Raw genomic sequence first — 144,179 nt, 5'->3', positions numbered from 1 at the left:
ATAGTTTAGGCTTTGAAGAAGGTAAAGGTTTACGCATGTGGATTCTAAATTTTACGATTTGTTTTAATCTTGCAAGTCTTGGACTTTATCGCATTGAATGAAATCCCGTTTAGAATAATTTCCTATACACTTTAATTCCGCGTGCAATGACGAAGGCATACGTACCAACCTCATCGGACCATCTTTAACTACTGGGAACTTTCTCCGCTACAAAGCTAAATATTTGCTTTCTATTTCATGGCGATGAGAGCTTTCATACTGCTCGCAGTACAAGTAAATAATAGATAGCACTGCCTTAGATAAAGAGCGGCGATGTTCCGCTTTGGTTACTTTTTTTCTTGCTATACATCCACCTGCTTTGGTCGTTTTGCTATTGGAAGCAATTTCAAGCGGTGTCCTTGGCCTAAAAAAATATGTTTACTGCATGGTGGAGCAAATGTTGCGCTCGGCCGGTGCGCAAGCAGCCTGCTTAAATAGCGCTGCCTTAAAAATACGCGCAGTGCACGCCAAAAATAACAGCAAATAGAACGCCCACTGATTCCTCCTCTGTTTCTTTTAATTGCGGAATGGATGGCAGCAGTTCATATTTTTATAAAGTTCTACGATGTGAGCTTTGCCGCGTTATAAATATACATGAGGTAGACGGCTTAGCAAATTAAAGCTTCGAATTTGCCATAAAATTGCGAATTTACTCAATTCACTTGGGCTGCAATACACCTATGAGATCCGGTTGCGATATGAAATTGAATGAGATATAAAGCAGTCATAGTGAATGACAAGGCACCTTCAAGTGCGAGACTGCGAAAAAGCTGTGAGGGGCAGGAAGGTCGCATTTGTTCATACGTACACAAGTTTTACTCTATATCACCTGTTAGCTGCGGAAGTTATCCATGCGCTTGATGTTTGTGTTCAGATATGGTTGAGTTTTTCAAACTACGTGACGTTTTCGGATTTAAAAATGCAGAAACTTATTTAGACTGAAGGCAACAAATCAGGAGGTGAATTTTAGGCGGGTGAAGTGCTGTGCAGCCAGGAGCACTGAGAAGTCGGCCTAAGGTTATCTTCTGGCATTTGTTTGTCTAGTTCAAAGCTGTAGCACTATTTTTTCTTCATCAGGAACCAACATATTCACACAGTGGTCTTATGGAAGCGTTTCTCAAATAACAAAAACGGAGCACCATAACTAAGTGTTCTAGAATAGACGATATATCTTAATTGTAATGCCCTTCATTATTTATTTTTTCCGAGATTTCAGCATGTACCGGTAAGTATATTCACTGTGAGTCAAAATATTGAATTGGGATGACAGGCTGACTATATACGTATTTAAATGTATTGAGCATAAGTAGTGACGGAAATACCAATTAGTTTATTACGAAGGAGTAATTGCAGCTTGAATGTACTGGTTGAATTTCGAGACTATGCAAGGTGTCCCACTAACTTAAGCCAACCGTTAAAAATATGCAAATTCCACCTAGCCGGACAGGATCAAAGTAATCTTTGCGTCACTTGGAAATATACTATCTTTTTCATTCCGCTCCGTTATATAATCTGTTCTGAATAACAATGAACTTCTCAAATAGTATAATTAGATGGAAAGTGTCAATGAGAACATTGAACAGCAAAACGAACAGCTCCAATACGGCTTTCTGTTGCTCATACGGGCTATGTAGAGATGTTTTTCAGATCGTGATCGCAAAACCACGCAAAGTGTCTCAAGTAGCCAGTCGCGGCGCAATTTTGTGTTTATTTGCGGACTTCTTTCACGCTCCGAAAAACTACTATTATGAAGCACGTATTGAGCAACAGAAAGCTCTTTCGAGACCTTTTCATGTTCTTCTACAATTTGCTATGTGACACTGTTCAATCTAGTTTGAATATTTGAAAAAGTTGATTAAATAATTAAAACTCAGTATGCAATTAGTGGGAAATAAACAAAGTCGCAGTTAGGCCCGGAAGGCGTAGCATCGACAGTGATAGAAAGTCAATAGACAGTTATATGAAATGAGGATAGTAATTTTATCAGCCGTATGAACTTGGAAACTTTGTCTTACTAACTGAATTAACAAGTATGGTGTCAGCGCGCATAGGTAAACACCAACACACTAAGCACGATGGCCATCGACACTCGCTGTCATAATGCTGCCGTGAGCAAATGCGGCAGCAGCAGTGAGCGAAGTGACCTTCGTGCTGTCTATCGCATCAACGCAAACAGCGGCGAGAAAACAGCGCGCACGAAGGAATGAGCTGTCTGCATATCACTTTCAAGATCGGGCGCGCGCGACTACGCGCCGCCGCTAAAAAGACTCAGTTGCTGGTGGAGCAGAAGCATCCGCCCCTCCCTCCCGCGCTGATTTCCCACCTATTTCCATTTCCCATGCGAGAGTGACCCTCGATCGTCAATTCCCCTTGCATCCGGTTGCAAAATACGCAGTCCCGGAGCCTAACGTCGCCCCCTCTCTCCCATCTACCCACGGCCTTTCGCGCGACGTAAGACAGCACGTTTGCACTCCGCTTTCCGCCCACGCGTGCGCCAGATTTAGCCGGGGTCGTCGGGCTTTCCCTCCCAAATACAGCATACGGCGTGCAGCCACGGCGTTGTCGCCCTTGGACTTCATATGGAACATCACGGCGACGTCGAAAGCGACGGGAAATATATAATTGCTATCGCCATAAGATAATCTGAGCATCCCCAAGCGATGACAACCAACATTACGTTTGGTCTGTATAGCTACGTGGCATTTGCGTGTTTTCAAGGTTTAGCTAAAGTTACATGGGGCACCCTGTATAAATGTCCCTATAGCCACTTGCAATGTAACCGCGAAAGCAATGCGATTTTATACCGTAGAATCTGGCATTAAAAATTCTTTTTGATTATAAGTGCGCAAACAATCAATAAGTTACAGTTTGATGCATTTGGCAGAACATAAGTTTCCTGCAATGTTCTAAATTATTTTTGTTTTTGTGTCGTGTTGAATTGTGCTTCAGAATGAGTTGTTCTTGAAGATAGGTTTTTCGAGTTTCTCTTTTATAAGTAGGAAACTGTGCCACAATTTTCTCTCCATAATACAGTTCTTTTAAAAACACTTTTCTAGACTTCCTGCATGGCCGAACATACACTTTCCAATACTATGATCGAACGGAAAAGTGTGCCGTCATTACCTTCTCGGACAAACGATGTAAGAATCGCACCTATGATATGTCTTCATACTTAGTAATGCTTGCAGTGTTGTAACATTACTTATTCGCCTCAGAAAAGTGTTATATTCTCACAGAAAGCTTTATAAGGAAATACTATGTTTACACACATATAGAAATTGCAGTACCAAGATACATTTAAGGCCGGCACCACAGCGCTAATTGTTATTCATGGCGCCTAGATATAGTAACAATTTTTGACCATGAATACAGATTTCAAGAGTTATAAATTACTCACTGTTTGCCACTGCTTTCTAGAAAAGACCATTGTTTGCGAAATAAGCAATTACCGCTCTATTATTTGCATAAAAAGTAATATTACATCTTAATTCTTATTTTTACTCAGCTCTATTGTGATATCAGCAATATGAGAAACATTTGGCCATACATAACCACCAGATGCATTTTGTGGAAGATGCAAATAGAATTGATGGTTTCGTTTCTAAAACGAGTATACCGGAAATCACGCGCAGGGTTGATTTTGCAATCACCATGCCCAACATGTTTTGAATAGCATGTCTCGCCTTGCCGTTGCACTACAGACCGATGTTTTGTTTTGTGCGCTGGGGGGGTTGGATGGCTTCTGAGAGGTTGATGGTCATAACTAATTCGATACATCTTATAAGACATTGCTTGACTGATCGAGCATCTTCAATCCATTGGTATGCCTTTGGCAACGACAAATTCTTACAAAAGTAACTGAGAAGCGATTACGCAAGAACACACTGGGTGTTTCGGCGAACATTTTCAAAACTTTTTAAAGGTTATCTGCGGCAGATAGCACAATTATAGTTCATGAGCTCGTCTACTCGGAGACAGACATTACTTGAACAAAAAATTGAAAGGAGTATTATACGAATTACGAAAAATTGACTGTTTACGGTATTACCTAATTACCTTATGGCATATATTGCGATTTACAAATTATAACCGGGCAGTTCGTAAGGTGGATTCACTTGGAACAAATTTTCAGGATGACGCCAGTTTCGAGATATTGATTCTCGAACTTTGCGGAGTAATGCATTGGCGTTACAGTTACTTTTGTGCTTCACTGCATAAACCGCTGTTTCGCTGAGAAAGTAACTGGAACGCCAACGCAAAGTTCTGCCAAGGTAAGGAAATAATATTCTGAAAATAGTGTCATGCTGAAAATTCGTTCCAAGTGAACCCACCTTGCGAATTCCACGGCTAGAATTTGTAAATTGCAATAATGCAATATGCGAAGCCGGTCTTGTAGCGAGCGGATGACCGTTCGAAATGCATACCTCTGGTCACAGAGACGACGTGCTCGAAGTTTGAAAATAATTGACAGTAGCATGTCGTCACTTTGACGTACACAGAAAGTTGGTCAAAGATGGAAAGCTGTTCTTAAGGTAGACACCTCTGTAGAGGGCAAATACTTTTCGCCCCTACAATATGGAAAAGGTACACTTGAAGGTAGTGCTAGTCAGGATGTTTATTACGTGCCCACCCTGTGACATGAACTCGTCAATATGGTCCTACTGACTGGCTTGGATTAAAAAAACATTGGAGGACGCTTAAGCTTCGACTTCAAGAGTGGAACGCGATAGCGTTATCGCAGCCCGTTCGCACCGCCCACCCATTCGCTTGGCATGCTCTTGAGCCACACAAAGACACGCGGTGAGTGCTGAGCAACGCACCGTTCGGCGCGGCAACGAAACGTGCGCCTGAGCAAGCGGAACGAACCAAAGAACTCAAACACAATTCTGATAAGCAGGAGGACGCCTGGAATCGACATCGGAACGAGATGAAGCAGACACGAATCGCCCAGGAAAGAGACGAACTGCGCGCCGAATGACTGGCTCTACGCCGCAGCATAGCTAGAAAACCAGGCTTACCTGGGCTTGCAATCGAGATTAACCAAGGCTAACCATGCTATGCCTTAGCTTTTGCTACGTATATTCTGGCATAGCCGAGCTAAGCCACTGCCAATTTTTTGCTTTTTATTTTATAAAATGAACTTATACTCTGATGACATGGCACCACATCCTCTGCATCGGCAGCCCCATCACGGGCCCAATGTCGCAGGCACTAGGTCACACTTTTCGATGTGACATGTGCAGTGTTGCAGGCACTAGTCACACTAGTGAACCAGAACCGTGGAGCCGCCTTGGCTTCGGCATAGCGCGCCCGTCTCGTAGCACAAAGGCCCGGGTTCGATTCCCACCCAGACCGACATACACAAAGTATTCTTTTCAAAGCCATTCACATACCTTGTTCACAGACACCTCCCTCAATAACATGCATGTTTTGACGTGTCGGCCATTTTCGGTAGCATCGCTCAGTCAGCTGCCAACGATGACACCTGCATTTCGCGTAATGGGTGCTGTAATACTTTCTGTATAGTAAGTTTGTCTTGAGTTGCACATTCTGTCATTTGCTTTATTTGCTTGTTAATGAAACATGTTTCTACTTCATATATATTTCAGGTAACATAAAATGTGAGCTCCACGTTTGGTACCAGTACTTTCGCAAAGGCAAATTCAACTGCGTAAGAGAATACAGCTACTTGTGTGGGAAACGCCATATATACGACTTATATGACCAAACTATGTGCGGCTGGCCAGTGCCCAAACAATGACCTATATAACTATTTGTTGTGTTGCTGGATATAAAACATATTCCTACTACCTATACTAGCATTTGTGTCAGTCAGTTAATCAATAAATGAATTTCTTGCCACGCATTTAAAAAGAATCAGACAGAGCATTGGCGGGTAAAAGTTCTAATCTGGAAGCCCGATGAGCCTGCAACTAGCAATAGCCACTTCCGGTAGTCATTTTCTGCTCATGCGATTTTTTTTTGTGTGTAAGCCGTCTGAAGAAGTATTGACCGCAAGAAATATCTTGCGTTATCAATTGACAGACTATTTTCCAAAATTTAAGCTGCTTATAAAAAACAGCATTCACTTACTAACAGAATTACCAAGCATGGTGTCAGGCATGCACAGGCAAACTTGGACTTTTCTCGCTCGATGACAGCCGGACACTCGCTGTCAAGACACTGGCGTGAGGAAGATCGGCAGTAGCAGCGAGCGAACCGTCCTTCGTGCTGTATCTCGTATCAGCGCGAACTAAGGGTTGGGAACAGAGTGCTCACGTATCCATCATCTCACGGTGCACCTAGGCTCTGTGCGAACCGCAGATCGTTTCACAAGATAGAGCCGACGCGACAACGCTCTGCCAAGCCTTACGCCATCGCCTCTTGTGTAGAACGACCACCTGCTGGTTTGCGCCTGATCGAAGATAGCGCGCGTCCTCCCTACCTTCCGGCTTGCGCTCGAAAAATTGAGGCACCATCCTTCTCGGCTCACCCTCGCACGCTTTCGCCCGCACCCTGCGCATACGTCGCGCGGACGTGATGTTCTCGAACTTCCACTTTATACAGAGTATCATCGCGATGGCGACCACGGCGGAAATTCGCTTGGACTATGCATATAATTCATATCGCAATAAAGATTTATCCAGAAACTCCTCTTGGTGTTGTTGAAGTACGCGTAAGGATTGTGCCACATGTCTCCACGAAGCCTGGTGTCCTTATCAATGTTAAAAAAATTAATCCCACCAGTATAAATCCTTCTGAAACCTTATCGGTCGTTATCAACCTTATAGGATTAGATCTCTCCCCAATCAACCCTTATCGTTTGTCGTCAACAATATCTGATTCAGTCCGAGTCTTGTAACTCCTAATTGGTTGGTATAAACCTTATCGCAATTCACCATATATTTATCAACCCTTATCAGCCCTTATGAAATCGATCGGACGTTTTCCGACATTTATCAACTCTTATTGGTCTTAATCAACGCTTATCGGTGCTTATTACCACAATCAGAATTGATCCGACCATTATAAGCCCTGATCGCTGTTGAGAAAATTATTAATCCGCGTCGTACAGTTATCAACCGTGATGAGACCCGTATAACCCCTCATCACTCGTTATTATCCGTATCAACTCAATGACTTTTGATCTTTCTGTGTTGCGCAATGTGAAGCGCATAAGCCTTCAGAGATCGGTGGCAACTCCCTGGGGGAAGGAACGTCCCAGTATAAGAACATCCCGCGAACACAGCAACGCATCAAGGATGTGGCGTGTGTTTGGCATTAAATTTTCGCAAATCCTGATGTGTACAATGCTCCAAGTCGGCTGTACATGTGTTCCTAGAAATTGCTTTTATTATTCCTTAACTAAATCTTTGAAGAACGCTTTCATAGAAACTGTTCGCATTTTGCTTTTGTTTTGCACCGCCGGTACAACAGTCATATATTCCAGATATATTCACCAGCTGCCAGTGTGGCTGTTTATTTTTGGGTCAATTGAATGCAGAAAATAAAGGAATAAAAATTATGTTTAGCCCAGAGGGCAAGACACTCGGCTTCTGAGCGTGGGGTGGCGACCACCGCCAACGTTTTTTTTTTCTTTTGAATTTATTTTCTTTTATACAATAACTTTTTAGACCGAATCTTCTCATGTGAGAGGCAGACGCACAGAGGGGCGGAGGGGTTTCGTCGTTGGGTAGGCATATAAATGCTTACGCATTTCAAAAGCAGTAGACGCCAGCTAGATCCGCTACGCAAACGTTGAGCGGCTGTTTCATGGCACCTGCTTGCGCTATGACGCTCTCCAGGATTAGTATGATTTACGGCTGTGACATCGCCACAGTGATTGAAAGTTGCTAACCTGGTCTGCCAATCTGTTGGTCTTAAATTTTAATCCTTAGTGCACTAAAAATAATAGTTTCGCCATGAGGACGAAGCAATGAATGTGATAACAGCATGTTAGAATATTCCACGAACTGTAAGACTTGTAGCTGTCGTGGCAGTATGAATTGAAGTAATCGTAAGCTAAGTAAAAACGAGCTTTTGTACTATTGGTTTTCCGTTTGAATCCTGTCATCGGACATTTTCGTCTCTGTTTGTTATTTAAATCCAACGTCTTTCTTAGTGACTTTAGCGCCACTTTTCCCGATTGGGTGTGCTTCAAACCTCTTTCCTGGGTCGATCCCGGAGGTAGTGCATAGCAGCGCAAATAATGTTGCACCATTTCCGGGTCTGAGCTTTCTTTCGCAGCTTTAATTATAAGGTCTGATAATATTTAAGAGAATGGCATTCGCTGTCGGTGTTTTCTTTCATGAAATTTGCTTGTGCGCGGCCATTACGAAAATGCCAAGGAATAATTCTGCCACTAATGCATCATATGGTGTGAGAAACATTGGTGATAGAACGGTGTGGCAATATAACCCGAATTTACCGCCTATAATATAGCATGGCATAAGATATAGCGTACATTTACCTAACTCTATGCTAAAGCTTGCGGTGATGGCGGCGACGACGGCCCCCATTCGCATGGAGTGTCCATATAAGTGTTATCGAAAAGTTCAGCACATTTCCCCACTGTAAGATAACCAAATAAAACTGGGCTAAGGAATATACACAAGGATAAGGTAGCAGTAAGAAAAAATATATTTATTTATCTATTCACAGCATGAAACAACGAGTAGTTCAAAACATAAACATAATACTAGAGTACAAAGTCAAGAGTACTAATGATGCACATGAATAACAAATAACATAACCAACGTTGTAATGTGACTTTTTCACTGTGCATAGGATCCTGAAAGATACTTCTGGGAAGTTTGGAGAACGACAAACGCACGAATATCAAACTATATTAATTGCCTCACATAAAGTTTTTTTTTCAAATCCGCAACACGTGCCTTTTACTTGAAACATTTGTTTTTAACAATTTGTTTTGGTACACTCTTTACAAAATTATGTATATTCTTTCCCGCACCTTCAGATATAAACAACGCACTGTAGCGCCCGCCTATCAACTAAGCATGAGAAAAAGAATCTCGAATAATACGTTGCGTCCTTTCTGAATACCACGAAGCGTTTTTTCAATAACTACGAAGCGCAAACTAATCAGGTTGATGAAACGTCAAGGAGAAGAATTCGAAGGAACCAAACTCGCGATGACTACCGACGGTAAAGCGTGTAGCATCGAATCAATATGGGTCACAACGTATTGTCACCGTCAAAAGGAGTTTCATGAGGCGTGTACTGTAAAGGGACTTCTCTTTCGCGCTTCCCTGAGAACATTCGGGGCTATCTAAGCTGCGCGGAGAACCCTACGCGAGCTTCCGAAATGTATGGCGCGCCGCTGTGTGCGAACGCTGCGAAACGCGTCATACGGCAAACGGGCTCCTTTCTCGCGCTCCTTTTTGGTCATGCCGTGCCATCTAGTGTCACTGCCGACAAGTCTGCGCGTGGCCTCCCAGACAAGAAGCGTGGTGCGTCGGTGCCTGCGAACGCTCAGAATTGCGGCCTCACCTGCCGTGCACTCAGTGGAACATACTTAGCGACCAAAGTTGGCGACAGGTTTATGGAAGTGCGGAACATACCAGGTGTATTCATAGCGCAGCTAGATAAAGTGTCGGCATGAAAGATGTTTTTTGAAAATCGGCACGAACCGAGTGGATTTGCGGTGCAGCCTGCCAAAGCGTCCGGTTGCTCTCCTTGAGGAACACTTGTGGCGTGGGTTTGATTTCGCAGACTATTGAATAAATTTAAAGAAACTTTTACTGCGTAAGCTGTTATGGGCTCATTCCTATAGCCGTGTCGGTTGGCGATGTTGTCTTCTTCCGTCACCATCGTCCATCGAAGCTATCGCCAGAAATAAGAAAAAAGAAACAGTTGCACCAGAAAGGTGAAGCATCGATTGGTATGGCAAATTAGCAGACAGCCATTCGAATTAAGCATAGTACGTTTATCGACCGTGCCAATTTGTAAACATTCGATTGCCATCTAAATTAACAAATATGGTGTTAGCGCGCACAGCAAACATAAACACATCACACTCGACGACTGCGGAGACTCGCTGTCAGGACGCTGGCGGGAGGATACGAGGCAGCAGCAGCGAGCGAAGTTGTATTCCTGCTGTCTGTCGCTTAAACGCAAAACGAGCACAGAGGACGGGAACGACGCACAAATCTGCGAGCCGCCGACACACTTAGACTCTGCCCCCAACGGAGATCGCTCTCAAGAAACGGCCGCGCAACAGCGCGCAGCCGCCCCATGCGCATTTGCAGCCGGAAAAAAACGCCGCTCCCCTCCCCTCCCCACAGCGCCTCGCAACGTTGGATCCTTCGCACGCAAAACAAGACGACGCGCTTCCTATTCCAATTCTTCCCTTCCGCGCGGCGAGATTCAGCCGCGATCGTAGGCTCCCCTCGCACGCTTTCACTGGCACATACAGCGTAGGGTGCGCGGCAGCGGAGTTATCGCCCTTCGACTACATACGGAACCTCACAGCAACGCCGACGGCAGAAATGCGCATGGATTGCCCATGTAATTGCTACCGCAATTGAAGAAATACCCACTTCTTGCCAGGATTGAACCTTGAGCCCCAGCGCGGTAGTCAGCTGCTCTGCCACTGCGCCACGCCAGCGCTTGCTAGCTGCTGCGAAAACATGCCCTATACACATGTCGTAGCGCCTGAGTAACGCGATGTGACATGCTCCCCGCATAGCATCGATACGTGCACACATTGCCTTGCAGTTACATAGTATTGAACCAGGTGACACGCCATGTAGCAATGGCATAGGCTGTGGTAAAACGTACATAGAGATGTTTTTATGAATTAAAAGAAAATTAAAGGAGATGTATACAACAACGCTAGAATGAAAAACATGTTTAACATACCTGAATAAATTAAACATGCTAGGTGACTCTTTATTACCATTCAATTTCAAAGGTGATTCCAATGAATCATGATCACTATCATCATGATCATAATCAGCAGCAGTAGCATCGTATCGTGCCACTTGCCAGCCTATGGGAGATGCACGATACGTATCGCCGATATGCGTAAATTTTGCATTTCCGTTGCGTTGTATTACGTCATATGTAAGGAAATTTAGGAGTTCCATCGTATTGTTTCGCATGTCAAGGGATGTGACATGTGCATCGCATGGTCTGGATAGCTTTTGTTTAATCTTCGCTGCACGTTATGGCGCTTCCTCGTAAGGGACGAACCACTGCTGAAGAATCAAATCGTAGAGATACGCGTTGGCGTGCAACCAGGCAGTGTCGGGAACAGCAGACCGCTACGCAGAGAGAAGCACAAGCCGCAGCTCGCCTTCGACGCTTGGTGGACAGTTCAGTTCGTTCTCGCGAAAACGACGCTGACACTTCCACACGAAGACCTTTTTGTGTGTGCTGACGAAAATGAAACTCCTGTACAACCACTCCTTCAGCTTACGCTGTGAGTCTGCTGCGTGTGTTGCGCAGGCCTGTGATAGTGCCTAATACAGTGCATACACAGTGCTTAAAGTCTCAGTTAAAGAGTTTTGTGGAACAGCGGTACCTACCCAGTTCAGCATCTACGGTAACCCATGTGAGTGAGTGAGTGAGTGAGTGAGTGAGTGAGTGAGTGAGTGAGTGAGTGAGTGATTGAGTGAGTGAGTGAGTGAGTGAGTGAGCGAGTGAGGGAGGGAGGGAGCTTTAATGTGGACGTGAAGAAGATTCGTTGAAGAGCGATGCATGCGTAAAGGTGTCCACAGTTAGTGCCGCAAGTTGGTCCTACGGTTGGTTTTATCGCAGCGCTGATGTGCCGACGCAGCGCCTACGACGATGAAGTCCACGAAGGCGCGAGCGTAGCGAGCGCGTGAGCTTGGAAAAATAATGCACTTCGTGCATTCGTTCGTGCATTGCAACGCGCCAGCATCTATTACCTGTTCCGCCACAGTGGTGGCTCTGGACCATGGAACGCAATGTTCCAGAAGTTTCCACCGGGCCGCTATGATGCACCGACTCATGTTAGGTGCCCGCCATGTCTATCATTATGGCGCTCTGACCGGAAGAATCCTCCGTGCACTGCATGCTGGAACCACCGTAGTTCCCCGAGTTCTGACCTGGAAGCTCTAAAATCAGGCTTTTGAATCTGGAGGCGTGTTGCTACAGCCATAGCAGAACGTAGCTACAGGACAAGTACCTAAACGTCGCAGCTTATCCAGAAAGGCAAAGCACCGATTGCCATAGCAAATTAGCTGACAGCAATATTTAATTCGTACTTGTAAGCATTCGCTTGCTAATTAAAATAGCAAGGTTGGTGTGAGCGCGTACACGAAACTTGAGTACATCACACTCGATCACTGGGACCGTCGCTGTCGAAACGCTGCCAGGAGCAAGCGCGGCAGCAGCAGCAAGCGAATGTACCTTCGTGCTGGCTATCACTTCAACGCAAATTCAGCGTCGAGAGCACAGAACACGCACAAATCTACGAGCCGTCGACGGAGTTAGAAGCTGCCGCCAACGCCGATTGTTCTCAAGGCAGAGCCGCGCGACCGCGTGCCGCCCCCACATATACAATTGCAGCCGGAGCAGAATTCCCTAAGGTGCACATAGACTAAGGGGCACATACCCAGTGCTGATCGAGTTCCGGCCACATTTCTCACCTAAAGCAGACAAAACCTCCGAAGACACAACTCCAGTAGACATTTACCTAATGCACAGCCAAAACTGTTTGGTCTTAAATGTTTCTGTGAATCCTATGTCTCTTTTGCAGCGAACAGTTACTGCTTTTTTGATGAGTTGGGAACCGACGTGGAATGCCGAGCATGCAGCTTGTTTTTGCACATGCCCAATGGCCGCTGAGTCACGGGCTCAGTGGCCCAAGGGACACATATTGAGTGCTATGGGGGTCGGCCCGCATTATTAAACTGCAGCATCTCCGAGATCTACCAATATTTTGAGACTGCACTATCTTCTTGCTGGGCCACTATCATTAGACTGCGCTATCTTCGGGCTTCATAATACGGAGAGCGATGCAGGGTATGCTGTGCTGATGGCAGCTCATCCCTCGAAGGAACACGCTTAGCAGCAACAAGGCGTAGAGTCCTGCACTGCTACCGTGCCAGACATCAAATGCCAGATCATTGTTCGCTTTGAACAGAGCGAGTTGCGTGTGTGCATCCTCTCTGCTGCTATTTTCTAACGACCACTAGAACTCAACACTTGGCTGACGGAGCTGCAAGGTGAGTAGGCCTCCGCATGCTGAGGCGTAACTTGCTTAGGGCCGATCCGCAGCCTCGTTGTGTCACACGAGAATTTGGCGTCAGAGAGGGTCCCTTGAAGAACCGCACAAACCTACAGACACATATTCACGGGAACGGCCGGCACTGACAACTCTCGGCACGTACCCATTGGCTCATCAACGTGGGTACGACTCGTATGGACCAGTCAACTAAGTTGTCGTCAACGAGGCTGATTAAACAGCGGTACATATCCAGTGGCACATAGCTACAGCAGCACATACGCAGATCCCTTCGGGATCAGTCCACATTTTTAGACTGAAGAAGTGCAGGATCAGTCAACAAAAACGGCCAGAACACCGCTAGATGATCACCATATTGTCCTTACAGAAAGCTTGGTTGGACTACCAAGAGTTCAGTGGTCCCCAATTCGAGTAGTATCGAGAAGGCCGGACCTGCTAATCAGATATCTTCAAATTTCCTGCGTCTAACCTTTGTGACATGCCGCTAGTCACTGGCGTGAAGAAATTCCTGACCAGTGGCTCGGCAAAATCAATCGTTGCTTCCCCAAATGTTCCACTTGAAAGCAGAAATGGGAAGATTTTCCATCAACACCCCACTTTCTTCGTTGTAACGTATAGTGACCCCACCTTATTTGGCGCAGTTGTGCTTTTCGGTGAGTTACAATCTATGTCTATATACAAGCGCCTATATTTAGTTGAAATGGGCCGCTCACTCACATCTTATGTCACTTTACCATTGCGGAAATCGACGCTGTCCTGCTAACATGAGAGCTGGTATTTGCATGCCTATGCTAGCTGCCGGAGAGAAGGCTGACGACAGGATACAACACCCTTGGCTTGCCCCGCGTCCATAGGTGGGTGTGTGGTCGAGTATTTTGGCATTGCCGCTAACAAGTACTGTCGTCGTTTTTGACTTGGTAAGTGGTTCACTTGTTTCCACTTGTCACAGTGACCTATGAAGCGCATCTTGAGTTCGAAGCCTCAAGCTGTATTTTTCTGATTTTCTATTTGCCATGCAAAGAACAATCAAACCAACCATGCATCTTATTTCGTGGGATGTTAACCTCGACCGTCGGACGTAAAGAACGATTCATGTGCATTTCGCAGAGGCGGAAGCATCAGTCATAAGATATGACACAGGGGATCAGAACTTTTAATTGCAAGTTCCACGGCGGTCATTGCCATACACGCATGAATAACGATTCTGAGATTCACTGTGCTTTCGGCGCCTATCAGGGATAACTTATTGTTAATCGCACAACGTTTTGGAAAGAAAGCTTTCTTTGCAATAAGGATGCCACCATTTATGTGCCGCTGATGCGTGGAGGAAGAAAAATGAGCCATGCATTGCTACTTGTTACAATTTAGTAGAAATTATCTCTGTCGTCAAGTGCTGATAAGCGTTTCATCGAAAACCCTGTATCGAAACTTGAGATATAAAACTTTTTGATACAGCTTTTTTGAAATTTCTGCTACGGCCTATACCTTCGCAACTGCTGAAGGCACATGTATGTTTGGGTAAATGCATGGGCAAGTGCTTTCAAAAGTACATGCAGGGTAAAAAGGTTTAGCCGATGTGATGTGTGTGAAAAATGCGAATATTGGCCCAGATTTAGCATGCAGTTCATAAAATAGCATAGGAATAATATGATCACATACACTAACGTCTGTCTAGGTCAAAAAATATTCAGCTTCTTTTTTTTCGGATACCAAATCTCCTAAACTTTTGACCCTGCTTGAACCTGTCATAGATGTGACATTTATTTAAGATCTAGCGCGAAAAAGACGACGTAGTACATGAATTCCCTGAATCCAACTTCTAGTTACATGCTGATAGACCATAGTTGTTATCAGGTTTATACTGACCAGTTTAAAACCTAATCACGTCACTGGAGCGTCACCTGTTCAAATTGGCGTTTGTATGCGTAGAAAACAGAACAATATAAGCTAGCATTGGAGTAGCTGTGCCTAAGTAAGAGGCTCTTTTCGAGAGTTTCCACATAAAATGGTCTACTGTATCTTCCTCGTTTTCTTATTATGATATGCTACGGGAACCTTTGACTACAGCATTGGGTGATGTTACGACTGTGGAAATCTATTTGGCACATTGCTTGTCACAATATTACTTGGTATAAAACATTCTTATGAATTTATTTATGAGACAACGCATTTTGCATATCTGATGAATAGGATTATTGGTTAGTCTGGACCACTCAATATTTCCGTAGATAAGTGCAGAAGTTTGTGAATTGGCGTCTAAATAATGCAATACCTGTACCAGTGAAGAAGCAAGATATCCGAGAGTGGTACCATACACGCCTCAGACTGCTCCAAAGGCTGTCGACCCTCTGTGAAGTTGTAGAGCTGATGTATTTCCTCGACGCAGTGCTAATTATGCCGATTCTCTTTTGCGCTCCTACAAGATGGACGACAGAAAGAAATCCTGTGGCTTTGTTAATTAAGCAGCAGACATTTATGTTAGCTGTGCTTCCTGCAGCAAGCACGTGCATAGTGCAACTACTTCTATGTCACTCACCTCAGAGGAAACACCGCGATCAATCTGCTGGCTTCACCTTTCATCAAAGATTGATGCCGGCGAAGGCGATCGATTAAACACGCAGCTGAATGGCTACGACGTTTAGCTGCTGGGCTGTACATCGCGCATTTGGTTCCCAGTCAGAACAGCCCCATTCTGACGTTGGCCAAATGTACAGAGCCTGATTTGGCGGCATCATTTTGCAGCATATTCGAGAATCTGATGTCGAAAGCGCTTTACTGCAGCGTCTTCATTTTATTATAAGACCGTAAACATTAAAAATAAATGATAATGATGATATTTTAAAGTAGCAAACTGTTTACTAAGAAGAAAACTACACCTACTGAAATTCAAATTTTATGAATGCAGATTATGAAATCTTCAAACCTCACGACAAAACAATACAGCTTACGCTGAACCTAATTACAATTATCCACATTGTACAAGTTGCAGTTTTAGAAAGCCTGACCACATTTCAATTTTGATGAAAAAGCTGGAGGCACTTCTAGGAACGCTGAAACGTCGCAATGTACTCATTTGGCTAAGGATAGTTTTCTTGGATCGCAGCATAATGAAATTGTAAGTCCCATACAATGCGCTTCCTTTTCTTTTTTTTCAAAGGCCCACTAAATTTGGTAGCGTTGTTACCACAGTTAAATTATTTGCCCAAGTGGACATCATTTGGACGTAATCAAAAGCATTTAGTCACTAATTCAACCATTTGCAAAACACAATTTCCTGGGTACAAAATTTGCGGCATTTGTTTATGTTTCAAATGTGAATGGCATTTTCGTACATTTCTAGTAACGTGTTCTCACACTTGAAAATGTCCTCCCCTCCTCCCACTCCTCGTCATGTAGTCCTAAAAACTCGATCTCAAATTATTCATTCAACTTACTTGATATCACACGCGACACCATGTGGCGTGCATCTGTGTGACCTAGAAGATTGATCCAGAGAAGAAACGGGGAATGCGGGAGATGGAAATTCAAGACGATGAGCAAAACGTGAACAAGGTGAATACAGGAGCCAACGTTCCGGCCAGTGGACTTGTCTGACAAGTGGACTTGTCGTCTTGAAGAAGACAAGTCCACTTGTCGAAACGTTGGCTCCTTCATTCACCTTGTTCACGTTTTGCTCATCGTCTAGAAGATTGGTGTAAACTTAAGCTGCCATTACTCCTCCCTCTTTGGATGGAACTATTCCTATTGGCACTTTGCTTAGCTGTCGATTGGAAAAATAATGTTTATTTTTGCATTGAATAAGCGATGAGTAAATTGTCTTGATATTTAGAGCGGGCTACACTCAGGGGGTCACGATGAAAGCGTCATCAAGTGAGCATCGCGTTTGATGAGGATGAAAAAGCGCAGGTGGGTTGATGGAATTATCATTTTCAGCTCGAAAGAGTGCTAGCTTTGATAGTATTTGATTAACGAGGTCTGAAAAGATTTTTGCATGATAAGAGTTGATTGTACCATCTGTGCAGTGCACAGCAGCAAGGCGTAAATACCAAGCAGATACGCGCATCGCGACTACTAAAAGAAACGGTTCCAGTCGATGCCATGGCCCGTGGACGCTGCGTGTTCAGCCAGCGCGTTTTTTGCCACGTGCTTGCTGTTGACATTATAGTTGTGCTGTTATAATCTTTTTCCGAATTCGCCCATTTTACCGATGTACGCGCGTTCGCAAACAGCGCAAGGAATCCTGCACACGGCACCCGAGAACTTCTCTTTTGCAAGCTTGTTTTTCACCGTCGCCACTGCGTATCTGAGCTTGCGATTACGGACATGTGCGACGTCAACGTTATACGACCGAAAGATTCGGGGCAGCCTTTCTCATACACCGGGGACGTGTCCTATCGGAATTATTTTCTTCTTGTATTGTCATTGGGGCTGTTGTGATAGAGGGTGAGGTAAGCGATTAACGACATCACTGATAAACGAAATTGGGTAGCCCGAAGACGACAGGTCACGGCGTGTGGTAGCTAGATCAGCCACTCGAACCTCCAGGACAGAGCAGAGTCTTTATACACGGCGCACAAGTGAGGCGACCGCCGACACTTGTGGCAGGTCGGGTGTACTGAGCTTATGGTGAGGTACACGCCGCTGTGTGTGTCCTTTCTGAATACGCTGAACGACATTTTATTGCCGTCGTCTTTCACTAGGGTGTCTAGACAAGGCAGAGGACTGTCCGTTTCTTCCTTTGTCGTGATCTGTACGGTCGTTTCTATGAGTCACACCATAAAGCTTATATAACCAGCCTTCACTTCATTCCCTCCATTGTGAACAAGGCTCCCGTAGTGGGGCTGAAGCGTCTTTTTTTTTCTTTTTGGTTTTTAACGATTAGTGGGCGCTCGATACTTCCCGCCATGAATTTTCCCGACCAGACGGGTCTCCGTCGAACCCGGGGTTTAGTTTTAAACAATATAACGTCATGGATATCAAATTAAATGTCGTAAAACGAGGCATCATTGTTTGACATCCCTGACCCCTTACCTATACTCGTCAGTATTAAACACACGTGAAGAAAGCCTAATGATTTAAAGAAGTGTTTGTAGTTGATTAACAGTGAAAACCTCCTTAACTTTAGAAGCACGTTAGAATATGTCGGTTGGACTAGTACTCTTCACAATACCTATACCAAGAAAGCGTATGAAAATTTTTTACGCATCGTTAAAATATCTGTCAAGAAAGTTTTTCTACAACAAATAAAAGCGCCATCACCGTGCCCGTAAACCGTGGATCACACCTCACCTGATGAATAAAATCAATAAGAAGCATAAACTATGTCAGAAATTTATCAAAACAATATAAATCACTGTAGTGAAGGCTTTCAAAGTCTACCGCGACCAACAGAACAAAGAACTTGAGTGAGAAAAAGAAAGGCGTACTACGCTTACAAGTTTGGTTCTACTGGAGGTAGGATGAAGATCATGTTGAAAGAATTAAGCAGTCGCTCTTCTCTCACCAATACTCATAATGAAATTAGTGTTTTCAGGCAAAGTGGGGTTGAGATACCAGAACAACTAGTAAAGAAGTTCCTTTCAAGCCAGCCATGTTTTCGTAACGACCTTAGTAATATCCGTTTGAGCAACAAAATTATATTTCTCGACGCAGTTGACGAAGGTGAATTACTGCATATTTTCCAGGGGCTTAACAACATTACAAGTGTAAACATTGACGAAATGCATTTCAAACCTGTTAACTTAGTGCTTGATATCCTGCTCCCACGTCTCACGCATAATTTAATTTGTTTATTGCTGGTGCCATCTTTCCATATAAAGTACAGATTCAACGGGTCTATGACCTATAGAAAAAGGCGATAAAAATGGTCTATGCAATTATGGACCAATTTCTGTGCTCCCAGTATTTTTGAAAGCACTTAAACTATTTCACAGACGCCTTGCAAATTTTAAGAAGGAACGACGTATAACTGATTCACAGCATGGATTTCGTAAATATCGTGCAACAGAGCAGGCGTTATTAGATAACAGAGAGTACATATTAAAACACTTTGATAAAAATTAATGGTTATCGGCATCTTCGAAGATTTTACAAACTAGTTTCATTTATTGAATCATGTATTACTAATCCTAAACCTTCATTGATATGATTTATATGGTCGCCCATGATCTCTTGTACAGTTCTACCTAAGTAATCGTAGACAAGCTGGCAGTAATAGAGGGCATATATCGGAAATAAAACCGCTAAACCACGGTGTTCTTCATGGGAGCATACCGGCTCCTTTTCTCTTTAATAATTTTAGAATAAGATTCGGCACATATTTATCCCGGCAAAGAATATCATATATGCTGACCATACCAGTGTATTTTTTCAGGAATTGAAGCAAATGTTTGAGTGGATATTGTGAATTCTGCCTTGTCAAATTTATTCGAATGGACACCAAAAATAGCTTATGGGCTAATGTCTCGAAAACAAAAGAATTTATTTTGAGAGCAAAAAATAAGCAAGTTACACTGACAAAAGATATTTGCTTCAATAGTGTTCATTGAAATGTAGCACCTGCATTAAAAATAAAATTGTGGGGTTTCACGTGCCGAACCCACGAACTCATTATAACAAACGGGGTAGTGGGGGACTCCGGAAATTTGGACCACCTGGGGTCCTTTACCGTGCACCTAAGACTAAGTACACGGGTGTTTTCACATTTTGCCCCCATCTGAACGCGGCCGCCTTGACCAGTACTCGACCCCGCCACATAGTGCTTAGTAGTCTAACACCATGCCACTAAGAAACCACGGGGTGTACCTCCATTTAAAAAATTGGGTGTTGCATAGAGTGAAAAAAAATGAGCATGTATGACCAACCTACTTCATTTCCAGCAGACTGTTGTAAATTATTGGTTTACTTTATCGATATCGTCAACTACTGCCGCCAAGAGCAATGCTGCCAATATATCATTGAATCGTTAATTCTCATCTGAAAACAGTAATTTGGTGGGGGGGAAAACTTAAGAGGAAAACATCAAAAAGTTACTCATATTGTAAAAAAGCTGTCTGAGAATAATGGAAATAGTTCCTAGAAAGTTCCACAAACAAGAGAGAAAACAAACATTTAATAATGCGAATCAGTGAGAAAGAGTTCTTTCTTTAACCAAGGCGGGTGGCCTCCTCACTCAGGTAGCCATCGGCTCTTGCTGCTTCCCTGGCCTGGTTCACCACCTTTTGCTGGTCCTCCGATTCCCGCGTCGCGAGCATGGCCTCCCACGATTCTTGGTGGTCTTGTATGCTTTTGTTCTCGGTTCTTGACTGAGATACTTGATTGTCGAGTTCAGCAAGATTAGGACGCCCCATCACCGTCTGTTAAAGGGTGTACGGCGCCCTGCAGGATAGGCAAAGGTATGAGAATTGGGTGGGGTGCATTGTTTGCATTACAGATGAACTTTTTGCTAAATATATAGAATACTTCTGATAACTAAGCTCTACAACTTTCACTGATGCCACACTTTGAAGCGCGAAATTACTAATTATACGTCATATTTTCATGAACTACCTAACACCAAACAAGGATGCAAAGTACACACCACTAGAAATGTCGATCGGTGGCATTATAGAACATGCAGAACAATACATGGCAGCCAAACACTTGAAAAAAATACTACAACGTCTTCTCAATGAGCTTTATTACAATATTGCCCTAGAAACCACCTGATGCAAGAAGCTGGTAAAATATTTTTATGGGCTAACATTCCATCGTATTTATAAAGCAAATTACTGCATTGCTCTCTTCGTTGCTTGATGAATGTCATTTATTTTTTTAATACGCGAAGTAGCTGCTACGATCATATGCACAGTTGTATCACACATATGTGTTGTAAATTTTGAGTGTTGCCCACTGTTCTTGCCGCCAAAGTTCGGAGCCGGATGTGCATGGCCAAGTCAAACTGTCCAAGAGGCAGCTTTTGCCACCATGTATATTGTAGTAGTGAAATAAACTTATTATTAATATTAGAGCGGAGCTGTTCTATGCTAGGTTCTGGCGGTTTGTATACGTAGGCAATAAGATGGCGAACGCCCCGGAGCTAAAGAAGCTAAAGCATCAATCAAAAGCGTATGACCGGGTGTCCTCAGCTGCGTTTAATCACGAGAAGTGTCAAAACGTATTGGGATAAAAAATATCGTAATAAAGAAAGTGAAGCCGGAATAGAAACTGTTTAGTAAGGACTGAGGTTTGACGCCATGGTCTCTGTATGCAAACCACGTAACCTTATCTGAGTTGCCTTCCACCCGTGCCATGGGTAGGCCACGTGCGGTGAAGACTGGGGAAGAACAGCGCGCCTACGCAGAACGCCGTCGTGAAGAGAAGAGGCAATTCGCGCGGCAACGGCGGGCGCTACGTAATATGGACGAAGGTCACGCCGCAAGCGCCAAGCGTATGCATCTTTGGTTGGATCACCACTACCGACCGCACTCCCATCGTACTTGGGGGTGACCTCAACATAGACATGTCTCGGCCACACGGCCACACGGTGGGAGACCATCAAACTTATGGCAATAGAGGAAGATCCACATTGCGTGGTCTGTGCGAAAGTGTGTAACAGAAAGTGTAGGTCAGGTCGCAATAGTTAAGGTTCATTTGGGAAAAGCGTTTGATTAAGCTAAGCACTACTTCTGGTTTCGTGTGCCCGAACACACAAATATTGGGTCTCTTGTTTTTATAGGCATCACCATTTGTTATGCTAATGGCACAACAAGGCTAATAGTTGATGGTTGCTTATCGGAATCTACTTCAGAGCATCGATAAAACAAAGTTGTCCTGTGTCTCCTCTATTATTAGCTTTGTAGTTGGAACCGCTTTGCGTCCGAATTCTGCAAGATCACACCTTTCACGGGTTCAAATGGTTTCCCAATGAGGTCCGGGTACTTGCCTATGCAGATGAGATAGCGTTCTTCTGTGCTGACAAGAAAAGTGTAAAGACTGCCCTTGACATAGCGCAACAGTTTTGCTCAGCTTCTGGTGCAGCAGCAGCAGTAAACTTTGAGAAGAGCTTAGGGTTTTGGGTCGGTCTATGGTGTACGATGCCAACTCACTCCGCAGGTATTTAGTGCAGGCAAGACCAAGTAATTATTTACACCCCTCTCTCAATATCATCATCCTCATCCTCATAATCATTATCAGCCTGGTTACGCCCACTGCAGGGCAAAGGTCTCTCCCATACTTCTCCAACTAGCCCGGTCATGTACTACTTGTGGCCATGTTGTCGCTGCAAACTTTTTAATCTCATCCGCCCACCTAACTTTCTGCCGCCCCCTGCTACGCTTCCCTTCCCTTGGAATCCAGTCCGTAAACCTTAATGACCATCGGTTATCTTCCCTCCTCATTGCAAGTCCTGCCCATGCCCCTCATTTCTTTTTCTTGATTTCAACTAAAATATCATTGACTCGCGTTTGTTCCCTCAACCAATCTGCTCTTTTCTTATCCCTTAACGAACGAGACATCCATCATTCTTCTTTCCATAGCTCGTTGCGTCACCCTCAATTTGAGTAGAACCCTTTTCGTAAGCCTCCAGTGTCTGCCCTGTACGTGAGTACTGGTAAGACGCAGCTGTTATGTACTTTCATCTTGAGGGATAATGGCAATCTGCTTTTCATGATCTGAGAATGCCTGCCAAACGCATCCCAGCCCATTGTTATTCTTCTGGTTATTTACGTCTCATGATCTGGATCCGCAGTCATTACCTGTCCTAAGTAGATGTATTCCCTTACCACTTCCAGTGCCTCGCTACCTAGTGTAAACTGCTGTTCTCTTCGAAACTGTTAAACGTTACTTTAGTTTTCTGCAGATTAATTTAGAGACCCAGTCTTTGGCATTGCCTATCCAGGTCAGTGAGCATGCGTTGCAGTTGATCCCCTGAGTTACTAAGGAAGGCGATATCATCAGCGAATCTCATGTTACTAAGGTATTTTCCATTGACTCTTATCCCGAATTCTTCCCAATCCAGGTCTCTGAATACCTCCTGTAAACGCGCTGTGAATAGCATTGGAGAGATCGTATCTCCCTGCCTGACGCCTTTTTTTATTGGGATTTTGTTGCTTTGTTTATGAACTACGGTGGCTGTGGAGCCGCTATAGATATCTTTCGGTATTTTTACATACGGCTCGTCTGCAACCTGATTCCGCAATGCCTCCATGACTGCTGAGGTTTCGACTGAATCACACGCTTTCTCGTAATCAATGAAAGCTATATTCAGGGTTGGTATATCAGGGTTTGTATATATTTATAAGGGTTGGTTGTATTCCGCACATTTCTCTATCATCTGATTGATATTGGGAATATGGTCTGTTGTTGAGTAGCCTTTACGGTATCCTGCCTGGTCCTTTGGTTGACGGAAGTCTAAGGTGTTCTTGATTCTATTTGCAATTACCTTAGTAAATACTTTGTAGGCAACGGACAGTAAGCTGATCTGTCTATAATTTTTCAAGTCTTTGGCGTCCCCTTTCTTATGGATTAGGATTATGTTAGCGTTTTTCCAAGATTCCGGTACGCTCGAAATCATGAGGCACTGCGTATACAGGGTGGCCAGTTTTTCTAGAACAATCTGCCCACCATCTTTCAGCAAATCTGCTGTTACCTGATCCTCCCCACCTGCCTTCCCCCTTTGCATAGCTCCCAAGGCTTTCTTGACTTCTTCCGGCGTTACTTGTGGGATTTAAAATTCCTCTGGACTATTCTCTCTTCCATTATCGTTGTGGGTGCCACTGGTACTATATAAATCTCTATAGACCTCCTCAGCCACTTGAATGATCTCATGCGTATTAGTAATGATAGCGCCGGCTTTGTCTCTTAACGGACGCATCTGATTCTTGCCTATTCCTAGTTTGTTCTTCACCGCTTTTAGGCTTCCTCCGTTCCTGAGAGCATGTTCACTTCTATACATATTATCATTCCTTACGTCAGCTGTCCTACGCTTGTTGATATCGCAATAGGAATACTCACTGGTCAACAGAAGTTGCAGAAGTACAACGTATGGTTAGCACTGGGCAGGGATGGCAATCACCCATACTTAGCAGAGCTGAAGCTTGCCTTGTGTTCATGCAGATTGATGTATGTATGTCCTGCACTACTCTCGGCTTGAGTTCCAAGTTTTCCATCATGTGTTTGCTACGTACGTCGGAAGCTCACGTCTTCAGGCCATGCGGCGTGATAACCTTGGTTTTCCTCTTGAGAGTGGGGGTCTTGGCATAGTCCACCTTTTTGTTAGGCAACTTGCCTATCGGTTATATTACTTCCGTGATCTGAACAGTTCATTTCTAAGAGAGATGTTACAACCCCGATTAATCAATGACCTTTCAGAAAGAGCAGTGTCATCATCTGTCAGAGATGATGACCAACGGCTCCTTGGGGCTTGTTGAAGAAGGTTGTTGAAGGCCTTCGTTTTCTAAAGGCTCGATTTAATATGGAATATACTTACTGATCTAGGCCAGCGCCTGCTAGCACGCAGCGGAAGAATGCGCTTTATCCGCGTCCTATATATAGCCAGCGACGGAACACGCGATGTGACATGCGCTCCGCGCAGCGTCGACACGAGCGCATTTTGCATTGCAGTTGCATATTGTTACAACAGGCAGAACGCCAAGTAGTAGATGCACAGGTAGCGTACAAGGCATGGTATGGGAATGATATTGTATAGGAATTATAAAGAAGTTTAAGGAGATGTATACAAGAATGCTAGAAAAGTGCATATTGTGTATGTACAATATATATTCTATAAATCATGATGGCTAGGTGACTATATCACCAGTGCGTTTGAAATTGGATGGAAATAAACGACAGCCATCGCCTATATTAGCATAATATCATGCCACTTCTCAAATCAAGCTAGCTAAGTGACTATGTCACCACCGTGCTTCAAAGGGGTTTCTAATAAATCATCATTAGCATTCTATCCTGCCACTTGCCTTGCGATGTGAGATGCACGCCGCGTAGCTTCTGTACGTGGTAACATTGCATTGCAGTTGCATGTTATTATACCAGGTGGCACGCCATGTAGCACTTGCAAAGGTAGCGGTACAAGGTACATACAGAAGTCTTGAGGAAGAAAAAGAAGATTACGGACATGTATAAATATTGATGTAATGAAAACATTTGTGCTATGCCTGACTGATTCAAGCAGGCTAGGTCACTGTTTGTCAACATCCCGTTTCAAATAGAATGCCATTAGAAGAACATCATCATTAGCATATTGTTGTGCCGTTTGAGACGTGACGTGACGCACTCTGCGCATAGCGTCCATACGTACAAACTTCGCATTGCTATTCCGTTACATTCCACCAGGTGTCACGACATGTAGGGCTTGCAATATGCACGTAGCTGGACCTGGGAAATTCAAGCAGCCTAGGTGGCTATATCTCACCACTTCGCTTCGAAGGGGATGTCAATAAACTACCATTAGCATCAGCAGCAGCAGCAACGTACCATATCCGCATCAAGGGATGTGATATGTGCGCCATGTAGTCTGCATACCCGTGTTTGCTCTTTGGTGCGCATTACGGAGCGTTCTCGCAAAGTACGAACCGCTGCTGAAGAAGCGAATCGTAGAGCTACGCGCGGGGCTACAACCAGGAAACATCGCGCTCAGTAGATCGCTGTGCAGAGAGCAGGACAAGCGGCAGCTCGCCGTTGACGCCGGTTGGACATTTCAGGTCGTTCTTGTGAAACTGACGCGAACAGACTTCGCCACAAAGGCTCTGTAGTGCTTGGTAGGAAAAATGGAGCTCCTATGGAACCGTTTCTCGAGCTTACGGTGAGGCTGTGCGGCGCTTGCAGGGCAGGCCTGTGACTTTTTGTTAATTCGAGAATATTTTGGGAGCAAAGATTTCTTTGTAAAAACAATGCCACCTTGCATGGAGCAAGAAAAAGGAGGGATGCATTTCTACTTATTTTTCATTTAGTAGAAGAAGGATGTCAGTCCTCAAGTGCTTATAAGCGTTTTATCTAAAAACCTGTAGTCGCAGTTTTACATATAAATTTTCTAATAAAGTTGTTTTGAAATTTCACCTGCTGTTTATTTTTTTGAAACTTCGGAAGGCGCATATCTGTTTGTTTAATTCCACGGACATGTCCATTGAAATGGACATGCAGGGTAAAAACTGTACGGGATACTCTGTGTGCGAAAATTTCGATTATCAGCACAGTTTTGGCTTGCTGTATTTGAAATAGCATAGCGATAAGTTGATCAAGTAGGCTAGCACATGAATCATGCCTTAAATCTAGGGTGCCTGCCCAGGTTAAAAACATATTCTGTCTTTTTTTTTTTCATCACAAGTCCCCTAAACTTCTGACTCGGCTTCTACGTATAACAGATGTGACTTTTAATTAAACATCTAGCGTGAAATGGCTTCTTCTGTGAAGCACATTCAAGACGCCGGAGCACACGAGTATGAATTCGAAATGAAGAGACATGCTAATAGATTGTGCTTAGTCATCAGGTTTTGACTAATAAATTAAAATTCAAAATCACGTCATTAGAGTTTCATCACGCAAAATTAGCGTCCTGCATATGTACAAGATAAAGAATATAAGCTGCAAGACAATTGTAGATGGCATACTTCAATAAATACCTCTCTGAAAGTCGCGCGCTATCATTTCGCGAGCGTTCTCATAGAATGACGCACTGTATTTTCGTCGTTCTCTTAATTGGATCTGCTACAGGAACCTTTGACTACAAGGGAAGAGCCACGTTGGCCGATCTCATGGAAGTAAGCATCTGTTTTGCAAATTGCTTATCGCAATATTACTTGCTCTAAATCTATGTCATGAAACGCATTACATATATTTCGTGAATAGCTTTATTTGTTGTAATTTGCACAACTCACACTCTCCGTAGGTAACTTGAGGCTGTAGAAATTTGGCAATCTGCACCTAAATTATAATGTATCTGTACCAGTGATGAAGTCAGATATTTGAGGGCAGTGTGATACGTGCGTGCTTGAAACTGCTTCAAGAACTGTCGCCCCTCTGTGAAGGAATACTGCTGCATTTCCTTAGAGCTGTGCTAGTAATTGCTGTCAATTTGGTTTGGTGACATATACAGAGTGCAAGCTGTTAAGGTAATATTCCGATAGACTAACAATGGTCACGAACATCTGCTTTGCAGTCTTCACGATGCCAGTATCTGCTTTGTATTTGCGACTTGATACAGTATACCGCACGTGACAGTACGGTCAACTCTTAGCATTAAAATAAAGGTTTTCATACTTCATTAATCCAAGACCATCAAAGCTAGCTGTCTTTCAAGTTGAAAACGATGAAGGTATCAACCCACTAAGACTCTTACGTCCTCGTAAAATGAGGGGTTCATGCGATCGCTGATTCACCGTCGTCCCCTCAGAACAGGAGTTCTATCCTCGACACACATGGCGACTGCACGGTCGCCATCATTCGCCATGTTGACTCTTATTGGCTGTCGAGAGGTCACGCGTCTTGAAATTTGTGCCGGGAAATGGAAGTCTTGCCAAATGCAACGTTGCGTTTTCATCGAGGTGACGAATCGTGACATGTAGCTGGAAATTTTACTAAGACTTCTTCCTGGTCCTTGGCAGCCATCTTGCGAGTTTAGCGCAATATGGCTTCCACGGACCAGAAAAAAAAAAGAAGTTTACCGCGAAGAAAGTGAGTGGTGGAGTGCAGAAGCCGGTTATCAGATACAGGACGCTTTCCTGAGCCTCACACCTAATCGCGTCACACCTAATTAACGGGCGCAGATGCACATCTACCACGTTCCCGAGGCGCGGCACGTCCCAAACGAGTTGGCGTCCCCCACGTCGTGGGCCGCATGTGGAGATATTCAGTGCTTGACTCTTCCCGAAAGTGTAGCGGGAGCCTGGCACAGTTCCAAGTAACGTAGGTCCCGAGCAAAGCTGCTTTGCGGCACTAAGGGGTCGCTCGAGAACAAACCGCCTGGCCCCTCTGAGCGCTTGCAAGCCGCGGGGCAAGACGGCTCTAATGCACCGTGAAGCCCTGGGAGCAATCCCCCCCGTCCGCCTTTGTGACGGTAGTTGCAGACCGGGAAGGTAACACCACAGACAAATAATCCCTCGGACAATTAGAGCCCAAAAAGTGACCCTCTGAGCCGAATGTGACGTACACTCGCCCGGGCGCCTACCACTGGCCGAAAATGACGACACCTGAGCGGGCTCGCCGATTGGCCGAACGTGGCGTGACTTGGAGACACCGAAGGGGTTAAAAGCCAGAGACCGGGAGCAGCAAGAAAGCATTCATTCATTCATTCATCTCGTTCGAGCTTCTTGCCACGGGCCGCAGCGTCCGAGTTGCTGCCGGCCCGTAATGACTTTATGACTGTTAATTTCTTTCTACTCTCACTGTAAATAATGTACTTAAACCTCCAGTTTTTCATCTCAAAGTTCTCCTCAACCTCGGCCAACTCGCGCACCCAACGGAAAGGTCTAAAATCTGGGGCACAGCAATAGGGATTGTCCTCCAGATCCAACACCGTGCAATGCGCCGGCGATATCATGAATATGTGGTGGTAGTCCATGATAGTCGCCATGTCAGCTTGCTGATTGGACGGAGGAATAACCGCTGATGAGCGTCACAGGAAGGGTCGTTCCGTAAACGTCAATTAGACGTTGCGTGATGGTGCGGAGGGTTGCCATTGTAGATATTTCCCGCCATTATTTGTGGCTAAACAAGCGGCGCGGATTATGCTAATAGGCGGCCATATGCAATGTCGTTCGAGAAGCATGCGTATCGCCGCATTTTCCCAGTCGTTTGGGGCCATGAAAATATTTCAGCTCATAACGCGTGCTCGTAGTATTTGCATCGATCTCGGGTAATATTGTTATTTGTATTAAAGGCCATCGTTTTCCAAAATAACGCGTTTATTTGTAATAATATTGGTGGAACATTGCAATATTTCTGTGACTTCTTCCTGTGTTTGTATTGTGATCAAGATTAATGACTTTCATATCATCAGCGGTTATGATAACGGCGGTTTTGAATTTATAAAAGAAATGTACACAAGGCGGCGCCTTCAACTTCCCTCATGTAAGCCCCTTGATGTTGGAAAGTACCGGTGCTCTTTGATCTTCGCCGCGACCATGGAGGAAGGAAATTATAGGTAGGAGCATGCCGCAACACAATCGAATCCGTTGTGGCGGCCCAATGCGTGATAAAAACGTCACAGCGCGCGGTAGATTTTTAGCACTCCCGGTGATATTTCTTTCAATAGACATTCGAAACCATTCGAAGCTCTTCAAATAAACAAAAACATGGCTACCACCACGGCACTTTCGCTTAATTTCACGCTCAAGTTTCCGGATTGTGGCATCGAATCGCGGTGTTGCGCTATGCGTGTATGCTCAGCGAGCCGCATCAGAGCGAACGCCTCCAAGCGTGTCGGCAGTTGAAGGCAAATTTCGCAGGCCTCTCCGAAAGGGCGCGGCGTTTCTCACTGCTGACTATTTTTTGCTGTAAGTGTGGCCTGTGATTCGTGTTGCAGTAAATTGCATAGCAATGTCTGTCACTTCAGAAGGTAAGCACGCATATCCGTCCCCTATAAATGTAGACTAAAAACTGTTTTGTAGGCTGGTAAGTTCTCGTGTAAGGGATAAAGCAAAATGCACGTTTCTTTTTCGATCGCCGATACATGTTACGTTTTACCCGTCGGGGTTGCTTAGTGGCTATTATGTTTGATCGCGGTATCGAGTCCCGGCCACGGTGGTCGTATTTCGACAGGGGCGAAGTGCGATAGCACCCATGTAGTTAGATTTAGGTGCATGTTAAACAACTCCGGGTGGCCAAAATTCCCACTGCGGCATACATCATAATAAGATCGTCGTTTTGACACGTAAAAGCTTATAATTTTTTGTAGTAACATCGAATGCGTCCGATGACCAACTGCTTGTTGGTGTTCGCAGTAAGCAGTGTTGGAAGCAAGGCCAGTGCTTGGGAACATACCGGAGACCGCATGATCCAGCCGTATATCGGTCCCAAACGCCAAAAGCTGGAACAAACGTTGTATGGAGTACTTGCTGCTTTTATTGGGAGCAGATAAATTGACAACGCACTGCGTTTCGCGACCAGTTTTCACGAGAGAACAGCATAGCACGTACGTAGCAAATTTAACTTGCAACTTCTTGCGGGAGTCAGCGTCATCTGAGGCAATATAAGGTCCACCGCCTTTGGCCTGCAGGGATGACTCCGCTCCCGCAATGCGATTAGTCGCATTCATGCAAACCCTCATGCGTAAGATGCCACTGATCCGGCTACAAGGCAAATCAATAAAGCTCGCATAGCAGGGCAAAATACGCACGGGCAAATGTGCAAATACATATCGCTTATTATCGTTCACAACAGCCTGTTCACTTTACTTCGGTCGAAGTATACCTGTAGCCTAAATGCACTGAGGTTGGATTGTGAACCTCTCCCAACTCGCCCAAAGTGCAGAACACATACCTTGGAGGAAACGACCGGAGCGAAACAAGTATTCAAAGAAACATGCGACCAGATATACAGGCAGAGCAGCTGAACAGCCACGGAAGCCTCCATCTGAGCAGCTAGCAGCTGCTGGACGAGCGCGCACCGAATCAAAAAATTGGAAGACGCTTAAGCTTTGCCTTAAAGAGTGGAGCACGACAGCGTTCCCGTCGACCCACCAAGGGGTGTAAGACAATGCGCTACGGCGCAGCGATCACTTACGAGGAGCCCCGCATCGGACTTTGCAACCACCAATCACGCGGTGAGCGTCGAGCAACGCAGCGTTCGGCGCGGCAACGAAACGTCCGCCCGAACAAGCGGAACGAACCAAAGAACTCCGTGTCTCGGAGGGGGAAACGATCTACGCGAGCCAAACGTCGTGATCGGCACGGACAACCGGACCGCGACGGGCCTCGCACCGGTCCCCACACAGCCCCTGGATGGATGGATGTTAGGAGAGTCCCCTTTGGAACGGGGTGGTGGGTTGCGCCACCAGGCTCTTGCTACTATACTGCCTAATATCGTACCTAGGTTAAATAATGAAAAAAGAAAAAAGGACACTATGAAGTACCACGCCCAAATTTTCTGATCCCCTATTTCGAATGTGCTTTTGTCGTTTCCCTAATTTTCTTCCACCAATCCTCCAATCGCCTCTTACTAATGTCTATTGCGGACATGTTTGCTTTGCCACTGCTCCCTCTGAACCCAAAGACTTCAAGGAGGCCAGTGGTGCCTAAATCGACCGCTGGGTAGACGTCCTCAGATTCTAATAAAACATGCTCCGTCGTTTCCCTAGCTTTACCGCACCAAGCACATGCTTCTTCTTCCTTCTTATATCTCGCTTTATAGGTGCGTGTTCTAAGGCATCCCGATCTCGCTTCGAAAAGTAATGAGCTTCCCTTTGAGTTATCATAAATGGTTCCTTTCCTGATTTCGTTTTTTCCTCCTAAGTAGTTACTCATGGCAGGCTTCTTTTCATTTGCCGCCACCCATGAGATTAATTCAGCCTCTCTGACTTCCGCTTGACCTTCTGTGTTGCTGTGTTGCCCACGCTACAGGCCGCATACTTGCTGGTAAGCTTCCTAGTTCTTTTCCTCCACTGTCAATCAATGTTTTTCCTGTACAGATACCCGAACACTCTCCCAGCCCATTTACTTTCTTCCATATTCCCTCAGCCATTCTTCATACTCAATTTTACTGCGAGCTTCCCTCACTTCGAAACTATTCCAGCCCATATCACCCTGCAATGTGCGCGTGGCGCGCCACCTGTCGGGGCAGCGCCGTACAGTGCGAGGAGGGGGTCTTCTGTGTTTGCCGCAAGATGGCTCTGCGTGTGTGGAAAGCGCAGAACAGTAGCGGAAGCGTACATCGCTGCGCGTTTAACTGCGACTTGTGTAATTTACATGCTCATAATTACCGATATACACAGCAATACAGCTTTCTACGGCACGTTTGTAAGACAAGACCTCATTCACTGGAGGCGTTTTTGTCACACTTTGAACGATCGATGGCTGAGTGGTAGCGTCTCCGTCTCACACTCCGGAGACCCTTGTTCGATTCCCACCCAGCCCATTTTCCAAGTTGTTTTTATTTATGAATTGCCTTCCGAGATTTTTCGCTCACGGCCAATGCCGCCGACGCCGACAACGACGACACCGGCTTTTCTGCGACACGAGCTCCTTAACGTTGTCGCGGAAAACTACGGGTAACCAAACGTCTCGTCAAATGTCCAATTTCCTCCATTATCTCGATGCAAGAGGTGACGTGTTGGGCCGGCACTGTGGCTTCACAGAGCGTTCGCTCGCCAAGGCTGGCTACGTGACGTAATGCTCCCTCCTGTCTTTTTCTTCCTCCATGGCCGAGACAGCCTCACCGGAGCGGTGAATCTCCCCTTCTTTCGCGCTGCCAGCGCATCAGCGACGCTTAATTGTTGCGGCGCGCGAAAGTACCCTGTCCGCTGACCCTGACGCGACGAAAACATCCTGAAACTTGCTTTCGCGCTTTTTTAGTTCCTCCTTAGTTTCTCCTGCCCGACATGCACCTGCCAAGCGGTGTTCGTCCGGCCGCTCCATACCTGTGTTTCCTCAATGTTTCCTTCTTTCCGTAGGAATCTGAGCTTCGTTCTTTACGGAAATTCCTTGTTGCTGCGCATTTCATTGCAGCAGCAGGTGAGGGAAAGGGCTATCCTTATTTTCTATTCCCCGAGGGGAACGGAATGTTATGTGCCAGAAGCAGTGGCCCAATAACATCAGGAGAAAGCACTTTGCCCCTTCTAAGCAGGTCATAATTTGAAAGGCTACTGTTAAAGCTTTCCTTAAATTTCTGGGTGAAGTTGCGTGGATTTTAGTGCTCGTTGCAGAGCCGGACTCTTCGTTCAGTTCAATGCAGAGCACCTATAACTGTGCATATCGTTATTTTTTTAAGTGAATCGCTGAAATTTTTGTTGACTCTTCGTGTCGTGACAAAGTTATTGTGTTTTCGCGCGTGCATTAGTTTTCAAATATATGTAGTTAATAAGTTAATGCCTGTAACTCCAATGTTATAATTGTGTGCGTGTGTATGTGTGCGTGTGTATGTGTGCGTGTATGTGTAAGCGTGCGCATGTGTATGTATGTGTGCGCGTGTGTTTGTATGTGTGCGTGTGTGTGTATGTGTGTTCATGTGTGCGCGTGTCTTTGTATGCGTGCGTGTGTTTTTTGCGCCTGATACTTGTGAAACCAATGAACTCTTACTCGCATTGAGTGCTGCTTGTATCTTCGCAAAATTTCAATACGGCAAGCATTTTTTTGTTGTTGTTGTTTACGTACACTTTTGCACAGTGGCGATGGTACAAAGGCTTCTGGCCCAGTTATTCCGGCAAATTCACCTTAAATAAACTATCACATTTCTTCTTGGTCACCTGCTTTGAGCTTTTTAGGAGCCACGATCATTAAACAAATCATCTCGAATATTCTAAGCTGCTTACATTATATGTGCTCAATACACCTCCGCGTTACGGACAGCCCAAGTGGCGACAGAGAGTGCAAACCGCTCAGCCACCGCTTGGTACTCATTCTTTCGCAGCGCTTTCGCTTGTCTTTATCGAACCGTCTAAAAAAATATGGTCAGGACGTTCTATTGGCAGCGTACTTTCGTCATGACAGTTTTACAAGGGATGACTTCCCGTATAACGTTTAAGAGGGCCGAATAACCAAGCGCGCGCATCAGTTCTAATGCGGCTGCTGCGAACCACTGGAGGGTTCAGTGTGCCATGCGCACCGCGCCGGCCCAGGGAGGCGAGAATTATGAAGAGGATGCGCCTCTTTCATGGCGCGACGGCGCCTTTTGGAAGGGTCGGGCGCGTGGCCGCGCACCCGAAATCCCTCCTCCCCCCCCCCCCTCAAAAAAAAAAAAAAAGCGCTCGGACGCGCGCTGCTGCAAGCACTTGTACCGTGTACCGCTTTGAAACTCTACTGGTAACTCGACGTCGTTACGGTGCCGAAAACGGGCGTAGCGTGAGGCTGCAACTCCACTTTAATAGAGAAAGCGGCCAGGGCATCGTCCGATTTGTCCGGACTGCACCGTGAGACAGGTAGTTGCCGCCTTTCAATTATGGCTAGCAAATTTAACGAGAAATTCGAGGATTTTTTTATTTTTTTCATCATTCATCATTAGTACAGAGGGAGGTCCCGCAGTTACAAGAAGTGTCAGGGGGACCTCCTATTAGTAATTTAACAGTGCAGGAATTAATACATTATGGTAACATAGCAGCGGCAGACATCAGAAAACACCAAGGTAATGAAGGAAATAAACAAATACAAGGTGCTTACAATAATTCAAGTTCAACATACAAGCAAATGAAACTGATACAGCGTATGAATAAATAAATATGTAGTAATTGACACGTTATGGAAAGAAAGGATGACACATATCAAAGAACACGAGGTTAATGTAACAGATAATTAGAAACAAATATATAATAACAATACGCAAAGTACAAATGTTATATATACTATGCGACAAAAATTTAAAACGCCTAGGAAAGGAGAAAAGAGAAGACCCAAAGGGAGATAGAATAAAAATAAATAAAAGCTATCCATACATTAGGCAAATACAGAATCATTGAAAACTGGAAAATAAATTTGTACACAATATATACTTATAGTAATGAATCAGTAGCCAGTAGTGTCGTTAGTAAATATTCGTATCTCTCCTGAATGTTAACGTTGTGCGGCAGGATTTAATATGGAGCGGTAGTTTGTTCCAGTATTTAATGGCCGTAAAAAGGGAAGTAAACATTCCATAATTAGCGTTTATTCGAGGGAGTAAAAAAAATTGTTGTTAGAGGAAAATCTCGTATTGTTTGTGTTGGTAAGAGCAGAGTTATTAAATGCATCTAAAATTATTTCATGATTTAGTGTGCGGTATATTAGTAAAACCAATCTGAGTTGGAGCATGTAACGTAATGGTAGTATGTTTAAGGAATTGAAAATTAGTACTGCATGCGACATGTAACTATAGAGAAATTGATAGGCATATCATAAGAAGCCAACAAACACTGACACTAAGGACAACATAGGGGAAATTACTTGTGCTTAATAAATGAAATAAAAAAATGATAAATTAATGGAAATAAAAGTGGATGAAAAAACAACTTGCCGCAAGTGGGAACCGAACACACAACCTTCGTATTTCACGAAGCACAAGTATTTTCCCCTACGTTGTCCTTGGTGTCAGTGTTTGTTGGCTTCTTATGATATGACTAATAAATATCGGGCCCCTCGATTAACTCCCTTTCTTCTCGTTGACTACATAACGAGGGTCTCGAATCCGGCAACATTGATGTCTTCAGGTAGCATATGTGGGCTTACTGACCAGTTGCCTTCTTCCAAAAAAGACCACGTCCTCGTGACGCCTGCGGCAAGAAGGACGTTCCACGTCCGACGCCAAGGTCTGTGAGTGGTGGCGCTGGCTAACACTGCCAGGCTTCTACTAGGACACACAAATACCCAAGAAAGTTGATGGGAAAACGACGCCACGGTAGCTCAATTGGTAGAGCATCGCAGGCGAAATGCGAAGGTTGTGGGTTCGGTTCCCACTTGCGGCAAGTTGTTTTTTTCAACCACTTTAATTTGCGTCAATTTATCATTTCTTTATTTCATTCCATTAAGCACAAGTAATCTCCCCTATGTTTTCCTCGGTGTCAGTGTTTGTTGGCTTCTTATGATATGACTAATAAAAATCGGGCCCCTCGATTAACCCCCCTTCTTCACGTAGAGAAATTGATGATCCTCAAGGCTTGATTTTGTAAATGCTGTAGATGTATTTGTGCGAGCAATATGCGTTTCCACAAACTGAGATGCAGTATTGCAAGTGACAATGAATAAATGCGTAATAAAGTTAAGTTGTAACGTTTTGTGGAAAATACGAGTGCGTTAGAATTAGTACTCTTATTCCAAAGGCAATTTTCTTGAGACCATGTCAGCATGCAAGTTAAACTTAAGTTAGGGGTCAAGTTTGACGCCAAGGAAGACAACTTCCTGTGCAGGTGAGAGAACATGAGTTTGTAAGACGAGTGGTGGCGCGGGCGCGATGACGCGTTTATGTGTATGAAAAAGCATAAACTGAGTTTCCGAAGGGTTGATGTGAAGTTTGTTACTTGTGCACCACGCAGATAAGTTGCTTATGTCAGAATTTAGTCGTTTTATTACAGTATTTATGCATTTGCTATTAGTAAATATAGTCGTGTCATCAGCATATAGTATAGATGAAGTACTGGTTAAACAGTGAGGAAGTTCATTAATGTACACCAGGAAAAGTAAAGGGCCTAAAAGTGAGCCTTGTGGGACACCTTCAGTGACTGATTTAGTGCGCGAGAGTGAACCTCCGAAATTTACAACGTGTGTTCTGTTAGTCAAATAACTGCGGATGAGCGTAAGAGCTGGGCCACGAATGCCCAGAGCTTCTAACTTGTAAGAAAGGATGTTATGACAGATGGTGTCAAATGCTTTACTGAAGTCAATGAAAACTGAACCAACAATATGGGAGTTGTCAAGGGCATGTTTTATTTTGTCAGTGAATGACGTTATAGCTGTTTCAGTCGAATAACCTTCACGAAACCCGTGTTGTTCAGCCGAGAGAAGATTAAATTTGTGAAAGTAGTTTGTTATGCGGTATACAAGTAGTTTCTCAATGACTTTGCTGAAAAAAGATAGCATGCAGATGGGGCGATAGTTTGAAATTAATTCTTTGTTATCTTTTTTTAATATAGGAGTTAATTTACCGTGTTGTAATTCGTCGGGGAAAACGCCTGTTGTGAACAGGCAGTTAATAATGTGCGCCAGTACATCGGCGATATGAGATGATACTAATTTGATTTTAGAAGGTTGTAAATCATCAAGGCCGGGGCCTGTAGTTCGTAAACTAGCGATTGAATCGGATACTTCTTTGGGTGATGTAACGAACAAGTAAAATGAATAAGTGGTTTGCCTGAGTACTGGCTGTGGTATATTGACTATTGAATGATCATGTGTTGGACAGAAAAAGTATTTAATTCATTTGCGATATCAGTGGCTTCCGTTACTACCCTTGTTCCTGTATTAAGTTGGCTCAGTGCGTGGTTTGGTGAACACAGATGAAGAAAGGACCTAATGGTATCCCAGGTTTTACGGGTGTTATTTTTCCATTTAACAATCGTTTTCTCAAAGTAGGAACGCTTGGCTTCTTTCAAGAGTATGGTAAGTGTATTAGAATAATTTATGTACCGCGACTTTAAAGTTGCATTAAAACGTAGACGCATTAATATTTTATTGAGGTTATCATGTTTTTAATACATTTTAAGAGGGATCCTGTTATCCATAGGTTTGTAGGGGCGGAGAACCAATGAGTATTTTGTGTTAGACTCGTACACTCCGAGTAGACGCTTTTAACTTTGTTGTTAAATTGTTCGAATGCCAGGATTGGGTCTGTTATAGAAAGAATCGGGTTCCAGTTGATTTCAGCAATTTGACTAATGAACTTAGTGGTGTGAAAGTTCGCTGTTTTTATGTTTCGTTGGTACGGTGGATTAATATACTTTAATAGAACGAATACGGATAGTGGTCTGTTATGGGAACAGTGACTACGCCAGCACATTGCTCTAGGTGTAAGTTTGATAATACATGATCTATTAAAGAGTGAGATCCGGGCGGAGGACATCTTGTGGGTACGGTTATTTATGAATCTAGGCCATATCCCGCATAGCAGTTGGTATAGTTAGAGTAATGACTATCGTTGTGGTTAGTAAGATCTATGTTTATGTCCCCGAGGATGACGACATTTTTGTTTTCGTTTGCAATGATGCTCAAGATAGCATCTAGTTGAGAACAGAAGTTTGCAGAACATGATGATTGAGAACGATATACTTATCCAATAATTGTGTTTCTACTGTTAGCTGAAAGAAAAGATTTGTCGAATTCCAAAAATACTGATCGAATGTTAGGACAAGAGAAAGATAGATCATGGCGACGGTGATATGGATGGTTACCTTGGACAAAAATTACTGAACCACCATACCGAACATCCTTACGAGCACATACTTCCACTGCGTATCCGGGTATACCAAATAGCTTGCTATCAGCGTTTGTCAACCATACTTCTGAGAGGCAAATGATAGCGAAAAGGTTATTTAGGTTAGAAATCTATCATGTTATCATAGTTCTTTGATAGGCTACGTATGTTAAAGTGTATCAGGGATTTATGGGTGAGCCTGCTTTTATTTAGCGAACGTTTTAGTTCTTCTGAAGAAAAATACATTCTCTGGAATATTTATTTGACTAGATATGAAAACAGAAGGCTTGGACAGCTACGAGGCCATTAGCGAAAGGTCGCGTGTGCTAGAAATAACGTACACGCGGCGTCCTTCTGTCTTTCGTGCTTTGATGCGGCAGTTGTCCGTCCATAGAAATTTCCAGTTGTGCGGCTTTTTCATTTCGAGGGCTTGAGCAGACAGACGTTTGTTGTCTTGTGTTAAGTAGTCGTTGATAAAGACCTTGGCCTCTGCAGACGGAGGGAAGCCGAGAGTAGTAGTGTTTAGTCGTGATTTCCGGGCCTTATTGACGAAATCAGCCTTCTTAGTGCGGGAACAGAAGCGTGCAATTATATGTTTATCCTTCTTCGCAGGGACGCGGTCAACAATGCCTATGTCAGATGGTGCCACAGGGCAGCCAATCTTGCCGCCGATTTTTTGGACAACAGCGACGCAATTCTCGCCTTGTGTGGACGGCACACCCCTGATCTTGACATTGTTTGTACGAGAATACTGCTCGAGGTCCGCTACCCTTCTAGCCAGCTTTTCGTTTTCTTTTGCGAGTGTTTTGTTCTCTGCATTCACAGCGTCACATTTTCCCCTCGATTTTTCGTACAGCTGGTTCATCATGCGCAAACTTTCACGCATTTCTGCGATTTTTTTCCGAAGGGCGTCAACATCGCGAGCAAGTTCTGCATTACTGGGCATCGCTAAAAAACCACAGGAGTAACCTTGGCAGCAGGAGGCGTGACAAAAGTTAAGAACTGAAGTGGTAAATGCCGTATAAAAGCGAAGACTAACTTGCGCAACCAAAAAGTATTGCATAGTGGTGTGCCCCTGTTGCCACGGCTGCTGCTGCCAAGGGAAACGCAGGACCAGACGGATTCCTTGTTTGTAGTGCTGGTCGCGCCACGGAGCGGTCCAGTTCAGTGGTAGCGTTGCGAGATGTCACCAGGTGCCCACGGTGATATCGACTGGCGGGGATGGTGGGCGTGAAGTCCACGTGCCAAGATAGCCGTATGCTTGTCAGCACAACGGCGTTGGAAATCAACGCTTGCCGATTGCTGTGCTCCAATCTGCGCAACCAAAAAGTATTGCTTAGTGGAGTGTCCCTGGTGCCACGGCTGCTGCTGCCAAGTTGCATTTGGGGGACACTTAAGTGCACCCTTGCAATTTTTTTAACAATAACACGCGAGCGTCGACGGTAAGGCCTGTCAGAGGCCTTGCAGAGGCGACGGACGGCGGGATCGGCAACTTTATGTGCGGTCATGTGAGGCGGATTCTAGTTGGAATGCGTACTGCTGCACTGTTCGCTTCAGGGTTGCCCCTCACCGCTGCACGGCCACTGACGCGTCTTGCGATCGATGCTCGCGTGTTATTGTTAAAAAATTGCAAGGGCGTACATCACCTTGCTGACGAAGTCTTCTTGCAGCGTCGGCCCTCACTTGCTGGAGGTAGCAGCGCGTACCTGACTGCACGTACTCGTAAGGCGCGGCAACACTGGGTCGATACGAGACCGACCAGACGCTCACTCCAACGATTGACCAACTATTGTGCGCCACTGAAGCGATTTTATCATACCCGGTCGACAGCGTTGCAACCGACGAACGCGACATGTACTGTGACAGGCTTTCTTGTCGAAGGCACCGGCAAAATCAGCGTGCCGACCATCGTTCGACCGCACCCTGCGTGATCGGCCGTCGAACAGACAACATGATAGCGATAGCGTCTTCACTTGCACATATCATTAATCGTGTTCAAAATGAATAAAACATGCCTACCACGTTGAAATTCACAAGCTTCAACCCTCTCAAGCCGTGCCCATGAAGTTTGAGCGAATGTTGATCCTCTTCAGCGATCTGAACCTGGCGCCGAGTTCGTGAACCCGCTAGCGGCGGACCTGAACTGAAATGTAAGTAGTTAAGGCCAGAACTGAACTATAAAAGCAGTTTCGTTCGACCTAACAATTTGAACTCAACTACACTTCCCTTCGCACGGCGCGTACACAATAAGCGGTGACACAGCGCTGTGCCAACATCTGTACGTCACGGTACCTGTAGGCTGTCGGTCGTATTCGCTGCGTACATTGGTGGGTCTGTACGTGTTGCTTTGGCGACACATTTCTCAATGTCAGAGATGCACAATTTGTCTCTGCATCAAGCGGCAAACAAGAGAACGTGTATTCGGTATACAGCATAAACAACCGCCTCACTCAGTTATGCCAACGCCGTGTGAGCGATGGCATCCGTGCGTTTTCGTGAGAGAACAACACGTGAGAGAACAAATGAGCACTTATGCGAGCACAGTATTCTCTAATAATGCTCTATGGCACGCTAAAACTGTAAGTATGGTGGAGTTTAGGAAAAGCGAGAATCAGAAATAAATAAACAGCCCGTAATATTTCATCTGGAACACGTTAGCCATGTTTAAGTGGTTCGGCCGCTCATATTGACTCGTCTCAGCGTGTAACAACATGACACATATGCGCAGATATGCATGTTTTGCTACGTTATGACACTGTTTCTTATTAGCGATGCACCTTATCCACAATATTTGACGATAACAACGATCTGCGGATGTAGATGTAAACAGTTAAGTGCACCGCTTTGATAAATCCGACGCAGAAGGCTGCGCTCGAACAATTCCTGAATATGCGAAATATCTCAATAATGTGTAGAAAGAACACAAAAAAGCGATGTCCAAGTGCAGAGATCAGTGAGAAATTCCAAGGCAGTTCCGTGTCGCTAAACGGAACTTAGCGTGCCTTTATCGGCCGCACTGTTCGCAAAACAGCGCACCCAGGATTGCTCACCTAGTAGTCGGTGAGTGCTACATGGCTTCCAGGAACGAGATGCTATCGCAAGAAGCCATTAATAATGATTCACGATTCACGAAACGCACAATCGACGCGCACTCAACGTGGGCGCAGGTACACAAATCAACCGACGAAAACCCCGGGACCATTCCAAAATGTTTTCAGCGGCGTGCGGCAGAGGGCAGCACAGGAAATTGAAAAAAGGCGGATTGAAGTGGAAAGGGCGCGGCGCGGCGGAGAGTGTCGCTACTTTCAAGATCAAGGGGTTTTATCCTCACGTGGTGCGGGTAAGCAGCGAAGTGAACAAGAGATGGCAGCACCGGCGCTTGCGCGCTAAAGTCCTTTAAAATTCGTAACGTAATGCCATGCTTTGAAGAATGCCGCCTCCTCCTCGAGCGCTCTGGCCGAAGCCGACGCCGCGTCGCTATTGGCCTAGTGGCATCACGTGGCCCCTTGCGCCTGCTTCCTTTGTTAACGGTCAGGCTTCAGTGCCATTTTTGCTTGAGAAGCGGCGCTTGTTGCGCCATTCTTTCCATTCCTATTTTGTGCTGTTTTGATTTTGTGAACCCCTTGAAGGAAGTTTTGTGGCAAGCGCGACGTCTCTTCACGTCATTTTCTGTGACCATGACCTGGGGCGCCTTCAGATGCCAAAACAGCTTTAGCAAAGGCAAGAAACTATTAGCGATACCATCCGGTAAGCACCACGCGTTAAGAATGAAGGCACCGAATCGGGAGGGAGAACTTTCGACCAACATCCTCCACGCGACTATGCGAAGTGAGTTGTGAGTCTCTCATGGTATACTATGTGCCAGGCTTCCGTATTTTGCTGCGGGCAATAACGTAGTAGATTCTGCACAGTTCATTCTGCCTGTTTTCATTTGTCTGTACGCTTTAACACGATTTTTACGCAACGTCTGCTTTGTTTATATACGCGCTACGTGGTCGCGTTAGTGGTATTTGTTGAGCATAATTGTTTTGTGCGCCAACCGGCTTGAGTTCGCGGGCACGCGAGGCTGCGTGCGATAAAAGATTGCAAAATTTTTAAGATTCAGCGCAGTCCTTTTGACAAAATTTCAGTCTCGATCATGAAAGCTCCACTTAGGAGAGCAACTCCGTGCCTTTTGTGCTTACTTACTAGCCTTCTTTAGATAGAATAGTTTTGTTTGCCTCATTTGTTCGTTTTTCTCGTCGGCGGTCGCCTGGTGGATTTGCGATACAGAGGCACCGATGAGAAGCGTGCCTGCTCTCCCGAAACCGTGTTACGCGGTGCGTTCGTCGCCCAGCGACAGCATCATAGGTAATTGAGACGTATGTGCTAATTCGCGTGAGCTTTAAAGTGTGCGAAGCTTAAGGCGCGGTGGTGGAGCACTCGCAAAGAAAACATGCGGTCGCCCGCCCGCTCCCTGGCTGGTTTAGTCGTCGTTAGTTCTTAGTCGTTTGCTCGTTTGTTAAGTTTACGCGCTCGTTTAGTCGTTCGCTTGCTCGTTCAGTCCCCTACTAGTTTCTACAGTCACTATGCCTAATTGAGACGCGCTTGCTGTAGGGCTCTTAGGCTGGTGCGTCTAATTACGCAATGAGACAATAAGTGGTGCACACGGACTTGTGACTGCAAAGACAAATCTGTAATGCATCTATGCTGAAAATCAACTGTTAACTTGCAACTCGAGTGCCTTTTCATATCATGTTGACCTATATAAAACATCATTTCAGTTGCCGCGATTTCGGCTGCATCATGGCGGGGGGATTCTTTGCGCGATCATGGCTTCACTATATAAAGTCATGTCTCGCAAATGTTACTTCGGAGGGAGCGCAACTATCCTCAATGCATGCACCTCAGTGCAACTCGGTTCGGGACAAGTACGTAACTTAGTGAACGGACGAACCAACGTACGATGAAGTGTTATTCGTTAAGTCACTAACCTGAAAAAAATTACTCAAGCCCATTTTGGTCTTGTTTGAGAGTGAGTTAAGCATTGTTATCGCGCTCCGGCTTCGCGCACGAATGCTAAAAACTTATTTTATTTTCTTATGTACGCAGAGTCCCGACTCTATAATCGGCCGCGGTATTTCTTTCGACGTTCAGACACGAGAAACATAATAGCACCAGCGCCCACTTAAGCGAGTCGCTGGCATACGCTGGGGCAACCACCCGACGTCGATGCTACAACTACATACAGCGTTGGTTACCAGTCGAATCCTGTATCAGCTACCTCTGATGTCACCTTCAGACAGCCAATACGAGCGCTTAGAAGCCATCCACAGAAAAGGTATCCGACTTTGCCTTGGAGTCCCTCAGCCAGCGTCAAACAAGAAAGTGCTCTACGAAGCTGAGTGACGCCCTCTACGACTCCAGGCTTCCCAGGTTCTGATGATCCAGCTCCTACGATTGAGTGAGTCTACGCCCGGTAGAGCCCTCTTACGACGTATAGGTAACAGGCCGCGCTCACATTTTTATGCAGCATTGAACACGCTTCGCGTATTAGGATTGCGCTGCTCGAGACAGAGGGAAAGGATAGAACCATCCTGGACATTCGAGGACATCACATGCAACTTAAGTGTACCACGATTGCAATCAAAGAGCTGCATTCCATCTGCAGAAGCGAAGTCATTAGTCCTGGAACACCTGAACACGATTTACCCGAATCACCTACAAGTATACACAGATGGCTCTGTCAAGGCAGACGAAGACCGCTGTGCAGCTGCAGTCTATATTCCCTCTCTAAGATATACGTGGTCTGCCCGTCTGGACTGTATAGCCTCGTCGACAGTTGTGGCAGGCGTAGCAATAGCTTCTGCGCTACGCAAACTAAAGACTTTGCCTCCGCAGAATGTGTTTGTCCTTACGGACTCGAAGGCCGCATTACAACAAATACACCGTGCTTTGCCATCCCTCAAGTTCCCACGCAAATCACTAGCCATCGTAAAATAACTCAATAACAAAGGCTTCACACTAAAGTTTCAGTGGATTCCTTCCCACATTGGCATCTCAGAAAACGAAAAAGCTGATGCGCTTGCATACGCAGCACTCTATCAACCTCCCAAAATCAAGGCTCCAAAGAGTAATCAAGGGCAAAAATCTGACATTCGAAATCACTTTGCGTCGCTTTGGGTTCCACCGCATATGCCCTGCGTAACCAAGAGATTGCACCGAGAGGAAGCCACACTTCTATATCGAATAAGGACAGGATCTGTTAATACACCAGCCTGGTTATTTAAAACGGGCCGAGGCAATTCTCCGAACTGTACGGCATGCAACGAGACAGGAGACATTGAGCACTTTTTGTGGTCCTGCCAGCAATTCCAAGATGAAAGAGACACTCTCCTGAAAAATCTGCAAAACAAGGACCTTCCGCATGCGCCTGCAAGACCTTATATTTCCCGAGGGATCAGTTATAGCCCGCAAAGAAACTTCACGTCTCCTCATCGATTTCTTAAGAGAGACCGGTTGGATGGCCATATGGTGAAATCCTGCAGCGGTATTGTGCGAGACGATCGGGCGGAGCAATTGCCGGCCTTGTTCGCCAGGCTAAACCCGCCTGTTGCTACACTTCACCACCACCACCACCACCACTTCGGACCCTTTGGGCGCGCTTAGATTGGCAAGCACGCACGTTGGCGGCACTGTAGCTTGTTATACACTTTCGAACCTTCCGAACAGCGATCTCCGTCAGCCTTTGTACGTCATAGCTGACACGCGCCGCGAATTCACATGGTAAGGGCGACGCGGATTCCTTAGGCTACTGAGGGCTTGTTGGAAGTCAAGGTGTTGGCATTAGATCGTAAACGTGTTATTTACAACCATTCGCAAGAAGATCTCGCGACACGCGCGTGACCAAAGTTGCGTACCTAATTGTGGGTCACGCGATACATTCGCAGTCGTCAACGCACAGCGTTAACACTCCTTCGGATGCTTTTTAAAGGAATAGCTATCAAAAATTGAAACAAAAGGTGCCGTGACTGAATCTGCATAACCATCTGAATAGAAATTATATACTGTATACGAAGTTACGCGGAGCTGGAAAGCCAACGCGAACGCCTAAAGCACACAGCCTTGCTATACGTGCATTCACTCTGCGAAAGGTCGTCTGCTGCGCTCGAGCAGCATAGGCGGCGCCACGGTGGAGGAGGGAGCATGAAAGAGAGGAGAAACGAGGAGGAGGGAAGGCGGAGGAGGAGAGTGTCGCTACTTTACGAAGTTTAGGGGGTTTTACTGCACGCGGAACACTATCGGTGGTATTCGCCCGTGTCTCAGCCAGCGGAGTCGGGCTGAGTCACGCGTTTCGCGAGATACAAATAACGTGACCTAGAACGTGCCTCATCGCCACTGGTAGGTCGATATCTTGTGTCGAGGTAGAAAACAAGCGCGTTGGCACCAACATACGATGACTCATTCCGTTTCCCGGGGACACGCGTCTTGGCTAATGAAGCAGACGACGGCTTGTACGCAGCAGATGACGGAAGCGAGAAGCGTTTTTGACGGAACAATCGTATATTTCGGGCTAGCAGCTTTATTTTAATTGAGGAGGAAAGTTGTTTTGTTTTATCATGGACATTAAGTTCAGTGCCTTCATTTCAGTTCCTTAAGCAAGACGTCATGTTTGCTTCACGTTACGAAAGCAAAAGAGGCCCTCAGCTTGCCTCAGCACTATTTTGTACATGTCTTGCCTACGTGAAACCTCGAAGAAAACGATGGAATGTCCAGAATAGAGCGCCCGCTCGCCCTAAGTCCAGACAACATAGTCATTGATTATGAAGAACGAGCTGCACTTAGAGGACGACGGCGAATGCATGATTATGTGTGCACCACATATTATGAAGCCGTAAGAGTCCAAGTAGACTAATGGCATGACCGTTTTGAACTTGAAGCAGTGCTAGCTTTGATGCTCTTTGATTAATGAGATCTTTTACGGTAATAGTTGATTTTACTCTTTCGTGCGCTGTACCGCAGCACAACCTACTTTACCAAGCAGATGCTAAAATAAGTCTCCATGGCCATCGCTAGGTCATCGGGATATTAACTTGAGATCTAGCACCCTTTATCTGTCACCGAATCAAGTAGAATTTGTTCCCCACTTTCGCTGTTTGGATGTTCTTCATTCTACATTATTATGAGGTCCTTTCGTCAAAGTAACGTCAGTGACCGTGTTCACGTGACCACACATTCGCCGTCGCATGCTGAGTTCAGCTCGCTCTAAATATCAAGACAATTTACTCGTTGCTTATTTAACGTCTAAATATCAAAATGATTATTTAATTTCTAAATATCAACACTATTTACGCATTGCTTATTGAGAGCGAGCCGCACTCATGGAACGACGGCGAATGCGTGATCACGTTAGCACCGCAGTTTATGAGGACGTAAGAGTTCTAATGGCATCATGACATGGTCGTTTTGAGCATGAGAGAGCGCTGGCTTTGCTGGTCTTTGATTATTGAGATCTGAAGACGTGTTTCATATGCAGACAGTACGTTGTCCTCTTATGTGCACTGTACAGCAGCAAGGCGTAAATGCTAAGCAGATGCTACGCAGTCTTTTGTGACTGGGTCTTCTCCTTCAACTATGTACCAAGTAGCCTGGATATCAACCCTTCACATCGCGAATCGTGAAAGGAATCTTCACACCCATTGATATACCATCGAAATAGTCCACCTGAGGTCTAGTACTCTGTATGTGTGAGCAAACCTGAAATGAATTCGTTCGCTACTGTCTCTTAATGAATGTTCTTAATTTTACATTATTCGGCGGCACGTCTTTCTAAGTAATGACCTATTGATTTCAAGGTGAGTTTTACGTGACTTTCGACGTGCAAATATTTCCAGTGATATCCTGCTCTCAGAAATCATTCAGATACCAATCGCAAATGTGCACCGAGATCGAGTATACATACACAATAGGGGCGAATATAAAGGTGTGTGAGCGCACGTTAAAGAACCCCAGGTCGTCCAAATTTCCGGAGTCCCCCACTACAGCGTGCCTCATAATGAGATTGTGGTTACGGCAGGCAAAACCCCATAATTTAGTTTTTTTTAAAGGTTTGTGAAATTGCGCACCAACCACTTGCCCGTGTTTCCCTGTATCGGTGTGTCCGTAGATAGCGCAAGAAGATAATATTGTCATTATAACAATCATCGAAGATTTCATGAGCAGGGTGTTGAACGCTGCAATGCAAAAGGTCAAAATTCCATGAAATGCGTTCATGAAAAGTTAATATGAAATCTGGATGTGACAAATTGCAGGGTGAACAAAAGGCTGTTGAGGACTGTGGCTCTTCATTTCCACATTTTTAGTGTCCGCGAATTTAAAGGCATTAAAACATTTGCTGTTTCAGCAATAAACTGTTTCAATATATCTCATTGTAACTCTGGTCATAAAGAAATCGTCAATGTGGCTTTTTATATTGCGGTATTTTTCAACTTACATGGTGATATTGTACTTAGCAACAAACTTACACTTACCTACCCTCTCAGATTTTCTGAGCCTACTCATAGCTTCTTTTCATTTTTTGTCATGGAGGTGGGCAAACGTCTACCGGTATGTTTTCGTTGCACATCACCAGCGGTCTTTTATTTGGCAGTCAAAAGTTCTGGCTGTATCACTAATAGTGGTTTTTCGTTTATGACTTGAAAACGCTCTTACTTATAACTTGAGAAATGCGGTAGAATAGCGCCTCGCGCCTGCACCCGTCAGGAGGAAGAAAACTTTGAAGGAAATGATTCATTTGTTATGTAATCTATGTGGCAAACAATGACACTTTGGTTTCATAGAATGAAGGAGAAAAAAGAAGGATGTGCTTCGCAAATAAGCTTTATGTGTTGAAATATACGAAAGTCGTTTTGTTCCACGCAAGCATCATTTCTTGTGTTCCAGTTCTTCCGCACAACTGAAAGGATCGCGGTGCTTGTAAGAAGCTATTCTCGGCTTATTGACGGAGAAGACGTGGTGTGTATTTACAATGAGAAAACATGGCTAAATAAGACATCACTTCAGTTGCAACAACATTTCTTCTTTCACAACAAGTCGTAAGTGTTTTAGAGAATCACTCATAACACAACGATACACATTGAGGAAAATGTGATATTTATTTCAAGCGTGAATTTTGGAGAAAATTGCCCAGTCGAAGATAATTATTACGCTAAACCTTCTAATACATCAGCGTGATTAACGATCTATGAGAGATCTATGATCTACGCTGTGATATATGGTAAATTGTAATCTATAATAACATCAAAAGCTTGAAAGGCGATTTCTGTTACCACATCAACTCGGTTTGATGTAGTGCATATTTTCCGCTTGTAGACAAAAGTAAACATGTCATATTTGGTGCCATCATGGCGTCTTGTTTCTTTTTTCACCATATAGGTTGTCCCAGCTAATGTTAGCCAAGCTGTTAAGCAAAAGATGTTTTAACAAACACGGTACAAGATACAATCATAATACCTGTTATGTTTGGTCATCAGACCTGTGACAACCGACCATCTCAGGTTTTATGAATGCACCTTGTATAGCATTTGATCGAAGCTTTCTTTTTTCATTTAGAAGCATGGCTAACGTTAGCAGAGAGGACCGGTATGAACAACCATAAAGTTTATCAGTAGTCCCGTTCACGATCATAGTCAATTTCTATTGATATATTTTACTGTATGCTATGCTACACATATGTAGGAAAAAAGCATTAAAATATCTTGCTTGTCAAACAATGCCGGAAGAACACTTATACTTATCCATATTAGGCTACCTTTACAATTTTACAAAGGCTCGTAACTCTCTCAGGACAGAATGGCGGAGGACCAAAGCATCAAAAAAAAAACATATACGATAATTCCCGCCTATGCTTCGGCGGCAGAAAATTGGTGACACTACCATTCTACCATTACTTTTATGATTTGTAACGCCATATAATGATGATGTACTTGAGGTATATGCAGTTTTCTTTAATAGTTTGTCTAATAATTCAACTATTCCAGTCTGTTTAATTGTATTTATGCTCCTTCGTAAGAGATTTCTGGTACATGAAATGCTTCGCACGTGGTGTTCCAGCGGACACATTCAAAAATTCTTACAGGTTGCTTGTGGCAGACCGCAATTCCAGTTCATTAGCTAGTCTACACGAAGAGGCTGCCATTACTTGAAAAAAAAATGAAATGCATAATCGACTAATTAACATATTTTAACAAATAAAACAAACTAATTACTTTATGGCCCATATTGCAGTTTACAAGTTCTAGCAGTGGAGTTCGCAAGGCGGATCTACTCAGAACGAATTCTCAGAATGACGCCATTTTGAAAATAATAATACCCGAACTTTGCGGAGAAATGAAACGAAATCAAAGAAAATTTATTTCACATCCATGAATGATGTAGGCGGCACAGACAAAAAGCCAAAATCAATTTGGCTTGACAAAAGTCTGCGCCCCTTGCAAAATTTTTCTGTACATCATAAAGGAAAACAAGAATTATCAACAGCAATGGGACATTGTTAGGTAGCATTATATAATGGGAAGGATCTGAATGTACACAATGAGAAACAAATGTGTTATTCAAGCAGTTTAATACAAGAACAGTCATCATTGTTGCACAGAAAAAAAAGAAGTCGAAACGCCAATCGGACCTTGTTAGGTAGCATTTAAACTATGACGAGGAATATAAATATATGCAGTGAATAATTGGTAATAAATCAATGTTATACAATTACATTCATTATTGTTGCAGAAAAATACCGAAAGAAGTGAGTAATCAGAAACAAAGTAATTTCCACAACGACAGTAATGAGTTGGACAGTAGTTGTGTTGCATATTTTGTGCGTGTCCTGGGTATGAACCGGGTCGCATTATAATGAGTATTGTACTTTTTTATGCTTTCGGATAAGTTGGATAGGTGTTCAATAAAGTGACTCCCTCGCTTTTTTTTCAGGAAAGTAGCGTTGCAAGAGTAATTCATTGAATAGTAAGCTTACAGGCCAAGTTTCTCAAAAAGGGTTTCAGTGCGTTCGTTATAGGTTGAGTTGCTAATAGAACGCACAACCTTTTTGTGTAGTAGAGAAAGTCCCAGACAAGGTGGCGGTAGTTTAGGTGTGAAAAAGAAGAGAGAGTTATAGACTAATAGCTTAACGGAAGCGGGCAGAGAAAAGTATACCTTTGCAAGGGTACCACGGCGCCTGCAAGTTTACCGTTGAGCATATTAAAATGTTCCTTCCAGATAAAATGTTCGTCAGAAATGACGCCTGGGCATTTAACCAAGGAGTTTATATCCACAGGCGAGTTTCCTCTAACTATACGGTCAGTAATATTAGCCCTGGCATTTTTAGGTTGAAATACAATGGCTTTCGTTTTGTTCGCGTTAATGAATGGTTAATAAGTTTACTCAATACCGCGTAATAAACTTATTTATGCTCAGTTTGCGCAAGTCACAAGTTCACTAAAGCTGGCAGACCTGCATAACAATGTGGTGTCGTCGGTATAGATAATATTCTTGGCCGCTTAAGTAATGTTTGTTACGTCGTTATTATGAATATTAAAAGATAGTGGCCCAAGAATGCTCCCCTGAGCCCCGCCACTTGTTACTGATTTAAAGTTCGGTGTATGGGTTCATATATTCGAGCCATTTGACATCGTTGCTCCAGATAGCTCTTTATTATACTTAAAAATACGCCTCTGAAGCAATTGGTTTCGAGCTTTCCAGATAATGTTTCCTGTTTAATACGATTTAAAGCCTTGTAGAAGCCTGTGAACACTCCTAGTGTTAGTAACTTCTGTTCATATGCGCTAACTATAAATGATTTTTGGGTTAAAAGTGCCATTTTCGTTTAGCGTCCTTTTGTGAAGCCAAATTGGTCATCGGTCAGGATGTGATGTTTTTCCCAGACCGAAATCATTCTAACATTGTTTAATTTTCCAATGCATTTAGAAAATATCGGTAAGATCGATATTGTCCTGTAACTTGATAATAGGTTCTTATCCCCACCCTTAAACATAACAGTTACTTTAACTACTTGCATTGCTTTCGGAAATGTACCATTTGAAAAGGCGAGGCTAAATAGATGGCATAATACCGGAGTGATAATATCTAGGATATATTTAATAAATCAGTGCTTCTACTGTAAATGCATTGGTGTTCCAGTTACTTTCATAACAAAACGTCGTTTTATGCATAAAAGCACAAAGGCAAGTCCACTTGCTTTGTCGTTATCGCAGTCTCACACACTGCAAGTCTCTCGCGTCTTTAGAGACACTGTAACCAAGCGAAGGACTGTGCTTGCACCATCAATATGCTATCGCAACAAATATTCGTGGTATTGATAGCTATATAAATGGAAGGCAGGAGTCACTGTAGCTGGAAAAGGACTTGCCGTGATCATGGTCGAGCGTCTTCAACACGAGTGAGTCTCGTCTATACTGATTGCTGCGTCATAAAAACTTTGATTAAGCATTCAAGCTAATATAGGTAATTTTTCCTTTTACAGGAATACCCACCATTACAACGGCAAGACGTATATGTAAGTGTATTTGTGATGTTTTGTTTGTCATCCTTTATTTTGACTGCAAGACGAGCATTTTAGTACTAAGACGATTTTATTTAGAAAGTGCTGCATACTTAGCAACACGTGTTTGGCTGGATGGCAATTGTCCTCATGGTAAAAAAAAAACGGCGGCGCATACATCTTTGGAAAACAAATTCCAGGAGGCCTAACATAATTCGCAGTACCAAACTACGGCGTTCCTCATAATGAAATCGTAGGGTTGAAACGTAAAGCACCGCAATTCACTCTTTAATCATTTCGATATAAATGGTGACGTTAACGCAATTAACAATGTATCTTATGATCGGTACGTAATGGGTGTTGATATTATCACGCGTATAAAGCTATTTAAAACATATATTTACAAATAAAGACGTTTGTGGAAACAGAAGAGCGCCCAGTCAGGCTTGCTTTGGTTTAGTTTGCCCTAAGTCAGGCTTTGTCATCTTTTGGTCGTCTTCAGGACCGTCGTCGTTTCTTCTTCGCCTCATCGTAACACGACCCCCGACGGAAAAAGCACCGTCCTTATGCATCAACTGGGAACGTTAGGAAGAGCGTGGTAAGGTTTCAGCCGTGCGAGGTGAACGGCAACAGGTGAGGTTAGGCCAGATGACTAGGTGGAGCTGACAGGGACTATCTTCTAGGTAACTTCTGTCGCTTGGCGTTAGGCGTGGTGAGGGCCCCTGTAGCAACGAAAGAATTTTTCTGAGCCCCACTAGACGGGAAGGGGACCAAAGTAGCAGAAGGGAACCTGGTGTAAAGTTTACGTCCTGTTGCCTCTTATTGCAAACGTGTTTTGATTTTCTTGTGATGCCAAGCTCCCTCGCGTGGTCAGCACGGGCAATGGCGTCGCGGACATACTCGCTGCTCTAGGCACTAGCACAGGGAAATGAAGCGTCCAAGGGCAACGCAGGGTCGCAACCAAGCAAGTGGAAAAACGGCAAATAGCCAGCAATTTCGTGGCTTGAAGAATATTAAGCAAACGTGACGTAGGGTAGTGAATCGTCCCATGGCGATGGCGAAAGATATTTAGAATGTGGTTGATGCTCCGGCTCAATCGCTCAGCCAGACCGTTGTTCATGCGATGGTACGAGGTAGTGAGCTTGTGCTTGCTAGAGCAAGACTGCAAAATGTCAGCAATGACTTTCGAAAAGGATGTACGACCACGGTCCCTGAGTAGCTGTCGTCGAATGCCATATACTAAAATTATGCCGCGTAGGAAGAAATCCGCGACGTCCCTGTGATGCACCAGTCACAGCGATCCACTTGTTGCCGGCTTTGCACTCGGGAAAAAGACTGAGAAGATCTAAACCCACTCGAAAGAACGACTCAAATGGGATGTCGAGGGGTTGAAGATACCCAGAAGGAAGCATCGCTGTTTTTTTGCGATGCTGAGAGGGCTCGCATGGCGCGACGTAACGCCGTACAGATCGAGCAAGGCTGGGCCATTAGAAGCGACGGCGGACATGGTCGTCGGTGCGAGTGACACTAAGATGGCCTGCAATTAAGTAATACTTAACGAATCGCAACCAGGTGTCCAGAATGGATGGCCATGCCTCCGGCTCACTGGTAGTGCTCTCGGGAGTGCAGCAGAGATCATACTCTGGGATGGCTTTTATTTTTGGTGTATATTAATGACATCTCTGCTGTCATGGAACCAAATGTACACGTTAAACTGTTCGCAGATGACTGTTCATTTTATTCTACAGTACGATACACGCAAGACTAACGTAATATTAACAACTGTTTAAAGGCGTTAAGTGGATGCTGCAAGAAATGGAATAGGGAAACAAATTATTCTAAATCAACATTTACACAGACTACCACAAAAGAAGCAGTCGTCTCTTGTTTCCACATAGTATTAGTGAGAAGTGCTTAATAAGTAAGAGTCAGTTTAAATTCCTGTAAATAACAAACACAAACCTTATCTTGGAGCGTACATACAGATAGTCTTTGTTGGAAGGCGTACGGGAGGCTATTTTCGCAAGAAGAAAAATGGAAAAAGAAATTCGAAGGTGCTACATGCCATGTGAGACCAACTGTTTACAAAACTTTTGTAAGGCCAGTTCTCGAGTATCCGTCAGTGGTATGGATCTCTCACGAAAATTATTTGAATTGTACTGAAGCCATTGGGCAGTGGGCATAGTGCTTTGTAAAAAAAAAGACGATGATGAGAAGCGCTTGCTTGCCCGTTTTGCTATAGCACTGACTTGTTTCAGCCTACCGCTGCAAACCCAGAACTAGTGCTGCTAAGCGAACACCCCCCTTGAATTTGGTGGAGGTGATGGGTTTCTGTTCGACATCCTGGGACTCCACTGTCGGAAGCTACCACCAGCTATTAAATGGAGGATCCCGGACCATCCCAGGCTGCTGCTCCCGTGCCCCGGCCATCGTCTGCTCTGATGCCACTCGGCAGCGCGATCCTGCTAAATTTAGCGGCTCAGACGACAACGACGTGGAAGGCTGGCTCACGGAATATGACCGTGTAAGCGCCTATAATAATGGGACGACCGCTCCAAGCTAACTAATGTGATCTTTTACTTGACTGACATGGCAAACCTATGGTTCCACAATCATGAATCCGACCTTACCACCTGGTCGGCTTTCACGATAACTGGCAAAGGTCACAGGCCATCCCACCGTACACCGGCTTCGTGCTGAGCAGCGCTTGCGTGGTGGAGCACAATGCCAGGACGAGAAAGTTACACCGAAGATGTGTTCTCGCTCTGCAAGCGCGTCAACTCATCTATGGATGGAGCTGACAAAATCAAGCACGTAATGAAAAGCATCGATGACCATGCCTTCTAGATGCTCGTCGCGAAGAGTTCCCGGACGATTACCGAGGTCACACGGCTCTGTCAGCAGAGCGACGAGCTTCGCAAGCAGCGTGCCTCAATGCGCGCTGCTCAACAGGATACGGTGTATCTATCTCCCTTGTATTTCGGCTGCGACGCTGCCGACATTTCTACTTTAATGCTGAAGATAATGCAGTTCATCCCCCAGGAAATCACACGCCAACTCTCTCTGGCGACTAGCACACCCCAACCATCGACAACCTTGCTTCTTCGCTTCCTCACGCCATTCAGAGGCAAGTTGGCAAGCACTCCCATCTGCCCCCCTCTGCAGCCTGCTGCTGGACCACTAACTTACGCCGACGCTGTCGCCCGGCCTTATTCTCCTTCGGCTTCTTACGTCTACCAAGCTACGGGCATCTTCCACGTGCTGGCGCCACTTTCCCGTCCAATTTTTGTCTTTACCCAGCCGTTGGAGCCACTGTCATCAACCCGTGGTCAACACCTGATAACCGGCCAATATACTATTCCTCCCATTTTCCAGGCCACGTAGCATGATTCTGCCACCGTCGCAACCTCCATTTACCTGACAGTGGGGGCGCCTCAAGCTGTAGGCCTATTCGACTTCGCGTTATGACCCATCTAATGTTCCTCCGGCTCGCCTTACGGTCGCCACCCCGTCGATTCACGTCGGTTGCCTTCCCCATGTCGCCGATCCATTTTTCCAATTGTTCGCCGACCCAGCCTTGCAGCCCGAGACGAAAACTAACAGTCGCAGTTCCAGATGCAAGAACTGCGTTTATGTCGTACATTTCAAGGCCTCATTCTCCTCCGGCGAACGAAATTCGCCGATCCATATTTCCAATTGTTCGCCGACCCAGCCTTGCAGCCCGAGACGAAAACTAACAGTCGCAGTTCCAGATGCAAGAACTGCGTTTATGTCGAACATTTCAAGGCCTCATTCTCCTCCGGCGAACGAAATTGAACGGTGCGTAGACGGCGTCACCGTACACGCACTATTTAGAGAGGTTTAGTTTGTCCAGTATTCCGGTAAACGCAGGCGGAAAGGGCGTTGGGGCGTTGGGGCAGAGGCGTAAACGTGAGCGGTCTGCATCGTGCAGCCATGTGGTGGCACAGTGCTCAAACAGACAGAAACAACTAATATTGCAGTAACCAAGTGTATTTTACTTTGTTACGGGTGTAAATTTCTGGCAGCAACACTGTTACGTCAGTGCTGAAAATTTACGCCACCAGTGAGGTAGAATACGCTGCAGACCATGCAGACCGCTGACGTTTGCGCCTCTGCCCCAACGCCCCTTCCACTGCGCTTTACCGGAATACCGGACAAGCTAAACATCTCTATTGACACCGGAGCCGCCGTTTCTATTATTAGTGACAAGCTTTGCCGCAATTTGAACAAATTGACCACTCCCCTTACCTCTCTTCCTCTGCGTACAGCAACCTCGGATCGAATTCAGCCTTCAGTGTCGTGTATTGCCCGGGTCGTCATTCAAAGCGTTATGTGTATTGCAGAATTTGTTGTCCTATCTCGTTCCTCGCACGATGTTATCTTTGAATGGAATTTCCTCTCAGTCAATCAAGCTCTTTTCCACTGCGCTCGGGCCGAACTTACGTTATCAGTGCCGTGCTTTGACCCTGACGACCACTATTATTCTAAAGTAGTTTCCGCCTCTGACATCGAAGTTAATTTCCTTTCCCTTTGTCCTCTGGTAGCTTCAACAGTAGTCAAGGAGGGAAGGTGTTTAAGGTCCACAGTCGGCGCCCCTCGATGATTAGAGTGCATGGTGGCAGCGCGAAGGAAGAGCCGTTGTCCGACAAAGTGATGCTTTATTCCAACACCGAGGCGTCTGTCCAAGTCCAAGCCCGAAGCTCCGCTCCAGCTCGGGCCGTCTACCTTTTGTTCCGAACGAGGGTGCAGATCTACTGCCTTTACTACGGCGCAGACACTAAGGGGTTTTCTCTCCACGCGAGGATGTTTCCCGCTTCCCCCTCTTCGCGGAACCCACCTGCGTGCTTCGTTGCCGGTTATTGACCGATACAGCAGTGCGTGAACTCGTCCTGCGCTTCGCTGCAGTCGCCTAAACTGGGCCGCGAAACAACAGCAAGGTCAACTCCCTAACCTCAAACTGACTCCCCCCCCCCCTCAAGAGCGTCACTGGACACTCGATGTCCACGTAACATGATAAAAAAAATTTAAAAACGCGCACAAAAGTTATATCAAGCCCTTCCCGCACACGGGACCAATCTCAATTTCTTACACAAAAGGATAACCTCGTGTAATAATGCCGAAGAGAAATACATGAGTATGCTTACAATGCAGTAGACTTCACATTCGCATTAGTAAACAAAAGTCTCGCCATCCTACCAACGCAAAAAGAATTGTGACACACTACGCTACCAATGAACAGTATTAATAAGTTCGCCTAGGCTTGACTCCTCTAAAACAAGGCACATGAACAGGATAGAGTCCCACTTGTCCTGTGGTATAGTGTCACTCGCGTTCACCAGTCCGCACTGTGATTGTCCCAACACGCGAGACCCACTCTGTGCGCCCCGAGGTCCCCCGGAGCACACTCAACGGGAGCGACGGGATCTTTGTCAGCTATACCCTCTCCTCAATCAGTCATACCAGCAAATGAGTGAATATTTCACACGCCACACAATACATTTCGACATTATACTCAAAATATTCATCTTTTGGAGCTACCTTAAAACGACACTTAACACTTGTCTCCGAACATGCAAAATCAAATACTGCATGGTGATTCGATACACACTCTAATTCATGGCTAAAGATAAACTAATATACGCGTCTGAGTCAAACATAACAGCGCATTGACTCAACAAACATGTAACACATCCCGAATGATCATCCGAGACGCGAAAGTGCATCAGCAGCCTTGTTCAGCCCTTTGATGTGAAGAATTTCCATGTCGTACTTTTGAATTGCCAATGCCCAACGCGTCAGCCTAGCACTGGAGGGAGCCGCGGAAGTCAGGGAAGTCAGCGGATCATGGTCGGTCATTATTTCAATCTTTGTGCCGAAAAGCCATGTACCCAAAGATTCTAGCGCTCACACAATTGCAAGCGCCTCCCGCTGAATTGTGAACCACTTTTTTTTGCGACGGGCTCTACTTCTTACTAAGAAATGCAACTGGTCGCTCGATTTCACCTACTTTTTGGGAGAGGAAAGCGCCAACTGCCATTCCCAATGCATCCGTGGCCAAACAAAAACTTTTGCCGGAGATCTGGTGCTGCAAACCCAGGAATTGACGCGAGGGCCTTTTTCACTGAGTCGAACACAACCTGTGCCTCAAAGTTCCATGGCAGTGTGTTCGGAGCCCTTTTGTTTGTCAGCCTTGTCAGTGGCAAGACGAGTCTTGAATAGTTAGGCACATAGCCTCGATAGTAGTTGAGAAACCCTAGGACACGCCTCTGTTCTCGTTTTCTCTTAGGTGGTCCCAGCTGCTGGACAGCGCGTACCTTATTAGGGTCTGGAGCATGTACACCTGACCCCACAACACTTAAAGCATATTTATGACCCCGTGACGAAGCTGGCTCAAGGGGGCCTATGCAGTCATGGTAAACTACCTCAAGAGGTGTCTGCGGCCTGTTCAGGGGCGTTATGGGCACCCGATCAGTTTTCAGCTTACGCGCATGAACCTGAGACTCATAACAACTCTGACAATGGCGCTTCCCATCAGACGCCAATGATGGCCAAAAGAAGGCCCCTTTAATGCGCTTTTTGCTCTTTCTTTTCTGAGAAGTGACCACCGCAAGGACTGTCGTGCGCTAACTCCAACGCTTTGGCTCGGCGCGACTTTGGTACTGCTAACTGGAGACACTGTTTCCTTTCTAATTGTTCCCTGTGATGAAGCAACGGACCATTGATAACCATGCCGAGCGACCGCTCTTTCGCCTGGCGCCAAGCATCAGCGAGTGACTCATCTTCTTTCTGCTCTTCCAGAAAATAACTTTCTGTGACTTGCGGAAGTTGCTCGCTGTCGCCTATATTATCCGAAGCTACAACATCCTGACTTTTCGATTGCTGCTGCTGCTCAATGCACGTGGGATTAGTAGGTCGCGGCTCCAATGCTTGTGTGGCCTCTTCCCTCTCTCCTTCATCTTCTAATGAGGCGTTTGCCCCACTCTCAGTGTTAGTCGCCTGGCGCTCATTGCTCGATGGTCCTTCAAATGCGCGCTGCACGGCGTTAGCGTTACGGGTAGAGCATAGCCACCTGTTCTTGCTCTCTCATTAGAGAATACTTTTCAGGTCCTAATTCCTTTGCTTTAAAGTCTATACCCCAATCACATTCCTTCAGATCATTCAGTAGCTCCTGCCGGCAGTTACGAAGGCATTCGTATTCTCCCGGAGTGAGTAAAACTTCCGCGCAGGTAGTTAACTGATCAGTTACCGCACAAAGCAATGGCAAACGCTGAATAGTGCTTCCCGATGAGCACAGAAGACCGAGAGGCAGATACATCAGGTGTGCGGTGACACCATGTCCAAAAGCACCAGTTAGCTTTATTCTGCCGCTGCTCTTACCCAAATTCTCAGCCGATACCTCATTCGCTCGTATCACCATGATATCTGCACCTGAATCAATGCACGCGACGCAGGGTTTGTCTCCCACTAAAACCTCGATTGTCGGGTCACCCGTCTTTGGGTTGTTCCCAAAGGCAGTGTGTCGTGGTGGTGTGGCAGGGCTCTTAACTGACCTCTCATTCTGGAGAGCTACGGGCGAAAGTTCAGGTTTCTTGGCTGTAGTGTCATGTGATGAGTCACAATCTCTTTTGAAGTGACCCCGTTGTCCACATCCTAAACACACCACAGAATTAGGGCTAAAGTTCGACCTAGTGGCTTGTATAGCTTGCGGCCTATAATTGTCATTTCCGCTTTGCAGTACCGCGGCAATCGCCATTGCTAATGTCCAGACTTTCTTTGAAATTTGCAGCTAACACTGCTATGTCTTTGGCTTTCAACCAGCCCTTTATTCCTGCTGGGCGACCAGTGAGGGGAGATCACTTGGCATTAACTGCTTTAGCCTATCAGCTATCAACAATTCCTGCAGGCTCTCAAACGGCAGCACCTCTCTACTGCTGAGGTAGTACGTGAACATTATCTCCAGGCGTGCCGCATCTTGGCTCCAAGACTCGCCTGCTTCCCTCTTGATTTCGAGAAACATTCTGTGGAACTCACTTGGAGTTATCCGCAGTTCCTTCAACACTCTAGATTTTAGGTCTGAGTAACGCATTACACCAGCTTCCGATTGACTGGCAACGAATGTTCGCATCTTGTCATTTAGGAAAGGTAATATAATCGTGCCCTGTAGTTCAATAGTTACACTCAATGCCGCAAAAAGAGCGTCCACGTTGAACCAGGCGGGAATCATTGGCTCGTTAGTGGGCATGGGGGCAAGGACTGCTTTCAACTCTTTCGAGTATTGTGCCATTGCGGCGTGCTGATTCCTGTTCACCGGTTCCTCTGACGAGGCTCGCGACGACCTCATCTTCTCCAGCTCTAGCTTGAGCTTTAACGCTTTTTCACAACGAAACGCTTTAACGCTTATTCACAATGTCACCTTCCATCACGTTTCCATCTGAATCTGCCATCTCGCAGAGTGTGCCTGAACGCAAATGCATTCAGTGAAAGGGACCACGAGAGAGCACAAAATGAGCCTCACCTTGTCGTGATGCGTAGCCCGGTGCTGCTGTCAGCTGCGTCAGTCTTGCCTCCCAGGCTCGTCGTGACGTAGTCCTTCGGTGCTCCAAGAACTCCACCGGACCACATCTAGAGTTGCCTTGCTCAGTCGCGTCGACGTTCCTTGCTGCCTTGCTCCTGATGCAGAACACCACAGCAGCTCTTTTGTCGCTCAACGAAGTCCTTCGGGTCTGCCCTCATTTCTTGACGCGCAGCAGCTCTCGTCCCGCTGAACTCCTGTCTCGCAAATTTTGTCTGGCAGGCTCGCACGGAATGCCAGTAGTGCTTCTCACAGCCTACCTGCAGGTCCAAGTTACAGCGGGCGTCCAGTCAGCTTCACCGGATTTAAGCACCTTCCCTGCTGCTGGCTGTCCGATCCTAGTGTCGACTGCGCCAGTTAATTTCCTTTCCCTTTGTCCTCTGGTAGCTTCAGCACCAGTCAAGGAGGGAAGGTGTCTAAGGTCCGAAGTCAGCGCCCCTCGATGATTCGAGTGCACGGTGGCAGCGTGAATGGAAGAGCCGTTGTCCAATAAAGTGATGCTTTGTTCCAACGCCGAGGCGTCTGTCCGAGTCCAAGCCTGAAGCTGTGCTCCAACTTGAGCCGCCTACCCTTTTCTTCCGGGCGAGGGTGCAGATCTAGTGCCTTTTCTACGGCGCAGCCAACAATCCTTTTTCTCTCCACGCGTGGTTGTTTCCCGCTTCCCCTCTCCGCAGAACCCACCTGCGTGCTTCGTTTCCGGTTATTGGCCGATACAACAGTGTGTGAACTTGTCCTGCGCTTTGCTGTAGTCGCCTAAACTGGGCCACGAAACAACAACAAGGTCAACTCCCTACCCTCAAACTTACTATCGACATCGCACCTTTGTCCTCCGCTCTGATACCTGTGTCAAATGTAACTCTGCTGCGAACTCATCTGTTCCGTTTACGCCGTCGGTTAATTGTGCGCGCCGCCGGAACTTTCTGCTTCCATTTGTCATCGTTACTTTTTGCGACGGTTCTGCTGCCCTATACTTGTGAAATCCGTCCGCCTGCCCATCATCCCTACTCCGCAGCGACTGCCTGGGCACCTCTCAAGCTTTCGATCGCGTTCTGCCGGCTACCGTGTTTGGTGATACGGCATCACTTCCGATTGGTGCCGTCACTCCTCCCGCCGCGACTGATGCCCCTGTAGACGTCTTCGCTCGGGCCGTTGACGCAGAACTCACACCTGCGCAGCAGAGGAATTATCAAGCTCCTCCAGTGTTGTCGTGCCTCATTTGACATTGACCAACCATCACTGGGCCAAGCGTCCACAGTCGTTCACCGTATCGACACCGGCCAACCAGCACCATTGCGCCAGTGTCCATATCGTGTGTCGGCCGCTGGACGCCAGATCATCGACCAGCATGTTGACGACGTGCTGGAGCGTGGCATCATCCAGCCCTATCAGACTCCTTGGGCATCTCCGGTTGTCCCCGTTAAAAAAAATGGCTCCATACGGTTCTGCGTCGACTATCGCCGCCTTAATCGAATAACGCGCAACGATGTCTATCCTCTGCCGCTCATTGACGATGCCTTGGACAGTCTACAGGGAGCTGAATTATTTTCCTAGCTGGATCTGCACTCCGAGTACTGGCAAGTTACATTGGCAAAGGCCGATCGCCTAAAGACAGCCTTTGCAACACCTGATGGGTTATATGAATTTACTGTCATGCCGTTCGGCCTTTGCAACGCACCTACCACTTTCGAGTGAATGATGGACGCCATTCTTCGAGGGCTGAAGTGGAAAACGTACCTCTGTTGTTTAGATGACATTGTGGTTTCTTTCCACCCACTTTACGTCACACCTCAGCCGCCTCGAGTAAGTCGTCGCGTGCCGCTCCACTGCAGGACTGCAACTAAATTTTAGGAATGCCACTTTGACGCTCGCACACTTACTATTCTCAGCCATGTAGTTTCAAACCCGGACCCTACGAAACGTAGCGCCGTAGACGAGTTCCCTGAACAAACCACCATTAAGAAGCTTCGCAGCTTCATCGGCTTATGCTCACATTTCCGACGCTTCGTCCGTAAATTTGCCTCTATCATCACCCCCTTGACGCAGCTTCTCACCGGCTGTTCTGACCTATCGACCTGGTCCCCGGCATGTGACGACGCATTCCAAGAACTGCGATGCGTTCTCACCTCGCCTCCAGTACTGCGACACTTCGATCCCTCTGTTCCAACTCAGATCCATACGGACGCGAGTGGTGTCGGGCTTGGCGCTTTCCTTGCACAACGCAAGGATGGCTTCGAAGAGTACGTTGTCGCGTACGCCAGACGCCAGTACGCCAGTACGCCAGAACTACCAAAGTCGAGGCGAACTATTCGGTTCTGAGAAGGAACGTTTGGCCCTTATTTGTACTATCGGAAAATTTGTTACTTATGTGTATGGGCGTCCATTTGACATCGGGACCGACCATCGTGCACTGTCATGGTTATCTTCACCAAAAGATCCATCTGGTCCGCTCGTCCGTTGGGCATTGCGCATACAAAAGCACGACATCCGCGTTGTTTATCGCTCAAGCCGACAGCTTTCAGACGCAGACGCTCTATCCCTTTCACCTGTGCCTTCTCGTCTTGCGTACTCGTCTATTTCCGCCTGTGATGCCTTCGCCCTCAACATTTCTGACATGCCATTAGAGCAGCATAAAGACCCATAGATCTCTTCGCTTATTGACTTCCTGTCTAGCCAGTCGCCAGCGCCGATCTCTCGGATGCTCCGCCGGAACTACAATTCAAGTGGCCGCAAGTGCTTGCGCGTTATACCCCGACACCCTCGCTCCGACATCTGCTCCATGTTCCACCACGACCCACAATGCGTTCATCCTGATGTATTAAAGACATACTCTCACCTCCAGCTTCGGTACTACTGGCGCAGTATGTACCGTTTCGTTCACCGGTGTGTCCGGTCGTGCCACATATACCAACGACGCAAGGCGCCACTTCAACATGCCGCAGACCCCTTGCAACGTTTACAACGGGTGGGCTCGGCAGCTGTGCCACGGCACGGTTATCGCATCTGACTCTCTTCATCATGCAGGTTGGTGAAGCGTTGCCCTTTCACGCCTCCGCTTGCCTTCTGCTTACCGTATTCTTCGACGCCTCCCGGACCCTCCTGGACACCTCCCGGTCCCCAGCCGAGTTTTCTTGGAGCGCTGTCGAAGACAGCCACCGCTTCATCAGCGCCATCGCCGACTCTGCCCATTTACCACACGTGACAAACTGGACCCTCGACTTCAACTGGGAAACACCATCAGATGCAACATCACTTGGCAAGCCACCTATAAAAGACCAGCAATCACCTCGCACAATCTGTGGGCTCGGCAGCTGTGCCACGGCACGGTTATCGCATCTGACTCTCTTCATCATGCAGGTTGGTGAAGCGTTGCCCTTTCACGCCTCCGCTTGCCTTCTGCTTACCGTATTCTTCGACGCCTCCCGGACCCTCCTGGACACCTCCCGGTCCCCAGCCGAGTTTTCTTGGAGCGCTGTCGAAGACAGCCACCGCTTCATCAGCGCCATCGCCGACTCTGCCAATTTACCACACGTGACAAACTGGACCCTCGACTTCAACTGGGAAAAACCATCAGCAGCAACATCAGTTGGCAAGCCACCTATAAAAGACCAGCAATCACCTCGCACAATCTGTGGGCTCGGCAGCTGTGCCACGGCACGGTTATCGCATCTGACTCTCTTCATCATGCAGGTTGGTGAACCGGTCAGTCTATTTACTAAGAAATCCAGTAATTATTTCCTGATACAGCTGCCGAGCCCGAAGTGTTTGACCGCTATTTGTGCCGAATGTTGTCATAATGTACGGTCCTTATTACTCCTTGCTGGTGATGTTGAAACTAACCGTGGACCTGAAAAATTGGATGTCGAATGAATTGAAAAAGCTGTCTGATGGCCAGGCAACACTAATCTCTGACCTGCAAGATATAAAAGGACGTATGCTTTCAATCGACAAAACGATATCCGATTTCAATACCCGCCTCACTGAACTCGAAGAACGTTCCCAGAATCTGTCTACAGTTACATCAGACGTTGAAATCATTCAGTCAACAGTTAGCCAGACAGCTCTTTTGGTTCAAGACTTGCAGCTTCGTCTTGACGATTCTGAAAACCGCTCCCGCAGGAACAATCTAATTTTCTACGGTCTGCCTGACTCATCCCCCCGTGAAACATATGCCGAGTCTAATAAAGTTATCGCTGATCATTGCTTAGAACACCTGGAAATAGCCTTAGATCCCAAAGATATAGAGCGTGCCCACCGGCTTGGCCGTCATACCCCAAACCATCTACGCCCTATCATTGTGAAATTCATATCATCCAAGGCAAAAGAAACCATTCTATCTAGAGGGCCAAAATTTAAAGGAACGAAATTCAGTGTAGGCGAAGATTATACCCGCCGCGTCCAAAATATTCGAAAGCACTTGGTTGCATTTGCAAAAGAAACAACTAATAAATTCTCACTCCGCTATGAGACGCTTCATATCGGCCCCAAGCGCTACTTCTTTGACGAAAAGACTAACTCAGTGAAGGAAATCGCGTAGCAGATAACTTTTCGGCGCCGGTCCCCACAATGCCCTCTATCAGCTTGTCATCCTAGAACCAACCGCCGAACCACCCTTTGCCTTTTCGTCATTTTCACAAATATACGCAGCTTCCTTCCCAAACGAGACCTTGTATCTAACCTTGTATCGTCGTCCGGAAGCAACATACTTGTACTAACAGAAACATAGCTCAACGAAAACATCAGCGATTCTGAAGTTCTGCATGATTTGCCAAATTTTCGCCTCTTTCGCAACGACCGCGAGGCTTCTCGAGGTGGCGGTGTTTTAGTCGCCGTTAATCGAAAACTACCATTCTCGCTTGTCAACATCACTTCTCACCTTGAAATTATGTGGCTCATTTGCCGCACTGCGCCAATAACAACACGAATTGGTGTCTGCTATCGACCGCCACATAATAGCCCTGACTTCCCCCGTGAGTTTAACAGTGTTTTGCTACAATTAACAACTATGTATCCAAGTGCACGAATTATTCTTTTCGGTGACTTTACCTACCCTTCTATTAACTGGCACCAACCTCACGTTACCGTTTCTCAATAGCCTCGAGAATTTGTCGACGTATGTCTCAATTTTAACCTTTCACAGCTAATGACTGAGCCAACTCGCATCACCCAGACTTCACAAAACACTCTTGATCTCATTCTAACTAGTCATCCTGAGACCTTAGCTTCTATTACTTACCTGAGGGAAATCAGTGACCATAAAGTTATTCACGCCTCATTTAACATTACTCCCGTTCAAAGGAAAGTGTCCAAAAAAACAATAAAGCTTTACGATAAGGCCGACTACGCAGCAATAAATAATGAATTAAACTCCCTCTTATCCACTTTTGAACTTCACTTCCATCAGCATACAGTCGACGAAAACTGGTCAATATTTAAACGCAAAATTAGTGATCTAACGAGCAGATACATTCCAAAGTGCACTATAAACTCTGATTCCCAAAATCCTTGGTTAAATAAAACGCTCAAAAGACTCAAAAATAAAAAGCAGCGGCTGTACCGTGCAGCTAAACTTAGACCCAGCTCTTCTGCATGGGAAAAGTACTACAGCGCTGAAGACGCGTACTTAGCAGAAGTGAAAAGCGCGAAACGTTTCTTTCTTCACAACGACTTACCGAAAATGATAACAACTAACCCGAGAAAATTTTGGAACGTGATAAATCCCCAGGAATCGCACGACATCACCCTTACTAATGATAACGGCGACTCTGTTAGTGATGTTCAGTGTGCCGATATATTTAATACTGCCTTTTCATCAGTATTCACGATAGAACCTGAAGATACATTCCTTTCACTACTATCCATTACTGAACTAGCAATGCCAGCCATAATTTTTCATCCAAATGGCATTTCGTGCGCAATCGACAAATTGAAAATTTCATCGTCAGCCGGAACGGACGAAATTAACACTAAGTTTCTCAAAAACACTAAGGACATTTCGTCCAAGTTTTTATGCTTATTGTTTTCTCAGTCACTCGCCACAGGTATCATCCCAGAAGGCTGGAAGATGGGGAAGGTCGTTCCTGTTTTCAAATCAGGTAACAGAGACTCTCCACTCAACTATCGCCCATTTCCCTAACTAGCATCCCTTGTAAACTAATGGAACACGTCATCTACTCCCAGATAATGCAGCATCTAGACTCTATAAATTTTTTCACTCCATCTCAACATGGATTTAGAAAAGGCTTATCATGTGAGACACAGCTTGCCATCTTTCTTCACGATCTTCATTCCAACCTTGATGCTAACTTACAAACTGACGCCATCTTTTTAGACTTTGCCAAAGCATTCGATAAGGTACCTCATCAACGTCTACTCTTAAAACTTTCCAGGCTAAACTTGCATCGAGAAATTATTGCATGGTTAAAAGAATTCCTCGCACATCGTTCACAGTCTGTTACTATTAACAACTACTCTTCTAACCGTCTACCAGTAACATTGGGCGTTCCTCAGGGAACTGTCCTTGGCCCCCTCCTATTCTAAATTTATATTAATGATCTGCCACAAAATTTATCATGCCATGTCCGTCTGTTCGCCGACGATTGCGTTATTTATGCCCCAATTACTAATACAGCTGATCAAGAATCCCTTCTGGACAATCTTAACCGCATTCAATCATGGTGCAATCACTGGTTGATGACGCTTAATCCCAATAAGTGCAAACTCATGTCTTTCCATCGTCGTCACAACCCGCATTTATTTACTTACAAGATTTCCGATTCTCCTGTCGAACTCGTTCCGTCCTATACTTACCTCGGTATCACTATCAGCAATGACTTATCATGGCGCGAGCACGTAACAAAGGTTATATCATCTGCGAATAAAAAACTAGGCTTTCTTAAACGTCATCTTCACGACGCCCCTCAAAATGTAAAGCTACTTGCTTATAAATCATTAATCAGGCCAAAACTTGAGTATGCATCCGCCATCTGGAATCCACAGCAAGCTTACCTCATCGACTCCTTAGAAGCTGTGCAAAACAGAGCCGCCCGTTTCATTCACCGTTCATACTCATCCTATATTAGTGTTTCATCTCTCAAGCTACAGTCCCAATTATGCAGTCTTTCCCTCCGTCGCCGTATTTCTAGCCTGTGCCTATTTCACAAATTTTATTATTCCCAGCTCAAACAGCAGCCATACATCTGCCCACCGCCATCACGCACGTCTCGCCGAATTGGTCATCCGCTGAAAGTCTCACGCCAACGTGCCCGTACGACTACATTTTCCAAGTCATTCTTCCTCCGAACAGCAAGCGACTGGAACGACCTTCCCCATCAAATTGCAGCTATCACCTGTCCATCAACCTTCCTAGAAAAAGTTACATCCCACCTGTCATCATGAAAAAAAAAAGATTTACTTTCTCACGTTAACCCCACCCCTTATGTAAAACCCCTTACAGGGGGTCTTTAAGGAAATAAAAATGAAAAAAAAAAATGAAATACCCCGCGCGTACGTTCGACCACGTCGGCATTGACCTATACGGTCCGCTTCCCAACACTCGAAGGTGCAACCGCTGGGTCATTGTTCCTATCGACCACCTCACGCGGTACGCTGAAACTTCAGCCCTAGTATCTGCCACAGCTAAAGACGTCACCAGTTTTATCCTTCAAAACCTGATTTTACGCAATGGAGCACCTCGAGAATTACTGAGCGACCGCGGCTGCGTTTTCCTCTCCGACCTAATTTCAGCATTGATAAAGGAGTGTAGCATCCTTCACCGCACTACCACGGCATATCATCCTCAATCTAATGGGATAACAGAGCGTTTTAACCGTACCCTTGGGGACATGTTGGCCATGTATGTTTCATCAGACCACTCGAGTTGGGATCGCATTCTGCCTTTCGCCACCTACGCTTACAATACTGCCACGCAAAGCACCACTGTGTTCTCCCTTTTTTTTCTCCTTTACGGACACGAACATTCATGCACTATGGACAGGATTCTACATTGCCGGCCATATGCTTCGGAGTCGATAACTGTTTCCAGAGCGGCTGCGTAAGCCGAAGAATGTCGCTAGCTCGCTCGTTCGTTCACATCCCGGAACCAGTGGTGCCAAAAGCATCGCTCCGATTCATCCACTGGGTCTACGTGCTTTGCTCCTGGCTCGCTGGTCTGATTGTGAATGCCCTCTATTCCTCCAGGCCTTTCCTGCAAGCTGCTCTTCAAGTATCACGGTCTTTATCGGGAACGGAAACAAACATCCGCGGTAAACTACCTCATTGAGCTAATAGAATCGTCTTTCTACCAGCGTCGTCGCGGCCAGGAAATTGCCCATATCTCCCGGCTCAAACGGTGCCATGACTCCCCTGCGTTCTCCTGTCCTTAGGTCGCCAGTATGACTACTCTTTCAGTGGGGAGTGATTCTACTGCAGGCATTGGGCAGTGGGCATGGTGCGGGTCGAAGGAAGACGACGACGAGAAGCGCTTGCTTGCCCGTTTCTCTATAGCACCGACTTGTTTCTGTCTAGCGCTGCAAACTAATGACTAGTGCTGCTAGGCGAGCACTCGTGCTGTAGAATAAACGAATAGAAATAATTCAGGGGTACGCAGTGCGCTTTATATGCTCCCGATATCAAAGGCATGATTTTGTCAAAGAAATACTGCGTTATTCTAACCGGGACCTTTTAGAAACTCGTTGACAAAATTCGATTGAAATTATTATTTCAAATACTCGAAGGCCAAATAAGTATTAAGAAAGAAGCATACATACTGGAACCTGGTAAACGCAGCTTCAGGCATAACCATAATCGGCCAATTCAAGCCTACATCACTGACACTGATATGCTAAGGTAATCTTTCTTCCCCAACGTATTTGAAATGTGAAAAAAGCTACCAACGTGTGCTGTGGAACATATCTATCGGTCTTAATTGGAACAAAGTCTGGATCTGGATGACTATCAGCACGAGTGTGCAGCTTGATTTCGATGTATTCTGTGTTCATGAATATTATACATTGTTCTTTATTTTCACATCACCCTCTCTTTAAGAACCCTCGTAGGAGGGTTGATAATGTTGTTAAATAAATAAATAAATTTGTTCCTCATGAAGCTCATTTAAAACGTATAGAGGGAAGACACAGAGAGGGAAAGGACCGCCAACGTGAAAATTACGGTGGTGAAAGGTAACTCAATGCCCATCCACTCTGTGAAGAAGGATGACGAGCGAAGCTGTGTAAGTGCACGGGCTAAGAAACTTCCCCGTAGTGGCTAGGCAGGGTCGTATATTCAACGAGCAAAAGCCCCCATATTTTCTCTCTCGCACGCGCTCCTACTCGCGCATGCGCGTAAACGTCGGGCGCCTCCACAAGTGCCACGCCCCGCTGTACTCCCTAGCAATTGTAAAGTCGCGGCCGGGGCCTCTCCTACGCTTTCCTTCCTCCATGACCTTGAGCCATGCTCCAAGCGCCGACACTGCCTAAATCAGAGCCTTCGAGATTGCCTACATACAGCAGCAATGAGCTTTGGGTTTTCATAAACCAGCGTTCGCGAATCTTGTCGGTGTTGACGTGTGGTCAGCCACTCCGAACTTCTTAAGACAAAAATAGCCAAAATATAGCCATACAGCCAACTCGGAATTTTCGATGCCGACCCGCATAAAAAGTGTCACATTTTGGCTAATAATATCCCAATCTGGCAACCCTGTGCAGTCGCTGCCACCGTCAAGGGCCAACTAGATTAGCTGCCACGCCTTCCGCCAGATGGCGCGGAGAGCCCAGGTTCTCTAAAAGGGAAGAGAAATGCAGCGATAATGATGCACAGAGCGCTATGGGGATACAATAGGTACGAGGTGCCCCGGGGTATGTGGAAAGGTTTAATGGTTCCAGGACTTACTTTTGGAAATGGGTTGTTTGCTTGAAATCAGGGGTACAAGCAGCACTCGAGGGGAACCAGAGGCCACCGGGACGCCTCGCACTGGGCGCTCACGGGAAGACTGCAAATGAAGCTGTGCAGGGTGAAGTGGGCTGGACAAGTTTTGAAGTAAAGGAAGCTCACAGTAAAATTGATTATGAAGAACGACTGAGCGATATGGAAGAAAGTAAATTGGCTGAGAGAGTGTTGATGTATCTGTAATGGCAGAACATTGATTCACAGCGGAGGAAAAGAACTAGGAAGCTTACCAGCAAGTATGCGGCATGTAGGGTGAGCAACACAGCATCAGAGAACGACAAGTGCAAAGTCAGAGAGGCTGAAATCATCTCATGGGGGCGGCAATAGAAAAGAAACCTGCCATGAGTAACTACTTAAGAGTAAAAAAACAAATTAGGAAAGAAAGAATTTATGAAAACTCAAAGGGGTGCTCATTACTTTTCGCCGCGAGATCAGGATGCATTAGAACACGTACCTATAAAGCGAGATATAAGAAGGAAGAAGAAATGTGTGTTTGCTGCGGTAAAACTAGGGAAACGATAGAGCATGTTTTATTAGAATATGAAAATATCTGCCCAGTGGTCGATTTAGGCACCACTGGCCTCCTTGAAAGCCTTGGGTTCAGCGAGATCAGTGGAAAAGTAAACATGTTCGCAGTAGAGATTAGCAAGAGGCGATTGGAAGATTGGTGGAAGAAAAGTAGGGAAAGGAAAAAACGGAGACGTACAAAGCCGAAGTTCACAATACGGGGTCAGAAATTTGGGTTGTGGGAGTTGATCCCGGCCTTTTTTTCTGTTTTCTTTTGTTTTACCTAGGTAGGACGTTAGGTAGTATAATAGCAAGAGCTTGGTGTTGCAACCCACCGCCCCGCTCCAAAGGGGATGCTCATAACATCTATCCATCCATCCGTAAAGGTTTCATAGATGGCTTTACTTTGCGCACTCCACTATCTACACAGCTCCGTGCACGATGGGAATGAGGACGCGCACATTGAGACATCCTTGATACCGAAAAAAATATTGGAGCCGCGTCCTCTTCCGAATGACTACACAGCCAGGACGCCCCTTCCTCCTGACCACTCTGCTGTCGCGCATGCTCGCTGGCTTTCTCGAACATCCTGAAACTTCCTCAAGAATGTTTAGGCTGCTTTCTTCTGTCAACCCAGAAGTGCAGTTTGAATTTTCTCCAACTCGCACGAGTGTAAAAAATTTACCCGCCTAGACTGAAAACTGACCAATTGCACGAGATATCGAAAGAGATGGTATATTTGACATTTTCAATTTTTCTGCTAATTTTACACATTAAGCACACGTGACTGAATCGTACTAAACGGTTACTTGATTTAAAAGAAAGCTCTTAGTACAGGGCAAGAAAATCATCAAGAGTAGTCGGTCGACGGCGACAATTTTACGAATAGTATTTTTTCTAAAGGCCATGCAAATACTAAAGGCCATGCAAATATAATACAGCACATATGTTTATTTCAAGTGCAAATAGAAGTAAAGAGAAAGAAGCTCAAAGCATTTGTTGGACTTGTGAACAAAGAAAATTTTTTTTAATGCCCGAGGACGCTGCATTCTTCCATCTTCCTCAGCTTTGAGCCTCGGTTGCTAAGTTTTTCACACCCCCGCTTGTTTATATTTACTGCAGAGATATGCATTTAAGTGGATAACGATCCTCTGCTTTCTTATTCTACTGTTTTTTTGAATAAACGAATGCTTTACTTAAATCATCAAAATTCGGAAAGTGTTGCTTTATTCAAAAATGTGTATGAATATACGCCCTCTGAATCTTCTTGAAAGTCGCCCAGTTTGTTCTCTGAGCACTGCGGAAGAATATTAAAAACATGTTGCACGATTTTCGTTGTAACAATGTTACAAATTTTCGAACATTACGTTTTGAGAGAGTGCTCCATAGTGCGGAGCTGATGATTTCTTACGAAAACGTAATACGAGGACAAGCTTCCTTCTCTCGTGAGCCTTGTTCAACTGTAAGAGAGATATTTGCTGTCGGTAGAAAATGCTTTCAGGAAGAAAAAAGTTCTTGAAGAAAATACTCTCGTCTAGTTCGTCAATTCAGTACAGCGGCCGCCGAGATTCCCCGTCAACTGGCAACCAGCAGATATACAGCCCTCCATTCTTTACTAGAAATATTTAAGCTCTAGTGCCTCTACCAAGCAGAATTTTAAATTAGAATGTCGAATGTTTCACAAAATTTGTCGCATTTGAGAACTTACAAAATCGAAACGTAGTTTACAAAATCCCAACCCTGAAAAAAATAATAATAAACTTATATATCGCAGTTCTGTAAACTGCCTCTAATAAAACTCATCCACACCGACTGGTGAGAGTGGTCGCGCGACCAAGTTTGTCGCAATACGACCAGTCGCAAGTGATCGCTCTTATATAGAGGGCCCATTTTGGATGTGTCGCTCGCTACTCGATTTTTCAGTCGCTCGATCGCAGTTGAAAAGGTGCTGAACTAACGACATTCGCAGTCTGCCAGCCGTTCTCGTCTTCAACGGCCGCCTTTTATGTCTGACGCGCTGCGGCACGTGTGTCATGCCTTGGGTTGCGAGCTGCGAGATTACAAGGAACATGAAAGAATAATAAAAGCAAAATAGTTTCTTTAGCTCCAGCCATCGGCCCGAACACTTCTCAGGTCCTTAGCTCGCTGACTCACACGTTGCTGTAGAGGACCTAACCTCGGTCCCTATAACGTGGTGACGCGGACGTCCGCCTGCCGTTTGGGCTGAGAATTAATTCTAAGACGTTCGAAAGGTTTGTCAACGAGGTCACCAGGGGACTGCCTTTCATCTTAGCATATCTCGATGACCTCCTGGTGGCTAGTATTTCCCCTGAGCAGCATAGCACCTATTTTCGCCTGTTATTTTCTCGGCTCTAGGAAGATGACCTTCTCGTCAATTCCGCAATGTGTCTCCTTGGCATCCACAACTTTGAGTCCTCGGACACCGCGTGAGTCCCGGAGATTATCGGGAACGCCGTAGTGGGGGACTCCTAATTTTGACCACCTGGAGTTCTTTAGCGTGCGCCACAACTAAGCACACTGGTGCTTTTGAATTTTGCCCCAATCGAAATGCGGCCGCCGTGGCTGCTTGTGACCCCGCGGCTTCGTGCTTAGAAAGTACAGCCAGGACGTCTGCATACGCTGATAATTATTTTAGATGGCGATGCAATTGTGAGCAGATGGTGATGGTCGGTCGCACTTGCCGCTGTGAGCGTCAGTCACTTTTTGGTCGCCAGTATCAAATTGTCGGGCTACATCCTCAAGCAGCCGGTGCGCTTGAGAATTTGGAGTATCTCAAGCGGACAAGCTACATATTGTTACATGTGGAAAGACACTGACGGAAGATGCTATTTACACGCTATGTACACTGGAGCCAGGCAGCCAGGCTCGTGCCAAGGCCACCGACCAACTTCTTCGTCGTTCTCGCGGCGGCTCATCTCTTGAGCATCGTTCAATGATATCGTAATATTACCCCCCCCCCGGCGTCAAAAGCACCGTCACGGTGCTGTTAAATATCCAAGGCGTGTGAACACTAGTAGGGCTTGAGTCGGGCAACGTGGTTGTCCTGGTTTGTCACTGGTTTTCACAGCGGAGGACGTAGTGGGCGTGTCTAGAACGATTTCATAGGTGACATCTGTCACTTTGCGTATCACGCGATATGGGCCTGTGTAACAGGAAAGCAGTTTTTCACAAAGGCCGACTTTACGCGATGGTGACCAAAGCAACACGAGGGCGCCGGGCAAAAGATGGACATCACGGTGACGGAGGTCGTAGCGTTGTTTCTGCTTGCCTTGAGACACTTGTAAACGAGCACGCGCAAGTTGGCGAGCATGGTCAGCATGGGCGATTGCATCACGGGCATGATCGCTAGTTGAAGCTGTGGCAGACGGAAGCACAGTGTCCAGTGGTAGCGTCAGTTCGCGGCCATACAAGAAGTAAAACGGGGAAAAGCCAGCAGTTTCGAGACGGGAAGAGTTGTATGCAAATGTAATGTAAGGTGGAGCAAGGTCCCAGTCACGGTGGTCGTCTGAAACGTATTTGGATAGCATGTCTGTAAGGGTGCGGTTCAAACGCTCAGTGATGCTGTTCGTTTGGGGGTGGTAGGAGGTGGTAAATTTATGCTGTATTGAGCAGGCACGCGTGATCTCGTCAATGACTTTGGCCAGAAAGGTGCGGCCGCGGTCTGTAAGCTATTGACGCGGAGCACCATGCATCAAAATGATATCATGTAGGAAACGTATGGCTCTGTAGATGACAGAACACGAGACGCAAGAGCCTTTCTCGCGGAAGCCTTGCGCCCAATGGAGTCGCCGAACAGTTCCCGTAGCTTTTCCTTGGAACTGTCCCAACTGGTTATTTCGTCATCATGCGTTTGGTGCCACACGCGCGGGGTGCCGGCGAGATAAAAGATGACATTGGCGAGCATAATCGTTGGGTCCCACCTGTTATTAGCACTGGCGTGTTTATACAGCTTGATCCAGTCGTCAACATCCTGTCCCTCGAGGCCAGAGAACACACCCGGGTCACGATGTGGGGCAACCGGGACGATTGGAGCAGTCAGACAAGCCGAAGCCGTTGCAGAGGCGGTCTCGTCACCGGGAGGCATGGTGACAAGCTCGGTGTGCCGACCACTTAGGAGTTCCGTGGTGTGGACGGGGATTGCTGACCTCCATCAGAAATGTTACGTGTGGAAAGACACAGACCGAAGATGCTATTTACACGCTATGTACACTGGAGCCAGGCAGCCAGGCTGACATTCGCTCGTTGTTGTTGTTGTTGTTGTGGCCTGTGATGCGTGTGGCTCCTACCCACGATGGGGGATTGGCCAAGAGATGGGTGGATTATTCGAAATTATTATGGAGCATAAATTTCCTAATAGCATTGAATAGCGAAGAATTGCCTGTTAAATAACATCAGGAAGGTAATATTGAATTGGTAATAATTAACTTAAAAGTAAAAACAAAAATAAAGGAATTCAGCAGGGCATTCGTTTAGATTCCATAAGGAATGTTCGGACAGCGAAGCATGCATCCGTGTGGCTGAATCCCAAAGTGGACGCTCCGAACGAAAGAATTGCAGGTTCTGTCAAGTCCAGGCCAATTCTTCGAAAAGGTATTTCCAACCATCTTTTTCTAAGCGCAGTAAAGCGGCGACAAGATAGAAGAAAGTGGTGTATCGTCTCTTCCTCATTACAAAAAGAACAGAGGGGGGAGGGAACCAAACCCGACCTGTGTAAGTAGAAATTCAGCGAGGGTATGCGGCAGCGTAATTTGGTGAGGCAGACCTCCAGCATCTTTGTGTCACAGGATTCGCTATGCCAGGGAAATGCCAGGTGCTTATACTCTGGAGAAGCAGTCAAATGTGGGTTTGATAAGGTTAATCTTATTGATCGCATACGAAATCTTGTCGCCGTGATCTGTGCTGTCACTGGTAAATAGGAAGAACAGGGCCGGATAGTGATGCATTTGCCAGCGAATCAGCAGTTTCATTAAAAAACAAACCTTTATGCCCTGGCACCCAAATCAAATGAACACATCGCACATGGGCAGGAACTAGTAAGCGGAATAGTTTTAGCATGGGTGACTCATTAGTAGCGGTAAGGCAAGAGCATACTGAAAGGGAGTGAGTCAGAATGGCAGGCGTTGTAATAATTGGGTCTAATTTACGTAAAGCTAGGATTACTGCTAACAACTCGGCCAGAAAAATAGGCACAAAATCAGGCAACCTTAAAGAAAAAGACCACTCGAGCGCAGGACAAAATATACCAATGCCAGCTTTTTCCTCGCACTGTGAGGCATCTGTTGCAATGATAACGTTTGTTTCTAGGCTGCTCAGGTGGTCTTGCAACATGGCGTTTAAAATGCCGTAAGGGAGGAGTTTCGCGTGGTTTGGGAAAATGTCATCAAACCTGATCTCTGGGTAATTTGAATGCGTATTATCATGAAGCACATCGCGAATGTGCACATTTAGTGGTTCAAGTAATGTTTGCACAAATATAATCTGTGGTCTATGAAACCTGGGCCAATGAAAAGGAAAAAATAATTCTGGATTAGAGAGGAAAATAATTTGAAGGCGTTTTAATGGGGATTCATATAGCCTTAGGAAAGTCTGAACTGTCAGAAGGTGAAATCGGCATATTATGGGTGGGATTCTTGCCTCCAGGTATAATACGGCATTCGAAACGAATTTTGGGAGGCCTAAGCACAGACGTAGCGCCTCTCGTTCCAACAAAACTAGCGGCCGAAGCTTGTATGCTGGAACACCTGAGAATAAAACGCATCCAAATTCTAACACCGGACGAACATACATCTTATACACCATCAAGAGGGATTTTCTTCGCATACCTGTTCTTCGGTTGCTCAACTTGCGCAAAATGCCCATTGAACGAGCTCCTTTTGTCGCAATATATTCAATATGCGGCCGCCAGTTAAGATTTTCGTTGTAAATCACTCCAAGGTATTTTAGTGATTCTACTTGTGGGATATCTTCGAGATGATAGTTAAGCGATATGTATACTGGGTCTTTAACGGGAAAAACAAGGATAGCACACTTATTAGCATTCAGGTTTAAGTGTAAGCTATCCAGCCAGCCTTCCAGTTCCCTTAGATACGACTGCAGTATTTCGTAAAGAGAGTATATGTCGCTAGCCATACCAAAAAAGGCAATGTCATCAGCATAAACGTATGTACTGACAGCTGGGTGAACGGGGAGTCTGCTCAATAAAATATTAAATAATACTGGTGAAAGTACCGATCCCTGAGGCACACCTCTTGTTTGCTTATATTTACTGGAAGAATAGCCGCTTCGAAAACAATAGAACTCCCGGTCTTTTAAAAATTCATGCACCCATGCTACTATATAGCCTGGAAAGCAATGGCTCTGTAACCGATTCGTTAAAATTGTATGTTCAATGCTGTCATAGGCTTTGCATATATCTAAGGTAACTAGAGCCGCGTATTGTTTTTCCTGTCTGGCGATGTTAATGCGACTTTCAAGGTCTACATGCGCGTGCCATATTGAATAGCCAGATCGAAATCCAATTTGACACGGACTCAACAATCGATTGTCGTCAATAAACTCTAAAATATGTCCGAGAAGCACTCTTTCAATAAGTTTCACTATGTTTGATGTCAACGCAATTGGTCTGATGTTGTCGATAGTATACCCTGCCCCTGGTTTTTTAATTAACGGAATAATTTTGGCGATCTTCCATTCTTGTGGAATCCATGCGTTACTAACAGAGTAGTTTAGCAACTTCAGAAGCTCACGTGGAGCTGCTTGAAAGAAAATCTTTAACATTGCATTTGTTATGCCGTCCGGGCCAGGCGCTGTAGTTGGCAACTGTAACATAACCTTTGCTACTTCCGAATAGGATATCTCCTTGTAGCCTGAGAATGCAGGAGAAAAAGCAGAAGTTTGAAGACGCGTTGCGAATCGACTCTCCAGTCCTTTAGCTAGTAGTTCTAAGGACTCCTGCATTTCCTGTGAGGTATATACGACTGAGTCTACATTAATGCTCATTGGGAGTTTGTTTCTAAAACGAAGGTAATTAAATAAAGCACGTTTGTTTTTGGAATTAGATAGATAATTAAAATGGTTTTTATCGTACTCATCTTTTGCATGTTTAATAGTACGTTTGAAGGTTGCTGAAATAAATTGATAATCTTTCCAATTTTGTGGACTCTGATTATGTAGAAGTTTTTTCCAAGCAGCTTTCCTTCTTCTATAAACTCGTGTGCATTCGCTGTTCCACCAGGGACTAGATGAGGAACGCTTAGCTGTCTGAATTACAAATTCGGACTTTTGTCGGGACGTCTGTAATGCTGAGCAAACATTCAAGCCAATTTCTTCGTCATTATTATTATTTAGTGATGCAATGGTGGACCGCAAGCAGTCTTAAAAATTTTTTGCAATTAACAAATATTCTGCCTTGCCGTTCAACTGATGTCAAAGGGCATGCAATTTCAAAGTATACCGGGAGATGATCACTGTTTGTACAGAAATCAATCGTTGTCCAAGATGTCACAGTGACACTTGTGCTAGAAAACGTCAAATCTAACACTGAGCGAGATTGTCCGCGGACAAATGTAGGTCCACTGCTATTAAGGCATGAAAGGTTTTTATCTGTGGTCCAGTTCCACAGACGTGTCCCACCTGAATCTGTTTTGTAACCCCAAGACACGTGATGCGAGTTGAAGTCACCAGTAAGAATGACTTCATTTTTGCAGCTGGCAAGCGCACTATCCAATTGATATGTACTGTGTACGCCCGTAGGGAAATAAGCATTTATAATTGAGAATGTACGGTAGCCTGGGATACTAAGGTGCACTGCCAAAATTTCACATTCCGAAGACATTAACTTGAAAGCTATTTTCGCCTTATGGCAGAATTTAGATGACAACAAAATCATTAAGCCACCTCCTTGTGTAAGGCGATCTAATCGAAAAGATCGAAAATCTTTAAAATGAAAATTTTTCTCAGGAGTAAGCCAGGTTTCTTGTAAGATTATGACGTCAGGATTAAGATGAGCTGTTAAGCAATATAAGTCTGTTGAAGCAGAAAACAGTGAACGACAGTTCCACTGTAGCACTTTTAAAGAAGCTATGGTGATGATCTAACTGAAATAGTTACTTCAGCGACTACCGTCGCAATGAACTTTCTTGGATGCCAGAATGAGAAATTGGATTACCCTTTTTGTTTTTGGTATATGGACAAGAAGCAGTTACTGGAGACCCAGTTCGTTTTTGCGGCCTGGTATCATGACCTGTTTCCATGTCGACCTGCGAGTCTGACTGACGCGAAGAACAAGGATCGGATCCAAGAAATGTTGGATCCGATGTGGTACTCGGCACCAGGACTGAACTGGCTACCTGTTCTGCAGCACAAGCAATTGATTTTGTGATTGGAGTTGCAGCTGTTTGCAATAGCTGTGTCATCTGCGCAGTAAACACTTGGGAAAGACAGTCGGTAACACTTGTGACAATATGCTGCATAGCCTTTGTCATTGCTTTTTCTACGGCTGATTCAATGAGCTTCGATAAGTTGTCTTCCTGTAAAATAGATTGCCTCGCAGTGACGCCAGCGTATCCAAAGGCTCTTTCCTTGACGACTGCAATAGCTTCTCGCCGCGAACATCGTCGCCTGTCAATTACCTCGAGTACCTGTATTTCGTTAGCTCTAGCTGAGCAGTTTGCATAGTCAGTCGCATGGTTCCCTCCACATAAGCAGCAAGTTTCGGCTTCAGCTGTGCACTCTTTGGGAGAATGATCGGCCCCACAGGCGCGACAGCGTCCATTTGATTTGCAGCCTCCTGCACTATGGCCAAAACGCCAACAGTTCCGACACTGAAGTGGAAGGGAAGCGAGAGGTTCCACTCTAAAAATAAGCGGCCACACTTTCAGTTCAGAAGGGCAGGACAGGCCAGCAAACGTAGCGATAACTGGTTCTGTGGCCACTTTTTCTCCATTTACCAGTCGGTTACACCGGTATACAGCTATGAGAGTCTCAGTTGGGCTCAATCGAGAGTCTACGCCCCGGACAATGCCTTTAGTGCATGCTAGATGAGGAGGAATAAACGCACTCACCGGGACAGATGCGAAAGTCTTACACTTTAGGAGGTCTGCGACACAGGTCGAATCTGATGACCTACAGACTATCCCACCTCTTCCAAATTGTCGGACATCGCTTATCATCTGGAAATGACGCGTCATGGCCTGGAGCTCGGCCTGAACAGCTTGTGGGTTGTTCAGCCGGATGAATCCACCGTTCGAGGGCACCAGCGCGACAGGGATGCTGCTAACACCGCTGCGGAAGAAAGATTGCAAAGGCAAATCATCAGGGGAAAGGGAGGCTGACCAAGGGCTAGGCCCTTGCCCAGGAGAGTTTTTAGACATCAGCGTTGTTTCAATCACGGATGAGTCCTACAAAAATAAGATAAGTAAGATAACAAGGTCAAATCCACCCAAAACTCAGCCAAACCACCAAGTAAGTTCCAGCTTGGGCACACCGGGGCGGAGATCGAACGCCGAGCGCCTTCTAAAGGCCGATGCTTGCTTCGGTTATTCGACCGTGCTCCGTGGTCGAGGCTGCCAGCTTCTTCTTCTTCTCGTGCCAAGGGCACCGACCAACTTCGTCGTTCTCGCGGCGGTTCGTCTCTTGAGCATCGTTCTATGATATCGGAATAATATATATATAAGTTTGCCGCTGAAGTTTAATTTTTACTGTTGATAGTTACGTTGTTTACGAGTGCTTCAAATATATAGATAATTTGTAGGTAGGAATATTGAAAGAGTGGTGTGATGTCATAGGCTTTTACATCCTAGAGGCATTATTAGGCGCAGTTTACTCAATTGTGATATCGCTTTCTAATTGGCTGATTTACAGAGTTGTGAACTGGGTTCTTGGCTTTCTTTAACAATATTTAAGTATTTTTCCAAGAAAAATTGCTGTCAATCGTAAATTGAATAGTCACGTCTTATAGTTGTTCACTTTTAACGATTTATTTTGAATGACATGAACCTGATCAGTATCGATGCAATGGCTACGGAAAAAATACGACCTCTTCGTGCTCATCAATATGGATGGAGCGGCCGAGATAAATCTTCCTTGTCGAGAACGAAAATATTGTGACGGGTGCTTTGGACATTGACAAAGACAACGACCACGATTATGGCTAGCTTTGTTCTCGTGCTGACCTTGGCCTTGGCTGGAGCACGCTCGACGAAAGGCCTTTAATTTTCCTGTGGACGCGCTGGCCTCATATCTCGGCCCTACTTAGTCGTTGTCATTCCTCCTCACGACCAAATATTCCATTCTATCGACCCCTTCAACAGGATCTGAGTCGCTTTTCGAGGTGTCTTGAGAAGTCCAGTCGATCATGTCTTGGCGATCATGTGTTTGCCACTTCGACCTGCCTGCACAAAGGGAAGTGGCCATGGAGTAGGCGCGATCCTCGCCCAACAGCAGCATGGGAAGCAAGGAGACGTTGCTAATGCTAGCCGTCTTCTATCAATACCTGAGCGGAATTACGCCATTGTGCAATGCGAGTGTTTAGCACTGGTCTGCACCATAATGGAATTTCCCCCCCCGTCTTATACAGCAAGGATTTCTCGGTAATTACTGACCACCACGCGCTCTGCTGCTTGTTCGTGAAAGATCTCACAGGGCGCCTTGGCCACTGGGCATAACGGCTGCAGAAGTACACGTTCTCCCTTAACAAAAACTGGCTGCCTTCATCAGGACGCAGATTGCTTCTTGCGTTATCTAGTTCACCCACCTGCGTCCGTCGAAGACGTCGTTGCCTCCACCTTTTCTATAACGGCCTTTTCCAACAACGCCTTCGATCAGCGGATGGGACTCTCCATGCAGTGTTTGGCCGTCCGCTTTTGATCCATTCCACATGATCAGTTGCCACGCCTGTTTCTGTTACGGGACATTTTTATTGCCAAAATCTACTCTGGCGGCGCTGATTTTCTCCGTTTTCTTCTTCAACATTTCTGCTCGACCATCCTTGGAGAACATCACGACGCCAAAATCACCGGACACTTTTCGGTCTCATACATTCTACAGTGGGCTACGCCGGTCATTTTCGCCCGGCTTATATCGATCCGTGCGACGCTATGTTGCATCTTGCAAACTTCTCCAACGTGGCAAGAAGCCTTCCTTACAGTGAGCCGGTCGCCTTCAGCGCACTGCTGTCCCTACCGAACCATTTTCTTGCGTTGCACAAGACTTCAGTTGCTGCAATCTTTCCCCGCGTCAACTTACAGTAAGCAATTATTTGCCCTTGCCACAGGTTAAGCCACTCAGAAAGCGATCACGCTGGCTATACAAATCAGCTGTGCCACCAAAGCCGCCGACTTGCTTCTCCATGACGTACTTCTACATCATGGCACCTCTGGAGAGCTTATCATCGATTACGGCTGCTGCGTTGAAAGTTGTGGACGAACTTCTCCAATGCCGCTCGATTCGCCCCCGCAGGGGCGTCTGCGTCAGCAGGCGTTTGGTGTGTTGCGACACCACGTATCCGAGCACACGAGGGTTGGACCCTCCCGCGTGTAGCCGTGCGTGGCTTAGCCGTGTCCGGGGAAAGGCGAATCCTGAAGGTTGAGCCGATGCCGGGTGTTCGGACCTTTAAGGCCCCCCGGCGGAGGCAACACACCTCTTTGGCCTCTGCTTCACGTAGACGGCACCCCCGGACTGACCCACCCGGGGGAAATCGGCAGTCGCCTTTTCCTGTCTCTTCCTCTCGAATCTTCGTCTTTATCTCTTACTTTTTGACCTTTCCTGTCTTCTCCTCTCTTCCATTTACTTCATTCTCCTCGGCGGCAAGGGTTAACCTTGTGTGGGATAGCCAACCTTGGTTATAACAGATTTGGTTATAGCAGTGTCGTACAGCTGGCGCATGCAGGCCGTCTTTTCACGGTCCTGCAGCATCCCCTTGTTGGGCTCCATGGTGGGTGGCTGGCGGCGCTGCCGAATTTTCACATATATCTATGGCAAGTTCTTTTCCAACACTTCCTGATCGCCCTCATAAACGAGGGCGCACCGAAGTTTTCAAAGTTTTTGGGCCGGAATAATGACAATTTCCCAGGATTTCATGTTGTACATTCCGGGAAAAAAGAAAAAGCAGCGAGAATGATCTCACCTTTTCTTGTTGCGAAGACACTTAGTGAAGCTTTTGGCCCAGGTTACAAAGTCTCTAAGTTGGCAAGTGGCGACCTCCTGTTAGAACTGCGTGATAAGACACAGTACAAGAAACTCTCCAATCTAGTATCTTTCGGGAGTCTTCCAGTGACGGTCACACCACACCGCACAATGAACCCCACCCGCGGAGTCGTTTCCGATGCCGATCTGATGGAACTGACTAAAGCCGAACTACTGGAGGGCTGGAGCGACCAAAATGTGACCAATGTCAAGAGAATAAAGATCAGGCGCGATGGCAAGGAGATTGAGACAAAGCACTTAATTCTAACTTTTGCATCAAGTATGCTACCTGAGACGATTGAGGATGGCTACATAATGGTCCGAGTCGGACCGTACATTCCCATCCTCTCCGATGCTTTAAGTGTCAAAGATTTGGCCACAGTTCACAGAACTGCCGAGGCCGCCAGACTTCCGCAAAATGTAGTGCCCAAGAACACCCATCTGACAATTGCGAGAATACTCCACACTGCGTGAACTGTGATGGGGAACACGCCGCGTAATCTCGGTCCTTTCCATCATGGAAAAAAGAAAAAGAAATAGTCGCAATCAAAGTTAAGGAAAATGTAACGTTCAAAGAGGCACGCAGGCGGGTGGCATACCTGCCAAAGAAAAGCTTTGCCGAAGTGGCGCGTCAGGGGGCAGTGTCACAACGGCCTCCGGCGACTGTCCGACTCACACGCAGTGAGTCGCCAGTTACGCCATCTGCCACCATGGTGGTTGCAGCTAGTGCTGCTCCGCCAACCGAGGAAAAGGGGCCACCGACCCCGAAGGTGGGCGCAGCCGAGGCTGCCTCAACCTCCCAGGTCCCTTCCAGTGCTGGCAACGGCCGGCGCAGCCAAATCCCCCAGGGAGCCCCATCGACCTCCGGGCTGGTGGGCGCAGGGGTCTTGCCCTCCAAGGCGGGACCTTCCCTGGTAACTTCTCGCTCACAAGAGCACGTGTCCGGCGCCTCACAAGAGGCAATGGACACTACACCTATCCCCACGGCGCGCCAAGCGCCTAAGGAGCGGCGAGGTTCCCTCGAACGCTCCAGAAAGGGCAGAACTCCCGTTACAGGGCCTCGAAAGAGCTCAGCAACCTAAGGCATCACCTCCGTTTCCGTAAACAAAGGACCAATTTTTCTTTAAATATGGATACACAAATCATTCAATGGAATGTCAGAGGTCTTCTTAGGAATCTCGATGATGTGCAAGAACTTATCCATAAACACAATACAAAAGTGCTGTGTTTACAGGAAACACACTTAAAATCAAAGTACACAAACTTTCTTCGACAGTATGTTACTTTTCGCAAAGATCGCGATGATACTGTCGCATCACCGGGTGGTGTTGCAATTGTAATTCAAAAAAGCATAGCCTGTCAACGGTTACAACTACGAACGGCTCTTGAGGCAGTGGCGGTTCGAGCTGTTCTGCTAAACAAACTTATCACTATTTGCTCGCTTTATATACCCCCACACTACAAACTAAGAAAACATAAATTTCAGTCCTTTATAAATGAATTGCCAGAACCATATGTTGTTCTTGGCGATTTCAATGCACATAACTACCTGTGGGGCGACCCTCGTATTGATGCGCGAGGGCGTCTTGTTGAACAGTTTCTTTTTTCTTCTGGTGCGTGCCTGTTGAATAAGAAGGAACACGCATATTACTCTCTTGCAAACAGAACCTATTCTTCAATAGATCTTAGCATAGTCTTCCCGTCTGTACTGCCTGAACTTGAATGGGAAGTTACCGACAACCCTTACCGCAGTGACCACTTCCCTGTACTGCTAAGGTCACCTAAAGAAAACGAATATCCTCCACAGGCTCCTAGGTGGAAGATTGAGACAGCTGATTGGGAGAAATTTTTAACTCTCACTAGCATCTCATGGGCTGACATGTCTTCTTTAGAAATTGATGCTGCGGTGGAGTATCTTACAGCATTCATAATAGACGCAGCATCAAAATGCATGTCCGAAGTGAGTGGTTTAGCATGGAAACGGCGCGTCCCGTGGTGGAACGACGAATGTAGGACAGCCCGTAAGAAACAAAACAAAGCGTGCGGGTTGCTACGCGCTTCTCCCTCTGCGGAGAATCTTATTAACCTTAAAAAAAAGCAAAATCCGAAGGCAGGAGAACGCGCCGAAAGGCCAGAAGAGAGAGTTGCCTGAAGTTTTTATCGAGTATTAACTCGTTTAGAGACGAGGCCAAAGCCTGAAACAGGGTTAATAGGATTAGAGGGCGGCAAACATATTCACTCCCTCTTGTAAACACACAAGGTGATACCCTGCAAGATTAGGCAGACTCATTTGGGGAGCACTTTGAGAGCGTGTCGAGCTCAACCCATTATTCTCAGTCCTTTCTCAAATATAAACAAATAGAAGAATGTAAGCCAATAATTAAAAAATCCAGACAGAATGAACCCTATAACCGGCCTTTCAGTATTGCCGAGTTGAGAGCTGCCTTGAACACATGCAAAAGCACTGCACCGGGACCTGAAAGAGTCATGTATGATATGATCAGAAACTTACATGCTGACGCACAAGTTATACTACTCACACTTTACAACACTATTTTAGCTGCGGGATACCTCCCATCTACATGGAAAGAGGCGATTGTGGTTCCTGTCCTGAAGCAGGGAAAAGACCCCTCCTTGGCAGCAAGTTATCGTCCGATAGCTCTCACGAATTGTTTGTGTAAACTCTTTGAAAAAATGATTAATCACAGACTCATACACTTCCTTGAATTCAACAATATACTCGATCCCTATCAGTGTGGCTTCAGACAAGGGCTGTCAACAACAGATCATCTTGTGCGCATTGAAAGATATATTCGCGATGCCTTTGTACACAAACAGTATTTCCTCTCCATATTCCTTGATATGGAGAAGGCATATGATACAACATGGCGCTACGGTATCTTGCGAGATTTGTCGGGAATGGGCATCTGTGGAAATATGTTGAAAATAATTGAAAGCTATTTGTCCAATCGTACCTTCCGTGTAAAAGTCGGCAATGCACTGTCACGTCCCTTTACCCAGGAAACTGGTGTAACCCAGGGAGGCGTGCTCAGTTGCACTCTCTTTATCGTTAAGAAGAACACACTACGTGCTTCACTACCATCTGCCATTTTTTATTCCGTATACGTAAACGATATACAAATGGGCTTCAAATCCTGCAACCTCACAGTATGCGAAAGACAGGTACAGCAGGGCATAAACAAAGTGTCCAAATGGGCAGACCAAAACGGATTTAAGGTCAACCCCCACAAAAGCTCTTGTGTTCTCTTCAAAAGAAATAGAGGCCTGGTCCCAGATCCTTGTGTAGAACTGGGCGGACAACAAATTCCTTTCAACAAGAACAGAAATTCCTAGGTGTTATTCTTGACTCCAGGCTCACTTTCATTCCTCACATAAAACATCTTAAAGAAAAATGTCTTAGAACAATGAACTTACTTAAAATCCTATCCCACACAACCTGGGATAGCGACAGACAGTGATTATTGAATATTTACAAGAGCCTAGTTCGATCACCGTTAGATTATGGTGCCGTAGTATATCACTCTGCCGCACCGAGCGCGCTTAAGATGTTGGACCCCGTTCACCATCTGGGTATCCGTCTGGCCACTGGCACATTTAGAACAAGCCCTGTTGAAAGCCTATATGTAGAGTCAGATGAGTGGCCACTCCATCTTCAGAGAACAAACATCAGCTTAACGTATTTTCTCAAGGTTCGCTCTAATAAGGAACATCCGTGTTTCGCAACTGCTAACGACTTGACGTGTGAAACACTTTTTCATAACAGACCCTCTATGAGACTTCCTTTCTCACTGCGTGCAAGAGAACTTAGGACGGAAATGGATGTCCCAGTTCTCGAACAAAGCCTAATGCCTCCAGCTAAGCTAGTACCACCCTGGGAGTGGCAACTGATAGAGTGTGACACATCCTTTGTAGAGATCACTAAACATGCGCCAGAGACACATATCAAAATGCATTTCTTGGAGCTCCAGTACAAGTACTCGTGCACAGAGTTTTACACAGACCCTTCTAGGTCGCATGCCGGGGTGTCCTACGCAGCCATTGGTCCATCCTTCTCGGAATCCAGTGTACTGCACCCTGAAACGAGTATATTTACGGCTGAGGCCCATGCACTATTATCGGCTGTGAAACATATCAGAAAATCAAATCTTCAGAAAACAATTATATTTACAGACTCCTTAAGCGTCGTAAAAGCCTTGAAGTCACTCTGTACACAGAAAAACCCCGTACTTACTGAGCTCTATTCCATTCTATGTAGAGCGTATATGTCTAACCAGCATGTCATTATATGCTGGGTACCTGGGCATAGAGGCATCGATGGGAACGTACTAGCTGACGAAATAGCTACATCAATCACCTCGCAAGTTATTATTCCTACGGCTGCTGTCCCTGTCATAGATCTGAAGCCTCTCTTACGGAAGAATCTGCGAAGCCACTGGCAACGCTTGTCGGACAATGAAACAAATAATAAGCTCCATTTGATAAAGCCAAGGATAGGTTTCTGGCCCCCCGTTAGAAAAACAAGACGGACTGATGTCCTATTCTGTAGACTCAGAATAGGACACACATATGGTACCCACGATTTTCTGCTTACTGGCAACGACCCTCCTACCTGTGGTAGATGTGGTGAAAGGCTCACCGTTCTCCACGTCCTCGTGGACTGTCGAGAAGCCGAAAGAGAAAGAAGGAAACATTTTCCTCTAGCATACCGTTATTGTCTCCCTTTCCATCCTGCTATGTATATAGGCAAAGAACCCCTTTTTACCACCAAAGCTGTCCTGGATTTCTTGAAAGATGTGGTCTTGCATGTTAATAGTCCAAGTGTTTCGTAGCACATCCTCTCTACAGAGGATGGTGCTGTGATATTAGTCTTTGTACAGCACACGCCTTCAGGTCCTTGCGCTTCAAGGAATCTGTTAGGGCAGTAGTGCTTTTCGAATTTTTATCCAAATGACCAATCGTACATCGTAACTCTTTTACAATGCACCTTTCGCGTCCTTGGCACACTTCATAGTCATTGTCATAGTTTTATTACATGTAGCTCTTACACACTTTACAATGGCCATCTTTTAGGCCCCTTTACAGCCACATAACATTCATTGCTCGTAATATATTGCTTCACTTTGACATAAGTACCATTGGCTTGGCGCTCTTTGGCCAAACCTGGCCCTTGCGCCATAAAACTCCACACATCATCATCATCATCGATTCGCAATTAATTCACGAAAGTGAATCATTCGGAGTTCAATGGAGTTACGGGACATCTGAACGGTACACTGACAGACATGGTTTCCATCTACACTCTAAATATTTTTTCACGTTTATGGATGTACAAAGGGGCGTTCGATTGTCGCACAGCTAACATCCTCACGTTTCAGGGGTGAGATCAAATTGTTGGTGGAGACTGATGATGGCATCTTGTTTGCCGACTTTTTTGTTGCAAGCAAAAACGATGACAGATGTGACAGGTGACATAAAAAACGCATTAAGTAATGTTTCATATCTAATATTGTGAAATCCTCCTGTCGGAGGTTTCTGTGCACCTAAGGCTACCAGAATGATTACATAGCTTGTAAACTACAAATTTTGTCATCGCATCTCTAGTCAGAGTTTTGCTATCGTCCTCTATAAACCTTTGTAAGGCCCTGACAGTAGGTTTGTTACCCATGTGATAACGAAACACCCTGACGGGTGTAAACATTTTTGCAGTGTATGTGTCTGATGATCATTGGGACTGGGACACAAGATTGCCTTTCGGTACGTTTGCATAGAAGTCTTCATAGCGTGACACGGTCACCTACACTCTTATTTATGTTTTGTTTGGACGTAGCCCCCTCCTCCTCTTCGACACGCTAATCCTTTTTCATGTGATTTGCGTACCGTATGCATGCATGATGTATTTGCCCATGCTGACATAGCCCGAAAAATTGCCCGTAATTGCCTGTGCCCGAATCAGGTTGCTCGAAAGACGAGTTATGACCGTGTCCACCAGGATGTGTACTTTATGCTTGCGTCACCCGTCGCTGTGCACAGTTTTTCTTCGAGTCGGGATCTCCGAGAAACTGCTCTCGCGTTACCATGGCCCTCACGCGAAGACACCGACGTGGCATACAAGGTGTCCTCCCCGGCGTCCTCATCATCATGTTTGAGACCGACGGCTCAAACCGTACCTGCGCCATACCAGGCGCAAGTACAGTGCTTTTCTCGCCTGGCGTTGTATGACGGGCGCTTTGAAAATTGGCAAAGTCGACAGCTGTTTTGGCTGGGGCTGTGCTAGTGCTGACCTTGGCTATGTCTGCAGGCCTATGCCATCTAGCCAGTCTCTGTTTATACGTATACCCTTCCCATAAGAAAAACAGAGGCGATGAGAAAGTTCATATGATGCAACAGCCTTCATTCGACGCTACGGCCCACTCCTTCCACAATGTCTCTAACCGCCCAAGGAAATGGCGAGATACTTACTGCTCACGAAGCTCATCCGTACGGTACAACTTCGCAATTGAAACGACCAATCAGTTTTTTTGCAGCGCCAGTTGGAGTGCCTAAGTTACACTCTTGGTAATACACCTGAGTTGGTGCTGCCTTAAAGAAGAAAACTAGAGCACCCTGTACAGCGCGATGTTTCGTAGAGTCTAAGTACAAACAGAGCTGTTCCGTTAGTCAGTGCGCGAAGCACTTTCGAATAAACAAGACCCCACATGCTTCACATGAGTGCGCCTCATTTTGCACACGTCAGTGAATTATTATTATATCAGTGTGTCCCGCACAACTGCCAGGCGCCGACTTATTGTTGCCGCAGCCGCACGGTCTTGGAGGAAGATCTAGTCTAAGACAACATAAGTAATTTATACGGCTGAAGAGAGCTGAAAGTGTAGCACTAAAAGAGAATAAATAGTGGCCTTTGCTTTTTCGTATACTGACAACAATTCTGACAGTATCAACTCCTTAACTTTAGAGAGTGCGTCCTGTTACCAGGCATCGGATAACGTTCTATTTGGTAAGCAGTTCAAATAAAAAATGGCTACTGCTCTCGACAAAACAATTTATAACGGGTCAAAATTAGGGAAAATTATGCAAATGTTCCACGTAGCAAGCATATCATTCATTGTCGTTGTGCCGCAGCAAATATTCCTTCCTTCTATTCATCAGACGGTCTATTATATTTTTTGCGTTTGTGCTTTCGATATCCACATGACGTGCCGTTTCACGTTTAGAACCAGGCATCCGCAATGTGAGGAGGGGAACAAAATAGACAAAGAAAAAAGGAATTTCGACCAGACTCACTTTGTTTCGTTCAACAAAAGTAAATTGACAATCGGTTTAATATAAGCGTGGCGACGAAAGAAAATGTAAGTTTATACCTGTTTTTCAGCGCCCACTGTAAATGGGGGCATGGGTGCCGCTATCACTCGCAATGCAATGCAGCTCTAGAAGTGTGCAGGAAGACAAGCTCATAAAGCATTCCCTCTTCAAACAGACGGCGCTAAGCCCAATGAACCGCCGATGAACCACCGATGAATCACCCTGTTTTAAAGTATGGACTTCTACGGAAGCTTCGCTACCATGGATATTTACCTTGGTTATACCTCAGCGAAGGCGAAAGCCCGCCAAGCGTAGCGCAGTTACACTACGATGGCGAAAATTCGAAGATGATGCAGTCTAACGTCTGGCGCAGCCAGCTTGACCAGTGGCGTTCGCTGCACTTTCACGTGGCCGACTCGGGAATAGAACACGTCTTATTTCCTGCCGGAGCGGCTTGGCTAGAGTGCATCGTGCGCCTGTTTTGCTTGCCAAGCATCAGCATGATGGCCTGAAGTTTGTGTGCAGAACAGGGAGCATGTTGAGTTTGCGCCTTCAACAAACAAACAGCTCAGTTCCCTTCCACTCGGTGAAGAAGGATGACCAGCGAAGCGATGTATGTGGGCCCCTTTTCGGGGAACTGCATCTCGCCGCGGGTCGGTGCGGCATTGCACCATTTTCAGGCTGGGCCCACGTATGGGGAGTGCCTAACGCCTGCATCACTGCCGTCGCGGGTCGGACCGGCATTGCACTATTTTCAGGATCGGCCCACGTATGGGGAGTGCTTAACGCCTGCTTCACCTTGTACGCGTTAAAGCCGGGCATGTAAAAATGTGGTAGCGGGCCCATGTCATCGTCCAACTCATCCACGCTTTGGACGTGGTTGAAGGGAGGAACTTGCTCTCATCGAGAACTAGGAGTACGGGATTTATTTACAATATCTACATGCAGCCAGGAGAACGTTACATTTCATCAGTCTAGCATGACTGAAAACGAAGCAAACCAAGCAGCCGAAAACGGCTGCTTAAGAACCCTCTGTCCTCCCTAGATCACTAGGTGAGGGAAAACTGCCGTCCAGCCTTCGTCCAATCGAACCGCACAAAGTCGTCGTAGTGGTAGTCGGCTCGCCTCTGAGCGCGAGAGATCACACACTCATTCCCGCGCTTTTGTTTCACTGAACACACCGAGCGGAGAGGGTTCTCGTAGACAGGGGTTGTCACGCTTGACTCAAGCTGACGCACCTTGATTCCAAAGCTGACTCCGCAGTTAGCCGCCTCGTCTGTCAAAGGACAGGGTCATTACTGGAGCCCGCGAGAAAGCGACGTAAAAAACCCCTTTCCAGGAGTTCTGTTGCTCCAATTCGACCATGAAGGTGACAGCGAACTGACCAACAATACTCGGTCCGCCAAACGTAGCTGGCCTTGCTGGCCCGCTAGGCTGTCCGAAGGGGGTACATTGTTGGCTTTACAAAGCGACTCGTCGTAGCGGGTTGGAAGAAGTACCTTTAAGGCACATTCACACTGAAAGCGTCTAAGCGGACAAACGGATTTTCAAAGCGGCGAGGCAGCGAGCGCCCGCGCCTGTTCAGACCATCAGTGTTGTCTGGCTGTCCGCGCCGCGGGGAAGGCGGGGCATCTCGCAAATATCTTTAGCGATTTCAGGGACGTGCCGCTATCTCGCGGCACTTTGTGTTTGTACGCGCACTTTCGATATTTTTTTCGTCGTGGGTTGGCACGCTCCCGTCCGCTATCTACTTCTGCAAAATTATGAGCTCAGACGAAGAAGACGAGACCGTTGGCATTTTACTCGCCACTTGTATAGTCGCTTTTCAAAATTTGTTACAGCGCAACACAAGGCAAGGACAAAAGAAGGTATAAAGCGACGACACGGTGCCGTGTTGTCGTTTTATACCTTCTTTTGTCCCTGTCTTGTGTTGCACTGTAGCAAACCTAACTATAAATCCCAACCAACTGGCCCAACTTGCCATTTTGACGCTTTTCAAGAACAGAAGCGAAAAGCCCAGAGAAAGACATTCGTTTACATTCGTTCACCAGCGTTTCCGCCGTGTGGGGTTCTGATTGGCTGCGGCCAAAGCGGCCAAGTTGTCCGCGCGGAAAAAATCGGTCCGTGCGCGATCCGGCCTAGCGGCCGCGTATTTTGCGCAAAGCGGAAAATCGGCGGCCGATTGGCCGGATACACTTGTCCGCTCCGCTATCGGTGTGAACGTGCTTTTACCGATCGTAACAACCTGCGCCGCGGGTAGGTCCGGCATTGCATTATCTTCGGGATCGGCCCACGTATGGGGAGTGCTTAACGCCTGCTTCACCTCAGCCGCGGGTCGTGCCGGCATGGCACTATCTTCGGGTTCGGCCCACGTATGGGGAGTGCCTAACGCCTGCCTCTCCTGCGCCGCGGGTCGGGCCGGTATTGCACTATCTCCATGATCGGCCCACGCATGGGGTTTTTTGCTTAGGACAGGAGATTTCCTTGGACGGTAGAGGTATACAGCTTCGCTGCAAAATGCACTCGGTCGCCGCGCACATGTGCAGCGGCAATGGCTAACCGCTGCGTGGCTGCGGGCCAAGTTTAACGCGTCGCATTATACGATGGGCAAATCTACAAGAATTCTGGCACCGCCTGCGTAACGTATGCGATTTCGCCGGCCGCTACATGGCATGCTAAAACCGGCCCACTATAGATTTTCCCTCAGCGATTTGTAGTGACAGCATGCCCTCGGGTTGAAAGGCAGCTATCAACGAGAAGGCAAGCGCGGCGAGTTTATTTGCGTTCGACACTCGATTGAGAATGCTGGTCTGCGTTATGCAAACGCCAACCACGTGAAATGTCTCGAGCGCCGTCTTGCCCAAATGCGTGATTCGTTTCGTGCCCGCCAGGAGCCGCAGGATGTCTGTTGGTGTTTTGGGGGCCATAGCGGAATAGATTCACCTGTAGCGATCGGCCGTTCACCCTGTGACAACCTCCGGTCACGGATAACGCGATTATGGGAAACGGGCCGACAACCTCGTCAAGGTCATTCTCAAATGGGATGTTGTATGGTCACCACTGGAGTACCTCGGTCAGGAGAGTTTTGGACAATTAGCAGGGATACGGTGCTTCACCTGTCAGCCGCCCAAAGTGGGCCGTCCACGCCGGAGACGCGGTCAGTGTGCCATCCTCCATCCCCTGTTTGTACCCAGTGGTGTGTGTGTGTGTTTCCAAAAAAGCTCCATTCGGATGGAAAGGGCAAGGGACCTCCGAATTGGTGAGACCTGAGGTCATCGGTCTCCTGATGCTGGACTGGGAGAGGTGACTGGACAATGACCACGCAGGGGATAAAAAGAGCGATGGACGGCTGGACTCATCAGCTGCTACAATTCCTTCGTGAACTTCTTCTGCACTACTTTGAATTTTCTTGTAATTATGTAATATAATCTTATCTGAAAACGTCCTGGATATCAGGCCCAGCCGCACATTCCCTCACTCCTTCGCGAGATCGAGGCAAGGATATTCCACGTCTTCCATGCCCAACACAGATGCTTGGCTGCTGAGCCTTCTGAAGAATACAACGAGCGTCTCCTACGTTGCAGGATGGCCATGGAGGGTTAATGTTCATGATCATAATTGCGCATAAAATAGGATGCCGTTAAGACGGGAATTAAGAAACTAAGAAACAACTTTTTTCTGTTCCGTGTTTACAGTTGATAACGGTGAAAAGCCCATATTTTGACATTGCAAAGCGTTCCACCTATTAGTGATGTTCTAATAACGGAAGAAGGTGTTCTAAAGCTTTTGCTTAACATTGATACTAAAAATCTGCCGTCGATGCGATATCCAACACATTCCTGTTCCGGTATGCCGAGTGGTGCTCTAAATTCTTACGTGTGATTTTTAGTAAGTCGTTACATCTATCCGTGTTACCTCATGACTGGAAGTTTGGAGGGATTGTTCCCGTGCCAAAAGGAGGAGACTCGTCGCTGATTTCTTCATATCGACCCATTTCTATGCTTTGCACGTGCTCCAAACTTCTTGAGCACATTATCTTTAAACATCTAACAGTTTTTCTTGAACTTCATGGTTTTCTCGACCCCAGGCAGCATGGATTTCGTAAAGGGCTTTCAACCACTTCTCAGCTTTTAGAAACCATTCATAATTTCGCAGCTATTCTGGATGAGCAAGGGCGAATTGATATTATTTTTCTAGATTTCAAGAAAGCATTTGGCCAGGTATCACACACAAAACTCATGATAAAATTGAAACGTATACTTAAAAATAAGTCGCTTGTATCTTGGATTCAAGCATACCTTACTTCGAGACGGCAACCTGTAAACACAGACGGAACACATTCACGTTCAAGACCTGTACTATCCGGAATCCCACAGGGATCAGTGCTTGGGCCCTTATTGTTCCTAATATTCATCAATAATATTGCACAGGAACTGCCAGTTAAAATAAAATTGTTTGCTGACGATTGCGTTTTATATAAAGAAATCCGTAGTCCCGCTGACCAATCGCTGTTAAATACCTCGCTGTCTACAGTGCAATTTTGGTGCAGCACGTGGCAAATGGAAATCAATGCGCAAAAAAGTGTAGCGATGACCGTGACACGGAAACGACACCTTTTAAGCAATCAGTATTCGATCCATGGGCAAATTTTAGACCGCGTGACAAGCTATATATATTTGAGCGTAGTTATCAGCTCGGACTTAAAGGGAAGCTGAAAGGTTTTCCAGAAAAAATGCGTGAACATGTGTACATAATGGTTTTCAACCCTCCGAATTCGAATATCGTATCGAAATTGAGCGAAAGAAAGCGCAAATATATTTTATTTAGACGAAAAGTGCAGCAGCGGACACGCCCAGCTCGCGCGTCTCATTTCCGCCTGTGATTGGTCGGGCGCCTCGTGACGTCAACTCTAGTGACCGACCGCTGCCGCTACACATGAAGCGAGGTGCCAGGTAGTTTGGTGCTGTAATGGAAAATTAAGAGGTAATGTAAAATTTAGAGAGACTGCGTTTTTCTGAGGAGTTCGGCGTTACTCCCTACATGTACTAGCCGATTGCGAAGAGCCGGCCTCTCGAAGAAGCAAACGATGCAGGTGCGAGCAGTGCTTTCGACGCGAACGAAAGCGAAGTCTTGGGATCTCCTAGTGTTGGAAATGCTCTTTGGTGAGTATGTTTTTTGCAAAGCGATCTAGTGATCTCGCCGATCTTTCGCCGTTCTAGTGAGCTCGTTTCCGGTCAAACAACTGTAGTGTTGTGTTCCTGCATGCCTCCTCGTGGAACGTAAGCGGGGATGCGATCGTCGGCATTTGTGCGCTGTCCAAAGCTGTCGACAATCTACAAAGACGGTTTAAACGCGTGAAAAGCTTCCCGGTTCATGCAGTACGTGTAGTGACCTTCATCTGTGCGCCATCCGCACACTACTCGTAACCGAAGTCGTAAAGGCGGCGAATTCCGTCGGCTACTTGAGACCACTCTACATACACGCAGACGCACCAACAAAGGAATGCAGGGTCGATCGAAGCAGATTACGATGGCACGCACGCAGAAACAAGCACGGTCAGGCACGGTCGCGCAGGCTGCGAAGGAACGAAACACTAGAGTTGACGTCACAACATCGCGGTTTCGGTCTCCGCTCGCATCGTCAGCGTCAGCAGCAGCGCGCGGCATTCGACGGGGGGCGGAGCTACAGCGCAATTTTAACCGACGATTACATCGCTCCTAATCGAAAAAAACCCCCAAATTTTACCTACAAGGTTTATAAGGTTCCCGCATCCGTATATGAGCGTTTTATTAAATTCGACAGCCTCTTCAGCTTCCCTTTAAAGTGGAATGAGCATGTGTCATACATAGAAAAGAAAGCCATGCAGAAGCTTTTTTTTTTAATTATTGGGTTTTACGTGCCAAAACCACTTTCTGATTATGAGGCACGCCGTAGTGGAGGACTCCGGAAATTTCTACCACTTGGGGTTCTTTAACGTGCACCTAAATCTAAGTACACGGGTGTTTTCGCATTTCGCCCCCATCGAAATGCGGCCGCCGTGGCCGGGATTCGATCCCGCGACCTCGTGCTCAGCAGCCCAACACCATGCAGAAGCTTGGTTACTTGAGGCGTTGATTAAGAAATTCACCACGTAAGATAAATCTACTAGCTTACAAAACTTTTGTCCGCCCGATTATTGAGCATGGGTCTGTCATCTGGGATCCACATAGCGATATTAACATAAAACAGGTGGAAAAAATTCAGAAAAAGGCGATAAGATTTGTATTCAATTCCTTTAGCCGGTGCGCATCACCAAGTGCATGCTCGAAACAGCAGAACTAGTTACCCTACAAAAACGGAGATATAAAGAACAATTAAAGCACATGTATCTGCTCTATCATGGAAAATTAGGCATCGACAAGGACACGTATACCGAGCCTCTCGCTCGTCGATCAACTCGATCTAGCCGCGCTAAGCAGCTTAAAGGTTACTACTGCAAAACAGAAGCGTTTATAAATTCATATTTTCCCCGAATCATTAGGGAATGGAATGTACTTCCTGCTGCGGTGGTTGCCTGCGACACCATTCAATCATTCTTAAATCTGCTTAAAGAAATTGTATAAATGAGCGGGGTATCTCACTCACCTCCTTGCCTTCTTTCTTTCCTTTTTTCATGTTTTTTTTCGGCCTGTCCTTCCACGTAATTGAACGCACGCGCTTTCTGATGCGTCCGCCACTGCTACATATTTTTATACACACTACTACATTATGTTTGTCTGATAGATGTATGTTGTGAAATCGTTTGCCACGCTTTGTATACATATATTCTTCTAGTTTTGTTTTTCTGTCTCTTAAGTGTTCGTCAAATTAGCGCTAAGAGCAGTTCGCATTTTCTTCTTCTGGAATGGTCTTACATTGTTAGTGCTAAACGCTACGTTTTCGAAAATGACACGCTGTTCACAACTTTAAATTCAGTGCTATTTCATTTTACTCACGCTTCGCATCTTGTACTCAATGTATTGTTCGTCATGTATCAACCACTCTGCTTAAGGCCTCTAATCTGAAGCTGGCAGCAATATTGAAATAAATAAATAAGAAACATGAGAAATATGCAGAATAGAGACATACAATCGAATATTATTCATCCAATCGTTTGCACAACCATGTACAGCCGCCCTGATTTTTAATAATATAGCGCGAGCGTCGGCTGAACTGCTGGTGAGCGCCTTATAACGGCGATAAGCGTGCAACAAGGCGAGAGTTCGCGCACGAGCCTTGTTGCCTTGTTGCACTCGCCTTGTTGCACTCGCCTTGTTGCACGCTCTTGCTGCACGCTTATCGCCGTTATAAGGCGCTCACCAGCAGTTCAGTCGACGCTCGCGCTATATTATTAAAAATCAGGGCGGCTGTACGTCGACCTTGTGTTTTCAGCGTCGACACTTGGTAGACAATTTCCATTTTTACCTAGAGCTTATGACATTGCAGGTGTAGTTTGAGCTCGCAGTCGCGTATAGTAAAAATTGGGGGTCAGTCCACTATATGAAGGTGGAACACCATGGAAGCTGTTGTTGTACTCCCAAATTCGCCCCCCGATCGATGGTGTGAACGTGGTTGGACAGCAAAACCAAACGAGGGCACGAAACAAAACACGTTTGCTTGTAATTTGCGATTGAGACTACTTCTTAGTTAATTAGCTAGCACACGGGTCTGTCCGTTTGCTTCCCGTAGAAGCCCATGTATTGGGAGTATACGGGAATTCTACAACCTTCGCAATTTCACTGTGAGCTACATAATTATGAAAAATCATAGAGTCGCCTTATCGGCCAATTGTCCTATAATTATCCGGCATAGTTTGAATAACATACGCTACCACATTACGCCGGCACAAGCGCCTCCGCGGTCACCGTACGACCCGTGCATCTGCCAAAACCGCTGCTGCAGCCTCGCCAGTACCTCCGACGCGCGTGACTTCATAACCGCCGGAGCGCAGGCCACGTGCACAGAAACAGTCACCGCACTCTTTCCCGCTCCCCGATCTGGTCGGCTGCGCGCGCATTCCCTCCACGACACGGATGCAAGCCGCCCAGGGTATCCTCTCTGGGAGAGCGTGCGGTGGGCGGGAGATGCATACCGGTGCTAGAGCTAGACAGATTCGCTGTAAAATTGTTACGACGTTAAACAATAACGTTAGCAATAGTTCACATCAGCGCCCTGTAAGATGTAAACTGTCTATGGGTATTTCCCTGCTTTGAAGTAAATGTCCGTTTTAAATAGCTGTGCAGATGTAGCTTCTCGTAGCGTCTTCAATGTTCTCGGTATTTGGTACTACCCTATTTTCCATCGGTGTAGGGCAGGTGTGGGCATTGGTTACCCAGTTTATATGCGACTGTCAAAAGAGCCAGGTTTGGACGTTTCTCCTACCATGTGGGCGACAAGAAAAGAAGGTAAGGAGAAATAAATTAGTGATTACGTGACACATGGTAAGGCTACTGCATTTATGAGGACATTCACGGTGTCCTGTGCTTGCCCCTGGATTAACTTAATAACAATTAATCCAGACGTGTGTCTCGCCACATCGAATATCATCTTGTGAGCAGGACAGGGTTTCAGATAAACAATTTGCCGAAGAAAAAATCTGTCATTTGAGTTACAAATATATGGAGAAAGTGCAAAGGAAAGAAACTGTCATGTTTGAATGAAACGTACAAGTAACAAAGAAAAGCGGGAAATCAGAGTGAAAAAAAAAATATCAAAGCACGTATTCCGCATCACACGCAGACGCTGCATAGTAAAACAGGCAGGTTCGGCTTCCACCTGTTCAAGTTTTATTTCGTCCACCATCAGTCTTTTTTTTCAACATTTGAGCGGAACCTAACAATCATTTGCTACATACTTTCTGTGGCAGCATTGTCTGCCTCCTTCACACGATGTTAACTAACAAAGAAGAAAAGTTAAGGCGCAGTGTTCGCCTCAGTTATTCTGGCCCGAGAGGCACGGAATTTCCTGATTTCCTGAGGCAATGTATGAATTGGTGAGGCGGGAAATGAAAATTCCTAAAAATAATTTGTAATAGTAAGGATCGGAATATTTCACAGCCATTCGGATGTTTGAAAAGTAAACATAATGCATCTTTTATCAAAAAAAAGTCGCAGCAATAAAAGGCGAAGCATCGATTGCGATAACAAATTAGTTGACAGCTATACGATGTAAGGATAGCAGTTTTATCGATCGTATTAACTTGGAAACATTTGCTTACTAACTGAATTAACAAGCATGGTGTCAACGCACCCAAACAGACATGAACACATCGCGCTCAGTGACTGCGGGGACTCACTGTCAAAACGCTGGGGCCGTATAACGTAAAACTTTCCAATGTTTTTTTATTCCAATCTCCTAACGTCAAGGGTGCGATCTTGTACGCGTTCCAAAATAGAATGGAGGCGGTCTATTCCACCGAGCCGCACACGATTGGTCAATTTGAACCGTTACGAATGCCATAACGTCAATTGTGCGGTGATATGTGCTGTCAATCATTCCGTGTCGTCGGCTATCGGACGAAAGCAATGGCACGGACCGCCTATTTCGCGATGTAAAGAACGGACCGCCTCCGTTCTATTTTGGAAAGCGTACAAGATCGCACCCCAAATTTGCTTAACCGCCGACGCAAGCATCTGGCGGTCACTCGCGGGGTTGTCTGAACAAACCAATCAAATGCTCCCCTTGTTCATAGGAGGTCACTATTGTTTGCTTGAAAAACGAATAACGTTGCCTGCACTGAGCGGTTTGTCTTATCTAATTGGCTCGCAAGAGACGACGAGCATTCTCAAGTGGATAGGCATACGATGGGGCGAAGCCACTGCACTCAATATTGATAACAGGATGAAGAGGGTGGCGCCGGCGTCTGCGATTGGTCCGCTTTCTCTTACTTAGCTTGCGGTGGCTCGTCGACAATCGCGGCGGCATGCAACGGAATTTTAAGAATGACGCTAAAATGGATCCTCAGCAAAGAATAGTTGGCAGAACGAGGTCGTAAACGTGCCGAAAGTTCTCGAAAACTTTACACGGCAACGCAAGAAGTTTTATTACACGCATATATACCCATGCTCTCCAGCAGGCGCGAGTAGCCAAGTCAGGAGCGATCGGCTACAGCGATCTTTTATTCCTTTCGGAACGGGGCAGCCTGCGACTATTCCGAAGAAAATTCAGATTTGTTCGGCATATTAATGCATCTTTAACGCGTATGCGTCACGTTGACACGGTAAGTGTTTGCGGTTTTGTGACGTCCGTGAGAGGCAGGTGAAGTGGGTGCAGCCCGAAAGCTTTTGAGCAATAGCCGAGGGCTAATGACAAAAAGGCGTCGAATCAAAAATAACTATTTTTGTTTTGTTCGGTAAAATTATGCATAATCGGTGTGTACGCGTCATATCAGACGGGGAGCTATCACGGTTTTCGTGACGTCGCGTGAGACAGGTGAAGGGCGGGGGGGTGGGGGGGGGGAGTCCAAAAAGTTTTTGACCAATTGCGGTGAGCTGAATGCAGAATTGGAATGGCAAAGTTTGGAATAGTTTTACGTTATAGCGCCCCTGGTGTGAGCAAGCACGGCAGCAGTAGCGAGCGAAGTGCGCCTTCGTGCGGCCTACCGCAGGCTCGCCAGGTCTTCGGCAGAAAAAAGAGCCGAAAATTTAGCTGCAGAAAGTAGCCATGAAAGTCGCCAACTGCGGCAAAAGCTTTAATTGGTAGCCAAAAAAGTAGACGTGGTGTGACAGACCAAGACTTGGCAATTTTTGATGCGAAAATAAAGAAGAAAAAGGCCATAAGGACCTGTAGTTTCCTGCAACACTGATGAAAAAAAAACAGAACAAATGTTATCACTTGTTATTATATCACACAATTTCCCATAATGACCAGTTGATGTTCTGGGATAATTTCGGCCGCACACGTGCCTGCTTTCTCATAGCCGAAGCAGTGTCGCCAGTATCAGTACAATAAGCTCGCTTATGACTTAACTTTAAGCGTTGACCACTATGACTATAAATGTTCACGTGAGAAACGTACGATATCACACACGTTCTACTGTATCTGCTACGCTGTCGCGTAGTCACATAGACATTGGCACCTGTAAAGACATGGCTACCGTGACGCATTTTGGGTTGTTTCAATCGTTTCTGGCGCCAAGAACGATGGTCCTCGAGATTCTCTACAGGCTTCGCTGTCGCTGGGGGTGACTTAGGGCACCATTTATTGCTTCTTTCCGGCGAAGGGCTCGAAAGCCTTGCCTTTAAGATTGGTTACTTCCTTACATCCGTCGGGGCGAGTCTGATTCGGACACTACCTGTACGAATTACCACCACCAAAAGTAGGCTTGATGCAGCCACGTCGCCGACCACGATTTTTGGTCGCCAACAGCCTCTATAAGTAGCCAATTTAGCGAGAAATCACCAAACCTGGCAACCCTGGTGTATCGCTTCATCGCAAGAGCGGCGGGAACACAGCGCGCACATAAGTATGAGCCGTCTGCAATATGCCTCTAAAGATACGGCACGCGCGACCGCAACCGGCCCTGCCACGCACTTGCTGGCACAGTCGAACCCCCCCACGCTCCCTACCGCACTGCCTCCCGGCTTTCCCCCATGCTTTCCTCCATATTGCGCGAGATTGAGCCGCGATCGTCAGTTCCCCTTGCGCCCGGTCGCGAAATGCGCAGCTGCTGCTGGAGCACAACACGTCGCCCTTCCCTCCCTCCTATCCAAGGACGGCCTCTCCCACTACTGAAGACAGCGCGTTTTCTCTCCGCTTCCTTCCTTCGCGTCTGCCAGATTGAGCCGCAATCGTCAGCGTTCGTCGCGTGCTTTCACTAGGACATGCAGCATACGACGCAGGGCGACGATGTTATTCGCCCTTGAACTTTATACCAAACATCAAGGCGATGGCGACGGCGACGGCAAAAATGCGCCTGGAATGTCCATATGATTGTTTTCGCAATAAAAGGAAGAGAATACCAGATTCATTACCAAGACGCTATCTCGTAGCCATTGCTCGGGACATGTCTCTCGACGGTCTTCGGCTTTATTTTGCGTGATGCGCGGAACCTTGTATATCACTAGAAGAAAGAAATTTTGCTGTATTGAGAGATACGTTACTTTTCCTTTTATATTTTTTCGCTGGATTACTTCTTAAATTATGGAGCCTCTAACGGAAAGTTGATAAACGCAAGTTTTACTTATAAAGCTATCATTATTATATAGGTTGCGTAGGGGACTAGCTTAGACTGCGGTATTTTTCGTGAATTCATTGCTTTAATATATGGGATACATCGGACCTTTGTTGATATCGCTGATGTTAATCTAAGTAACAAGCTGTCCGTTTTAGCCTCCGTGCATCAGTGTCACGGTGCGGCATTATTCGATTCGGTGAAACGCTGATGAACGGGCGCCAATGGGTCATAGTAATAGGAACCGACGAACAAGACGGTTATTGCCAATCACTGGGGCAAGCGGCCGTATAGGGTCTAAAGCAGGTTTAGGGATTATTGTCTTTTTGTAGTCGGCGCGACCGTGACGCCCCGAGAGCTTTCCGTAGGAACCCCTCTGTATTCGCTGCCCCGCGCGTGCATTGAGAAGCTTACTAACAAGGCGAGGGTGCGAATACTACGAAGTATGGTGTGGCTGTGCGATCCTGTTTCCACGAAGTGCTGACAGTGTATGTGGTGTCTCTGTACAGTCAGGTTTCCACGAATCGCTGCGAGTGCATGTGTGCCGGCAGCGCCATATGGCCGGCAGCCGTTGTTTCTCCCATGTTTATGAACGGACAATGAAGGCCCGGCACGGACTCAGGAATGTGCGTGTGGTACAATACGAGTGCGCGAACTCTATCATCCGGGGGGGGGGGGGGAAGCACCCCTTCCCTCGCCCCTAATGAAAAGGGGCGTGGTCAAGACCTTGGGAGGAGCAGTATAGTATTGGGTGAACTTTATTGTATCGTCACCAATATCTGCCGTCCTCCAACTGAGGGCACAAGGCAAAGGAGACGTTATTTAAGCGCAGGTTTTAGACCGAGCTATATATATATAGGTAGTGTAGAGTCTAGAAGCTGAGCCTACAATCTGCTGATAAACGTCAAGGGGCTGGTTCAGTCCAGCAACGCCTGGGCCGCCTAGCCGCGTCTGAAATGCGAGGGGCTAGTTGACGTAAGAGGCGACAAACCAACGTCTGCAACGAAGCTCATGGTAGTTCCCCTCAAGTTAGCTCAACCTGCTCGAGGGAAGACGTCAGACCTAGGACGCTATATCATGAAACTATTCCGATCTTTTAAAATCCAATTCTGCAATCAGCCCTCTGTGACTGCTAAAAACTGTTTTCTGGGGGGCACCCCCACTTCACCTGTCTGTCACGTGACGTCATGAAAACTGCGATAGCTCCCCATCTCATATGACGTGTACACACAGATTATGCAGGATTTGACCGAACAAATGAAAGTCGTTATTTTAGATTCGAAGCCTTTTCGCCATTAGCCCTCGGCTATTGGTCAAAAGTTTTCGGGTTGGAGCCACTTCATTTGCCTGTCACGCGACCTCACAAAACCGCAAGGACTCACCGCGTCAAAGTGACGTGTACGCGTTAAAGGTGCATTAATATGCCGAACCAAACTGAACTTTCTTCTGAATAGCCGCAGGCTGCCCCGTTCCGAAAGCAATAAAAGATGGCTGCCGCCGAACGCTAAGGCACTGGCTATTCGCACCTGCCGGAGCGCATGGGTTTATTTGTGTATAATAAGTAATAAAACTTTTTGCGTGGCCCTGTAACGTTTTAGAGAACTTTCGGCACGTTTAAGGCCTCGTTCCGCCAACTCTTCTTTGCTTAGGATCCGTTTTAGCGTCATTCTTAAGCTTCCGTTGCGTGCCGGCGCGATTTTCGACCAGCCACCGTCAGTTAAGTAAGGGAAAGCGGACCAATCGCAAACGCCCGCACCACCCTCCTCATCCAATTATCGATATTCAGTGCAGTGGCTCAGCCCCATCGAATCCCGCTCTACTTGAGCGTGATGCTCGCCTCTTGTCAGCCAATTAGATAAGACAAGACGCTCAGTATAGGCAATGTTATTCGTTTTTCAAGCAAACAAAAGTGACCTCCTACGAACAAGGAGGGCGTGTTATTGGCCTGTTCAGGCAACCTTGCGGATGACCGCCCGATGCTTGTGTCGCCGGTCACGGAAATTTGATGTCAGGAGATTGGAATAAAAACATATTGGAATAGTTTTACGTTGTAGGACCCCTAGACTCCCCGGACATACAGCCCAGCAATCGCATCCACCGCAACAAGATCGGCTGGCCAGCGTTCTTCGGGAAAGCTCTGCCGTCCACTTCACGCTTTATGGACTTGCTGCTGCTGCCGAGCCATGCGTACGCCATCATTTGTTTTCTTTTGAACTCTAGTTGACCACCGTTAAGTGTGTTTTGTGTAGTGTTAATTTCTATATTTATTGTTAACTGTTCATTGTATTTTTTTTTGTATTCATCGTAGATCTAGGTTAAGTGCATGCACATGTGTTAGTGTTCTTGTGTTTTTTGTGTTTCTTTTAATCTTTGGGTCATTGTCAGTCGATAAATATTTTTTTTTTCACTCTTTCTCCCGACTCTGACTCTTTCGCTATGTTCGCTTGAGTACGGAACGACCAGCCGGCTTGTATACCCCGTCGACGACTTCGCGCCGATGGTGAGCGGGTGACAAGCCATGACAATCAGTATGCAAAAATACGCCTGTTATGATTCCTAACAGGAGACATGTTTTTATAATAACCGGCACGAAACCAAACTTAGCACTGGCGCAGACATTTATCATCTTATGCCAATGAGAAAATAGCAGAAGCACCCCATTTGACCTTTCTTCAGATGTTCTTTATGAACATATGCAAAATTAGGCCAGCAGAAACATAACGATGATTATATTGTAAGTCATTTATACGTAAATTACTTGCAGCAGTTTTATTGCATAGCAGAAAATTCCTAGGCGGCTCCAACTTTAGACCAAGAGCGAAAGCAGAAAGCACGGCACTAAGTGTTGTTTTGTAGGTAAAAGCTGTTAGTCGGTAGGATCACTTGTCTAAGGCAATACTTTTCAGTAAACGGCGAGCAAGTTTTTTGTCTTTGAATAATTTTGTGCCGCACAATAAAATAAGGCAGATTGCTAAAAGATTCACATGTTAGGGAGCTGCTCAGGGAATGAAACCTGGAGTCGTTTCCAGTTTTGGAAGCAAAAGGCGTCAGATGAAGTAAAAAGGTTTGTTGGCTGAACAAAGACCTTGCTGTTCTTTCTTTCGTTTTTTCTTTCGTGGAGGAGTCACGTGTTATTTTATAATTAGATAAAACTGCCGAGATTATTCGATTGCGCTTCCTCATCGACGCTGAATTCGCAAGCTAGACGAGTGGTGCAAAGACGTATATTTCAGTAAGACTTCGCTCTTCCTAGGTACATTACAGCTCCCACAGTAGAGCACAGCTTTTAGGAGGCACGCGTTGCTGCGTTGAGCGTCGGCGTGTCTCGGCGCCCCTCGATACCGAGGGATCGAGCACAGCGAAAGATCCCAGAGCTAACGCGGAGCTGAGCGGGGGATGAAAAGCAGCCATAGCGATGAAAGCGCGAGGAGGAAAGCGGAGGAAGAGTATGGCGAAAGGGGGAGAAGAAAAGCGTAGTGCAGCGCAAGACGGCCTCTGCGGCGACGACCGCTACGAGATGGCGCCAGAGTAGCGCGCAGTCATATGTGCCCCGATGGCATGCGGCGAGTGCGTCGACCGATAGCATATATGGAGACATAGCGCTGACCGAGCGGAGGTCTGTCTGCGGCGCCTGCTGTGAATCGTGCCCGCACGTCAACCACGCACTGCCTCTCGCGATCTACCAATTAACTAAGCAGTCACGCCGCTCCTCGCTCCGTTTGAAACGTGCCGCACGAGACAGGTTATCCGCGCCAGCCAATATGTCGGGAAATGAAAACACGTATACAGCTACGCTCGAATTTCGCGTTCGTAAACGTTGATGATTTTTTTTTTCACTCATAGCAAGATTTTTGTGCAACTGCGAACGGCAGCTGCCTCTTGCGCGAGCACGTCATAAACAAAAGGAAGAATCGGCAGGATACAATGCTATCTTATAAAGATGCATTGTATAGAGCCCGTGTACGTGGAAACTATGACAAGAGAAGTAACTTTCACAAATGCAAAGGAAAGAGAAGATATTAGAGACAGGCACATGCGCTAAAAATACTAGCGCCCGGATTTAGCGTAGGTAGGGAGCAGCCATTCTTATTGATGGTCACCAAATTTTTCGCTTTTAGTATTTGTGTAATATATGTCCAAGAAACATATAATACAAAGTACAAGTGGTGCTTAGATATTGTTTAAAGTATTCAAACGGTTGCGTGCTTAATTTAACAGTACCCGTCGCGGTGGCTTAGAGGCTATGTGTTGTGCTGGCGGCCGCATTTCGATGGAGACGAAATGCAATAACGCCCATGTTCTGTGCATTGATCGCCCGTGCTATGCGGAGCCCCCACTACGTTCATGCCTCATAACTAAATCATGGTTTTGGCACTTAAAACTCCAGAACTCAGTTGAACAGGGGACGTTTTAATGAATCTGTCTTACGCCACCGTTCCTCCTTGCAAGGCATGTTGCCTGGAGGCTACCTATATTCTGAGATTCACTCTCTCTGTTTTTTTTTATTTAGACAGACCCAACGCACATCGAGATCTATGTAAAACGAGGTTATTGAGATGATGTTATTAAAATCCAGAAACTTGCGCATTTTATTGTCGCGTCGTATGCGTAACAGAAACTTGAGTGCACATGTGCTCGCGCGTATACCCGTCCTAAGCAATGTGACATATTTTCATATCGGCTTGTGCTTATTCATTTTTTCTTATTTATTTTAAATATACCGGCCGCTTTTTGGCCAGTCCCCCGTTGTGTGTACGTGCCATTTTACCGCCTGCTTCTTGGCCAACTCTTCTTTGTGAGTATGTGCCAATGTGTGACAAACATCAACATTGTAATCATCATCAACAGGCGTCGATTATCTTAAAGCTAGTAGGCGTAGCCCCATATGCACTTCTCGCTTTATGACCGACCCCCTGTAGGGCGGTATAGGCCATAGTATGAGAATCCTCATCATAATAAAGACGCTTACACGCGTCTTGGCCTATCCCTCCCTGTGGATATGTGCGACGGTATGGTAATCTTAATAATCAACACGCAGATATCATCTGAAAGTGCTAATTGTTGTTGCTGCACGAAATATGCGTAAGTGCGGATGTACATTTGTTTTTAGATGGCTAGGATGAAGTATTTCATTGGCACTAGCTCCAGTACACTGTAAGAACCGCCATTATTTAGACCCTTGTGGAATAGGGTTCCCGCTAATAGATGCAGCAGGTAGCATACTATATTATCTCATAACGAACCTGAGCCTTCCCGGTTTATGTAATATGCGAATGCGTATTCGTAAATCACACGTTAATGTTACGTTTATGCGATAAAACTCCAGGGTAACGTGTTATGCAACTTAGGGGTATTCTAAGACCCCAACCTGAACCATCACACTGGGTGACTATGCTTGACGAGCTGGAGGAATGTAAAAATAAAATTATATGGTTTTACGCGGTAAAACCACGATCTGATTATGAGGCACACCGTAGGGGGTACACTAGAATAATGTATACTACCTCGGGTTTTTCGAAGTGCATCTAATTCTAAGTAGACAGCTGTTCTCGCGTTTCGCCCCCATAGAAATGCGGCCGCCCTCACCGGCATTCGATCCCGCGACCTCATGCTTAGCAGATCAACACCACAGCCAATAAACAACCCCAGTAGGTCAGTCGTAAGAAAATGATTGTAAAAATACCGTACATATTTTTACCAGTGTGTATCTCATTCATATGCCTGTATTATGAAGCGTTTATCTAAAGATACACAAATCAAAAAAGAAAAAATGCTACGATTTCATGGTTCTGGTTGAAGCAGACGTTCGAGCCGAAATTCGCGTGTATATTAGAGAATATAGCGCTATCACCATTTAGATGACTTGGGTTAGGCTACTTTTCTTGCTTTGCCTGAGCCTAGCAGGAAGTCTCCTCACAGCACTCCAAAGTCCTAATGTTTTGAATCTAAAGCTGTAACGCCTTCGGTAAATTGCTCCACTTTTGCATTGCAGTGTAGTAAGTGGAAAGCTACCTTGGCACATTGAGGGGAGGCCTTTGCTAACTGTCGTCGTGTGGCTCCTTAATTTATTGATCCTCCGACTTTACTTATGCTACACTGCGGAAACAAATCAAGGAGCTCTTCGAAGACTTAACTATATCATCTTGCACTCCTTCTGTCTGTTCTACTGTTATGTTGATGTGGCAGAATAGTTGTATTGACCAGCAAACGCTCGGAGAATACGTGAAATCGGTTTTTCTTTCTAGGTGGCCAGCATGACGACAATGGAAGAATGTATTATTTTGACTACTATGACCCGGAGGGCAAGTGCGCCGTGATTACATTTTCTGATGGCCCATGTAAGAACTATGCATCTTCTTAAACCCAAGGATATTACGGGGACATTACTGTTTTATAAGCTGGATCTTCTTACGGGCGCCTTTGTTGCGAACCTCAAAGACCCTCTTTTTCTTTAAACAACAGAGCTATATGCGGAAAGCAACATCCACATATGCGTGAGGAACGTAACCGTTTCATATTTATTGTCGAAAAAATTTTGCTTATGTGTATTAATAGTAGTATCCTTTTGCACCTTGGCATGCATATATAATACGCAAAATTTTCTCTGAGCTCGTGGTATTCATAGTGTACCTCACGGAGCTTATTGTTGTCTGGGACGAAATAATAATCTAGACCAAGGCGTTGTTACTTTTGATACATGTAAAATTGCAATGATATACATAATGTAGTTTCATGCATTTTCGCATGCACCCGCTTTGGAGCTAATCTAGAATATGATTTCAAACAAGGTGGAATGTAACATTGCCGCAGAGAGCTCTCCACATGCCAGTTACGAGCACTCTCGTGAAGTACCTTTCCAATCGCCTCATCGCTAAAACCCATTACTCGTCGCATCGCCATTAGAAGAGCGCCAGCAACGTCTCGCGCATGGTGATACAGCGCGTGTCTCCAGTGCACGCGCTCACGGCAGCGCCCGAGTCTGCCGTCCAATGAGAAGCCACGGCGTGGCTCTTGGCCTTCGGGGCGCGTGAAAAGAGCGTTCGGTGGAGAGACGCGGTTTGCTGTGTAATAGGATCCTCTTAACTCTTCTTTTAAAGTGTGTGAATGCTTAATATTGAGTTTCCGGGCACAAGTTCGCCCACAATAAACCAGTGTGTTTCGTGTGCTTCATTGAAGAGTGCTACGTTTCTGGTGGAGGTGCGGGGTATGATTGGAAGTCCCGAGTTCGTAAGAGAACGGAGCCCCGACCCTCAGCGATTGGAACTCAGGGAACTCACTCCAGTACACCAGCGCACAACCCGCCGCATCCGAGGAGACCCACCCGAGTTCGGACCACGTCCTGTTGCTGCAGCAGTGCAGGCAACAGTTCCCAGCGACGGTGCAACCATGACCAGCGCAGTGGCATCGTCCCAGCTCATCGTGTACCCACCAAGCACGCCCGAGTCCTTCCACGGCGATGCGTTCGAAGATGTGGAGGACTGGTTAGAGCACTTAGAGACACGGAAGCTTCGCAACGTGTACTTCGCGTTAGAAGAGTCAGCGAGGACGTGGTACGTCAATCATGAAGCGACGCTATCTTCATGGGAAGAATTTCGGCGACAGCTGCTTGCCGCGTATGCCAGTGCCGATCGGCGAGAGAAGGCAGAGCACACTCTACAAGCCAGAAACCAGCGCACTAACGAGAGTGTCGGCATGTATATCGAGGGCATGTCCCGTCTCCTCACGCGCGCTGGTCCAGACATGAACGAAGAGAAATAATTACGTCATCTGATGCAGGGCGTTAAGCAGGAGCAGTTTGCAGGACTCGTCCGCAACCCACCACACAGTGTTGCTGAGTTTCGCACCGAAGCGACGACCATAGAGAAGGCGCTGGAGAGTGTCCCCATCACTACAATCACCAATGATGTCACCAATGTCACCAGCGCACCGGCCGATATCCTGTCAGCAGGCCCAGGCAGTAACACCGAAGTAACATCAATCGTAAAGGAGGAGCTTCGAAAGCTGCAGCTACCGGAAGTCACGCGGACAGTTTCAACTCTCGCCGCCGTCATTCGAGATGAAGTTCGCCACGCCATTCTGCAGCCAGGACGTGAGGAACCGCTTGTTCATCATCACCAACCACCACCAGTACGTCGCGTGCCAACGTACGATGATGTGTTATGTCAACTGACCGGGCATAGTTCTCCATTCGCGACCCGCAGCAGCCGCCAGCCGTCTCTGCGCAGTGGACGCCTTCTAGCAGAGCTGAGGTCACGAAAAAGTGACGTGTGGCGTGCACCCGACCGGACGCCACTCTGTTTCCACTGCGGGGAAGCTGGACACCCTTACAGAATGCGCCCATATCGCAGAGCAGGTCTTAGCGGCTTTACGATAAATGCGCCTTGTCCCCGTAATGGCGAAAGACCCATCGAAACTCAGGACTACTTGACCAGACAACATGGTCCGGCTGCTAGATACCTACACCAGTCACGATCACCAACGTCTGCACGCTACCGATCACCAAGTCCATGGCCATCCTCGATTTCACCAAGGCGTCGTTCACTGAGCCCACGTCCAGAAAACTGAAGTGAGCGACCTGTGGAGGCGAGGCCGCTGACGTTCGAAAAAGCCAAGATCCTCCGTCAAGTTTACCGAGCAGCCGCGACGAACAGAAGCGGATGAATAAGATAAGTGAACAGAGAATTTCTTCAGACTTGCGCATTACAATAGACGGTCATGAATTGAGTGCATTAGTTGACACAGGTGCAGATTATTCCGTCGTAAGATATGCACTCACCAAGGAATTGGAAAAAGGTTTGATGCCGTGGAGTGGACCCCAGATACGTACGGCTGGTGGGCACCTCATTACATCCCTGGGTAGATGTGCAGCGAGAGTCGGAATTCGCGGTTTTTCTTACGTCACTGATTTTGTCGTGCTAACAGAACATAACTCGAACTGGACTTTCTCCTAACAAATGCTGCCATAATCAACCTGCAGAATTCTAGCGTGTCATTTTCTACGAAGCAGGCTATAGACACGCAATAGTCGGAGGAGATAGAACACGTTGCCTTGCGGGTTACCGACAATGACATAACCGTGCCACCACGATGCAGCATGCTGGTTCGCGTAAGAAACGAAGCACTCGACCACTCGGAAGGTATAGCGGACGCCAACGTCGAGCTACTGTTGAAAAGAGGTATTTGCGTAGCACGAGGAATTTTTCAACTACGCGATGGATGTGCTGATGTATTGCTGACGAACTTGGGAAGTGAATTTCAGCACGTCGCAAAGAACACAGCCATCGCCTTCCTGCACAGCGCTACTGCGGTCCCAGATGTATGTAGCTTAGCGTCAATGCCGCCTACTGTCCAAACTATGCATGACGCCATAACATCAGTTGCGATCAACCAAAGTCTGTCGCCAGCCCAGAAAAAAATGATGGAGGACCTTATAAATGAATTCGCTGAATGTTTCTCCACCTCGTCATAGGTACAGAGCACACCAATTGTTAAACACCGTATAATAACAGACGAAGCGACCAGGCCAGTATACCAACATCCGTACCGTGTGTCAACGGTTGAACGAGAGGTCATAAAGAGTCAGGTGCAAGAGATGCTTGAGGGTGATGTCATTCAGCCACCAAACAACCCGTGGGCGTTGCCCGTAGTCCTTGTGACAAAGAAGGAGATTACATTGAGATTCTGTGTTGATTACCGGAAATGGAACAGTGTGACCAGGCGGGATGTATACCCCCTTCTCCGCATTGATGACACGTTGGATCGCCTACGACATGCAAAATTTTTCTCTTCATTAGATCTCAAGAGCGTATATTGGTAAATTGAAGTAGACGAAAGAGACCGTGAAAAAACTGCTTTCGTAATCCCAGACGGCCTGTATGAATTGAAAGCGCTTCCATTCGGCCTCTGCTGTGCGCCGGCAACATTCCAGCGCATGATGGACAGTGTCCTCTCGGGTCTTAATGGCAGTCATGCCAGACGACGTAGACGTACCTAGACGACGTAGTGGTATTTTCCGCAACATTCGACCAGCATGTCCAGAGGCTGCGTTTAGTGCTTCAAGCCATCCGCTCGGCAAGTCTAACCATCAAACCGGAAAAGTGCCAGTTTGGATTCCAAGAACTTTGTTTCCTGGGTCACGTAATTAGCGCGCAAGGTACTGGTCCGGATCTCGACAAGACTGCTGCCGTTGCACGATTTCCAAAGCCTACAAACAAGAATACGGTACGGCAATTTTTGGGACTAAAGCGCTTATTACAGACGATTTGTATAAAACTTCTCGAAAATTGCCGAACCTCTGACGAAACATACTAAAGAAGACGTGCCCTTCATGTGACATACTGAACAAGAGGTTGCGTTCAATGAATTCAAGGAACGATTTCATGCCCCAGCGATCCTCGCCCACTTCGACGAGATAGCGGACACAGAAGTCCACACAGAGGCAAGCAATCTCTGTCTCGGCGCGGTTTTAGTTGAGTGGCAAAATGGGGAAGAGAAAAACATAGCGTATGCTAGCCGCAGTCTCTCGAAAGCTGAAACAAATTACTCTGCGACAGAAAAGTTGTGTTTGGCTGTCATATGGGCCATCAGCAAGTTCCGACCATACCTTTACAGCAGGCCGTTCCGTGCAGTCAGCGATCACCATTCTCATTGCTGGCCGGCAAACCTCGAAGACTCATCTGGAGGACTTGCGAGGTGGAGCCTCAGGCTCCAAGAATACGAGATTACTGTCGTGTACAGGTCTGGAAGAAAACATAACAATGCTGACTGCTTCTCTCGCGCACCAGTGGAGTCCACTCCTTCAGAAGAAGAAGATTTCCCGTTTCTTACAGCGATGACAGCTTCGGAAATCGCCGAGCGTCAACGGGGCGACACAGAATTGCTCCCACTCATCAATCACCTCGAAGGATCCGACGTCCAAGTCCCACGTATGTTTATGAGAGGTTTATCATCATTTTGCCTCCGAGATAATGCGCTCTGCAAGAGAAACCGTGAACGCAACCAGGAAGAATGCTTACTCGTTGTACCGTCAGCCATGCGACCAGAAATTTTGGAAGCTTGCCATGATGAACCATCGTCGGGTCACTTAGGTGTAAACCGGATGTTCGCCAGAATTCGTCTAAGATACTTTTGGCCTAAATTGTTAGCGTAGGTGCAGCATTACGTGAAGACATGTCGCGAATGTCAATGGCGCAAAACACCACCCGTGAAACCTGCCGGCCTTCTTCAACCCATAGATCCACCAAAGACTCCATTTCAACAAGTTGGAATGGATATTCTTGGCCCGTTCCCAACATCATCGTCAGGGAAGAGATGGATCGTAGTAGCACGGACTATTTAACACGATATGCTGAAACTGGCTGCCTTGAGCGAGGAACGGCAGTTGAAGTTGCAAATGTCTTCGTTTGTAACATAGTACTGCGACATGGTGCACCAATGGCCGTGATAACCGAAGGAGGAGCGGCCTTCACTGCTGATTTGATGCAATGTTTGATGAAGATGACTCACACGTGTCACAGAAAAAGCACTGCATACCGTCCCCAAACAAACGGCCTGACGGAACGTTTAAGCCGAAGCCTGGGCGATATGCTGTCCATGTATGTCGACCTCGAACATAAGACATGGGACGCAATCTTGCCTTACGCCATTTTCGCCTATAATGTGGCAGTACAGGAGACAACCCAGGTCACTCCATTTCAACTGGTTTATGGCCGCACAGTAACAACCACACTGGATGCTATGTTGCCGGTAGATGATGACAACAACAACCCGTACGATGTCGACGACTTCCTACCACGAGCTGAAGAAGCCCGGCAGTTGGCACGGTTCCGTATCCGCCAGCAACAACGTAGGGACGCAAGCGACTACAACCTGCGCCGCAGAGAAGTTCAGTAACACCCGGGTGACAAAGTGCGGGTATAGACACCAGTGCGTCGTCGCGGACTATGTGAAAAACTTCTTCACCGATACTTTGGACCTTACGAAGTTATTCGCCGAGTAGGTGACCTGAATTACGAAGTCATCCCTCATGAACAAGAGCGATCAAAGCGGCACATCCATGCGGAGGTCGTACACGTAGTCCGCATGAAGCCTTACTACGACAGGCAATGAAAACACATATATAGACAAATTTGTTTCATACGCATCGGGAGGATGCGTTTTCGGAGGGGGACTAATGCCGCAGAGAGCTCTCCACGTGCCAGTTACGAGCACTCTTGTGAGGTACCTTTCTAAGCGCCTCATCGCTAAAACCCATTACTCGTCGCATCGCCATTAGAAGAGCGCCAGCAACGCCTCACGCATGGCGATACAGCGCATGTCTCCCGTGCACGCGCTCACGGCAGCGCCCGAGTCTGCCGTCCAATGAGAAGCCACGGCGTGGCTCTTGGCTTTCGGGGTGCGTGAAAAGTGCGTTGGGCGGAGAGGCGCGGTTGACTGTGGAATAGGCTCCTGTTAACTCTTCTTTTAAAGTGTGTGAATGCTTAATATTGAGCTTCCGGGCAAAAGTTCGACCACAATAAACCAGTGTGTTTAGTGTGCTTCACTGAAGAGTGCTACAATATGCAAGGCCTCTCACATATATATGGTGAGAGAACTTTCGATATGAATTTTCACGCAGAAGATGCAAAAAAGGATTAATAGTTGCATTTACTTACACCCGGAGTGCAGAAGCATTTAAGAATCATGGCTAAATAAGCAATGTTCATTATTTCTTTTGTTCAAGTGGAAGTTTCAAAGAAAATTTAGTTGTCACAGACAGGACATCTGTTGGTAGCCCAATCAATATTGTGCCTAATCAACATCGTTGATAAAATGCAAAAGCATACTGGATACTTAGGTGTTGAAATTAGCGCTTATATGTGTACACCGTGGCCTTTATTTAGAAATGAAATATCAATTGATCTTGTTTTGCAAAATATGCAAACATCCGAGAGAAGGACTTTGTAGAGCTTGGATTTTTGACTCACCGTGCACAGAGACAGTAGATTGATCAACCACCAAGTTCAGGTCGTTGTACGTGATTGAGCGTTCCGTACGCGTTTTTATGCATTTAAATGCGTTAGGAGAACCCGAGTAAACACGCATAACTAATGTGTTCAAAACGTCTTTCTAGTACTTAGCATCACTGGCCCATTCCCCCTCCTCTTCCAGGAGCAACGCTGTAGATCAGTCACACTTTCAATAAATGGGAGAGTTTTGTGCGACCCCTCGATTTAAAGGAAGCAGGTCACCTATATCACGTGGTACTTTGGATGTACTTCAGGTGCAAAGGAAAGCGGAACGCATAAAGTATTTTATTATCTCAATCCCTTTATATTTCTCGATCGGTGGCTGTCATTGACTAAACATGGATTCATCTTTTTGTAAAGAAATTTTGGTGAGCTGTCGAAAATGCCATTGGCGTCCCACGTGAATTTAGCCAAACATTATAAATATACATGTTGCATGTTGCTGGACAAAACCAAGATAATCTTGCTTGCCATCGCTTGGAGATATATTATTTTTTGTGTTCCGCCTAATTACATAAGTAATCTAAATAATAATCAACTACCCGAATATTATTATTAGATGAAGATTGTCAATGACAAAATTGTAGATCAACATGAAAAACTCCCGATAGAACATTTAGTTCCTCAGTACGTACTAAATAAAAGGGTTTTTCCGAGCGTGAAAGCAGCTGACGAATACACGCAAAGTGCCTCGAGCGGCCAGTCGCGTGCAATTTTGCGCGTAGACGCGGGCGTCTTTCGCACTCGGAAAAACACTTGCGTAGCACGTATTGACAACAGAAAGTTGTATCGAAAGTTTTTCGTGTTGCTTTACAATTTTATCATTTGCACTTTTTATCTTATTCTATTACTTGAGAAGTTGGTTAATTAATTTATTAAGATTAATTATGTAATTAGGCAGGATGCAAAAATAATCTGAGTATCTCCAAACGACGGTAAGCAATGTTAGCATGGTTATGTCCAACAAGGTGGCATTTTTATATTTTTAAGGTTTGGCTAAAGTTTCGTGGGACATGCTGTATATATATGGAACTGAATTTCCGTTCCTGCTTTGGTTGTATGTATGTATGTATGTATGTATGTATGTATGTATGTATGTATGTATGTATGTATGTATGTATGTATGTATGTATGTATGTATGTATGTATGTATGTATGTATGTATGTATGTATGTATGTATGTATGTATGTATGTATGTATGTATGTATGTATGTATGTATGTATGTATGTATGTATGTATGTATGTATGTATGCATGCATGTATGTATGTATGTATGTATGTATGTATGTATGTATGTATGTATGTATGTATGTACATGCAATATCTTATTCCTTTCAGGTAGCCTGAAGTGCGAACTGCACGTCTGGGAAAACTATTTCTTTTTCCCAAAGGAAAACTGTGTGAGAGAGTACAAGTACTACTGTGGAGCAGACACTTACTACATCCTCTACGACGAGAATATATGTCCGTATAAACAAAGTATAGAACGTTTAAAGACCGCTTTAAACAGAGGCGCTTTGCCGATATCTGGGTAAACAACATGTACTTGGGATACCACCCGGAGTTTCTTGCATCGTAAAGAGGATGTTTCCAAGAATTTGCGCAGTCGACTAGATCACAGGCAGCTGTAAAACGGAAAATGCGAATACGCCCTTCCTTTGAAGAAACAAGACTCCTTCAAGAGAAAATCATTAGCGTTCGTAATTATGAATAATTTTCAAGTTTCAAGGACAAAAGGAAGATTGGAAAATCTTTTGGTACAGCTCCATGGGCGCAAGCCGCGTCCCAAGTGCGGGGCCTTTGAATCGATATACGGCTTGCATAGCCCCTGTCTTTACGGGATATCTCGATAACAAGCTTGCAAATTAAAGCTCATGGTCTTCACTACATCCCATTCTTTTATTTATAGGGTACGGGCGTAAATTTGGAATGTGGCCTCATTTAATGGCTATGTGTGAGTATAGAAGTCGGTGGCGCTTGATAACACTGACAAAGAGATACGGCGGACAGATCGGGCTTTCCTGTGAACGCAGCACCTACTCGTTTAGATTCCCGAATGATAAATATCGCATGTTAATAGAAGGTTGTCGGTGCAGCCATGTTAGGCAAAGCTGCACACGATTATTTCTTTGCTATGCGCAATTATATTTCTACTGATGTCAGCCCAACTTCCCACCATGCGAAGGATGGCTTAGAATTATTTACCCTGGGACGTTCTGAAACAGAATCCTGTTTTCTTGCTATGTTCCGCGACGCTTGAAGAATTTTAATGCCCCTAGAATGAGTAGTGTGTGATATAAATATAAAAATTATGCAGATCCTACGCATTCTAGGAATGGATGCTATGTAAAACTTTTTTTCTGGTAGTTGGTTATCAATCATGATTCAAGAATCTATAGCGTCAATTGATAAACAAATGTTGTTTGTTTAAGTTAAACAATTCCATTTGTGAACAAACTTGTGTATAACGGCAGCAGCAAGACGGCTACGACGATACTGTGGCGGTGATGACATGGCATATTTTTTCATGTTAAGGGGAAGATACATTAAATGGATTCCGCATCACGTTTTATGGAAGTCGTGCTAAACATTTCGCACGAAAGGACACTCTATTAGAAATATTTTGCAGCAGAAAGTATTTTTAATAGATTTTTTTCTCTCTTACCGTTTATTTCCGATGACGATGCAGAAATTGTATAATATTTGACATGACTCACTCTTTGCCACGATCCTACTGTCCCCTTTTTCATGTCATGTTAGGAGGTCCCCCCGACAGTTGTTACTTCGGGACCTCCGAATCAGTACTTATACCCATCTTGTATATCATTTTGTCAAAAATAAATGTTGATTGATTGGTTGATTGAATGCGTTCTCTTCGTCATTCTTTGGTTTCTGCACGGATATTTAGGGGGCCATGTTAGTATGCATGCATCTTTCTATCAGACCGTTTTTTCGCCTACCTGAGTCACTGGATAGTGCGCGGTGGAATGGGCAGCGCATCTGGCTGCAATGTGTTGAAACAGTATTCGAAAGCAGCCGTTGGACCAACTTGGGTCACTGAGTGCGTGGCATTGTGTACATAGTGCCGCTTTTCAACGATCCTCTATTACGCAGACAAAGGCCACTGCAGTGGCGGTACTGGGTAGGCACCACTGTTTAATGAAACTGCCTGACGCCCATTTGCAACACCTACGTTTGGTATGGACTGGTTTTCTGTTGCTACTTTTTATGCCAACTTGGGCCGCATGTTATGTGTGAATGGTTGTGTGTTATTCTTCAATGTGTTTATTTGCCGCAAACTGGGGTAACTAGGTATGTGCCACTGGGAATGCACCGCTCTAGAATGACGAAAAGGTCATGTGCTTTTGTTTGATGCTGGGTGGAATCGCACATGCGTTCCAAGGGTTCCTCAAGCACAGCGACTCGACACCTTAGCAGGCTGCGCCACAAATCAAGTCCCTATGTGCCGCTTTAAGTGAACACCTTTGCTCCAGCGCTTCAGCGAGTCGCGCCTTGAATGCACTGGGAATCTGCCGCACTTCAATAACAGCTCGACAACTTTAGACACTGAGAATATGCCACTTGGTGTGTGGAGAGCGAGGGCAGAATTCTGAGCGTTCGCAGACACCATCACGCGACTCTTCTGGTCTCGGAGGCCACGGGTGAACTTCTCGGCAGTGCCAACAGATGGCACAGCGTGTCCAGAATGAAACGCGAGAGAGGAGCCCGGTGGCCGCATTACGCGTTTCTCAGCGTTTGTACTCACCAACACACCATGCATATCGGAGGTCAGGCACTGGCTTCGAGGAAGTTCCACGAGATGTCGCCGAGTGTTCTTAGAGAATCGCGAAAGAGGAGTAACGCTGCACTACGCGCGTCCTAGATTACTCGTTTTCATCGTGAGAATATGTTGTGTCGCTATATCGATTCAATGCTGAACGCATTACCGTAGACAGCCGCCGTGAGGGGAGTTCTGCCCATCGATTTTATATGTTCACCTTGATGCCACTACTTCCGTTTGTCGCGCCTACGAGAGGCTGAACTAAATTATTAGGCGGCTACCTAACCAGGCTTGCTGAAGCTGCTCGTCATGCAGTAAATGGTGCAGAGAATTTCATCGCTCTGGCCGCATTCGCAGCCAAGAACTGCACACCGACGTCGCTGTTTAGCGTTCATTTGCAGCAAAACGCAACTGAAGCTCGTCTCTTACAAATTGTAGAGTTTGAAAAAGGCCAATTTGCACGTTCGCGCATCGCGTCTACTTGTTTTTAATTGAGTTTATGTGTGCACAAGTTTATAAGCAAAAGGAAATGCGCACTCAAAAGTGGAAACGGTTAGCGAAATTTCATCGACGCTAAGATCTTGTACTGCGGAGAAGACGGAAAATACGAGAAGACGACGGTCGCCGGCTAACGCAAGTACAAAATGAGTTTTCGCGTGAGAACTCTGAACACAGAGCTATTTAGAAATTTTAATACGTCAAGTACTGTTACCGTTGCGGACAATCTTGTGGCAATTGATAAATTTAATATTGCTCGTGTCGTTTCACACACCTAGCAAATAGACGTATGATGGCGTCATGGCGTCAATATGTGCAGTTTAAATGACGGGTGTTTGACGGAGTGGGCGAAGCCGGATGAAATCATGACTGATATTTGCAGAGGCAGTATACGTTCCCCGCTGCAAGCAATTACGCAGTATTTGATCCAGATGATAATGGAATCGTTCTCTCCCGTTTTGTAAGATTTATTCATCATGCACAAACCGTGTTTCAGGGCCCCTTTGAAACCTTTTCTGAGCAGGATAGATTGCTACACAGTCTTAAGGTAGCGCGAGTTTATTCATTGGGGTTGTGAATGCCGGTCCATCATGAAATTCCTGGGCATCCTGAAAGCGGGGCGGTCTCAAAGAATTCTCAAAGCGTTTGCTGCCACGTGAGAAGAATAATAAAATGTGAGTCTCTCTCAAATTTAAATGCAACTTGTTATTTTACGTGAGACACGCGATAGACAGTGGTAATATTGACTGTTATTCGAGCATTTCATTCCTCCGCAAGTTGAAGTGTCACAGGAGTTTCCTCTAACTACGACCCAGAATGACCTCCTTCCGATGTGTTACAAGTATCTTACTACAAGCACCACAAGCAATCTTCGCGGATATAAGTAGACAGAGTCCACAACTTTGACTACTGCCTCTCTGAGCCATTGCCTCGTACACACGGTTGCAGCAGTCATTCCACAAGGAGGACGGGTCTACTCAGTAAGCCCTAGTAACTCTGAAATTAAGTATATGCGCATCAAAGTCACGGAGACGCCGTCTTTTTATATTAGTGCTCAATGGTATGCGTGATGCCCCTGAATGTGTCAGTACTTTACAAAGCGTTGCAGAACCGAATATCTCACGGACCCTCGGCGTTTTGGCAGAATGAAGAAACTTACAAAGCCATTTGAAATGTACCAACAAATAAATAGGCTAAACGAGTCGTCCCACTTCATTATTACCATGTACTTGCATCAGGGACACAGCTGGAGTCCGCTAAACAACCTGGCTGACCAAATGGCTTGCTCACCAATTTTACCTGCCAATCTGCGATCCTCGCTTCTTTCAGACCTCCGAGCGCTTCAACAAGCCAGAAGTGAATTTTCCGATGGAAAACACGTGAAATTACTTCCCCGTATGTCCGCTTGCTTTCCGCAACCTTTACCAGGTAGGGGAAGATCTTCTTCGGGGGCTTCAGGCTCGGGTTGCCCTGAGGCCTGCTGTCACCTGCGCCTGGGGATCTGCAAGTACTCGCCCTACAACGTGTCCTTAGTGCCCTGTACAGGGCATGTTGTAACACCGATCTTTTGTGATTGTCAGGCAACTTCGTCATCTGATGCATCATTTTTGCCACAACGTAAAGAAATATAAAACTTTTGCACAACGGGCGCCACTTGGATTTCAACACATACCAGTGAAACAAGGCATTTCAAGCACCACCTCGTTGACCACAGTGCTATCGCCCAAAGTTATTTTCTGTATTACAGGGAAGCAAAGCCATAGCAAATACACCAAACACACCGCAAGTCGATAAGCAGGCAAATTTTAACACAAGTGAAGTAGGTGACACCAATCGTGAGATTCCCTAGAACGCTCATACATTGCGTGTATTGGAAATATTTCCTACAAAATGTCCGTCATAACTCGGGGGAGTGAGAGAAGTGTGGCGCGTCTATGTAACATTCTTGCTATCCAGAAATTCTGAAACGCAATCAAAAAAATGAGATAATATGGGAAGTTTCTGTGATGGCGGCGAAAGACGTAGCTCCTCAAAAACAGGACAACGGAACACAGACAATAAACACGCTTGGCGCTAGCTTTAAACAAATAGTATTTATTGTGGGATCACAGCATACATATATATCGCTCTCACGCTTGCAATAGAACACGTACTCCGAGCGATCTGCTATCATCTCTTACGTCGGCATGGGAAGCGAGGGATGATATCAGGTTGCTCGAAGTATGCAAACGTGAGAAAGATATATAGGTACGCTGTGATTCTGCAATAAACACTCGTTGTTGAAAGTTAGCGTCGAACATATGTGTCGTCTGTCTTTTGTACTGTTTTTGATACGCTACGCCTTTTGCCTCCATCATGATAAACCCACCACCCCAACATGCAACTTTAATCAAGTTTGTCTTTCGTTCCATCAAAATCTCCTATCACAATAGAATTAACTTCTCATTCTTTCTTCAATGTTCGCTGTAGGGTCATTTCACACCAAATCAACCAGGATTTTTTCGACCGTCACAGAAATGGTTAAAAAATTACCACGTGTTTGCTAAAGTTCAAAACACGCTCTCCTCGTGGATTTTCTTCCCCAAAAATTTCTTGCATTGTGGCGAATGTTTATTTTTCTTGCTCAGATGAGCCAGAGGGCATGAAACAATATCTTTTTTTCAAAGGCACATTGTATGATGCAGTTCAAATGATGCATATGGGAAGACAAGGAAGTAATGTGATTGCCGAAATAACCATTACTTGAAATCTTTGAATACTTTGGTTGCTTTCGGCACCGGCAAAATTCGGTAAAACAGGAAAGTTCGAATTGTTTTTCCCGAATGGGGAAAATTCCAGAAGTCACAAATGAAATAGAGCATGGTATCCCGCTTGACGTAGTATAGCCTAAAAATATTTGAAGCTCTGAAGGTTTAGCCGATCGCCTGAAAAATAACTGTAAAGTTAAAGTTTTTCGCAAAATACTTTCCGTTAAAGGTAAAAAAAAAGTTGCTTTGGTGTTCGGCTTAAAAATATGTGTGATACATTGTTACGTGTGAAAAGACACAGCCTGTTTACTCGGTATTTACACTGAAGCCAGGTCACCAGGGGGGGGGGGGTATTCTGTAAGAGTCCACTTAGTGGACGGACCATTTCGGCCGCTGCTGATTTGATGCAGCTGTACGAGAGAGGAGGAGACGAGAAGCCCTAGCCACCTTACAGAATAGCCCACCCCAGGAAGGCACTCGGTAGCACACAAAGCGCCGACACTTCATCGTCTTTCTCGCGGCGGCTCGTCTGTTTAGCTTCTGTCGAAGGTATCGTAATAGTACCTCCTCCTTCCCACCCCGACCAGACGGCGAGACGGCCGTCCATGTACTGTTAAAGGGACACTAAAGGTTACTATTAAGTCAACGTGGACTGTTGAAATACCACCCCAGAAACCTCGAAACGTTTGTTTCGTGCCAAGGAGAGACTTATTTCAAGAGAAAATGCGTTCTGAAGCTTCCGCATACCTCTAGCTCAGTTCAAATCGCCCGCCCTCCGATCGAGGAGTAATGACATCATGGTGTCATAGTGACGTTGCGCCGTCGGTGAGTAGAACGGCGTCCGCAGACGGCGCCACGGCTTTCCTGCGCAAAACACAAACCCGCGGCCAGAAACAGAGCCAAGACAGAGCCGACAGCAGAGCGAAAGCGGGAGTATGGCGGCTATCGGAAGGGGAAACGCCCGACCATAAGCTGTACTTCATTCTATGACGCAAACTTCGACGCTCGTCGCAATGGACCCTGACAACGACACATTGGCTCGCGATGCTGGGCTCAACTTCAGCGATTTGAGCACTGACGAGCGCGACCTGCTGCTTAGGGCTCCCGCTGCCGGCGTCGTTGCCTACTACGACGGCGGCCTCGACACCGGCTCTCCGGAGCGGGAAAGCAACGAGGGCTCCAGAGATGCAACCTCGGGTGACGAAGACAGTCTGGACATGCCGTCGCGACTTTCAAGCACGGACTGGTACGTACAGATTCTTGTTATTACGTGCTGCATCGGTCGGTTAGAAAGTTTACCTGGAATTGGCAATGCGCAGTTAAATCTAATCGAAACCTGCTCGCTTTCTCCTTCGCGGCCAGCTATGACACGGCGTATCATTTTCGTGTTTTAACGATCGAAAGCAGTTCCGGGCCAAGCCCTAAACAAGCACAGTGCGTGTAGCTTCGTGTTGGATGGACCTATGAGTCGAGCTGTCAAAAGTGCCGGACGCAACATTGCGAATGGCAAGTGCAATCTGTACCGACTTCTGGTTCGTGCACTACTTTTACTTTCACATTACACGTTACAGGTGCGAATGTGGACACTGCGAGGTGCTCGTGAACTTCCTTGAGCGCGAGTGTCTGTGCTGTCGCGAGATGGGTGCACCCGTAAGTCTCGCCCAACCGCAGGGTTGCATCACGGAACATCCAGACTTCAATGTTCAGTGTCTGAACATTGCCGTGCTCCGTGTGGCGTACCTGGAACTTCGTTCATGGGGGCACGCCATGGACGATGAAATGCACATGTAAGTTCTTGTTCTTGCACAACTTTCTTTGGACCAGTGAAATAAATGTACATCACTAAAACACATAGCTTATTAAACAAGCAAACACGTCAACCTTTTCAATGCTGTTCGCCTACTCGGGTTGTTTTGGAAGGGACAAACAGAGAACATGAAGAAAGATTTCTTTCAATATGTTAACAGAATTAGTTTGCAAACAAAGCAAGGTCAAGACTTCCAGTCGACAATTGTTTGCATCAGAAATGAAAATTTTGTGCACATCAAATCGCTAGCTGTGTGTAGGGCAGGAGAGCATACATCAGGCACGTACCCAGGGAGCGGCCGCGGAGGAGGGTGCCCCCCTTTCTCCTCCCGGCCACGCCTAAAGCGGCGCCAAATCACTCTTGAGACTTGACAGCTATTCCGCGGTTAACACTGGGCTGCTGTTGCAGTATTATTATGGCCAAAGCATAGAAGCGATCCCTGATCAGGTCAAGGGAAAGGTAAAAGTCACTGAACGGAGGCGTGAAATAGACTGATATTCTCCCAGCTAAAGAATGGCGGAATGTTTTCGCCTTTCTCATTATTTCGATGTTTGTTTCGAAATCTGAAGGTGCTGCCATTAGAAAGGCCCCACTGATATACTTTCAACGACCCACATTTCCTAGTCATCCCTAAAAATTTCGAAATTGGAATCAAACCTTGCAATAACTCTTGAACCCATAAGCCATATGAATGTCACCCGTTACCTCGTCTGGTTTTTCCCCTAAATGTAGAGTATTTTTCTTGGAAAAGTGGCAACGGGAAACAAGAGTTGCAAAAATCGAAAAATTAAGCCGTTGTTTATGAAAATACTTATGGATGAAAATCTTTTTATTTAAAAAGGAAGTAGAGAAAACGCCGCCGGAAGTGGAGAATGATTCCCTGTATAATGAATCGCGCTTCTACAGTTAACAGTCAAGCCGCCAGACGTAGGCACTTATTTGCTGTGCCAATGTGGGCGCTTTTCTAACCTTCCACGGTGGGCGCAGTACGTCTAGAACCACAGCGTCCTGTGCTCTACACGGCTGTATGGGACTAGCGGCCACGCATCATTGCAGAACTTCCCAAATAACACTGTGAGTCGGTTTTGACATAGAGTTTCGAAGAATAAGTAACTCTGGCGCTTCAATTGTTGAGCCACCATGGGAATGATGGGAAGTACATGTATTTGTCTGATCGTCGTGCTTGTGGATTTGTTTATTACGCCTTGCATGCGTTCATTGTCATAAATTTCAGAGCAATGTATACTTTTCTACGTGTAGAAGACGCTACAAACACAAACAATCGCTGCTAATTGCAACAGTTCAGCTGGTCGAGGTGACCAAATCGAAACGCGCCTAGCATCTCTAGGTACTGGTGCGCCCGCAGTAAATTCATAAGGGCATTGTCATGTGTCGATGCTGGCGACAGCAGCATAATGGTTTCAATATCGGACCTCTATGCCTAGCGGTCCTGTGTTCGAATCCTGCGGTCGGGCAATGTTAATAAGGTTTGTTTATTTAATTATTTACTGTGCGGTACATTGTTGAAAATGACGAGTTTGCAAAGCCGTATCAAGCCGAAAGAACGAAGTTTAGGCAAATCCATGTTCTTCCCATAATTGCCATGCTGGCTCAACCGCTCCCATTGCAGCTCCCTTAGACACTACAGCCAGAGTTCCATCTAGTAATTATTGTATGAAACTCTAGGGGCCTTAGTAGTTCACTTGGTAGAGCAGGAAACGAGGGACCTAAAAGAACTGTGATTGTTCTGCAAACATATCTTTCACTATAATTCATCCAGAGCTCCTTAGAAAAACGCTACTAGAAATCTTCATTTTACTTGTTTTTGGCTGTGTCCTTTCTGTGCCTCTTTCCTGCGTGAGTCAATGTGATGTGGTTCCTTGTTTGCCAACTAAAGCAGAGGTGTATACCACAGGCGTACTTGTCAGATATACCTTGTTTTTTTTCCATTTTGTGGGTTTGCGAAGCGCCTTTATAGTGAGCGATGGAAAATTTTGAGGTTTGTGCTAGTAAAAGTAGACCCGCCCCCGAACTTGCATAGAAACCTTGGGGGTTGCCCCCCTCCTCCCGAAAAAAAATTCCGGGTACGTGCCTGGCAAACATATAGTGTGATCAAGCTGATGCCCATCCAGGAGGCCGCAGGTACCATCGGGAAAACAAGTTTATACTTTCTTGTTGTAAAGTTGATCTTCCAAATGAATACAGATATGTTTCTGATGCTTTTAATGCAATTCATATCGCATACAATTATTACAGCCAGATTGTTAATCCTCTGGTGCACCTAATTTCAGCATTGGTTAAGAAACAGCTCCGCATCAAAGCCATTGTCTCATTTATAATGGTCATGCACACTGTTTTATTAACATTAATTGCCATAGTGGCCTCATCACAGTCCTCGGAATTGTGAAGGGTTCACTCAGGAATACTTAGTCGGTTTGTTTGCAGGCATCATTCTTCTGCTTTTTTAGCCAACGTTCCCATTGCGACATTCTGCCGCTAAACATCTTGATGTACACATACTGCATGACATATCCCAACAGCAAAGCTAATACATGTTGAAACAGCTGTTTGGCAAAACACTTTGTTTATTCATGCAGTGATAGAAGGAGTTCAGGATGGTTAGGAATTAAGGAGGAATCCAACAAACAGCAGATAAGTCTGTATTTATTTACAAAGATTATTGATCTAGAATGACTGCTACTTATTAAAAATGACAATTAGAATGCTAGATATACAAAATAAAAGTAGACATAGGCAGTTGAGTATGCTCATTCTTAAGTAATGCAGCAAAAGAGGTCAAGGTTTATGCGTAAAAAATATATTTGGGTTCAAAGTGGCAAAATAGGTGGCAACTAGATGTAGCGGACGGGTAGAAGAATAGGTAGTTCATGTTTTTAAAAAAAATACTAATACACATGGTTGACATGGCTAGATTCACTGACGCCAAGAGGAACTTCCTATAGATCTGTGAGCAGCACAGTCATGTTATAGTTAACATACAAACAATGAAAAATGTATATCACATTGGATTTGTACACTGGCTGTCGACTGCTACCTAATATTGAAGTAAAGTTATGTCACATTATGTAAGCTAATATATGAGCAGGGAAAAAGCCGCTAAAAAGACATTATAAATCTATTACGTTGAACATGGAGCAGTTATAAAAAATATTGTAGGGAGAGAGCACCCCCTTCTAGGCTTGTGAAGTAAAGCCACTATAGTCCTACTGGCTGACGAATAGACCACACTAACGGTGCACTCGCTCAAAGTGAAGCTAAATTTGCCCGTCTAATTAGCATATAAGCTAACATTTTTCTATCGTATGGGTTGCGGCTAATGCTTTGGAAATAAAATGATCATATTGAAAATGAGTACATTGTTAACGGTCAGGGAAGAGTCAAGAAAATGCGTGATCGCGATCTGCGCACCACATCAGAACTTGCGGAACCATGCTGTGTGTGCAGCTACAAGGTCTTTCTTGGGCACTCTTTGGTCATCCCCTGATGAGAATGCAGCTGGAACACTGGAACACTTTCCTCCATTTGTGCAAGTGCTTTTGAGAATGTTTCATACTGTGCACACAGCTCCATCCCTTTCTTGTGCAGGTCTTGCACATAGTCTGAAAAAAGAAAAGTTCAACAGGTTATTGCATTTCTTCTCTTTCATACCTGCACACATTAAAAAAGGGGGATGTCTTATGGCATAAACAAACACTCCATATACTAGAGTTGATCAATATATAAGGTTAACAATTTAATCAACATTGTTATATCTCATAAAAATTAACATCATTGGAAAAGTGAAACTTTACTCTGTTTTTTTACATAATCGCCATCATTTTCTACGCATTATTGTAGACTGCTCAAATTTCCGTACCCCAATGTCATAGACCTCCGCCGCCAGCCCATTGAGGAAGCGTTTCATTCTTTGACTTCATCGTCGCTCCGGAAGCGTTGGCCATTCAAATGTTCCATGTTCTGTATCGCTGAATGTCTGTCACTGTCTGTCTGTCAGTGAGACCTCTCTGTGATGTATAGTTTTTGGCAGTACATGGCAATCTTGAGCAAAATTCCACTGGCAAAATGTCTGGCAAAATGTCTTTATTGGACAGTCTGCCATGAAGGTTTAGAAAATGTTTGGGAAAAACAGCTCTCGCAGTCACTTCACTCTCCATTGCAAAAAATGCCGATGCTTTTGGTAGACAGTACAGGAGGACTAAAACATTCCCTTTTTTTTACAAACATGGCTGCATAACATATTTCAATAATAGGCAAAGCATAGCACAGCAAGTACTTTCAAATTTACTTGGCAAATGTCAGAGCTGTCTTGAGCGCACATGCTGTCGAGGTACTTTGCCTGACCTTGGAGGACTTTATGCGCCACTGTTCTGTACCATCACAGCTCCTTGCTTGCTCTCGCTGGGAGTTCTCGTTGAAGTGAACCGCAGCAATCAGTGTACTAGAAAATTATTTTGTATCAGCCTTAATAATCCACTGTAGTTTCATTGCTAGAACATTAGCTTATGCAGACTCTACGGGCCTTCATGTCTTCATATGTGAATGCAGTGGACTTTGGGGCGAAACCATTTAGAACACTGTGGACGGACTCCAGGCTGTATGTCTGAACAGATGGTGACAGCTTGCAGATGTCCTTCAGCAACAGTAGTGCTGCCACAATGCGCTCAATTTGCTTGTAGACTGGAGAGTCTGACAAGTAAGGGAATTAAAAATGCAGCTCTTTTACTCACGTTATCTTGGTGCTGTTTGGTTATTTATGCCTACCAGCTATGAGCCATTCCATGCGACGGGATTGTCCGTGAAGACAGCGAGGGTACAGGCCACCATGTCCTTCATGCCTGTTCTTAAAGCGACACTAAAGGTTAATATTAGGTCAACGTGGACTGTTGAAATACCATCCCAGAAACCTCGAAACGCTTGTTTCGTGCGAAGCAGAGACTTATTTTAGGAGAAAATGCGTTCTGAAGCGTCCGCGTACATCTAGCGCAGCTCAAATCACCCGCCCTCCATTCGAGGAGTATTCACGTCATGGTCTCATAGTGACGTTGCGCCGTCGGTGAGTAAAACGGCTGCCGCAGACGGCGCTACGGCTTTTCGGCGCAATACGCAAACGCGCGGCCAGAAACAGAGCCAAGACAGGCCGACAGCAGCGCGAAAGCAGAACTATGGTGGCTAGCGGAAGGGAAAGCGCGCGACGATAAGCTTGTGCTTTATTTTATGACGCCAACTTCGACGCTCGTTGCAATGGACGACCCTGCGAACGACACATTGGCTCGCGATGCTGGGCTCGAGTTCAGCAATTTAAGCACTGATGAACGTGACCTGCTGCTGAGGGCTCGCGCTGCTGGCGTTGTTGCGCACTACTACGCCGGCGGCCTGCTTTGAAAGGCACTCCACGCGACTTCAGTAAGTCGGCGTTGAACTCGTAATACTCTGGAGGAAAGTGCAGTGAGCACACTACGTGATTTCGCGGCTCTTTGTCAGCGCACTGTGGCAGAGGTACGGCACTTAACCACTTCGAACGGAGAGGTTCAGTCGTTGGCACACAATGATAAGTAACATTGGATTCGCCGCTGCAACTGCCCTTGGCCAAGTTCCGCGGACCGTTCGCGCATCCCAGGACACCACATGGACGTGGCATTCTAGCTGCTTGTTCCAAATGCAAGTTTCGCGAGCCAGCAGGACCACCGCAGCACGACGCGATAAGGCAACAACTGAAACTCCAAAGCGCGCGCGGCGCAAAGTCGAGCGCGCAGAGTCAAGCGAAAACGAAACCTTTCGGTCACCCATACAACTCAAGGGTAACGTCAAAATGTTATTTCTTTTTCTTAAGATCGAATAGAAGTAGGCAAGTAGCATTTTCTTCCGTCTTATAATCTAATCAAATGATTTTTTTAATACGACTAGTTGAGTACTAGTGATATAAATTATGATGGGGAGTGGTTTCGTCATCGGCTAGTACCGGAATGTCACTGGGGGGTCTCAAATCGTGTCATGCATTTGCCTAAATTTCTCGGTTACTAAAGCTCTGTTCGCGATAATATTGATGCCTTCGACGTTCTAAAGCATTGCGTAATCACTTTAACTTGACTTTCTGGTAACCTTTAGTGTCCCTTTAATGTGGTTCAGCATGCTACTCCATGCCGCCACCAGCATGTCCCCGTTGCCACCGCAAGCGCATGCACACCAATACAGGGGGTTGGTGATGGCTTGTGTCCATTCTGTAATGGCGCTGCATCCAGCCCTTCAGGAAGCTGCAGCCAGCTTTTTCCTGATGCCTGCAACAAGGCAGCAGCACAATGCACTATTGCTCCATGTCAGGCGGATCTGCACTTTGCGTACCATAAGCCTCGTAAATATATAGCAGCACTGGTAGGCATTGTATGAACCAAGGTTGCAAGCAAACTCATTAAAGGAATCCTCTGTCTAAGAATCTAACAAAGGCTGATACAGCTTGAATACTAAAGGTATGAACAGAGGAGCCATGAGGGCAGTGAATAGCCTACCGCGATAAAAGCCATACCACTCCTTCAAAATCCCAAATAAACTTCCTGCAGGAGCTGAACGAACAATGCGCACTCAACAGACATGTAGTAGTATTTGTTTATGGACTAGTTAGTTCAGTTTCAGGAAAGTTTAATATAGTGTAAAGAACAACACAGACAGATGGGCCAAGTGCTGAATAAGAAGTATGACTTCTTACAAAGCACAATTGTTCCTCCTTATCTGAAACTCTTTTCTGGTAAAATTTGACATGCTAAAGAATTTATGCTTCGTACTGAATTTTTTTATCACCAGGTTTAGACATGACCATGATCGCATGACAAGTGTATGACGACACTCATGAGACAAGGACGATGAAATTATGAATAATGATGCCGATGGAATGATGAAGACAGTGCCACCAAAATATCATGATCACGATGGGGTAATGATAACAGCATAATGAGCGTATTACGACAAATGTGACAACGTTGCAATAACCATCACAGCAGCGGCATAATGGTGATTGTATGAAGTCCTTGTCTTAGCATACGTATCCACTGAACAATCCATTATACAATTGTATGTCCATTCAGTAAGTGCACTAGGTTACACAAAGGCCATCTGTTGCAGGTGAACAAGATGAATTTCTTCGTACCCTTTGCAACATGCCACACATCGAAGTGATGATTGATCTCCGGAAATTGCAGCCGCATGTGCTTCTTAATTCCCGAGTGGCGGTCTGTAGTCAATGAGCTCACAGTCATGCCTTGCTCAGGAAGAAATTTGAGACCCCTTACGAGGCCCTCTTTTTCCATCTGCGGCACTTGCCTGCACTTGTTCACTCTGCAAACAAGGAATGCACAGAAGGCACCGTTGGTATTGATATCATCATCAGCCTGGCTACGCCTGCTGCAGGGAAAAGGCCTCTCCCTTACTTCAACTACCCCGGTCATGTAATAATTGCGGCCATGTTGTCCCTGCAAACTTCTTAATCTCATCCGCTCACCTAACTTTCTGCTGCCCCTGCTTTGGAGTCTTTGGAGTCCCCTTGCTTATGGATTAAGATTATCTTGGCGTCCTTCCAAGATTCTGGTACACTTGAGGTCATGAGACCTTGCGTATACAGGGTGGCCACTTTTTCTAGAACAATCTGCCCACCAAACTTCAACAAATCTGCTGTTACCTGATCCTCCCCAGCTGCCTTCCCCTTTTGCATAGCTCCCAAGGCTTGCTTTACTTTTTCCGCCGTTACCTGTGGGATGTCCAATTCCCCTAGAGTATTCTGTCTTTCATTATTATCATGGGTTCCACTGGTGCTGTATAAATCACTATAGAACTCCTCAGCCACTTTACCTGTCTTATCCATATTAATAAAGGTATTTCCGGCTTTTTCTCTTAACGCATACATCTGATTCTTGCCTATTCCTAGTTTCTTCTTCACTGCTTTTAGGCTTCCTCCGTTCCTGAGAACAGGCTCAATTCTATCCATACTGTTTAATTCTTTATGTCAGCTATCTCACGCTTGTTGATTAACTTGGAAAGTTCTGCTAGTTCTTTTCTAGCTGTAGGGTTAGAGGCTTTTAAACATTGGTGTTTCTTAATCAGACCTTGGTATTTCAGGTATTAATATTCTGCCTCTAAAATATAATCGTAGCAATACCCAGTTTTGAAATCTCGAAAGAAGGACCACCTCTTTGCTGCGATGAGCCACTGATCGGCTCGGATTGCATGTCAACGTTGCATGCCATATTTTAGTTGGCTGGTGTTGCAAATGGGTAGCAAGCCCCAAGGGTAGCGTTGGCCTGGCGGCCTGGGGCACATCTGGAAGCATCCGAAAGTCCTGGCAAAGGATGAGTTGACTGCTAACAGAACAACTTGTTTATTCTAGCATCGCAAAAGAGCGGCCGGTCAGGTCGACCGAAGTGGAGAGACGAGAGAGCACGTTACTCGACGGAAAAATTCGAAGCCTCTCTCTTGGCGTCCGGGGGCAGCTGCTTTTATACTCTTGGAGTCGAGGGCAAGAAGGAACGCCTCGATAGCGGCGCACGTGACGGCGGCGCCCGGACACGTTGTGACAAGAAGTGACGCATCCGCCGGGCCGGCGCCGATCAGACCTCCTCGCTTCACAGTTGGGGAGCTCCTCTCTCCGGCTGCCGCGCTTTGACAAGCGTGGGCACCAATATGCACACACACACAGGCACACACACGAAGGCACGTGGCATTGAAACATGCCCGGACGCGCTTGGAGGAGGCGTTGGGACAGCGCTGAACTGGCCAAAATGTCTGCCGCTGTGAACGAAGCCCCTTCGTCCGTTGCATCCGCGCCGGCTATACCGCACATCGGAGGCGAAACGTAACAGACCGCCCCGCCGGGAGAAGGAGATTCCGATGGTCAGGGGACTGCATCCGCTGTCCGGAGGGCTGTCGCTCGGTGATGGTCATAACCGAAGTCGGTCGTCCCTCGGCGTTTCTTGAGCGCAGCGCACAGAGAAGGCCTCGTTCTCACGTTCAGGTTCACACAGGACACTGCAAAGGGACTTCGGGAGAGTTGCCATTTTTGTTCTCGTTCTCAGCAAGCGTTAGAACTACGCCGAAACTCAAACGCTCAGTCAGCAAGCACGACACAACGCTCACTAAGCCATGCCAGGCTCTTTCCCCTTTTATACTACTGCCTAGTTCCTTACAGTAGTCTAGCAGCACTCAGAACGCGTCCACAAATTGGAAAATTGTACTAGAAAGCACGCCATGACTTTGAAACACTAAAGAAAAGCAATATGTTAAAAATCCTGCCTCAGGAAGAAAAACACCAGTAACAAATAACATTGAGGCTGATTCCTACGTTAGGGGCCTTGACTTAAGCCATCGGCGTTACCGTTGAGACTCCCCATTTTGTAACGCACCTCAAAGGAATATTGTTGCAAAGCGAGGCTCCAGCGCAGGAGGCGCCCATTTTTGGGAGAGATGGTCTGCAGCCATTGGAGAGGGCAGTGATCCGTCTCAATGATAAACCTCGAGCCGGCTAGGTAGCATGACAATTTCTGAACGGCCCACACGAGACACGCACACTCTTTCGCGGTGGCGCTGTACGCCTGCTCACGACTGGTCAGCTTACGACTAGCATACAGGACGGGGTGTTCCACTTTTGATGATGATGATGTTTGGTGTTTAATGGCGCAAGGGCCAGATGTGGCCAAAGAGCGCCATAATAATGTTAATGAGTTCGAAGTGGACAGATGGGTTCTGCGATCTTAATGTGCCTTGGCTGTAAAGCGGCATAAAAGAGTTGATCCAAATTCCGTAAAATGTAGGAGTAATAAAATTATGGGAATGACTATTGACGTGTACTATGAACATTAGAAGGCAGTGAGATAGAATGATGTAATATATAAAACACGTGATTATCTAGATGTATAAGATAGTCTAGAGCACTACTGCCTCCTCGGGGCCCTTGAAACCCAAGGGCCTAGAGGCATGCGCTATAAAAGAATCTATCCTAGCGATATCCTCTGGAAAGAGGATCCGCTACGAAACGAATGGGCTTGTAACATGTAGCACAACATTTTTTGTGCTATAATTGCAACACCGCCCGATGATGCGACAGCATCATCGCGATCTTTGCGAAACGTAACATACGTACAGAGAAAGTTTGTGTGTTTGGATTTTAAGTGTGTTTCCTGTAAACACAGCACTTTTGGATTATGTTTGTGGATGAGTTCTTGCAAATCATCAAGGTTTCTAAGGAGACCTCTGATGTTCCATTGCATAATTTGTGTATCCATATTTAATGTAAAAAGTGCTGTGTGTGCGGAAAGGGAGGTGATGCCTTAGGTTACAGAGCTCTTTCGAGGCCCTGTAACGGGGGTTCTGCCCTTTCTGGAGCGTTCGAGGGAGCCTCGCCGCTCCTTAGGCGCTTGGTGCCCCTTGAGTATATGGGTAGTGTCCATTGCCTCTTGTGAGGCGCCGGACACGTGCTCTTGCGAGCCAGGTGTTTCCCGAGAGAGTCCCGCCTTGGAGGGCAGGACCCCTGCGCCCACCAGCCCGGAGGTCGATATGGCTCCCTGAGGGATTTGGCTGTGCCGGCTGTTGCCAGCGCTGGAAGGGGCCGGGGAGATTGGGGCAGCCTCGACTGCGCCCACCTTCGGGGTTGGTAGTCCCTCCTGCTCGGTTGGTGGAGCAGCGCTAGCTGCGACCACCGTGAGGGCAGATGGCGTGACTGCCGCCTCACTGGGTGTGGGACGGACAGCCGCCGGAGACCGTTGTGGTGCTGCCTCCTGACGCGTCACATCGGCAAAGCTTTTCTTGGGCAGGTATGAGACCCCCCTGCGTGCCTCCTTGAATGAGATATTCTCTTTTACTTTGATAGTTACGATTTCTTTTTCCTTCTTCCATGAGGGGCACGACCGCGAGTACGCGGTGTGATCCCCGTCACAGTTTACACAGTGGAGAGAGTTATTACATGCTTCAGTGGCGTGTTCAAGGGCAGTACATTTCGCACATGTTTGGCGGCCTCGGCAGCTCTGCGAGCTGTGGCCGATACGCTGGCATTTGGAACACCTTAGGGGATTCGGCACATATGGTCTGACACGGAGCTTGATGTACCCCACCTCTACAGACTCAGGCAGAATACTTGAACTGAATGTGAGTATTAGATGTTTCGTTTGAATTTCTTTACCATCCCTTCTCATCTTAATTCTTCTGACATTGACAACGTTCTGCTCACTGAAGCCCTCCAAGAGCTCAGCCTCTGATAGCTGGAGCAAATCGTCATCAGACACAACGCCGCGGGTGGTGTTCAGAGTGCGGTGAGGAGTTACTGTCAATGGAACATCCCCAAATGACACTAGACTGGGCAACTTTCCGTATTGTTTCTGATCATGCAGTTCTAACAGGAGATCACCACTTGCCAGCCTTGATACCTTGTAGCCTGGACCAAGGACATCTGTTAAGGACTTGGAAACTAGAAAAGGGGAGATATTTCATACTTGTTTATCGGATTTTTCGGAGTGGATGATATGGTACCGCGGGAAGTTCGGTCTTTGACGACCAAAGAACTGGAATACATCTTCGGTGCCCCCTCTTTCTTGAGGGCGATCAAAAATTGGAGGAAAGGAACTTGCCATAGAAAAATGTAATTTTCGGCAATAACGCCAGCCACCCACCATGGAGCCCTACAAGGGGACGTTGCAGGGACTGTAAAAACAGGTCCTGCAAACGCCAGCTGTACGTTATCACTATAACCAAATATGAGATAACCTAGGTTGATTATTCACACAAGGTTAACCCTTGCTGCCAGAAAAAATTGGAAATAAACGGAAGGTAGGAGAAGATAGGAAAGATGAAAAGTGAGAGAAAGACGAAGGCTAGAGGGAGAGAGAAACAGGAAAAGGCAACTACCGATTTCGCCCGGGTGGGTCGGTCCGGGGGTGCCGTCTACGTGAAGCCGAGGCCAAAGAGGTGTGTTGCCGCCGTCGGGGGGCCGTAAAGGTCCAAACACCCGGCATTGGCTCAACCCCCAGGATCCCCTTTTCCCCGGACACGGCTAAGCCGCGCACGGCTACACGCGGGAGGGTCCAACCCTCGTGTGCTCGGGTTCGTGGTGTCGCAACACACCAAACGCCTGCTCACGCAGACGCCCCTGCGGGGGTGTACCACTTTTCCATTTTCCCGTTGGCACAGTACAACGCCCATGCCTCGCTCACTAGCATCGCACTGAACAACGAACCCTTTTGTGTAGTCTGGCGATCGTAGCACAGACTGGCTTGTTAGGGCGCTCTTTAGGGCGCTAAAAGCTCTTTCCCTTGTTTCGTCCTAGACGACTGTTTGGGGCTCTGTTTTTCTTAGAGCATCCGTCAGGGGAGCCGCGATACCTGAGTACCTGGGGATGTACCTCTGATAGTAGCCGGCGACGCGTGAGAACGACCGAATATCGGTCTTCGTGCGCGGTCGCGGGAAGTCTCGCACAGAGGACACCTTTATTTCAGAGGGGCGGCGACGACCCTGTCCAATCACGTGACCGAGGTAGACAACCTCGGCCTGTGCTAACTGGCACTTGGGAGCCTTGACTATCAAGCCCACTTCGCGGAGGCGGGTTAGCACTGCCCGCAAGTGTGCCATATGCTCAGACCAGGATGCGGAGAATGTCGCTACGTCGTCTAAATACGGTAAAGCGAATTCTTCCTGTCCCCTCAACACTTTGTCCATGAGGCTTGAAAAACAGTATGGCGCGTTCTTCAAACCAAAACTCAAAACTTTAGGACGGAATGTCCCCATTGGTGAAATGAACGCCACATACCTACTAGCCTCTTCTGTAAGTGGAACCTGCCGATAACCCCTGACAAGATCTAGGGTGGAAATAAACTTAGCGCTAACTTTCTCAAGGCGCTCTTCGATGTTAGGGATCGGATAAATTTGATCCTTAGTGATCGAATTAAGCCTGCGGTAGTCGACGCAAGGACGAGGTTCCTTGCCCGGTACCTCAACTAAAATCAAAGGGGAGGTATAATCACTCTTACCCGCCTCAATAACACCGAGCTGTAGCATTTTCTTTACCTCAGCCTCCATAATATCGCGCTGGCGGGGTGACACCCGCTACGCCTTGGATCGTACTGGCTCTGTGGAGGTAAGTTCTGTTTCATGAGTAAGGACAGAAGTCCTACCAGGCCTCTCAGAGAACTGACCTTGAAACTCTTGTAAGAGCTGGTGTAGTTCGGTTTTCTGCTCAGGCGACAGCGGTGCTTTACTGATTAAGTCACTAATGACTTGATCGGTGTCTTCTCTGTTCGTCACTGGGCCTAGTCCCGGAAGCTCTTCGGGAACGTTTACCATCATACACACCACTGCTTCCCGTTGTCTATAGGGTTTGAGCAGACTACAGTGGTAAACTTGTGCTTTCCGTTTTCCTGGCAGACTCACCACGTAGTTAACGTCCGACAGTTTTTGAACAACCCGTGCTCTGCCCTCCCACTGCACGTCGAGTTTGTTTTTTAGCGATGTGCGCAATATCATTACCTCATCGCCCACCTCAAAACGACGGCTCCTGGCTGTCCGATCATAATTAACCTTGGCCCTCTGCTGGGCCTTTGCCATTGCTTCACCTGGCAACTCCTGTGCCTTTCTTAAGCGTTCGAGGAGCCTAAGCACGTACTCCACCACGACTGGGTCGTCGCCCCTGCCTTCCCACGAGTCTCAAAGCATGCGAAGCGGAGACCTCAGCGAGAGACCGTGCACCAGCTCAGCTGGTGAAAACCCCGTAGCGGCATGCGGCGCGCTCCTTAATGCAAACATCACCCCCGGCAGACACAGCTCCCAGTCAGTTTGTTATTCAAAACACAATGCTCTCAACACGCGCTTCATGACGGTGTGGAGCTTCTCAACGGAATTCGAGTGTGGGTGGTACACTGAGCTGTGTAACAGCTTTACCCCACACCTTTCGAGAAAGGCTGTCGTCAAAGCGCTAGTAAACACTGTGCCCTGATCTGACTGGATTTCCGCAGGAAAACCAACTCGCGCAAATATGGACAGTAGTGCATTGACTGCAGTGTCTCAACTGAGCTGAGTTCTTTAAGCGGCACTGCTTCAGGGAACTTTGTCGCTGGGCAGATCACAGTCAAAATGTGTCTGTACCCCGTGGTTCTTACCAGCAGAGGTCCCACTGTATCAAGAACGAGCCATCTAAAAGGCTCAGTAATGATAGGTACCAACTTCAACGGCGCCCTCGATTTGTCCCCTGGTTTGCCCACCCGCTGACAGGTGTCACATGTCCTCACAAAGTGTTCTGCGTCACGAAAACACCCTGTCCAATAGTACTATTGCAAGAGATGGTCCTTAGTCTTCTTAAATCCTAGGTGTCCGGACCACGAACTCCCATGCGACAAGCGCAACAGGTCCTGATGGTAGCACTGAGGCACGATCAGCTGATCGAACTCCACTCCCCTGCGGTCTAGATACTTCCGGTACAGGACCCCACTTCTTTCCACAAAACGAGCATTTTTCTTGGCGATACCTTCCGTGACATTGCAGCGCTTGTTTTCTAAGCTGCCATCTTTCTTTTGCTCGGCTATCAAAGCCGACCGGCTGACTTTTAGCAACCTATTAAGTCCGTCTGACGTAGGCGCGATGAGCAAATCTGCAGATAGCTCTTCTAACTTTCCCGTGTCGGGCATTTCCTCTCCAGTATCTGGTGCCTTCAACGCTACAGGCTCAATTTTATTCAGTTCGGACGTGCTCTGAATATCAGCTTGCTGCGCCTCTGACCCTTTCTCATTGTTCGACAACGTCGGCCCCGCAACTACCGCCTTTGCAGCGAGCTCCCGAACCTTCGATCTGGTTAAGGCCTGAACGCTAGCCTCACCAAACAAAAGCCCCTTCTCGCGCAGGAGGTGATCGGACCTGTTCGAAAATAGGTACGGGTACTGGGGGGGGGGGCAGCATAGATGTCACTGCGGCCTCCGTCTCAAGCGCTCCGAAAGGTCCTTCAATAAGCACTTTTGCTATGGGCAGACACACGCTATGAGCTTCCACGGCTTGCTTGATCCATGCGCACTCACCCGTGAACATATCGGTTTTTACGTCAGAGGGGTGAACTACATCCATTGTAGCTGCGGAATCACGAAGCACTCGGCACTCTTTCCCGTTCACGAGGACGTCTCGCATGTAAGGCTCGAGAAGCTTCATGTTCTCGTCAGTGCTGCATAATGACAAAAACACGACTTTTCTTTTTGTTTCTGGACACCGCGCCGAAAAGTGACCCGGCTTCTGGCACGTATAACACACGCGCGCTTGCCTCGTCTCGAACTGCTTTCTGCGTTCGGCTTCGGCCACCGCCGTCTCCTTACGTTCGTTCAGACTGCTTTCACTCGCATCCGCACTACGTGTGTCCCCCCTTGCTCTCATGGGCGTGAACTTCGGCCTCTCAAACTTTGAGCGAAATTCACCCCTTTGACCGTCCTTAGCTCCGCGAGCCCGACGCGTCACAAGCTCCTCGGCTAGCTCGGCGGCTTTAGCCACCGTACTAATGCCTGGCCTATCCAAGACCCAGTACCGCACGTTCTCAGGTAACCGACTATAAACCTGTTCCAGCCCGAAACACTGCAGAACTTTCTCGTGGTCACCAAACGCTTTTTCTTCTTTTAGCCACTCCTGCATGTTTGACATAAGCCTGTAGGCAAACTCTGTATATGACTCACTTCTGCCTTTCTCATTTTCACGAAACTTCCGACGGAACGCCTCCGCTGACAGCCTGTACTTTTTTAGCAGACTCGATTTCACTTGGTCGAAATCCTCTGCCTCCTCTCTTTTCAAGCGAGCGACTACGTCGTTACCACTTTGTTACCCGCCTCGCCGGGTAACAAAGTGACAAAGCGCTGTGGCCACGTTTCCCTAGAGAACCCCTGCTTCTCGCACGTTCGCTCAAAGTTAACCAGGAACAAACCAATGTCTTCTCCAAGCTTAAACGGCCGCATCAGGTCAGTCATTTTGAACTATACTCGTTCTCCTGCACCATGTGCCTGACTTCCATTACGAGCGCATTCCATCTCTACCTCGAGACGCTTCATTTTCAAAGCGTGTTGACGGTCGCGCTCCTCTTTTTCTTTTCTTTTTGCTCTTTACGTTCGCGCTCCTGTCTCTCATTTTGCTCTTTACGGTCGAATCAGAAATAACTTGTTTTCTTTGGTTCGGCCTAATCATGCATAATCACTGTGTACACGCCATATCAGATTGGAAGCTATCACGGTTTTCGTGACGTCGCGTGACAAATAGGTTAAGCGGGGGTGGTCCAAGAATGTTTTGACCAATCGTGGAGGGCTGATGGCAGAATTGGAATAGAAAAGGTTAGGATAATTTTACGTTATAGTGCCCCTGATGTGGAATGCAAAGCATGGTGCTTGTTGCTGTAGCAAATATTCAGTTGCCCAAGGGGCAGACACTCATTGCTCTTGGGGATCAGCCCACATTCGCCAACTGCACGATCTTCGGAATGAGCCAATATTTTTAACGCTATGTTCTGGGTAGGTCGATAGCGTTATCTATCTATCTATCTATCTATCTATCTATCTATCTATCTATCTATCTATCTATCTATCTATCTATCTATCTATCTATCTATCTATCTGTCTATCTATCTATCTATCTATCTATCTATCTATCTATCTATCTATCTATCTATCTATCTATCTATCTTTCTATCTATCTATCTATCTATCTATCTATCTATCTATCTATCTATCTATCTATCTATCTATCTATCTAACTGCGCTATCTTCGGAGCTTCCAAAATCTGTAAGCGACGGATGGTGTGTCGTGCTGATCGATATTCAACCCTCGAAAGAAAAAGCTCGGCAGCCACACGGCACCCCGACATGCTTTACTGCTACCAACTAAGACACTGAATTTCAGGCCAGCGTCCGGCTTGAACAGAGCGTGTAGGGGATGTATGTCCTCTCGCCTGCTATTTTCTAACCACCAGCAGAACTAACCTGTTGGCTGAGAGAGCTTCAAGGTTAGAAGGCCCATGCGTGACGCGGAAGAACTTCCGCAGACTCACTACGCAGCCTATTTGTGCCACTCGAAGAGCTCGCGTCAAAGAGGTTCCGCGAAGATCCGCACGTGCCCACTGGCACATAATCGTGGGAACAGCCAGATTGACATCTCAGGGCACATATGCATTGGCGCATAAGCACGAGTGCGGCCCACGTTACCCAGTGACCCAAGTTGGTGCCAAGCAAGCTCATAGAGGAGCGACACATACCCAGTGACTACAGCAGCACATACGCAGAGCCCTTCGGGATCGGTCAACATTTATAGACTGCTCTATCTTCAGGATCGGTCCTCGCAAATTGCCTGAACGTCGCCAGATGTTCATCATATAGTCTTTAAAGAATATTGGGTTGAACTCAAGAATTATTTGCTGTCCAATTTGTGGAGTATTCGGCTAGGCCAGATTCATCCATCACAGATCTTCAGCTTCCTTTGTCGCACTTTTGTGATGTGTGGTGAGTCACTGGCTTGCAGAAATTGCAATCCGACGCTACAGCCTTGTCCTGTTGAGTGCGTCATTAAAAGCAATTGTTGCATCTGCAAATATTCCACTTGAAAGCAGCAGGCAGAAGAATTTCCATGAACACCGGAACGTATATTCACCCGACGTTATTTTGAGCAGTAGTGGTTTCTACTGCGTTATAGTTACCTCTTCTGTTCATCTCAAAGCGCCTATATTTAGGTGAAATGCACCACTCGCTCACTCCATAGGCCACTTGACAATTTAGGAAAGCGACGCAGTCATGTTAATAGGAAAACTGGCATATGCATGCATGTATGCTAACTGTTACAGAGAAACCAACGGCGGGACCCTACACCCTTGACATGCCACGTCTCCATAAGTGTGTCTGTTGTCCGGCGGCGTATACTCGCCACTTCCCTATTACCCTAGTGCCCTAGTCTTCCTTTGGAGTAGTTAGCAGCCCTCTTGATTCCCTTAGTCCCAGTGAGTCATGAAAGGTACGTTGAGTTTGAAGCTTCAAACTGCATTTTTCTGCTCTTCCATTTGTCAGGCAAAGAACGGTCAGACCAATTATGCATGTTCTTATTTCGTGAGATGCTAACGTCAACATTCTGACATTTCACACAGGCGGGAACATGAATCATAAAATATGAAAAGACGGATCTGCACATTTTAATTGCAAGTTCAACGGCCGTTATTGATATATATCGATGCTTAACTAGGCGCAAATTGACTGTGCTTTCTCCGCATATCCGTGGGAAGCTTTTGTTAATTGCAGAAAATTTGGAAAGAAAGCTTTCTTAGCAAAAAAAAAAAAAAAAGATGGCACCATTTTCATGCCACTACTGCGTGAAGGAGGAGAAATGAGCGAAGCTTTTCAACTTATTCTCATTGACTAGAAAGTGCTCCGTCTTCAAGTTCCAATAAACGTTTATCAAAATCACTGTACTTGAAGCTTACGATTTAATCTTTATTACAACAATGTATAGAAATTTTTGCTAATGTGTATGTCTTCGCAACCTCAGAAGGTACATATCTATATCGCTAAATGCCTGGACATGTCCTTTCAGTTGTACATGCAGGATAAAAGTTCTTCAGGATGCGGGGCGTGCAAAACATTTGAGTATGAGACCAGCTTAGGAATGCGTTGATCAGTTGTTACGGAATGATAAAAGAAGAGAAAGTGTTGTTGTCGGTCAGCCATCTTAACCACATTGACTCTGCTTGTATTTATTATGTAAATACAGTGTCTATACTCCCAACATCCCCATAACCTATTGGCGGAGGTGCGGGTACCACGACTGGAAACGAAGCTCCGCAGGGGACGTCGCATCACCGTCCCCACCATTAATGATGGTAAGCACTCGGGATCAACGCCGCTGCCGCCTTCAACGTCACCGTCGCCAGCTACGTCGCTGTCCCCTTCGATTGTGGTTGTTCAACATACGGATCCCGGAACTTCCTGCGGGACCGATGGCGCTGACGTTTAAGAGTGGGCGGCTATGTACGAACGCGCGAGTGGTGTAAACAGATGGGACCCTACGCTTATGTTATCTAGTCTGTTGTTCTACCTAAGAGGCACCCCAAAGGTTTGGTACGAAAACCACGAAGAGGAACTAACCAGCTGGGACCAATGCAAAGAGAAGTTAACAGATTTGTTTGGCAAACCAGCCGGCCTTAATATTGCCGCAAAGTAGGAACTGGCCTTCCGTGCCCAATCACCCACGTAGTCCTGTGTCGTACATCTAGGACGTACTCGCGCTTTGTCCTAATGCCGATCACGACATGACAGAAGCTGAGAAGGTCGGGCACGTGCTCAAGGAAATTGCTGGCGACGCCTTTAATCTGCCCATGTGCAAAAGCTGCTCTACAATTTATGCTATCATCAAAGAGTGCCGACAATTCAAGCAGGCCAAACGCCGACCCATTCTGCAGCCAATCGACAGACTTCTTCATACTGCCACAATGTGTGAAGATCAGCCCGCACAGGGGCATGCGTCGCCATCAGAGGACATGGTGCGAATCGTTCCACGTGAACTGGCTTTAGTACACGGAGCATCCTTTAAAGGGACACTAAAGGTTATTATTAAGTCAACGTGGACTGTTGAAATACAATCCCAGAAGCCTCGAAACGCTTGTTTCGTGGGAAGAAGATACTTATTTTAAGAGAAAATGCGTTCTGAAGCGTCCGCGTACCTCTAGCGCAGTTTAAATCACCCGCCCTCCGATCGAGTATTGACGTCATGGTCTCATA

General features: G+C 46.2%; 2 protein-coding genes across 8 annotated transcripts in view; both read left to right on the top strand.

The window, feature by feature from the left end:
- Positions 1 to 5,912, top strand: part of LOC142584336 (uncharacterized) — a 25,176-nt gene extending 19,264 nt beyond the window's left edge. The window contains exons 4-6 of one of the 2 annotated variants that reach the window (XM_075694488.1): positions 1 to 21; positions 3,096 to 3,179; positions 5,649 to 5,912. The exon at positions 1 to 21 is cut by the window's left edge and continues 48 nt beyond it. In XM_075694488.1, the coding sequence (XP_075550603.1) occupies positions 1 to 21; positions 3,096 to 3,179; positions 5,649 to 5,800 (257 nt within the window). In that variant the 3' untranslated portion in view covers positions 5,801 to 5,912. The remainder of the gene's footprint in view (positions 22 to 3,095; positions 3,180 to 5,648) is intronic. The other variant, XM_075694487.1, reaches the window with a different exon arrangement.
- Positions 5,913 to 26,889: 20,977 nt separating this feature from the next.
- LOC142585064 (uncharacterized) lies at positions 26,890 to 118,443 on the top strand. Of its 6 annotated transcripts, none has more exons than XM_075695545.1 (7): positions 26,896 to 27,027; positions 48,215 to 48,286; positions 50,543 to 50,600; positions 51,807 to 51,839; positions 98,719 to 98,813; positions 108,826 to 108,918; positions 116,928 to 118,443. In XM_075695545.1, exons 1-6 carry the CDS (start codon positions 26,935 to 26,937, stop codon positions 108,895 to 108,897), a joined length of 423 nt encoding a protein of 140 aa, XP_075551660.1. In that variant the 5' UTR covers positions 26,896 to 26,934; the 3' UTR covers positions 108,898 to 108,918; positions 116,928 to 118,443. The 6 variants fall into 6 exon arrangements, 4 of the variants coding, with proteins under 4 accessions (XP_075551660.1, XP_075551658.1, XP_075551659.1 ...); XM_075695543.1 differs by having other exon boundaries at positions 50,543 to 50,622; XR_012829014.1 differs by lacking the exon at positions 98,719 to 98,813 and having other exon boundaries at positions 26,890 to 27,027; positions 48,215 to 48,366.
- Positions 118,444 to 144,179: the final 25,736 nt, after the last annotated feature.

This window comes from Dermacentor variabilis, chromosome 6 (assembly GCF_050947875.1).
Source record: "Dermacentor variabilis isolate Ectoservices chromosome 6, ASM5094787v1, whole genome shotgun sequence".
Classification (NCBI taxonomy): Eukaryota; Metazoa; Arthropoda; class Arachnida; order Ixodida; family Ixodidae; genus Dermacentor; species Dermacentor variabilis.
The sequence above is the reverse complement of the archived record's forward strand: the minus strand, read 5'-3'. Positions and strand labels throughout refer to the sequence as shown.

Excerpts from the sequence above, each read along its gene's own strand:
- LOC142585064 (XM_075695543.1), top strand. The coding sequence starts at position 26,935 with ATGACGCACTGTATTTTCGTCGTTCTCTTAATTGGATCTGCTACAGGA. Across the intron at positions 27,028-48,214 it reads CGTTGGCCGATCTCATGGAA|TTCTTCCGCACAACTGAAAG; the intron begins GTAAGCATCTGT and ends CTTGTGTTCCAG. Across the intron at positions 48,287-50,542 it reads TTATTGACGGAGAAGACGTG|ATAAAATGTTCGTCAGAAAT; the intron begins GTGTGTATTTAC and ends TGTTCCTTCCAG.